Below are 135,817 nucleotides of genomic sequence, written 5' to 3' on the forward strand. Positions count from 1 at the left end.
CAGACTGGTTCGAGCTGATAGAAGGGCAACAGTGACTCAAATAACCACCCGTTACAGCCAAGGTGGGCAGAAGAGCATCTCTGAACGCACAGTACGTCAAACTTTGAGGCAGATGGGCTACAGAAGCAGAAGACCACACCGGGTAACACTCCTTTCAGCTAAGAACAGGAAACTGAGGCTACAATTTGCACAAGCTCATCCAAATTGGACAATAGAAGATTGGAAAAACGTTGCCTGGTCTGATGAGTCTCGATTTCTGCTGCAACATTCGGATGGTAGGGTCAGAATTTGGCGTCTACAACATGAAAGCATGGATCCATCCTGCCTTGTATCAACGGTTCAGGCTGGTGGTGGTGGTGTCATGGTGTGGGGAATATTTTCTTGGCACTCTTTGGGCCCCTTGGTACCAATTGAGCATCGTTGCAACGCCACAGCCTACCTGAGTATTGTTGCTGACCATGTCCATCCCTTTATGACCACAATGTACCCAACTTCTGATGGCTACTTTCAGCAGGATAATGCGCCATGTCATAAAGCTGGAATCATCTCAGACTGGTTTCTTGAACATGACAATGAGTTCACTGTACTCAAATGGCCTCCACAGTCACCAGATCTCAATCCAATCCACATCTTTGGGATGTGGTGGAACGGGAGATTCACATCATGGATGTGCAGCCGACAAATCTGCGGCAACTGTGTGATGCCATCATGTCAATATGGACCAAACTCCCTGAGGAATGCTTCCAGCACCTTCTTGAATCTATGTCATGAGAATTGAGGCAGTTCTGAAGGCAAAAGGGGGTCCAACCCGTTATTAGCATGGGGTACCTAATAAAGTGGCCGGTGAGTGTATGTTCCATTAATAAACAAATTATTTAAATGTTAATCTACCAAAAGCCAAAGTGTCTAGTATTTACATAAGTCAAGATCTTAATCCAGTCTCATATATATATATTTTTAGTTATTTTGAAAAACAACTCAAAAGAAGATGCATTCCACCCTCTTGAGACTTCTATTAATAGAAAGAAGTTAAAAATCACTCATATTTTTTCCCACCAGTTCATAAATGAAATTTTAAAAAAGTGAGAATAATTTAGCGGGGTGTCAAGAAGCATTAAATAACTGATATATTTATCTAATTGGTTAAAATCAACGAGCTCTTGTTCTTTATTGCTGTAAGTAGATGGGCTTAAAAGCGTGTATCTGTAGTAATTGATGCAGCAGACAGACTAGTTGGAAAGAAAATGGCCAGATCACCTGCTAATTTTTTTGCCCAATTTTCCTTCTCATTTGGTGCTGTTTGACATGTTGCTGCAGCAACCACTGTTGCTTAGGTGTTACCCCTAAGCCTAGAGACTGTCAGGCATTTTGGACCAACAGTTGCTAGGAAATGTTCCGGCAAGTGCCAAAAGTAAAACACACTGACACATGGAACCCTCGTGTGCTTGTGCAGCATAAATATTTAATAAATCTGAGCATTTGGGGGAAAAAAATCCAGATTACTGGATTGTGAGACTCATTTTAATATTTTCCTTAGAGGATTAAGCAAGTTTGAGACCTAACTTTTACCTCACATGCGAGTTAGGAAAATACATATTAAAAGGAGCGGGCTTCATAACTGACTCTGACTTAATGTATTTACATAAAACAAACTAGCAGAGAGCATTTCAGAAAGCCATATTGTAAACTAACAAAAAAGTACTTACATAAACTATGAACATGAGTGTAGATATAAGTCATCTTATAAAAAGCTGCATATATCAGATAACCACGTCTCAGATGGAATGTGAAGGCAGATAACTACAGAGGAAATGCCTGAGGACTGAGACTTTTCCACTGACATCTCTTTGGATGCACCACTCTGTGTACAGCAATTGGCATACAAGCTTTTGATATGTTCTTCAAGATAATCCGACCTGTGACGAAGCATAACAACAAAAACATCTTTAGGGAGTCAGTATTTCCCATTTAAAACTGTAACTAGGATAACTCTTTAGGCCATATAAAAAGATGATAATGCTCTCAGAAAGCGCAAAAAACTAGACCACCATCTGTTCAAGGCTATCGCTGCAGTCTGGTTCATGCTTATCAATAATTAGTATACTCTTTGCATTTTATTTGATATGGTCAGAGTATATGATCATCATTGTTTTTGTATTGGAGCAATAAGTAGAATGTATTTAATTCTGTCAAGAAGAAAGGCTTAAAATGTCCCTTTTTTAGCAGATATCAATAAAACAGAGTCTAGATATTGTCTTAAACATCTAAACTGCTTAATGCAGTGTGTTTCCTGGGTCAGTTGGCTGGGTGATATTTTTGTAATGTAGGTTCTTTGCCACTGAGGAAATCAAGCTACACTGGTTGTCAGTTTTTATTTTTTATTTATTTATTTTTTTTTTACAAAGGAGCTCAAAAATCAGAAAACCTTTATGTCTGAGGGGACCAGCTGAACCATGATGTTAAAATATTTGGGTTTAGCAATGCAAGAAGGATTATTGTTTTAAAGGGAACGGATTCATTTGCTGTGGAAAAAAACTAACAGAAACAAAAGGATTGTACAAATATGAAAAAAAAAAAGCTACAATAAAGGCATGAAAAAAACAAAAAATTTGAATATATTTTTAATAGAACAAAACCTTTACATTAAAATCTTTTGAAGAGATTTTTTATTTGTGTTGTAAATCAGCAAAATTTAAAGTGCCCTGCAACCAGAGGGTTCTCGGTTCAAGCTCTGGCTTTCAGTGTCGTTGTGCAAGACACTTCTCCCAAGTTGCCTACTGATGGTGGTCGGAGGGACTGCTGGTGCCAGTGAACGGCAGCCTCACTTCTGTCAGTGAGCCCCAGTGGAGCAGTGGCTACAATGTACGTAGCCTGACACCATCAGTGTGTAAGTGTGTGTTAATGGACGAATGACTGAATGCAGTGTAATGCGCTTTGGTGAAGTCCTCTGAGTACACACCATTTATCATAACTCTCCTGTATAAGAAAATATCCGCTTGTCACCTTTAGTTGGTCTCAAATCATGTAAAAAAAATCAGTTCACAAACTTTGCTTGCATTATATTTTCACACCAAAAGAAAAAACAAAGCCATGTGACACTAATTCCAGAGGTGAGACAAGACTAGGGGTGTAAATCCCACCCATCATGGCAAGGTATCAATTTCCTGAGCCATTGATTCAATTATTTTCGATATTCAAGAATACACCGAGATACGATTCAATTAGATTAATTGTTAATTTTTTTTTTACCTTACAGGCTAGAGAATGGGTCAAATTAGAAAAAAAAAATCAATGAAAGCTGTAATATTGTTATGCATTTTATTTGAGAAACAACAGCAAATAACAGAAGTAGAAAAGTTGTACTCCACCTAAGCCCATGAAAACGTGTGTGAGAGATGGTGAAAGAAAGAGATGGTGGTGGCAAAGTAGGAGGGCAAAATAGGTTTAGTGCCACCGCAGTCAGAATTACGTCCAGGAGCAAATAGATAAAAAAAAAAAAAAAAGAAAAAAAAAAACATGAATCAATACTCTCGCGGATGTGTCTATGCATTGCATCGTCGGCTTTTGGATCGATGCATCAATACAAAACCATTACTATTTACACTCCCAGACAGGACATGAGAACTTCAGTGACGTGGCGTCCTTGTTCCAAACACAACACAGAACTGGAACCAAGCCTGCTTCCTGCATAGGGTTTTAGATGCATCTTTTTTGATCCCAGTTTTTGTGCTTGTTTATATCTTTAAAGAGTCGCTGACTATCACAACAACTGAGCTCGCTGGTATGTCTCTTTTAAACACGTCTTGTAACAGACTGCACCTTTCTAGCAGCTGTGATCCCTCTTGTGCTGTGACTATAAGGCCTTCAGACATCTTGAACTGTTATGCAAACAGAAACAGGAATAACTTTGCCAAATTGTTTAGATGTTGGTGCATATTTGCTAACAGTTGTAAATTGTAGCAGTTTGTACTTTTTTTTAGCTTTAGATTATTTATATTTTATTTGAGGTATAAACAGAAAGAAACAAGTAATTGTGAAGAGGAAGGAAAGTTATATGATTTGTTTTAAATTGTTTTTGAGTAAATCACATCCTGAAAAAAAGAAAAAAACATTATTCTGAAAATCCATGTGTAATAAGTTACCTTCAGAAGTCAGGCAGTCTTAGTCATGTGGTCTACAGCAGTATATTCTGAGGGGAAGCTTTTCATCAAGAGACAAAAGCAGCAGGCCACAAAAAATAAGTTGTAGTTCAGTCCTAAAGGCGAGTATGAGACTTGAGATATGAACTAAGGCTGACCTTACTTAAAAACAAACCCAAATATAGAGCCAGAGCTACAATGAAATAGTTTAGATCAAAGCACGTTAATTTTTTAAATGTGGAAAAGGTTAATGGTCTATGAATACTTTTGTAGCAGGATTAAAAGATAAAAGCTGGACTATTTCAAACATGAAATCATTATGATTAATGCATTAACTAAGGGTTACTTGAGTTGATGATCACTCTGTTTATTGCTCCCATTTTTAACCCTTTATGGGGCAGTCAGGGAAATACTTTAAAAATAATAATTTCAAGCTAATAGTGTTATTGGAATCCAGGACAAGACCTTTGTAACATTAAAAAAAATATGGATATTTTGATGGCAAAAATGTATGTCAAGAATTGCCAACTTGCGCAAATATATTAAGAAAAATAACAAAAATAGGTGCTTTTAAATGAAATTCACAAAAAACACTCTGCGAGTGAAAGAAACAAATTTTTTGGTACAACAGAACCTTAGAGGCATTATTGCTGATACTGGTACTTACATTTTGTAGTTTTTAGAACCCAAATATAATTGTTAAATAGGGTTATTAACCTTTTAACTTTTCAATTCGCTTTTTACCCTTTTTTTCTTGACTTACCTTTTCTTCAACTTCATTTACAGTAGGTAATATATCATTCAAGGGCTCATCTAATTGGTCACATGCCAAAATAAAATGTACAGCAATGTAGCATTATCTTTGCTGAATGGCTGGATATAGATCTGCTGCTTCTAGATCTCACTGAGGGACAGAGGGGACTCCATTTCAAGAGGCATAGGCAGAAAAGTTTTATAAGGGTGGCCAGGCAATAACCAATGTACACTAAGGGTTGGCCGGAAGTAGATAGGAACCAGAACCTCACGGTCAATCTACACTGAAAATTAATGAGCAAAACATCCATATTTTCTAAATAAAGACAAACTATACTTTCCCACAGCCTTAGCTAACAAATAGATGAATATATTCAAACATCCATGCTTTCTAAATAAAAGGTATAGTGGATGAAATTCTTTCAGGTTTGAGTTTTGGGCAAACATCTTTTCCATTGTCATTACTTACCTACTTTTATCAATAATCATTACGCATATTTATGAGTACTAATATCAGCATAAATTGATTATTTAATAAGTTTTTATTTAAATAGTTATTTATGATTTCACAGAAGACTCCTAGATGACTTGCAGAGACGCATCATTTTCTCTTTACCCTATAAAAAACAAAATCTATTTCTGCTCGAATTCTGAACTCATTATAATGTTAGAATATTGGGGTGCATAATAACCAAAGTGTTTTTCCTTGTAAATGTTAATATAAGAAAATTTAAAATGTTTTGAATATTCCAATTGAGATTATTACTGTTGCCACATCTGAATCAGAAGAAAATAAATGGTAGGGGTGGCCAATGATTGGCTAAGGGTGGCCATGGCCACCCCTAGCCCCCCATCTAGCTCCGCCCCTGCCCATTTCTGAGGAATATGTAATTGATCAAAAACGTTCACTTGCCCAATAAAGGGTTAAAGCTACCTATAAGGTAAAATATCTACAGTGAGAGCAATGTTAAACGAAGCTGAAAAGAAAGAAGTTTACATTCTGTGTAATATGCGTTATTTTTTGGTATTTTTCTTCATACACAAGATGGGTTCTTTTATGTTACAGCACTTAAGACCTCGCTCCCACGCCTTTCTTTTTTAGTGCAATGGTGGAACACTTGGTTGGGGGAAAAGAAAAGGAGTAGTGGGTTACAGTCCTGGAATGTGGGGAAATTTAACGAAGGATGGTCGTTTGGTGCATGGCGCGTGTTTTGAAGCTGCTTATGGAGAAATGTCTTGGGCCGTGAGTAGTGAGGAAACAGGAAGCGATTCTTGTGGGATGGAAGAGGGAAATAGTGACAATGAAGGTTGGAAGATAGCAACATCAAAAAATGAGAAAAAGCGGAAAAAACAAAGATCAGTTCAAGGGGAATCTAGTTCAGAACAATCCAGTGATGATCATTCCATACATTCCACAGCACAACAAAATGAATTCAAAGTCATATTCAAAGTCGTTAATCAGGCAGACTCTTTTACAAATTGGAATCCGGTTCACTTAACAAAAACCATCAATAAACTTGTCGGAGAAGTCAAAGGTGCCAGAATTCTGTACAGTGGAGACCTGCTAATTAACTGCAGAGACAGCGCCCAGCAAGGCAAAGCAATACGTATCAACAAAATTGACGGGATAAGAGTTCAGTGCAGCTTAATGGAGAACAAAAAGATCAGCAGGGGAGTCATTGGAGGAGTTCCTCTAAAAATTTCTGAAAAAGAGATTCTGGAAAACATAAGCGGTGCAAAAGTAAAAGAAGTAAAACGGTTAAAAACAACAAGAAACGGAGAAAGATCTGACAGTTTATCTGTGCTAATTAAATTCGAAGTAGAGCAATTACCAAGCAAAGTATTCATCGGTTACATAAGCTATAATGTCAAAATCTACAATCCTCCACCATTGAGATGTTTCAAATGCCAAAAATTCGGTCACATTGCAGCAGTTTGTAAAGGGAAACAGAGGTGTGGAAGGTGTGCAGGAGAACATGAGTACGGAAAATGTGGAAAAGAAGCTAAAATAAAATGCTGTAATTGTGGTGGAGAACATACTGCTGCCTATCGCGGCTGTGAAGTACGGAGCCCCCTAGGGGACATGGGGATTTTTTTTTCTTTTGCGTTCCCTCGCAATACTTTTGCGTTACCTCGCAATACTTTTGCGTTACCTCGCAATACTTTTGCGTTCCCTCGCAAAAACTTTTGCGTTCCCTCGCAAAACCTTTTGCGTTACCTCGCAATAGGGCTTGGTCGTCGTGACCATGTTGACGGCGCACTTTACGGCTTCCTTAGACTATTGCCTGTGTTCTCCCTCTCAGCCGTGTTTTATTTCGTTTAATTTCACCGTAACTTGATTTCAACCATGGTAAACCGTTGCTGTATTGTGGGCTGTAACAGCGCATCACATGATCGCCGAGGGAAAAACCTACAAAATGGGATAACTTTCCACCGCTGTCCTGCCTTGAGGCGCAAACACGGAGACCAAGTTTCACAGATAACAAAGAGTCGTCGGCTAGCTTGGATCGCGGCTGTAAGACGAGAGAACAGAACTTTCCACAGTATCCTGATGTCAATGCGAGTGTGTTCCCTGCATTTTCATTCTGGTAAGTTAAAGATGCACGGTTTTATTTTATAGCCTACAGTGTTTCCTTCCTTCATCCGTGGCACCACATACAAGCATGAACGCGCGCCCAGAGACTGTTGATATAGCATTTTCATCCTCGTTGGTTGATATAGCATTTTATCCTCTTTGGTAGAACACACTGCCAGTTCCTACAAGGACAGGGACATCCCTCTCCATTTTCAAAAAAAACCCTGAGGTTGACAGCTGTCATAGCACCACTTATAAATTTTGCTGATCCTAGCGCTTACCAGCCGTCTTGTAATGTAATGTAATCATATAATACAATTTAATAATGTGTATATTGAGGATCATTGATAACATTATGGTTCTATATGTGTTCAACACTGCTGCTGTGGATAATAATTTTAAATTGTGTCACCAGGAAAACCAGCAAATGAAATGTACACCTCGCATCCGGATTGGGCACCATCACTACACTTGGGCCACACTGAGATAAAGGCCACACAGACTGCACGCTATGAGAGACAGGAAAAGAGAAAACGGCAAAGGACTGACAGTACACCTGCGAGGATGAGACAGCTATTGATGACCTTGTTCCACCCGGTAAGCCTTACAGAGCCAGAAGATTCAACACCGTATGTTGCTTTTGTGGCTTTTTCAGCTGCATGATGCACATTTAGCTAAAAGATGTCCTTATTTTATCCATAGTGGAGACACCAGCACCAGCTGAGGATGGAGCTGAGCAGACACCGCCGGCGTGCTGAAATCAACCGGCTGCTGGAGGAGAACAGGACCCTGAAACGTGAGCTTGGCCAGAGAAAAATGGATGAAGATTTCCTGAAGGAAGACACAGTCAAAGTGAAATACTACACTGGACTTCCACACCTTAAAGTCAACCACTTTATTCTGGTGTTTATGAATTACTGTATTAAAGAAAAGATTGATGCTCAATATGGAATTGACAATTTCTTTGTATCAACAATACACTCTAAGCAAACATTTAACAAGTGGGTTGTTTTTTAGCCATAGGTGTGTTTTGCATCCATACCCAAAAGCAAGAGGTCTCAAACGATCAGATCCTTTTCAGTGTTTATTTGCAAGTAGTGAAACTTGAGAACACAGTGCAGCGCAGAACAGAGCAGTGCAGTTTGAATGCTTGTAGGTAAATGGTTACAAATAAAAAATGGACGTGATGAAAATGCAGTGCAATTACTTACAATAACATAGTATGTATTTATACAAAATGTTCAATCCTATTAATAAGTCGGTCTTAATGAAACATCAATGGAGAAATGGAAAGTGGAGATATTGCAAATTATTATTATACAAATTGTAGTTATAGTAAACATTAACAGTTAAACACTGTTAGTGCAAATTCTTATATAAGTATTTATAATAATATGCATTACTTAAATTGTATAAATAAAGGCTGCGATGCAATATGTCATGATATACAATAATATAATCTATAATTGTATAATATAACAACGTGCAATAATATGCAAATATAACAATACAATGTAATAATACAAAATACTATGCTTTTTATAAAAAATGTCTATGTATAAAAAAAATTCCAAAGTAATAAAAAATACGTATTTATGAAACATCAATTACAAACATAAAAATTGGAGGTAGATCAAATTAAGTAATAACAGATATCAATAACATTTGAAGTAGTGCAAATTATTACCGGTACTATAGTACACATTAAAAAACAATGTTAGTGCAATGTCTTATATAATTACTTTTAACAATATGCATTTCTTAAATTGTATAAATAAAGGCTGCGATGCAATATGTCATGATATACAATAATATAATCTATAATTGTATTGTAATATAACGACGTGCAATAATATGCAGCTGCAATGTCTTTCACTGTCTCACAGTGCTGGAGAAGGACAGCTGGTGGAGCATTTTCAAACTTTGGGTCGCGCAGACGGTCTTGCAGGGGTTTTGGGATCACAGCTGGCTGGACAGGAGCAGCATAGTTGTGAAAGTAGGGCTTCACTGTGGACATACAAACTGACCTATGGTTCTGAAGAACAGGGAACATTGACGATAAGTCGTCCAATGTGGCTTGGGCAGTGCGTCTGCTGGCCCGTGTCCGTAGGCCAGGCATGGGAATGTTGTCATCGATGACTCTGTCCAGAGCAATCCTCTGCACTTTGGATGAAGTGAAGTCCATCTTGTGGGCGACTTCACCGCTGACTTTGTTGATACCTGCTGGTATTTTCCAATAAGCTGGCACATCTGTCAGTCTTTTTCCCACGGATGCGGACTGCTGCCTCAATCTTAAACAGCAGAGCCCCAACATGTGTACATGCCTCTGCAATTCCAGCCATGCATGTACAGTGTGCACAGCAAACCTGCCCATCGTCAGCAATGATGACCCATGGCTTCAGGGGAGTCTCATTAATGCGCTGAGAGTGCAAGACCTGAGGAGAAAAAAAATAGACATAAATTATGCAGGTAAGGACACCATTATATTTCATTCTATGCTGGAAAGCAAACGTTAACCTCAACCCCTCATGCATGTGTATACATATCATATAAATCACAGTTATACAACAGTAAAGTATAACAACCACGCTGTTATATTGTTATATCACTTAAAAGAAAAAGAAATGAAATGAGCACAGGACATTTAAACCTGCATAATACCTCTGACTGAATGATTTAAGCTCAAAGTTACCCGTTACAGTGTTTTATGAGGTCAGATTTAATAACCCGCAGTCAATACTGCACTCATTTTTCTAAATAGTTCACTTTGAAAGACTCTGATTCAAACTAGGAGTTAACTTGAATGGCCACAGCACTGCACTATTGTTTATTTTTTTATATTTTGCGGATCTTTGACTATTTAATCTATTCCTTAAAATTTTATTAATAACAATGTTCAATAAATGATTTTCAACAAAATACAGATGTAACACCTATCCAGTTTCTGAATGATGGTAAAAAAATCTTGTTTCTACCAGCAGCTGGGGGAGACTAGATTAGAAGATGGTTCAGAAAACCTGTTAGGACACATTTTTTTTCTAACACTAAGTATCAAACAAATGCTGATTTCTATTTCAGCAAATTATTCTTAAATTTTTTTTTAATATTTTGAATAATGTTTTGATGAAGATTTGAGATTCCTTTCACTGAATGAATGGTCACAAAGCTAGTGTTAAGCTTGAAGTCTCTGGCCAAGCTCACGTTTCAGGGTCCTGTTCTCCTCCAGCAGCCGGTTGATTTCAGCACGCCGGCGCTGACAGAAGTCACATTCTGTCAGCGGTGTCTGCTCAGCTCCATCCTCAGCTGGTGCTGGTGTCTCCACTATGGATAAAATAAGGACATCTTTTAGCTAAATGTGCATCATGCAGCTGAAAAAGCCACAAAAGCAACATACGGTGTTGAATCTGCTGGCTCTGTAAGGCTTACCGGGTGGAACAAGGTCATCAATAGCTGTCTCATCCTCGCAGGTGTACTGTCAGTCCTTTGCCGTTTTCTCTTTTCCTGTCTCTCATAGCGTGCAGTCTGTGTGGCCTTTATCTCAGTGTGGCCCAAGTGTAGTGATGGTGCCCAATCCGGATGCGAGGTGTACATTTCATTTGCTGGTTTTCCTGGTGACACAATTTAAAATTATTATCCACAGCAGCAGTGTTGAACACATATAGAACCATAATGTTATCAATGATCCTCAATATACACATTATTAAATTGTATTATATGATTACATTACATTACAAGACGGCTGGTAAGCGCTAGGATCAGCAAAATTTATAAGTGGTGCTATGACAGCTGTCAACCTCAGGGTTTTTTTTGAAAATGGAGAGGGATGTCCCTGTCCTTGTAGGAACTGGCAGTGTGTTCTACCAAAGAGGATAAAATGCTATATCAACCAACGAGGATGAAAATGCTATATCAACAGTCTCTGGGCGCGCGTTCATGCTTGTATGTGGTGCCACGGATGAAGGAAGGAAACACTGTAGGCTATAAAATAAAACCGTGCATCTTTAACTTACCAGAATGAAAATGCAGGGAACACACTCGCATTGACATCAGGATACTGTGGAAAGTTCTGTTCTGTCGTCTTACAGCCGCGATCCAAGCTAGCCGACGACTCTTTGTTATCTGTGAAACTTGGTCTCCGTGTTTGCGCCTCCAGGCAGAACAGCGGTGGAAAGTTATCCCATTTTGTAGGTTTTTCCCTCGGCGATCATGTGATGCGCTGTTACAGCCCACAATACAGCAACGGTTTACCATGGTTGAAATCAAGTTACGGTGAAATTAAACGAAATAAAACACGGCTGAGAGGGAGAACACAGGCAATAGTCTAAGGAAGCCGTAAAGTGCGCCGTCAACATGGTCACGACGACCAAGCCCTATTGCGAGGTAACGCAAAAGGTTTTGCGAGGGAACGCAAAAGTTTTTGCGAGGGAACGCAAAAGTATTGCGAGGGTAACGCAAAAGTATTGCGAGGGAACGCAAAAGTATTGCGAGGGAACGCAAAAGTATTGCGAGGGAACGCAAAAGAAAAAAAATTCCCCATGTCCCCTAGGGGGCTCCGTAGGTTTAAGTTACACAGGTTTTTTTTTTTTTTTTTTTGTTTTTTTTTTGGGGGGGGGGGTGAATCGTTTCCTGTTTTCTTGCTTTACTCCATATCAGTTGGTGGCGGTAATGCACAATTCACAAGTCTGCCAACCGCCATAAAATCCCATAAGAAGAAGAAGAAGAAGAAGTCCTGGAATGTGGAGGCGCTCCCGATCCCTGCGTTCCCGACTCTGTGGCGCGCGGGTCTCGGGCGCGCGCGCAGCTCACACACACATAGGTTTCTGTGGAAGTGCAGAGAGGAGGCAGGGAAGCGTCGCTGGAGCGGGGAATGATGGCGGAGAGCGAGAAGGAACAAGTTTGATACCGGAGCCAAGCTGGAATCTCGGGCGAGCTTTTCGGCGTCTCGCTCGGTAAAGCAACTAGGTGAGTTTCAGAAAAACTACTTATTTACGTTTTATTTCCACAGCAGACTGAGTTTGACCGCTGCGAACTACTTAATCGAAGCGTTCTTGAAACGCAACAATGAATCGTTGGAGGCTGAAGTACTAACATTGGGGCTCTATTGAAGTGTCGACAGACTGAGGTGAACTTTGTGTCGCTCTTTATCTGACGGTGGAGTTGCCAGCGGTACCAACACAGGTTCATCTATAAATTTAAGGCCCACGGGCGGTTCTTTCTTTTAGTTAGCCTCGACCATAAGTAGTTGAGGTGAAGTTTAGCTTAAGCTAGGAGTTAACTATTCAAATGAACTCAACGGCTGTGCTGTTGAGCTAACCTTCAAATCAGTGTTACGTTGCACCTGAGCTGCTTCTATTTTTATTCTAAACCTAGTTTTATGAAATCAATGCTTGGGTTCCAGTTTCAGAGGATTGCAGTAAGGTAGCAAATTCAACCTCTTTTAAAGCTTGTGGGGGGTTAAAGAAAAATACGATATAAAGTACAACTACTTTACGCAACTTTAATACAAAAACGGGTAAAATTGCTTTGAAAAATAATTTACAGCCTTAAAAATTAGGAATTTGGTTTTAGCATTTTCAAAGTCTAGATAAGTATGGGGAAACTGAATATAGATTGAACGTACCTGACGTCCCTCCCTCTTTGCAGAGGACAAGTTTAACACTATCTGCTGGCAGTTGGATATATTTAGTTTAATTTGTGCCAAGATGAAACCAATTAATTAATCAGCCAAGCACGTTGGTTTTCTTCCCTTAAATGACTATTGTGAAGTACCCGGATGAGATATTTTATTTATGGCAAAAGTTGATTAAACATTAATGGGATTACAAAAAAAGGAAATGTTTCTCTTTTTAAGCTTTTTAACTGGGTTTGGTATAGATTTTAATCAAATTATCAGAAAATATAATTTTGTGAGGTGATCTTAAGTATCTCTCTCTATATATATATGTTACCTGGAATAATTCAGACTAGATTTTTTGATATGTTAGAGATCTGAATTAATTCAATTTTCTCAAGTCTTTAGCCAAATAGATGTACAATGGAGTGACATTTGTTCACCACACATCCAAACTATAAGGCCGATTAACATTTGTTCAATATCATTTTTACAAAGAAACTGGAAGTTGACTGAGTTTTTATCTTTAAATACTTTTAAATTGAAAGTGAAAGAATTTGAAGCAGCCTCAATGATCTGTAATTGTTTTACTTGATATGTTTTTTTTATATACCTGTCATTTGATTTAATGTATCTCTGTTTCTTATGTAACTTTGCTGCCTCTTGGCCAGGACTCCCTTGAAAAAGAGGTTTTTAATCTCAATGTGATTTTTCCCCCCTGGTTAAATAAAAAAAAAAGACTTGTCGAAAAAAAACAAACTCTTTTCATAAAAATTTGGAAATAAAATATGGCACTTAAAATCTGAAAATGTCTGATTCTGTAGTACTCATAATGCATATATGTGAAAAACAAAAATTAAAAGCATACAAAAACATTCTCAGTTAAAAGCCAATCTAAAGTAATATATTTTTGAGATATTTTGTTTTACATATATCTACAAAAGAGGACATTTATAAGTGTTATTATAGGAACACTGATCACAACATTTGAAAACAAGTTATCCTTTTTGCTTTTCCTTTAATTTCTTGCCTCTGTCCAAAAAAGAAAATTATATAGTGAAAAGATGCTAACAACTTTAAGCTGGATTTTTTACCTTTTTTTTATTGATGGTAAATTCAGTTGTATAAACAATCCCGCCCCCTTTTATAATCGACCAATCACATTCACTTTATTCACTCGTGTAAAGTCGGGCACTACTCGGGAGAATTCGAAACTGCAGCCGTTGGAACAGCCACTTCCATATGACTTTAATAGCCACAGCATATGACATTATTTGATTTTCTTTTTATGTTGTCATGTAGATGTGTCGGTAGTATTGCATCCTTAAACCAACACTAAATAGCTTTCCAACCTTCAGATTATTTTCATAACTTTTTTGATTATATGTTGACTTAAAACTAGTTGAATGACACCTATGTCATGGCCTAAGGGGGTCTGTATCTGTTTTCTCCATTCCTTATAAAGACGGAAGTTGATGATACTAAATTTCCCTAAGGGACTATATATTTGTGCAAGTCTGTAGGTTTGATATTCAGGGAATGCAGTGGTTAGTGGAGTAAGTTGGTACAAAGCCAAACCAAAGTTTATTTTCAACATCGCCATATGATATTATATATTATGATATATGATATTGTTTCACCACAGTTGGATTCATTGCCTCATCGGTGTTCATATTTTACACAGCCACTGGACACTAGGGTTGTCAAAAGTATCGATACTCAAAAAAGTATCGATACTAAAATGTTGTATCCGGATACAATACTCATTTTCAAAAGTATCGAGTACCAGTCGCACCTAAACAATCATTCATCTAAAGTGCAGAATAGAGGAAAATGCACTTTCTGAACACTGTGTGATTGAATAATTCTGTGCACTTTTCAGTTTTAGACTTTTTTTTGTAACAGTTGCAGCTGCTGAGAATTATTTTTGTTTCTTAACCAGTTTGGCTAGTGTCATTATGTGTGCAAAGCATAGCCAAGTAAGTAAAAACTTAATTTTAATTTTGTAAATTTTTTATCAAGCTTGCTAAATACTGTGCACAGCAAACAACCTCAAAATGTTGTTCTTATTGTTTATTGTATTTATTTATTTATTGTATTTTAATTATTAATCAAAATATTTCTGTTGAAATTTTATATTATTTGTTTTTCAGATGACTTCACTTGAGTCGAGAAAACAGTGCTCCAGAAAATCTCTGCTGGACCCATGGCAATGGTTGCCTGAACTTGTACTGTAGTTCTCCATAAGAACATTTGCAAGAGGTCCTTTGTTTTAAAACCAAGCTGCAGGAATAAACAACCAAAATGATCAAAACGGAAAGCAAAGGAGGGGAGAGGAGCCTAAGAAGTGCGTCACCTCATAGAAATGCATACAAGTCTGACTTCCATGCCATTAAATGCACCTTCGATGGGCCAAAGCCTGAGGATACATCCAGATCGTTTGCAAATGGATCCAATGAAACCAAGGAAGAGTCGCGGGGCAGGCCTTTTGGAACCAGAGTGAATAAGATCAAGAACATATTCCTACAAATGGATGGACAGCAACAGGAGTCTCAAGAAGGGAAACCAGCTTTAAAGTCTGAAGTTCCACATAGTTCACCAACAAAGCTGCAGTTCCCAGTCAACACTCACAGAGTTCATTTGAACAGTTCTTCAAACCCTGAATTCCAAAATTTAGATAAAACACCCAAAGGGGAAGATGTTGAGATTGACAAAGTGGCTTTGGCTGAGAAGTTTTCTGTGACCAGAAAACTCTTTGAAAGAGGGATCAAAGAGCAGCCGATAGCAGAAAAACAGTCCACAACGAGAGTGGTTCATCGGTTCTCCCTTGGAAGTACCTCAGATGAAGACAAAAGCCCAAGGAGACTGTCAGAAAGCAAAGAGAGTGCTGGCAAACTGCAGCAAACTCATACATCTCCTGCTAAAAGTTGCTCTGATGAGTTAGCTGATGGCGAAAGAAGGCATGTGTCTAGAGTGTCACTCAATGCAGGACCTTTGTCAAAGAGGTTAGAAAATTATATAGTAGAGAATGACTCAGACGACAACAACACATTGGTAGGGAAAGGAGGCGTGGCATCGGCTAAACAACACACTACCGCTCAACACACGCAGCCTACATTTGTGTCCACAGCTGGTTTACACAAACCTACTTCTCCTGTTAAGGAAGCTACTGACTCTTCTTCAGTCAATATGCTCATCAAAAATAAAGACAACAAATCTGGATCATGGGGATCAAATTTAGGTAATAAATCAACAATGCCAGCTAGTGTTACTGGTTCCTCAATGGCAAATACAACTCCAAAACTTTGCTCATCAGAGCAACTGACCTCAGTTACCCATGACAACAAGTTTCCCTCCTCGTCTGTTGATAAATTTAATAGGACATCTGTTGGTGATAAAGGTAAACCGTCTAGTTCCCCCCCAAGGGATGAGGAACAGCCTTTGCTGTCAGCTGGTGGATTGCTAAATAAACAGGCAGAAAAACCCAAGAGTAATGATGACCCAGCTCTTGGCCAAACAGGGCCTGACTCCAGAGGGGGGAGCACAGTCCGGGCCGAACTGGTGGTGGTACAGAACGAATCCTCTGACAGCGAAGAGGACGATATCGCTGAAGATAATGTAATTGAGAAAAAGGAATGCGTCAAAGAGCTACAGAGAGGCTTTCAAACAGGACAAAGCCTCAACCCTGCTCATCAGAACCTTTCACAAGAGGATACAGATGATGAAAGGGAGGGAGATGCCTTAGATGGTGGTTTGGAGAAGGAGCATGAGGGCTTAGTTGTGAGTCAGGATTGTAACAATACCTACGAAGATGATGAAGCAGCAGCGGAGGAGGATGATACACCAGAGAAGCAAGTGGAGGAGAACAGTCTTGATAGAGTCTCTCCTGTGGTGTATGGTATAGAGAATGCAGCATTTGTGGATGACAGAGATATAGACCAGGTCATCAGGGAAGAGGAGGAGGAGGAAGATGAGGAGGAGGAGCAAACCGATGGGGATTATGACGACATTTATGAAGTCCCTGGTCTATCAGAGGAGGATGAAGCTCCTCCAAAAAGGAAAATCAAGTTCTCCACTGATCCCATTTTGGTAAGTGTTACAACTAACACACTGTTTTGTTTTTTGGCTTAAATACCAAAATATGTTGTACAGTGCTTTCAACATAGACCACAGTCTCACTGACTCAGCGATGGTGTCTGACCTGGGAGTTTGCTGTAGGCTGAGAACAACTTAGCAGAGGCTGAGAATGAATGCTTTTGTCTGCTATGCTGACGTCACAGCTGCACAACTATGTCATCAGATAAAATCTGCCACTCTACAGAGAGAAAAAAATGTATGCTTTATTAAATCTTTAACAGGAAGATGGGTGGTTTGACAGCAGAGTTTCTTAATCTCATGAGAGTTGAGAAAGAAGTTTGGAGACTAGGCTTATGTATTACTAACAGTATTTTTGGAAAATGGTGTTGATTTTGCAAAGTTTCTCTGAATCCAGGGCTACAGATCACAAAAGTTGCAGTCAGGAGTTTGGGTGAAAAGTTGCACCTTATAGTAAATAATTTCAACTAGGGCTGCAACTAACGATTATTTTAAAAATCGATGAATCGGACGATTATTTTTTCGATCAATCGATGAATCGGACAAAAAATATTTTTTATATTAACCTCTTTATTCCAAAATAAACATTTTAGACAGAATAAACGAGCACACAAGTACAGGTTGCTCATTAACTGTACTGGTGCAATATGAAAAATAAATGTTTGTGTTAAAACTACGCAAACTTACATGAGAAATGTAGCTGTACATCCACAAAATAAAGGGTACTTTGTTTCATAAAGCGCAAAAAAAGACATTTTTGTTTTTAAAAGCCCCTAAGGGGTTCAAACAATGCCCCCCCCCCCATTTTAACAAATTAGGTTTTTTTATACTAGAAGAGTTCTGCCTTTTAAGACAGGAAAGTATAGCAGTTAAAGTTGCTACTTGAGAAAATACTGAACCATAGAGATAAAAATAGCCCTGTGATTCAAATTATAAATTGTATTTAGAATAAAAATGAGAGAACTAGGGGTGCTAAAAAACACATCCTCCAAAGACAGATATTTACATGGGAATGTGGCATATAATTAATTGACATATTACTGATCTTGCTGGATTTTATTCTGCTTTACTTCCATAAATTGCAGGATCTTCTTTACTTTATCTTTGCCAGAAGATTTAAACTTTAAAAGCCTTGCCCTCATAATTTGCAAGTTAATTTATTTATAAAGTAAATGTAAACGCTGCTTAAGCTAATTCAAATGAAATTAAAAGTAAAATAAGTAGCCAACCTTATCACTGTCTGTAACCTACTAACACGGTAAGGAAAGCATCAGATGAGCTACCTGAGAAACTAACGTTACGTTTCCCCACTTTAAAACCAAACAAACATGGTGGTTCCGTGCCATGTTAATTTCTTTTGAAAAAAGGTGCATGTTATCACTTTTTTTCGCTTTACAAAGCGCAGGCTATTTTAATTATTGTGATCAATTTGCGCCGTCAATCCCGGTGCATGCGCGCTTCATTTGCAGTCTGGACGCTGAGGCTCTGACTGCAGCGCTGAGAGGGACTCCTGCGGGAAAACGCGGTTGGGGTGGGGGAGGCGCCCCACGGCAGAGTAGGAATGATACATGCTTTCACTAAGAGTCTCCAAAAGCCGCCAGTGACACCGAAAAAAGTCGCCAGATTTGTCGCTAGTCACCTTTTTGAAAAATAGTCGCTGGAGGGGTCTGAAAAGTCGCTGAGTAGGCAACACTGTACCTGCGGCGCTGACTCGCTCTGCCATATTTTTTTTTCTTCCTCTTTCAGTCAAGAGGCAGTGATGACGGCGCGGCGGATTACGCAATAATCGCGCGACACAACTAATCGATGATGAAATTCGTTGCCAACGCTTTTAAAAGTCGATTTTTATCGATTTTATCGATTCGTTGTTGCAGCCCTAATTTCAACCCGTCTTGAGTGGATGTTTTAGTGAGTTAAGCTGTTTCCAAGCATGCAAGATTGTCTTAAAGTCTAAAAGCAAACATTTGCTGGACTGAATGCTTTAGTTGACTGATTGCATTATTTGTTTTGAAAAATCTGTAACATATTATTAAACCATGTAGTTGTTTCTTTTTTGTGTTTTTGGTTTATTTTGGCGGGGATGTAGTGAATCAACCTGCATGTTTTTTTATATATCTTTTCCTTCCCGAATTTAGGTTGCTTTCTTTTGTATTTGGCGGTTCTGTAGGTTTGCATTGATTTAGTATGGAGGACAGAAAAAAAGTGTTTTGAATGAGCTATGCGCCTTTTTAGTATGCTTCAAAAATTGTGCTATCAAAGGTCTGTTATCTTTTGTACACCTTACCGTTACTTCATATTTGTCAGCATTACATTTACTTTTGCTAATTTCTCCCACTGTCACAAAGAATGTAGCTGTTTTACTTTATGAGTCTGGCGTGCCAGTCTTGATTTGCTAGTTGCATGAACTTTCCCTACCTTTGATTCACAAACCTGATTTAGTGACAAATAGTAGAATGATCTAACAAAAAGTAAAAAAATAAAGCATGTGTGGCTGAATTGCACCAATATGTAGAAATAATGGCAAGTTTTTCCTATATTTTGTACAGTTACGCTGCTGGATATACTGCCAAAACAATTTTTTGTCATTTGGAAAGGAATAACCTCCCTTTGCCTTTTTTGTTTGTGCGATGTGTGCAGCTTTCATTGCCATTTTTGAACAGTAGTGATGGCAGTGTTGGTCTGTATTTTAAGACTGGTTGTTGAAGAGTCTCTAGTGGAAGAGCGTTCTTCATAAAACTGTTACCCAAAGTTTATGTATTTATTTTTAAACTGTCACGCAAGTCTGGCCTTGTAAGCAGTGCTTTTCAATCTACTAGTCTCAATTCGATTTAAAGATACTTTATTGATCCCCAAAATAAATTTAAATGTTATTGTATCGTGTGGCAACCTTCAATCTTTTTCCTAAAAGTTGCTGTAGGTGTTGATAACTTAGGAAGGAGGGATCTTTTTTATTGGTTTGTCTTGAAATGGGTCTGAAGAATTCTTTGAGTGAAGGCACTTGGTTGGTGTTTTTCAGTCTTTTGAAGAGGATGCATTGCTCACTGTAGTCTATCGTTTTCTTTTATGAAGAATTCTTCTTTTGAAAATCGCCTCAGAGATTTTAGAGGAGTTCACAGAACCGCGAACATTTTTTTTTCAGCTATTGAAAAGTTTTTTAAAGTAATTTGCTCCGAAGAAATCACACTCCCCACAACAGCATTATAGAAGATGTGTAGCATTTTGCTGCAAACACTGAAGGATCTGAGCTTCCTTAGGAAGTGCAGTCTGCTCCTTCCCTTCTGGTTGATGACTTTACAGTTGCGTCTCTAGCTAAGTCTGTTCTCCAGGTGAACATCGAAGTATTTGTTCTTCTCCATCACCTCCACTTCTTTTCCTATGGTGTCAATAGGATTTAACTTGTTCCTGTTTTTCATCTGCGATCTAAAATCATCTCCCTTGTTTTGTTTATATTCATGATCATATGATTGTTTTCACACCATTTCACAAAGCTGTTCACCAGCTCCCTGTACTCAGCTTCTTGTCCATCTCTGATTAACCCAATAACTGCAGAGTCATCAGAGTATTTCTGCCAATAGGAAATCAGAAGGGTACAGAGTAAAAAGAAATGGTGAGAGTACTGTTCTCTGTGGTGTTTCTATGTTGCTGATTGCTTGATACTTGGCCCTTAAAGGAATAGTATACCCAAAACATGATTAGCCTTCATTTTCTACTCACCCCCATGCTGAACAACACCCTGGAGTACTTTTTTGATATCTCAAATGCATCTGGAGATCTGGGAGGCTTCTTGCTGTCTGCTGACATTCAAATAATGGAGGTGCCCAGCGCCCGAGGCAGAAAGGTCCATAAAAGTCCACAAAAAACGTGTCTATATTCCTCCATACTGCTCGTCCAATGTATTCCAAGTGTCCTGAGTGGGTAGCATCCAGAATTTACTCAAAACGAAGTCATTTAGAATGTTTTTAGAGCATAAACAGTAGTGTATAGGATTTCCTGAAAGCGCGCACATGCGCGATCACGACGCTACGGAAGCCGGCAGACCAAACCAGCGCATTCAGCTCGGCAAAGAACTCATGCTCTTCCTCAACACTGAAGTCCTCAGACATTTTTCTTTCGTTGTTTCTTTCTTTGCACAGGTAAACAGCACATTTCTTCTTCTACGCTTGCATTATTGGCAGAGCAGAGGCTGAATGCGCACTCTCATCTGGTTTGGTCTGCCGGCTTCCGTAGCAACGTGAACGCGCAGGTGCGCGCTTTCAGGAAATCCTATACACTACTGTTTATGCTCTAAAAACATTCTAAATGACTTCGTTTCGAGTAAATTCTGGATGCTAACCACTCAGGACACTTGGAATACATTGGACGAGCAGTATGGAGGAATATTGACACGTTTTTTGTCGACTTTTATGGACCTTTCTGTCTCGGGCACAATAGACCTCCATTATTTGAATGTCAGCAGACAGCAAGAAGCCTCCCAGATCTCCAGATGCATTTGAGATATCAAAAAAGTACTCCAGGGTGTTGTTCAGCATGGGGGTGGGTAGAAAATGAAGGCTAATCATGTTTTGGGTGTACTATTCCTTTAAGTCTCACAAACTGGTCTGCTTGTGAGGTAATCTTTGATTCTGGTGATTATTGCTGCCTCTAGCTGAATCTTCTGGAGTTTCAGACAGAGTATATCCGAATTAATCATGTAAAAAGCTTTCAAACGCAAGCAAGTACATCTTGCATTTTATATGTTATGTTTACAGTAAACAGTATTTATACCTCCTCTGTTTATATTCAACCATTCATTTTATTGTGAAAAAACAAAAGCGCCTGCTATTCTTCTTCTTGTTTGGGAAAACCACTGCTGGTGAGGTTTAGATCAAACAAACTTTTGCAGTTTGGTGACGAGCTGCTCTGTATAAATGGGAGGTTATTGAGCCATATGATAAGTGCTTTTGTACATGTGACAATATTGCATGTATGTCTTCAAATGTATCCACTCAGGGAGCTGGTTTCTATAGAGGACCTAGAGAATAACTGAAAACGAATTGTAAATTGTATTGTTTAATGCGTTATTAAATATTAAAATTTGCAAATGCTTTTTTTTTTTAAACTTTCTTTATGAAGATTTAAAAACCCAATTCCTAAATCTGATAGTAATACCTTTGCTAATTACACATTTAAAAAGACAATTCCAGTTCTCTCATTGGTTAGACCGCCACACTTCACAAAATAACCACACACAAAAAAGAGCTGGTTATATCTAAGGAGCAAAGTGATAGACTTCACTGGTTTTCAGTGGGTTCAGAGACCACTGAAAACCACAGGAAAGATAAATGGAGAGGGGAAAGTAAAAAGAAAGTTAATGGGGGGAAAAAAAAGGATTTTAAAATACAAGGTGGGAAAAAGGAATTACCTTGTTAAATATGTGATTAGGAAAGGTATTTATAATCAGATTTAGGAAATTTTTGTTTTTAAATGGCAAGGATAGGATTGGAAAATAAATTTGTAAATTCCAGTATTTAATGAAGGATTACTAAATAGAAAATTACAATTCCTCTTTAGAATTCAATTTAAAATGTGCAATTAGAAAATGCTTTTCACTCTGGATTTCAAGTTGCATAACTTGAATGTTACATTTGAAATGGCTGCTTATCATTTTCAATGACTCTCTAGAATCCTCATAGGATATCAGAAGTAGATGGTTTTGCAGCCGCTTCATCGTAATGGGACCCTTAACCCCCAAAAAGCTTGTCATATGCACTCAAACCCAGCTTTGTCTGGATGAGGCTCATTTCATTTCACCTGCCTACTTTCCCCAGAATGCTGTGCTAGATCTGAGTTTGTTGAAATTGTAGCTCATTCTGTCAGATGTATTTCTACTTATACTGATCAAATATCCATTGCGATATCCAATATGGTTTTATGGACCAGCCCTAACCACAACTGATATTCTTTCACTGCTTTCCATCTAACAAACATTTAGTTAAAACAAAAAATTGAAACAAAAAAACTGCCTTGTATTCCAAAACATTTTTCAACATGTTTATTCAGCCCCTCAAATCATGTTGTTTTGTCAGGGTGTGGACCCTCATCCCTTCTAATTTCCATCCCAACCATCAGGGGGTCCTGAGAGAGGGGACCAGAAGCTGACCCAGAGTGGATATCCAAACAACAGACCGCTTTATTTGGCTGGGACATTTAAGAAAAAAAAAAGTATCCCTACAGTCTCATATCAGATTTACAAGCTAAACAGCTTAACATGCATCACGTTTGTGGTTTGGCTGTTAGGTCAAGGCCTCATTGGTGGGGAACCTATTTTTCATGCTTGCATCGCTACCTAAAGCCTGGCTAGCTAAACTCACTTTACTTACACTCTACTTGACTGTTTGGCACTAGAAATGGATCCACTTGAGCTTTAGCTGACAATGAGAAAGGAAGTACTTTGCCTTTGTTGTTCACAGCAAAATTAGATCCCATAGTATCCCAGGTCTTTGTGATAAGATAAGAAGTCTGACAAAGGAAATATCCTTTTTGAAGGCATGGAATCAGCCACTTATAACATGTTACAGGCATATTGGTGTTTAAAAGGAAAACTTTGATGAAGATAACCTTCATCGGTGGAGCCAAATACAGAATTACTGCTGCGTAATGTGGTGAGTATCCATTATTCCATATCTGCAGCAGATTGCCGAAAAGCGGAACATAACAATGTACTGTATTTTCACGACTATAAGGCGCACATAAACATCTTTTTTTCCCCTCAAAATGTGCGGTGCGCCCTTTGGTGCGGTGCGCCCTATGTGTGTTGTTACTGCGACTTTTGAGACCACCTCATTGAGGAGATGATGAAAGAGTGGCTGAGGGAGGTGAATGTAAGGAGACCAGGTGGTTTTTTTCCACTCATCACCATTGCTGTTAATCTGTGACTCCATGCGTGCCCATCTCACAGCCAATGTGAAAAACATGGTGAAACAAATAAACGCTGTGCTCGCCGTTATCCCGGGAGGTCTGACAAAGGAACTTCAACCGCTCGACATCGGTGTGAACCGGCCGTTCAAAGTAAGGCTGCAAGCGGCGTTGGAGCAATGGATGACCGACGGAGACCACAGTTTCACGAAAAGTGGAAGGCAGCAAGTTACGCCACAGTTTGTGGATGGATTGTAGATGCTTGGACTAACGTGTCTGCTGGCTCTGTCGCACGACACCGGCATTATTTCTGAGGAGCCGTGCGGCTCGGAAAGTGACTCTGACAGCGAAGAAGGGGAAATTGGCGTGTCTGATTTAGCGCAGCTGTTTAATTCAGAAACAGAGGATGATGACTTTGATGGGTTTGATTAATACTTTGTAATAAATACTTGAATAAAGCACAATCATACTCAGTTTTGCTCCCGCTCTATTTTTCTACCTGAAAACTTAATTCAACAGCAGCCTCTGGGCCGGGTCGCCTCCGGTTTCACCGCGACGGCTGGCAGGTGTTTTTCATCTAAATAATCTAAATCTTGCAGCTATATTTGCTGTGTTCAGTGGGAATAAAGTAGTTTTAATATGTTTTTAAGTGAGAAAGTCCACCTGAAAACTTAATCATTGCAGTCAGTTCATCCAGATTATCATCCTGCCTATACTATTTCTGTCGGAGGCGCCCACATACCAGCGGTGCGCCGACAGTAGGAATCCCTTCAACAGCAGCCTCTGGGCCGGGTTGCCTCCGGGTTCACCGCGGCGGCTGGCAGGTGTTTTTCATCTAAATAATTTAAACTGCAGGCACCAGGATACCGGTAATAAGAGCGAACATATTCCGTCGGCAGGTTTCAGGAGTTTAATTTAATTTAGAAGTGATCACAGCACTCTGTCATCTGCGATGTGGCTGTCTCACGGCCAGCTCCCAGGGTTGATTAATACTTTGTAATAAATACATGAATAAAGCACAGTCATACTCAGTTTTGCTCCCGCTCTATTTTTAAATACGCAGTAGAGGTATTTAAACATAGTAGAGGACATGTACCTGTATATAAAAAACGCGCCCTATAGTCCGGTGCGCCTTATGTGTGTGTTAAATACAGTAATGACACACATAACTGAGACTGCGCCTTTTAGTACGGTGCGCCTTATGGTTGTGAAAGTACGGTAGCATTCGTGTTTCAATCACTAACCCAGCAGGTCATTAAAGAACTCAGAACATCATATAAAGCACTGCAGCCCTCATGTGCCTCAGCTAAGGCTGATGTTCATGGACACTAATAATGAACAAGGCAAGACTTGCATCTGAGTTTCCAGTAGGAAACCACAGCTGAACTAAAAACACAAGGAAGATATTTTGGTCCTCCCGATGCACCTTCAAGATTTCTTACTCTAACCACTAAGATGTAGACCATCAAGTCCACCTGGGAAAAGAAAAAAAAAAGCTTAGAAAAGCACTTCTTGTGGCCTCACCGCAAAACCTGGACTGAGAGGCTCTGTGACAGTGGCTCAGATAAACCCCTTTGTAGGTGAATCTAAAAAATCCACAGAGATGATTCCAAATTCCTTCACACTGATGTAACAGGCTGATTGTTTTTAAAATTTCATGATGGCAGTGGTTGATGCAGGGAGTGGTTCAAGTAGTTATTTGCTTTGGGTTTTTTTTTACATAGAACCAAACTGGTTTGGAAGCCGTTTTACCTTTAAAACATTATTTGAGAAATGCATGTTATTAGGATTTGTTTAAGTTGAGACAGAAATACAGAGGAAATCTGTAACAAATGCTACAGATTTTAAACTCCAGGCATTTCAATAGATATTTATGTTCCAATAATATTTCATTATTATGCCTTATAGCTGTGCTGTTTGCTTGAGATCTTTTCCCCCCGGATGTTGTGTTTGTCACCTCACAAGCATTGTTTCTGTGTTAAATGTCTAACGGCTGAAGATGCACTTTTTTTTCAGTATAGTTTACACCCTTTTATACTACTGGATCAGTTCAACGATGTATGTATTTGTGGATGTACATCAGACCTATTTTACCTTTTAAAGTCTCTTAAAGGTATATTGGAGGATGTTCTTTTTCCGGGTGGATCATCAAAATAAGTGGTCCACCTAAGTGCCTGTCATTCTGGTGATATGTTTACATAAGGCCGTCCTACATGCTCATCCCCATTTTCACTGACATTGTGGAAAAATTGCAAATCTTCTTTTGGAAAGTAAGCTTGTATGAGATATGCAAACAGCAAACTTTTAAACAGAGCGTGCACGAGGAAAAATGGGCTTGTGTGTGCTCTTGCACACCTTTAATAGGCTTTCCCTCTGGAGCAGGTATAGGGATGTACATGTGCATTTTTTTTTTAGTAAATAGGGTGGGTGTTTTCAAAAATTCATGAAAATCCTCCACTTTACCTTTAAGGTGACATTTATTGTAAATAGGTGGTAGATAAATAAACTGGAAATAACAGAAAGATAGACGCATAAACGCTCTCCTCTAAGCTTTGTTAACAGGTTCACTTGGGAAATATTAATGGAATGGAAAAATGGGGTTAAAAGTTAATAAAGAAATGATCATATGTGAAAGACGATTGATTTACAATTAGGTCTTCAAACTACTGGAGAGTTAAATGAAGCACTTAAATAATTGACTGGTTTTCTAAATAGATAATGTGTCTCAACTTCATTACAACTCAAACTTTTTTCATTGAACATGATTTTTGCTGCACTTTGAAATCCTGCCAATCAATATGGAACTTAAAAGATGAAATGACCTTAGATAAAATCTGATAGAGTAATAAAAGGTAAGAGTTAAGTCATTTCTGGAGGCAGGTGAATCATTGAAAGAATAGAGATGTTTGTGGCCATTTGTATTTGGCTTGCAGTTTTTTTTTACAGTACTTTACAGCTCCAAAACAAGTAATGAGAAAGCATGACTTCTTCTTAGTCATGCACCCAAAGGAATGTTGTCAGGGCCAAAACAAGTGTTTGAAACATGCAACCTTTCAGAGAACATAACCAAAACATTTCATGGCTGCTGTAAGGTATAACATTTCTAGTCACATTTTTATTGAACATTAAAAAAATGCAGCATTATTTTTAGAACTTCACTGTATCAAAAATATACAGACATTTATTCTACAGAAGGAGTTCAATGTTTCCTCAGGCTTTTGTACAAGAAATAAAGAAAATCCTAAAAGTTTATTATCAGGTTTGTCCTGTTTGGACGTTTCAGAGCGTCCAAACAGGACAAAAAAGTTTTCATGTATTTGTTTAATGTTAACCTGACGAATGTTTTCATTACAACTAGAAAATAAAGTTTAGTAGGTAAAACCCTGAAGCCAGCATCTCCCACCTGCTGCCTTTTCCCAACCCCCTACATAAGAACAGGAAGCCTCAACATTGGATTTAGCCTGACATCCAACTTATGTGTTCACGCTAAACCGAAGGTGTGGTTAGGGATCTCAGTTCATTGCATTATTTGTTTAATTTTTACTCTTTATTGTATTGTACTGTCTGTATTGCTCACTGTGCAAGCATACACCCTCTGTAATCTCATTTACTTGCTATGCATCTGCGCCACCTTTTGTGTGTAATCTCATTTGTAAATGTTTCACTTCTTGCAGGAAAAGCACAGCTTTAAGAAATGATTTGCATTACGTTATCTTTACAGAATGCATGGATAGACATGTTGGTAGTGTGTGGGCTGGAGGGTGACACCAAAGAGCAGAATACTAATGCACTCTGCTTAGTGTTGCTTAATAACCCTATAAGCTTATTTCTAATACTTTGAATTTTTTCTCTGATCATCAAAACATTTCCACAACACACTACTAAAACAACAACTTAATTGTGTTGGGAGTTTCACCACTTTTACGTGGACTAATATAGTTTTTGTTTGACCGTTTATAGACCAACCTGTTTAACCTGTTTATAGGCTCCACCACTTTGGAAATTTGATCCTTTTCTCGAACCTTTGTTCTCACATTACGGTTTATGCTCAATGGTGATGCAACTTATCCAAACCACATTGAGTTTAGAGATTTATCACTGTCTCACTGTTCTTTTGAATGCCATAACATGCATCTAATTGCCCCTAAATGCAATATACCTCAAAGATGAACCTTTTTTAGCTTACCCTGGCTTGTTTTTTGCAAAACCTACTCTTAAGAAGAAAGACAAATGACTGATTCCTCAGGATATCAGTGTAGTTTTATTTTTCAACCTTTCCCCCCCCCCCCCCCCCAAGAGATGAATACTCATAATGGCCTAGCTCCAGTTTAAGAGTCCATCCAAGTGGTATAATATTTTGTAGGAAGATGCATGGTGGCGGAGAAAAACCTGTATCCTATTTTTTTGTTATTTTCTGTCTGATACATCTAAGCCATCCTTAATTATCGGGACTTGTCACATATTGATATTGTGATAGTGATTTGATGGATCATCTGTCTCAAGTTATTTACATTGCATAGTGGATCACAATTAAACCAGCTAATCCAAAGCATATCTCATGTTGATATTTTTTCCATCCTTACTGCGGATGTGATGGTGGCCTGAACAAATATAGCAGCATTTTTAGACCTAATACCAATAAATTATACATCATGATTCTTTTGGATGTACAGCCGTATAACTAAGACTTAAGCACCTTTTTAGAAATGCTAAAACAAAACATAGGATGATTTTTGTTGTACAAATCTTTATAGTACAATGATCTATAAAAAATAGGGATTGCATAAGTAAAACAAGGACCCAGTTTGGTGATATGTAGAAAATGTTAGCAAATACACTCTCTATGTATTTGTTATTGGAGATCCTGTATCTCAATGATTTTAAACATCCTCAGACTTTGTATCTCTACTAGTTGACTCTCATTATCAACCTGTTAATACGCCTGATTAAACCAAAAAAAAAAAAAAAAAAAACTCTAAGTCTTTAGTATGAAAACTATTTTCGAGATTGCCGTATATATTATTTTAGAAAGGCACTTTTAATCGGGGAAAAAACAAGCCTATGTTTTTTTTTTTTGTTTTTTTTTTAGAAAATTACTTTAAAACTTCTTTTTTTTTTTAAGCACTTACAAAATATCTGCAGATTGATTGATCAGTCCAGAACATTTCAGAAACGACAACTCCTTTTGTGCTTAGAAAGCCTGGAACAATTAAAACTGCAAAAGTTAACGAAACGGTAACAAGCCAAAAAAAATAAGAGCACCCTTGGCTAAATGTAAATGACTCCTCGGTCTGACCGTTTGTCTTAACATGGTGTGACATTTCATCCAGTACTGTCTACTAGTTTGTAAAAGAAAAAATACAGCTGAGGTGCAGCAGGGAAAGTTGGTCTTTGTTCAAAAACTCAGTTTTGTTCTGGTCAAGCTTAGAGCCTTAGACTGCTTTTGTTTTGATTTGTATATCTCCTTCCTAAAACAATCCACTTCCTTGTGATGTAATTATTGTCATAGCAGCAGAGTGTTTATCATTTTAGATTCATGTGTACAGGAAGTACTAAGAGGAAGTACTAGAGATATACCTTTTGCTTCTTTTCCTGGTGTTTGTTCAGACCACTGCTCCAGCCCACACCCTCACAGCATGGTTTAATTTGTTGTCTTTTTGTGGTTCAGTTTACATTTCAGGCTCCCTGATCCAGTGGGCAGACCCTGTCTTTTTTTTTTTGCACTGGCGATAGGTTTTCCCTGGTTTGCTTTTCCTCACAGCTGCCGACTCATTTCCCAACTCTGGTATTCTGTAGCATTAAATGGCGTGGTAAGATGGAAAGAGTTTAATGTTGGGTGTAGGCATGACTGGATCTGTCTATGCATTAAAATATATAGAGTGGGCATAGGCTATTAAGGTTCTTAAACGTTAAACGTGATGTAATTGTCTGCGAAATAAAATTGAAGACTAGTTTTAAGGTTTAGGTTTAAATGTTAAAGGGGCTTTGGAGAAAATCCAAATCACTTTTAGATATGATATTACGTATTGGATAGGTGGTTTCAGTTTAATCCAGACTTTGGACTGGGCTTGTTCTGAAGTCGGGGTAGAAAATCTGTTTAGTCTGGTGACAGAAGACACTAATGAACAAATTGATTTCTGTCTTACTTACCAACAAGGATCTGATTGTGTGACTAGAGTTCAGCAAAGAACAAGTATTTTTTTTTTTAAGGCCTGGGGGTTTTCGGTAGCATGAAAACCAGACGTGATGCACCAAGAGAAGATTAGGGGGAAAAGTGGTGCTGCTAAAATCTATTGCTATTGTTGGGTTTCACTGGTCTGATCGGTATTCTAATCCCCTACAGTTCAGTCTTTATTAGCCAAGCAAGGCCAATCTTTGCTTTAGATTACACCTTAAAAGCAGAGGAGTTTTAAGCAGTTCCACAAACTTTTTTTGAACAAAGGTTAACATTAAAAAAATAATCAGTAAAAAAAAAAACAACTATGAGTAAAATAAGTGTGATACCTTTAAAGTTCTCATAGAATCTGCATGCACATGTTGTGTTTTAGTTAGTTACCCTTTATGGTTACAGTAACTTTGCCAATTAAAACATCCAGCTTGGTAAGTAATTCTGGAAATTCTCCACCTGCCCCGCTTTGGGACCTCATCCAAAGGCTGCATCGCAGGGAGACTAAAAGGAGGATGATTTTTTTTTTTTTTTTCATTAATTTCTCAAACACTGTTGAAGTGTTTCCCACAATGAACTTTTTCATTATATCTCATTATTTTTTTATGTTTTTTGAAGATGCCTTATTGGAGTATAGAAACTCTAAACATGCCATTATCTAATAAGGCATCCATCTTAGAGCAATAATTATACCAAAAATATAAAAATTTTGATATAAAAACTTTTTTTTTGTTCATCAGTAGGCTCTATCCACAACTCATTTAGTGAACAAGTTTCATTCTCAAGTGTTCTAAATTCTGTAAAAAATCTTCTTTAGTAAGTTACCTTTTGCAGTCCGATTATTATTTGCTAAATTAAAAAATTAATTATTGACAGATAAATCGATTTTTATGATGATCATTAGTTGCAGCCCTAATACGATCCACATTTCTGTCTCATCATTTATCAAATAATTATCTTTGTTTTCCATTCAAAGCTGCCTCGTTTTATGCACAAAAACACAATAACACAATATCTGATATGTAATAGAAGTGAATTTCAGAACAGGTTTAAATTAAAATGTTACTCAAAACTCATGTGTCTTTGTTCTACTTTCATATCATTTAAATTTTAAAGTTCACTTGGAAGATTTCAAAGATTATGCTCTTTTGTTTAGAACTTTATGTCTATAATATCTTGGAGTTGTCATTCTCCTCCAATCCCAACATTGGAACCAAAACATGCTGTAAGTGTTCCCATAATTTCTGTGACTGAATCATCACGTTTTCATCCTAATAAGGAGAACCTCCGTTTGGTTAATCTTTTTAATAGAGCATCTGCTGCTTTTGGAGTCTGCTGTAATCTAATCTGCTTTCCTCATATCATCACATAAGCTTTGTGCGAAGTTTAACTTACTCTTGTCTCGTTCATAGCAGAGCCATGATTTTTTCATGTTTTTTTTTTTTTTTTGTATCCTTCACCATCAAAGCCTTCAACTGTAATTTATTTTACGCTGACAAACTTTTAATAGGCTTCCCCTCTCGGGAGTGGGTACAGGATTGAGCTTGTGCTTTTTTTTTTTTTTTTGTGAAGAGGGCGGGTCTTTTCAAAAACTTGCAAAAATCCTCCACTATGCCTTTCACAGAAATGTGTCACTATTTGATGTTAGTAGAAAACCATGTTCTAAGCTGAGCTGAGTTTGTGGTTCTTCTTTAAGCCTTTTTGAGCTTTTCCACTGGATGATGTTATGTATTCCTACATGCCTACATGCATTTTATACCTGTTCCTGCCCGTCAGCAAATAACTTAGGTGATTACAAATCAGTAATGAAAATAAAGACAATTTTAATGACTACTGCTTTCCTAAAATAATTTATTTTTGACAATCCCCCCCCCCCCAGAGATTGTATGTGGACTTTATTTCAGATGGCTGTGATGGTTGCTCTAGTTTATTCCAGGACAACTGGGTAAAACAAGCTTTGTGGACTTTGAAATACGCTTTGGGTTTTTGTGCTGTTTGACGGCTGTTTCCAGAATTTTTGTATTTTCAGTGTGGTCTGAAATGTGGAAAAGATGAGAAGAATTATTTTGCTCTCTATCAACATGATGTATAAAGAAACGATCAAAGCCGCAGCAGAAGATATTTTTAAGCTCCAGTTTCTGAAGGTTTCTGAAAAATCAACACTGACATACATGTTTATGTTAAATGGGAAGCGGTTTTCTTTGCAAGACCCTTTGCCATCCAAGTTCCTAAAACGGTATTTGCAAAAGTCCAACAAGCTTTTGAAGAACCGTTCCCCATATGAAGCAATAATGTGATCCTGCAGGACCAGGGCTCTGATGAGAGCAGAATCTGTAAATAAAAGTCTTATACTCTGAAAGCAGCAACAGTTTAGACGTTGTGCAATTATTTAGCTTCAAGATATATTTTTGTCACGTGTTCCTTTTTTTTTTCACACTGAGGAACAATTTTCATCTGCACATATCCATCTTTGTTTGATTAGCTCTTCACAGATGTGCCCCAGTTTCCACAGTGCCTCATGATCATCACCACTACTGCATGTCTGTTCTTTGTAGCTGCAACCATAAAAGTCTTCTTGAGATGCATCCAATATTTTAAGCAACCCGCATGCTAATTCTGCAATCGCTACAGCGTATCAATAGGAAATTCTTTTCATGTTTTATTGTTATTACATTTGCCATTAAACTGAGGCTGCAAGTAAAGCAGGCTGATGAGTACCAAATGGTTTTATGGAAAGTTTCAGATGAGTGCAATTACACCATACTTTTTTAACTTAAAGCCAGTAGGACAGTATCCCCTAAATGAAAATTATATGTGCAAAAACTGAACTAAACTGTTATTTTAATATTCTGACTTGCGTAGGTCTTTAGTACCTTCTCCAATGAGGATTATGATCGCAGCAATGATGATGTGGACCCAGTCGCAGCATCTGCAGAGTACGAGCTGGAAAAGAGAGTGGAGAGGATGGACGTGTTTCCTGTGGAGATTGAGAAGGGTGAGTCCAAAAGAACCTTTAGGGTATTGAGCAAGTGGATTTATGAGGAGTGTGTCAGCAAAATAATGAATTTATATTTTACTGGCACTCCTACTAGAATTGTATAAAATATTTCTAGTCTTAAAGTTTTGGCCCACTAATGTCAAGATGTGTAAATTCCCTTTTCTTTAAAATCTTGTTTTATTATTTGCCAAACATTTTTTACAGCATAGGAAAATGTACAACATTGATTTATAATTGCTTAGAAACTGAGACCAGCAAATTATTAATTGGATATTTTAAACTATTCTTAGCGTCTTGCATTACTATTATTATTTCTCCACTGTAGGGCAATAAATGTATTTCTTATCATATCTGTTCGTTCCACTTGTAGACCGATATTTTTTGTCAATACTATCATTTGTTCTTGTCGGGTTTTTTTTGGTTTTTTTTGTCAGTTAATGCATGTATGTGTTATATTTAGCAAATATGCCCTGAGATCCAGTGCTAATCCCCTTCATTTGCTACCGTTAATGTTATGTTTCCTTTGCTAATATTTCTTTGTTTTTTTAAAATAAAGACTTTTAAAGTATTTGCTGTACTTATATTGTTATCATGTAAATGGAGAAAGAAAAGCAATATCAGCTATAAGAATCAGTCCAAAAATATTGTCAGGACATATTTATAATCGGTTAGATGGATGTCAAAATAATTGGTATCAGCATTGGCTTTAAAGAAGAAAACCATCAGTGTATTTCTAAATGATAGTTGACATTATTCTCTACAGGTTGTAACAATACACCTTAATTCAGAGTATTGTTAGTTCAATTCAATTCAGTTTATTTATATAGCGCCAAATTCACAACACATGTCATCTCAAGGCACTTTACAGTTCAACCAGATCATACAGGCTCCCAAGATCTCTAAATCTTGCATTTTTCATACTAAGAGTTGAAAGAACAGAATAAATGTTTTGTTCAACCTTCCTATTATCTGTTGAAAGTCAAATTCTATCCCACAACACAAATAAACCACAAGGCTGAAAATGGACAAATTGTATTTCCTCATAATGTGATTGTTTATGCAGGATTTGGCACCTTAATGTTACAACTTCAGATCAGTTCAGTTATAACTCAGATGTTTGCAGTTTTTGAATATAATGCATTTTGTACAAAACTTTTGGGAGGCATTCTCTATTATCATCCATTCTTCTAAACTATCTTTTTTCTCTTCCAGGGGATAATGGGCTTGGCATCAGTATCATAGGAATGGGAGTGGGAGCAGATCAGGGTTTGGAAAAACTTGGAATTTTTGTAAAAACTATAACAGAGAACGGAGCAGCTGAGAAAGATGGACGGTAAATAAATGGTCCAAGTATACTGCTTCACCCCCCTCCTACATTAATGAGATGTTAGACTCCTGTCCTCATTTTTCTATCACCTGAATTTAGCACCCATTATAACATTCTTCACATCTCACAGGTTTTACTTTCTTTCCCTGTAGGATACAGATGAATGACCAGATAGTGGAAGTTGATGGTACCAGTCTGGTAGGAGTGACCCAGCTGTTTGCTGCAACTGTCCTAAAGAACACTAAAGGCACAGTGAGGTAAGTTCAACTGCCCCCCCTACAACAACCTAAATCTAACTATCCTGCTGGCAGCAACCTCGTCCTTTTCTTATGTCACTATGAAATGATAATGGCGAAATAATTTTTCTTTTAAAGTATTTTAGGGAAGGGAAAGAGGATCTGTTGTTTTCAAAATTTGCTTTTTCTTCAAAGTCCTACATCCTGTTCAAAATACTATGAAAATTATTTATAGGCAAATTTTACCACCTACACATTACAAAGTCTGTTCAAAAACACATTTCTAGTTTGCATATCTTAGCTTGAGGGATACAACAAGCAATGCAGTGTGGGTATTCAAAGCAACATGTATAATGCTACATTGTAAAGAATTCTTCTCTGTAAAAAAACAAAACAGGTTTCTGATTGGTCGAGAGAAGCCAGGAACTCAGAGCGAGGTGGCCCGCCTCATCAGTGAAACACTTGAACAGGAGAAGAACCAGCAGCAACAAGACCTGGATGATCCTTATGACCACTCTACAGAGGAGGTAAGTCTGCGTCATAGGGACCCTTAGAAAGATTGCTCATTACTTTGCCTAATGCTGTTTACAAAAATGTTTACAAGAGTAAATCCTGTAATTACGATAATGCAGTCAAAGCATTTGTGCAGTATTAGCCTCTGTACCACTCCCAGACCAATGCCACTGGGATCTTGCAGGAAATTAGCAGCTGCCTATGAGTAAGCCATGTGTCACAGTTCTGCTGTAGGACAAGGTTCAGTCAGTTGCTGTCTGTCCATCAGAGTCGTGAAATGTTGTTCTGTCCATCAAGCCTTTGTAGACATCTAATTTTGCAACATTGAAACAATGCAAGGATTTAATAGAATTTATTATGGCAGACAAAGAAAACAAGTATCAGTTTTTGTGGCCATGCAAAGTCTGTGGCCATAGTCTTGTTATCTACAGAGTGTGTTTGCTTTTATTGCCATAAACATACCAAGCCAAGCCCCTGAGGTGACACCTGTGGACCAACCCAGTGTTGTTTGCTGTAGACATACTGATTGAGATATTTCCTCAGAACCAGGGTAAAACTAGGAGTATGGCTTAATCAATTATCAAGCTGTAATAGGCCTTTAAGGTGTGTTTGAGCTCACAGTAAGTATATCTTTTAGGAGGAGAGGTATGAAGACGATGACACGATAGAAGAACGAATTCTTGGGTCCAATTTCTCTCCAGGAAGAAATGTAGAGGTGTTCGAGCTGCCTGATTCTGAGTCGTTGTTCATGCCAGGGGAAATGAACAGCTCTCAGATGGCTTTCAAATTCAAAGAGGTACAGAAAATAATTTCTCTATTGTTGGACATCTGTTTACGATAAAGTATCTGGTATATTAGGGTAACGATATGTCAAATGTTTCTAACTTTCCATAGCTGCAACTGAAGCACAGCATTGCTGTGGCTGAAATAAATCAACTAACGGAAAAGGTAGGAGTAATATCTATCTATCTATCTATCTATCTATCTATCGATCTATCATCTATCTATCTATCATCTATCTATCTATCATCTATCTATCTATCATCTATCTATCTATCATCTATCTATCTATCATCTATCTATCTATCATCCATCTATCTATCTATCATCTATCTATCTTTGTTGAACACAAATTTCAAAGAGTTGAGATTGTGAAGAGGAAGTATAATGAGTTGTTTTCTATGTCACTAAAAATCTGAAAAGCATGGCATGCATGTTTCAAAAGTCAAAACCACATTTTGCTGAATGGAACTTTTAGTCAATTCTGCTTTACAAATATTTCAGTCAACGACATTCTGTGACAACATTCTGTCAACATCAGTCCCAGCCTCACTTGTGTTCAATTTAATATTAGACCTTGGCTGGGGTTTTCTAACACATTAGATGTTTTTGGAACCCTTTTACTGTAGCTCTAATGCTCTCTTTATGTTTATAGTCCTCCTGGAAGGTAAACTCTGTCCTTTTGCCTTCAATTAAACAAATCTTCCAATCATCTCTGTCTCGTTTCCCCATCATTGATGAAGTAAAGAATCCTTATAGCGTGATGCAGCCCCCCATCATGTTCCATTGTGGGGAAAGTGTGTTCAGGGATATATATGTAACAATAAGTTCCTACATCAAATGATGGTTAGGAGCATGGTGGTGGCAGCTTTTGGGGTTAGAACATGTGACCCATCTATAGAGGACCTGATCTCCGATGCAGCTGTGCTTGGTTCAAATACTTTGCTTCATGTCTCCCCAATCTCTCTTCAACACATTCCCTATCTAATGTTAAATAAGGGCTGGCAGAGCCAAAAATCTGAAACAAAATGCTAACCAGAAGCTAGATTGCACTTGAGTTAAAGAGTTTAATTTTGGTCTCTTCTGACTCTCCATGGCCCAAGCAAAAATACACACAAGTCTTTTTATGACTGTTTTTTTTTGTCACTACATAAATGGCAGATTTGTAGAATAAACGTAATATTGTTCCAGTTAACCAATTCTTTCACCCAAGTCATGGGTCTCTGCAGCTCTTCCAGAGTTACCTTGCACCTATTGTCTGCCTACCTAAACACTCCTTTCCTTACATGTTAGGTTATTAGTTTAGACATGGATGCTATGCATGCTGTTTTAAGTGTCTTACATTTATTTTCTGCTTGATTTCTGTCCACAACTTTTAGTTGGTCTCTCACAACAATTTCCAATAGAATGCTGAGGAGTATTTTACTGTATTGTAACAAAATCTGAACAGAATCAAGTGCAGTAAATACTTTGACAAGGTGCTGCATGTTTTCATTCTAGTCATTAATGATCCTCAGTGGATAGGAGTGCTTTTTTATGCTTTATTTCTTCATAAATAATTGATGCGATCATGACCTAAGAGATTCCTCTTCATTAGCACTTATTATGAGATGAAACGACCAGTCTGGCTGGCAAGCACAGGTCTACCAGCAATGACACATGAGCTTCTTAAACCTGTTGTATAACGCTGTGTTCTCATTGCAGTTAAGGAAATCGGAGGAGGACAAATCTTTGTGGGAAGAAAGGGAATCTGCACTGGAGCAAAAAATTGAGGAGAGCAATGAAAAAATCTTAAAGCTGGAGAATTACTGGCTGGAAGCCCAGGCTGTGTGCAAGAGTGTGAATGAGCAATTAGCTGAGAATCAGGCTCAGTATGAGGCCCTGGACAAGAAGTACAACAAGGCCAAAAAACTTCTCAAAGACTACCAGCAGAAGTGAGTTTAACTTATTTTTCAGCTGACATCTGAGGTTAGCTTTGCTTTTATTTAAAGAAAAAAAAAAAGGTGTTGTTTCAGTCGTTTTACAGTCAAATAAAACCTCTATTTGTTTATCAAGTAAATGTGTTCAGGGAACTACACTTTCTATATCATCAACAGGGAAATAGATTTTGTGAAGAAAGAGGAAGAACTGAAAAAGATCCTAGATGAAAAAGACAAGTGGTACAAGGAGCAGCTGGGGAGCTTACAGAACAGGGTAAGAGTCCAGGTCAGAGAGTAAATGTTTTTGCTCCTATTAACCTGCTGTAGTCACTAAAATAAGCATGGCTACGGCTTTGTCCACAGATTGCTGCCCTGGAGTCCAGAGGTGCTTCAGCTGTGGAATGCCATAGTGGTCTGGACTCTGCTGCTGAAGAGAGACTTGGCAGACAGGACTCGGTTTCTAACTCACAATCTAATGATTCACTGTTAGGTACGGTGCCGCACTAATATTAGAAACATAAATCAATGCGTTTTTATGTACACATAAAGGCCTTCGACACAAGCAGTTAACTTAAAAAATATCAATGTAACACAGATTCCACATTCAAACCATCTATGACAAACCCAAAGAAAATAAGCAGTCAGTTTAGAGCATGTGGAAAAGGAGCATTATTAACAGGTTTAAGCTTTAAGATGCATTTTTCCCATCCTTTGGTAGCTTTGAGCCCTGATGAAAGTGATACTAATCACCTTTATGTCCATTAAATCATTAAGTGTTATAAAAGCAGGTTTTACCTAGATAAGTAGGCTTTATTGTTTACTTTGTTGGCTATGGTTTATGAGGTTCAGCATGTCTGTCCTTTTACCAGTACAGCTGAGCCCAGAATTATTCATTGACTGACTGATGCTAATGCAGTTTTAATCAGCTTAATGCTTCAAAAGATAACATCGCTGAAAAGATGAAAAAAAAAAAAAGGGTTTAATTTTATTTTTGCATTTTAAAAATTGTTTAACTTTGTAATAATAGTTTGAAAAATTGTGCATGTTTTGCCGCCAGCATTTTGCATTTTTCCACTAGTATACAGATAATGTATGAAACTGAAGTTGAAAGACCACCTTGTCATTATGCTGAGCTTTAGCTCCCACCACATATCCTTTATGAGATTCAACTCAGGATGTAGACTGAGCCTCTAGAAAATGTTCATACTGAAGCGAGTTGATTCTTTTAAACATAGATTTGCTAAGGGTTTGAACAACTGTGGGCTTAGCTGTAGGTCGATGTTGTTGGGCCTTGGCTTACTGCATGTGAGCACCTGGGATAACAGCTGTCTGTTGTTTGGGCAATTCGCATTGTAAACAAAAACATGTAAATTGCTTTTTGCAGCTTCACAGATTTCAATGTTGACTTCACACAGAAACTTAGACTATTGACAAACCCCAGCCCCATAACACTTGTATGCCATTTGTAGGCTACAGATAGGTCTCTTCTTTAAAGTAGATATATAACACTATACTATAACACTTTACTCATCATGCTCAGACTTAGTAGGGTCAGTGCTTTACTGTAGTTTTAAGGCAGTTTGAGCAAACTCTTTGTGGTACAGTAGAGAGGCTTGGCTGAACTCAAAGCTGATTCAGTGCTTGTTTTTAATGAGGAATAGAGGGACGGTTAAATCTTAATAGCTGTGATAGTTAGTGATCCCTTAATGTAATATTTTTTTTCTTTCTTCAAATGTTATGCTTGTAGCAAAAGTATATCTGGTTCAAACAGAAAGTTATTCATAGATTTTATTACTTAACATTACATACAACAGATTAGCTTCTGTTGACGTTTATTAGATATCCTTCAGCTGCAGGAACCTCTTATGGGAAGCAGAGAGTTTCAGCAATACGAGCATATCCAACAGGGTTTTTGAATGTTTATTTTTTAAGGCACTCGTCAAATAAAAAAAAAATCTCAACGGGGCGTGCAGGCGGCGCAGTGGTTAGTGTGCAAGACACATGTACGGAGGCCTTAGTCCTCGACACGGGCGACCAGGATTCGAATCTGGCCTGTGGTCCTTTCCTACATGTCTCTCCCTCTGTCTCATACCCCCTTTCCTGTCAGCCTACTGTCGAAAAAACGAACCACTAGTGCCATGAAAACAAACAAAACAAAAAACCCAAGCCCCTGTAACACCTTAACGATTTAGACCCGCGTATGCCTGACATACGGAAAATCTAGCAAAAACGCTGGCATACATTGGATAATTTATTGGTACGTTTTGTATAAGTTATGAGCGCGCTGAAGTACGCTGAAACACGCTGGAACCGTCGACATAGGGCAAGTACATCGAGAAGTATGCCAGCATATGCTCATACGTGGGCCATAGGTTACAGGTAAGTTATCTGATTGTTGATATGCGTTAAGTGTTAGTCACTCATAAGTTATGGTGTCTAGCTTATCCAAAACCTATCAGTAACTTGTGCATAACGTATGCGAAGGTGAGTGCGATGGATCCTCCCTGCGTTCAAGGAAGCCCACTGCCAATAAACTTACTAGCAGACATGACGCTGAATCTGCTGTGACTGCAAACCCTCTCTCTCTCTCTTTCTCTCTTCTTTCTTTTTCGTTCTTTTTCTTTCTCTTTTTCTTTTTTGGCAGGCAGTAAACAGCAGCTAGGTTAATACTGCGATGAAAGAAATCTTTGCATTGCTGCCCGCGTCAGGACACTGGCTTGGACATTTTATGAGCATTACGCTGCCGTCCGTTATGCATAAGTTAGGCTGTCGTTTGACATAAGTTTTGGACTTGTTATGAATACTCTAATTATACGCCCAAAATTGAAAAAATACATAGAAAGTTCATCGTATGCCAGCGTTTTAGAAGATTTTGGGACGTCAAGCATACCCTGGCTAAATTGTGAAGGTGTGACAGGGGCTTCACTTGGGTTTTTACTGGTTAAATAAAAGCTAAACTTAAACAAATATTTTTTCTATTCGTTTTGTGACCTCTTAATATCCCTACAACAGCTAAGAGAATATATATAATTTTTTTTAGCTACACATGTTTCTTTTGTCCATTTTGAAAATGTATATCTGTCATTTAATCAGCTTAACTCAGAAAAAAAATACTCTTCATTAGCTAATGCATTCAAGAGAGTTTCTTTTATTAAAGATGGAAAGATTCCAGTATTGGACACAGAAACACCCTAAAAAACATTTGGATAAATTTTCTGACCTGCTTTCTAAACTGTTTGAACACCGATTAATTCAACTGACCTGAAACCTCAATGAAGTTTTAATTATCTGTTCTACCCTGTACCTTAGAGGGCTCAGCTTCCTGCTCAATAATCGTGACCTCGAGTAAAGATGTACTAAAATCATTATAAAAAAAAAATATTGATTATTGCTGTAATGTGATTACACACAAAGTTGAACTATGTTAAATATCATGTGTACTGATGACATGATGAAACTAGAGCTATTAGGTTGTTGATAGATTTTTAAATAAGATTTATTTTATTTAATCTGGTTATTTCTGTTTAATGATAAAGTTAGTTTGATCTGAATCATTTAGATTAAACACACAAACAGAAGAAATCTGTAAAGAGGCAAATCCATCTTTAATTGCACTGTGTTTATTTTCTGTTTTAGATCAAGACTGGACTGAACTGGTCCCTGAAACCAGGCTCCTGGACACCAGTGCTCAGCGGGCAAAATGCCGGCTGGCTCAGATGAGCAGGCGTCAGGCTCCGTCTCGGTCCAAATTGAAAGAAACCTTAGCCAGTCCATCTCGCCATTCTCAGGTGAGAAACTTAATTTATTCAATGTTTCCCCAAATCAAAGCCAAAGTGCTCAAATAATAGGCCGCCCATCTAGAGAGAGTGTGAGTAGCACGCTCGCAGTAAAGGTGTGACTTTGTGCTGAAGTAGTTACAGCACAAATCCTGATTTGCTGAGTTGATCAGCTGTTACGATTTTTTTTTTGTAATATGAATATACCAGAAGGTTCTATAATGGTAGAACTCCCTAGATGAATGTAGATGAAACCTTCAGCATTGTGACATAATCCAAACACTGCTGACCAGAGCTTTATGCTACATAAATAGCTTTTATTCTCTCTTCCTTGTATTGTCCTTGTTAATAATTAGCTCGGTCCCTACAGGAAACTGAAGAAGAGGACGAGCAGGAGGAGCAGGAATCTGCTGGGAGGCGGCGGTCAGTGCAGGAGAGTCTGGCCCTCCCTGTCAACGTCTGCTATCCTGGAAACGGACAGAAAGACATTCAAGGCGAGACCAGAGATGCTTCCAAGAGCAAAGCGGAGCTGTCCAGTAGTCCATCTCTGTCACCATCGCTGGGGGATAGTATTGAAAGCAGTGGTAGTCCGTTGTCTTCCCCAAAACACACCTCCTCACCACAATCTCCCTCTGGTTTTATGCGAAACGCTAAGAAGAGGGAATCCAAAGGCAAAGGGAAGGAACTCAAAGGTACAGCAGAAGCAAATCTAACGTCTGCAATAGCAAAGGAGTTTTTCTTCTTGCTGAGGCTGTTGATCTCTGCTTCGTTACAGAGGAGCTCAGCGAGCCTTCTACTTCAAAACATAAGAGACGGTTTCCAGATTTTGGGCAAGTATTCTAGTTATCAACTAATCATGTGTAGCAAAGATCCCATATTTGGTTTTAAATGATTATCTGATCCAAGCAGAGGCCTTCGCAAGTCTGGTGGCAAAGGGAAAAAAGACAAAGAGGCCATGAGAGCTTCTCTGGAGAGCAGGTACTTATTGGACTTCTTAGATAGTTTCTTAACATTCTAATGTTTTCTAATTTAAACTGAACATACCAGTTCTTTAGTTGTGAATAAATTGAAACATGAACATTTTATGTCTTTTAGCTATCAAGTTAAAAAAGTGAAACTTATATATTACTAAGCCAGTACACATGGATAGGCACTAAAGCCTCCACCGTCAGTTAACTGGGAAGCTGTATCATCTGATGTTTGCTCATTGTGTTTAATCAAGCCCAAAGCCGACAAGCTGAGTTAATTTTCCATCTGTCCAAAATGTAACCAATACTTGGTTTATAACCATGTTAATCACAAAGCTCACTTGTGGGGGCTAAGTGACATAATTTGTGGCTAAACCACGGAGGAAGATGATCTAAAGGTAACATTTAAAGCAAGCTAAGCTTTATCCATATCCCAGCAGGGTCACATTCGGACAGCCCTTCATGCCATCACCATATTGATGCATGATTATAGCATACTTACATTTTCTGAAAACTTGAAAATTATTTCCATTCGTTTGGAGTCAAAATCTTTTAAGTCAACTAAACTAAATACTTTTAATCTGTGCATTTGTATAATTCTCCATTATCCCGTTGGATCAAATTACTGAAAAGATGATGACCTTGCCACAAACATGAGGGGAATTTCTTTCAGCTTTTTGCTGAAATAACTGAAATAAAGAGAAATTTGATGCAGAGAAATATTTTTAGCTTATGTCCTTGATTCCAGATTTACACAACTCTTGTTTTTAATGACCTCTCACTACTAATCTGATGACCAGGGGGTCTGCAGAGTTACTAGAGGAATCCGGAGGGAACCTTTCTCCTGCAGAGTCGATGACCTCTGTCCCCACCTGTATGCCGTTCTCCTGGTTTGGAGACAAAGACAGGGACAGAGAGCCGTCCTCATCCACTAGCAGCCTGCCATATACTACAAATGAAACCAGCAGTGAGCAAAGCCAGGACCGTAGACATAAGGTATAACTATTGCACGTGTATTTAGATGTGTGTTTCAGTGTTTCTTTATGTTAAAGAAAATAATTAAATCTATCTATCCATCTGTATTTTTATGTTTAAATATTGTCAGCATAACTATCCCAACATTTTGCCAGGATTACGTCCTGTTTCCTTACACTCCAACCCTTAAACTGTTCTGGTTGGGTCCGGTGGTGCTTTTCTGCACAGTTCCTCGTCAGTGTTCGGCATAATCTTTCCTTGGAAGATCTTGTTTATTTATTAATTAGATGCTTTGCCTTTTTTAAAAGGTCACTAGGTGAAAAGTCCTCACAGCATCAAGCTTATTTTGCAGTGATGTTGCATATCTACTGAGTGGAACGCCTGCCCATCATGCAGGCTTTGGCCAACTGCTGTTCAAACAATTGTCTTTTAAAAAGTTCAAGACTGGAACTGAAGCTATAAGAGTATATATCTGTGAAATGACTTCTGATTCTGTGGTTCTTTATTTTATTTTACCACCTTACTTTCTGATGAGTCTTCTTTGACCTTGTTTCCTTTAAACAGACAAATCTCTCCTGGTCCTCTTTATTCAGTCGCTCGTTAGATTTGGTACAGTATACACGTTTTTTTAAATCACTGCTTTGACTCAAAATCACTCAGTAGTGTTTCACTAACAAGCTCGATCCTTGATTAACTTCTCATATAGAACGTATTCCTGGAGTAATTCACTACTGGTTTTGTAGTGGGTATGTGGTAAAGTTTTAACACCTAATTAAACCCTTTTTTCCCTGTTTATTACAGTCATTTTAAGAAAGACTTCAGACTTTCTGAAGAACAAACAGCCCAGCAATACTTTTATAGACCTAAAATGCTTAATTGGAAAATGCTATTAGGGATTCATGTGTGAATATTAGAACACATATGCAGGCTTTAGATTTTTTAATTCTTTGAATGAATTACTTGTAAGAAATAAATTGGCCGTGTAGAAAACCTGCATGTCTGGTTGTTGTTTCTCTTTGTTTGAACTAAACAATCTGACCATCTCAGGAAAAGACTTGTAGAACCTTGCAAAATATTCACACCCCTTTACATTTTTTATATTTAAACCACAAACTTTGATTATTAATATTTTTGTAGAGCAACACAAAATAGTGACTGTTTTCAAGCAGAATGTTTAACTTATTTAAAAACCTCGAATTGATTTAGACTGCCTGCAATTTGATGCTCCTAAATAGATCTACAGCAGCTGCCTTCAGAAGATACCTTAAATAGTCAGTTATGTGCCTCTCAAAAAAAAAAAAAAACAGTTATTTTTATTTGTTAACAGTTTGATAAACGAGCTTTTTGGGCTACAATAATAAAAAAAAACTTCCAATTAAACACCATCTGTGTGAAAGTGAAAGATAGTTGTGGCAGCTTTTTGCTGTGGTAATACTGCAGTTTAACTTGCAGGAGTTTATGTGAGGATGGCTCGAGTGAAATTCAGGGCAATCCTGGTGTGGACGTTAACCCCCCTACAGGACCTGGACCCCTAACATCTAACCAACAAAAAAAAAATGTTGATTATAGTAAATTCATGTGTAAAAATGGCCTGGTCAAAGTCCAATTCTAAATCTATTTAGACTCTATTGTAAGACAATATCGATCATCACATTTAAATGTTTAAAATTTTCCAAATAGATTAAAAACTTGATATCTTTGGCAAAGAAGAGGGTAAACTTGCACCAATTATAAAACTGTTTCTACAAAGAACTGATTCAGGAAGAATAAATAGAAATGTATAATGCTCTTTTTAGATATTTATTTAAACAAAAAGGTTTGCGGTTGCAACAGAACAAAATTTAGGAAAAAAAGTCCAAGAGGTGTGAATACTTCTGCAAGACGCTGTGCAACAGGCTATACTTACAACCTTTTTAGAAAATGAAATCTTTGTGGTTTAGCTATCTTTAGAAAAAAACAAAACATTACCCCATACCTGAATCTGGTTTATTTTTGGCGGGCTCTCATTAGCACTAGCCTTCCTCTAGTTTACAGGATCATCATCTAGCTTTGGTGGTGGATTTAGTTTTTAATTGTGCACCATAGACTCTGATCTTCCTTCCGCTCACAGTTTAAGGTCACAGTCATGTCTATGCTAGATAATCAGTATGCACTGCCACCACTGTAATTACTCTTAATCATACATCAACGTGTTTTTGTGGCATACATCACTGCCGTCAGCTGTCATCCTGTTGTTTGTCTGCCTGTGGTAGTGAACAGAAGCTGGTGTTTGATGTTACCTTAGTAAATGCGTTCCTTCTTTCCCATTGTTCCAGAGTTTTTCAGTCATAGATGATTCTAGCCCTGCCAGCGCCAGTTCAGACATCTCTGGGTTAGTCGCTGAACCCAATCTGTCTGGGCGCTCACACACTTTAATCTTCTCTTCCAGCGAGGTGAGTGCTCTCCTTGTTGTGCAGTCACAAAAGCTGTGTGGGGACGCCTTGATGCACCTGAAAGGGGACATTCTCAAGCATGCCCTTTGAGCCTCGCCCCCTTTCAAAGCACACATTAAAACAAGAATGGACAGAGGCTATGTGAGCGCGGCATGTCTGTCTGTTAAAGCCGGTTTGTTTTGTATCGCAGCAAGTCGCGTGGCTTAGCTTTTCATTAAGTTAGCCATGATTTTGATAGTGCAAACTTCTGCTTTAGTGCAGCTGGAATCTCTTCTTCCTGTTTAGTGATGTTTCAGCTTTCCTCATGTTTGTTTGTCTCTGCGGCTCAGTGTGAAAACATCGACATGCACTACAGTTTTGGGATGTTTTCCTTTATATGCACGCTGGGTTTTCGTTTTTGTTCTCGCTTGGGGAATGTTTATCAGCTTCTCAATGCTGTAGGTTACTTTTTAAAAATGGATTGAAGTGAATTAGTATTTGCTTTGCAGCTTTTATGTTCCTTCACTCTAAAGGTAAATAATTTATTCTACCTTTTCAACATATTTACAGTCATGTTGAAAAATTTGTAGTTTTCAAACAAACCATCAGTACTTTGTTGGTACTTAAAAGCACTTTGGAGGGAATGTAAACAGTTGTACACTTTCAGTCAGAAATTTACTGAGACTCGTCTTCAACCATTGAATGTTTATTTTTAGGGGGATTTTATTATACAACTTCCATTAGTTTTAAAATCAGGAATTGGTGCTCCAGTAATAATTTGTTTCACTGTTGTAACTCATCCATATATGCTCAAAAATATTCTGTACACAAATCCCTTCTTATTTTGGATAGATTTACGTCAGTTACAGAGAAACACATTTTTTTATCAAACCTACCACAAACTGGAGTAAGTTTGGCTTGATATCTAAGCCCTCATCAGAAAAGGAAATCCTTTAAACAGGTTGCTATTCAGTCCTGTTGGAACGAACTGTCTGGTCGAAATTTGAACCTTCACGCTGCTGAATTAAAGGAATAACTTAAAAGTAATGTTCTCTTTTCATTAGCCCCCTGCTTTGTGTAATATAAACACATCACTGGCAGCCAAACAACCCCACAGCATGATGCTGCCATCACCATGGAGGCCTGTTATGTCTAAAAACATCACCTCCAAATGTTGTTTTAGGCAAAACATTAACTGGTTTCAAATTTAAAGGTTGGTTCTGTAGAAAGGCTTTTTTTTTTTCTTGGTCAACACTTTTTAACACAATTTATGATTCATTGAGTGTTTGACTCTTGGCTTTTTTTTTCATCTGATGACCAACTTGTGGTTGGAAGGTAAACATAGATGTATTTTCTTTCTGACAGCACAACGACCCAAAACACATCAAAACATATAATTAAGCCTGCTGGTATAATTTGGACACCGTTTGGATTAGAGAAAATCTATAATTAAACGTTGGCACCTAGTTCTTGTTTTTAAACCCAATTGTTGTTGTTTGTTGTATAAATATTCCAAGCTTGGGAAAACAGAGATTCTAAGATGTCATTAAAGCCCCCAAATATTTTGATCTTGGCATCTATAATTACTGCCTGCAGACTGACTGAAAGTGTATATCTTACAACAATTCTATTATTTCTTTTTATATAAAGAAAACATCCTGTTGTAGAAAGCTAACAAAAATAGAAGTAGTGCTGACAGATACCAGGTGCCCAACTTTAAGATATATATATATGTATATATATATATATATAAAAATTTTCTTTTTTTTTCCAATTTAAATCCTAAACGATGGATCAAAAGGAGCATTTATGCAATTTTAACTTCCACCTTCTTTTTTTTAATTTTTTTTTAAATACAGACCTTGGATGATGAACCAATCCCTGTTGGAAAAGAATATCAGTGGCAGAACCGGCCCATCTCTGAGTGGACCCATCAGCAGGTCTGTCACTGGTTAATGGGCATGAATATGGACCAGTACACACCTGAATTCACTGCAAAGGGAATCGATGGCCAGCAGCTTCTGCACTTAGACAGTGACAAACTGAAGGTAAAAGAAAATTTTAAAATAAATCCAAGTAAGAGTTTTTTGTTTTTTAACTTTTTTAGAAGTAGTAAAGAGATGTTTCTTCAAATTTAGATGCTGCCCCCTTGTGGCTATATATTTGCAACACACTGATTTAATAGCTTTTAGCATCTTTGACTTTTCTGGCTTATTGCAAAAGCAGGAAATTTGCTGACAAAAACACAGAATGAGCCCTGTTATAGCTTCATGAAGGTAGTTGAATGTGTGCAGTTTGTCTCTGTGTTGTAATAAAATTCTGCTTTGTCCCTTAAGGCACTTGGTGTGTCCAGTCAAAGTGACCGCTCTACTATCAAAAAGAAGCTGAAGGAAATGCGGAAGGCCCAGGAGAAGCTGGAAAAACAGCGAGAGAAAAGAGAGAAGGAGGGTCGACGCAGTGGGAGACTACCAGTCCAGGGTGACTCTATCTGCTGATCGGAGCCGTTTCCCCTGATTGAAGCCTTCCCTTGACTTTTAATCCTGTTCAGAACTTCAAAAAGACATTTGTTCTTCTTAATTCCATGATGTTTCTTCAAGAAAACCACAGTGGATAACACTGCTAGTTTGGCCAGCTGGGACTTCCTGTGTTTAACTTTTGTTATTATGTTTGGCAATTTTTTACCTGTGCAGCTGTTCCTATGGCTTATTTTTTTTCCTCCACAATCCAGAGACACAAAATGAATGAACTAGAGTCTCTAAATGTCCCCTTGATTTAGGTTTAACTTTGATTATTTGTCTCTGACTGACAACCATCCTTCTGTGACTACAGGATAAATTGAGTTGATTCTAGGTCTTCTCAGACTCTTAAAGGACCAGAGGCGGTTGTTGATATTCTTAATATTCCTTTTATCACATGCATTAACTTTTTTTTTTTTATGTTTGGTAAAAGACCAAGAAAAAAAAAAGAGATTCTAACATTTTTACCACTTAAGATTGACACTATAATTAATGAGATTCATTTTCTATTATAATGTAGTTTTTGCAAATCATGCACAAATTGACTGATGAAAGGCAAATGTATGTGGCTTTTTTTATATATATATATACATGTGTGTACGTGTTGAAATGCTATGTCTGAGTATGTTCAGGTTTTGGCTGGAACACTTATTGTACAGTTCAGATAAAAGCACTATTAGTCTCTTAAGCATCAAAGGGCAGCAAGGTTTTAAATGTATAAATATGCTTAATACATGTGCCTGTAAACTGCATTTTTACTTAAATTCCTTTTTTTATTTTTTACTATCTTAAATTTTTCTACTAAGTAGAATATCCAAGCTATTTTTCTCTTTATGGCTGAAAGGAAAGAACTGAGATTATTACCTAGTAGGGACCAGGTGAATGCTGCTGCTGGGTGCCTGACTCTGTTTGGTACCATGATGCCCTGTAAAGTGATGAGGACCTGTTCATCGATTGCCGTTTCACATGTGAATGCAGGGCTAAACGAAGAATATTCACCTTGAAACCGAAGTGCTTTCTTAATTCTTAAATCTAACCCCAAGTTTGTTTGAAATATTAAATGTTAGACCAAAAGAAAACAATGTTTTCTAAACTCAGTGAATCTAATCTTGGTACATGCAGCATCAATAAACTAATAATCACCTCTTATGGCATTTATTGCATTTTTATGACTTTTCATTCTAAATTAGGAGTCGGTGTGTTATAAACATGGTGACATGTCCACCTCTGGTGAATTTCGTTTTAAAGTACCATAGCAATGTAATTTACAAGGAAAGTGCACCCAGAATACCCTGAAATGTGTGGTAAGAGACCAATAAATGTGATCCAAGCTCATCTTATAGGTGTAAGCCAGACCATTAGCAGCCATCCACATTTCAGCTTTCTAATTAACCTTTCCAATCTGTTAATAGGGATTTAGTTTTGTTACCATTACAAGGTACCAGCCCCAATTTTAGTACCGTCCTGGTTGGGGTTTCAAGAGGTCTTCTGCAATGTTAGACAGCACAGCTTAAAAGAAAAAAAAAATGAAGCCTTGGAAAAAATAGGCAGTCCAATATTGAGGGGCACACATTTCTGTTTTTGGTGGCTGATATAAAAAATAATAATAAAATTATCCCATGAGGTCATCAAAATCCTAAAATGTTTGGATTTGTTTATTATTCCCATATCAACTTTAGAAAGTACTTTGGTCCTATAGATGTTTAAAGTGCTGTACAATGTATCTATGTATAATGTATACACAGTTCTTAACTGTAATTGGAAGAGGGACCTGGAATAAGTAATCCAAAACAAAAAAATACAAAGAAAAAGGAATTTCCTTTTTACAAAAACTAATGTCCCCCAAATTTGTGGATTTATTTGAACAAAGACTTTCCAGAATTTTTTTATTATCTTGCAATCCTTGGCTCGGTAAGCTTCACCTCCCTTAAAGATAAATGTTTCCGAAATTATCTAATAATTTTTTTAGAAAATGTTTCAGTTCTACTGGTAAGAGTTACTGTTTTCTGTCAGCCTCATTCAGAGCAGTCAGTTCTACCCATAAAGGGTCATGTTACTTTACTCAGAATCTTACTGTAGAAACAATTACCAAGCTTTGCTGCCAACATTGAAACTGCATCTTTGAGTTTGAAACATCTATAGTAATCTTTTTTAAATAGAATAGGTGGGAATCATTGAGACAACCTGAGAGCAGCACATACTTTAGATTATCTGACAAGGGAAGATTTAAAATGGACTTTAAAAAATAATGCACATGCAACCACAGAGGTTTTGAGGTTAACTCACAAAATAAAATACTCATTATATAAAGTAGGATTATTAATATCCTATATATATATTAAAAGCAGAAGTTAAATTTTTAATACCCTATATATTTTAAAAGCAGAAGTTTAAAAATAGAACTCTTCAAAATAAAAGTTTACCTCTAAAGCACTCAGTACACCAATAACGGGTACATGAATTGAATGCTTAGCCTTTCAAAAAACTAACCTCACACTTATAAAGTAAAGGTTTATGTAGTTGTTTATTGGAAGAATATGTTCCAACTTACAACTGTATTTTAACCAGTTATATATATATTTTTAAGTTACCTCTTCAAGATAAAAGCCTTACATAAAGTTGCAGAGCTAGGCTTCCCAAACATTTCACCCTGTGACCCAAAATATAATACAGACTGGCGTCTGCCATCTTATTTCACTTCATATTTAAATACTGTATAGTAGGGTTGTCACGATACTAAACTTTTCAACTCGATACCGATACTAAGGAAAATATTCGATACTCGATACCATTTTCGATACCACAAGGATAAAATTTCAACAGAAATATTTTGATTAATAATTAAAATACAATAAATAAATAAATACAATAAACAATAAGAACAACATTTTGAGGTTGTTTGCTGTGCACAGTATTTAGCAAGCTTGATAAAAAATTTACAAAATTAAAATTAAGTTTTTACTTACTTGGCTATGCTTTGCACACATAATGACACTAGCCAAACCGGTTAAGAAGCAAAAATAATTCTCAGCAGCTGCAACTGTTACAAAAAAAAGTCTGAAACTGAAAAGTGCACAGAATTTTTCAACCACACAGTGTTCAGAAAGTGCATTTTCCTCTATTCTGCACTTTACATGAATGATTGTTTAGGGGCGACTGGTACTCGATACTTTTGAAAATGAGTATTGTATCCGGATACAACATTTTAGTATCGATACTTTTTTGAGTATCGATACTTTTGACAACCCTACTGTATAGTGAAAAATTGAATTCATTTTATATACATTTAAGAATTTTAAATGTCATTTTGATATGATACATAAAATTGTGTATTTTATAGTTTCATGCTGACTCACATTTACTTATTTTATTATGTACTTTGGTCCGCTATATACCTCTGGAACGACATCAAGATAGTTAAAAAAAAACAAAAACCTAGGGACCCCCCTGGGGGTTTGTAAAACCCCTGTTAAAGGATTTGTAAATACATAAACTTTTCCAAGGAGTGAGATTTTTTTTTTTTGCATCCTTTTCATATTAAAAAGCTCCTCAGTCCTTTCCTTTTTACATCTAGATTCTAGACAGACCTTTGAAGAATCTCCAAATCTACATATATCATAAGCCTGGTTTTAAAGGTCATATATCTTGCTTTTTAGCCTTTCAAAGTCACCTATAGGCAAATACATATTGAAATAATGCTTTAAGAGTTGTGTGGATATCACTATGAAATATCATTTTCTCCCAACACCAAAAAAAAAGCTTCAAAAAAAGAAACAGACTCTCCGCATCTTGGTGCCGCCCATTTTGCAACATATCACAACACTTTGGACGGCTCAAGGCCAAACAACAGATGTTCATGACGTAGACATTAGCAAAAAAAGGAAACGTTGCTGCCTGTGCAGATTAGCTGATAAAAGAGCTACTCAACATTTAAATCATTAGTGTTCTGTCTCACAGAGGAACCAGTTATTGTAGAACATGAATTAAATGAAATACCCCTCTGTGTGATCTGATGAAGGATTAGCATAACTTGGTTAAAAGTTACTTCTTCATGATATAGTCCCTTAAAGTTAAATAAAACTAGCTGATTTGTGCAACTTTTTACTGCATTAACAGCTATGAAACATCTAAAAACAGACTTAAGCATTCAACAACAATCATTTGAAAATAATTTATTCAAGCTTTTGCCCCAACATTGCATCATAAATATAGAACATTCTGGGAAGCTTCCAGAGACGCTTGACCTTAATGCCCTAAACAATCCAAGAAAGTGGAGTGTTTCTGCCTGTTAAAACAAAAACCTAAAGCTTTGTTTACATCAGTATCTGCCTCCATCTACTCTGTTTGCATAGAGCATTTTATACAAATAAATCCATTAAACCCTAAAGATAAGTGCTTATAGTGCAACATGTCAACAGTGACCTAAATCTAATACAAACACAGCACTCTGCTGCATCATATTAAGTTATACATGACAGGATGCGCACATGATCTCATTTAAGGTGCTAAATCTTGGCTGAAACAACAGAACATCTCAAAGGACGCCAATTAGTCCTCCAGAAATGTTTGCTTAAACTTATAACAGCTTTCAGATGGCAGTTTTTGTTGTAACAAAGGAAACAGCCGCAGGTTTGCTTAATAAACTCAGAGAAAAAGGCTTAAACTTAAAATAAATCGCCAAACAACCCAAAAAACAGTTTACATCAATATTTCTTTTTTTTTTTGTCTTATGTAACAAATGCTACTCACATTTCAAAAAGCAATGAAAAACTACAAACTTAATAAACTCAAAACTAATGAAGCCATTTCAGAGTTAAACTATAAGCGACTATATTTATTCCCACCAGGATAAAATACTAAATGTGACGCTCAATACAGAGAGAGCCAAGAAATGACCTCCAACCCCATCCAAGTCAATACAATTGGTAGCTTCCCTATGAGACTTAAAACATATGGCACAAAACATCTCCCATTATCCTACTTTCATCTTTAAACACACCCTCACACGGTCGTTAACACGAGCTTTTCTGCAAATTCATTCACTTTTTAGGATCAGAAACTACGAAACGTTGTCATGTCCTTGGGCTCCTTGCTAGGGACGCACCAATCATCAGCCTCGTGGATCGTCTTGTAGTGCTTCCAGGCCGACTTGTTGTACACAGGAAGCCGCTCGATTGACTCTGTGGAGAGCGCCTGGAAGAAGACAAAGGAGGAATCTCTGCTGAATCTTATTCGGCGGCAGAAACGGAGACTGCTGTGCTGTAAACTCAGTTACCCGTATGTAGATCACTGCATCGGTCCCATATCCCTCCAGAGAGTAGAGCTTCAGGTCTCCCTGAAAGTAGCGGGCGTAGAGTCGAGAGATTGGCAGGCCGTAGCCGTAACCAGCCTGGAACCAAAAAATGACATTGCATTTGAAAAAAATCGAAAAACTTAAAATACTCGATTCAAAGTTTCTGTCTAGTTTTATTATGATCATACATTAAGGAAAGTTTTTTCCTTTCACTATTTTTTTTATTTATTTTTATTTCTTTTATTCACCATCTTATTTAGGTGATTTCTATGCTGATTAGGGCTGGGTAAAAAAATTGATTCCTTTACATTTTTGCAAAATCGATTTCTAGGAAATAAGATCGATTCGTTTTATAGTGACCCGAGTGACGTTCACATTCAAATAAGCAGGAAAGATGCTCTCAAGATGACTTCAAGCCAGACAGCAGCAAATATAGCCAATAGGTTGACTAAAGACATTAATAAATGGGGGCTGACCAGCAAACACCCTGTAGTTCTTACAGACAATGCTGCAAATATGGTTTGTCTGTGTCACGTCTGCTTGATCGTGTGAGGCTTCATTTTTTCACTTTTCACAGACAAGTTTGCACTTTTGAGACAGTTTTGTTCACATCTCAAGTTTAAACTGTCCGATTAACAAGTTTGCACTTTGTGTTAAATATTACAGGAAAAAAATAAAATACGTGAGTATCTCGAAACAGTTGAACCACTTTCATTGTAAAAACAGATCGAATCGAAATTAATCGATTTAGAGCTGTATGAATCAAAATCGAATCGATTCAGGACTTTAGCGAAAAAACCCAGCCCTAATGCTGATCATACGTTTTTCCAGAACAGTGAAAAAAATGTTGACAAAAAGCTGTCAACAAAGACCAGTAGCAGACATGCGCCTATGAAAGAAAACAGAACTGATCGTGCATTTTTAGGGAAAATGAAGGAAACCCTCCTCTGTACGATTTAGTGAAGGAAAATAGCAGCCAGAGCTGTTAATTAAAGGTACTTGTTGACATGATCATCAGTATGAACAAACCAGTGTGGTAATATATTGTTAGGGAGGAAAACGATTAAATCAGATTGGAAGTTTATTTTTTAAAGTTCTGAAAAGTGCTGGTAACTATCTGCAGTGGCTATTGAGAAAGAGGTGGGGAACAATCTATGACAAAGCACCCCACAGATATACATACACTACCTCAGAGTAATTCAGAGAGGCTGAGTGACCAAAATGTAACTGAGTACCTGGAGAGAGCATGCAAACTCTGTGCAGAAAGAGTTGGCATTTCCCGGCTGCAAGGAAACAGCTAAATTTCTGCATACTTATTTTTTTTTTTAATTGAAAATGTTTGTCCAATTTTTTTAAGTTTTGAAGCCGCAATAATTAACAGATAAAATATTGTGTGCTTCATTTATGACAATAGATAATCATAGTTGGATAAATGCTCAGAGAAATTAGAACACTTCCAGGACCTTCAACTCAGTGGAAGACTATTTACAAAAACAAAAATGTAATGACCTTGGTTTATTTGGAAGAGCTGTTTTTTTTCACATTTAAGATTTCATAGAGGTACGGCTTAAATTTAGAAAGTATAATCTGAACTCTTGGAGTTAAGGAGAACCAAACCACTGACTGCAAAGCACGGTGGTGGCGGGGTGATGATTATATCCGATTTTGTCACCAGAGGACCTGAATATATATTATTTTTTTATGATTTCATTTATCATCACTCTTTCTCTATTTAAACAACACAATACAAGCATAACATTTTTTTTAATCTTTGTGTTTCTGACCAGAGGAGCTGCTCGGGAGCCGTCGATACTGGGCCGTGGAGCAGTGGAGTACGTGTAGGTGAACAGTCGGTCTATCTTACGGAGAGGCACACCACCGCCACGGTCACTCACCTGAAACAAAACGCAAGATACACGTACCAACCAAAGACATGAGCAAACTATAATCGTAAGCATTGCTGGTTAAGATCAAACCAGACTAGATTCAGTCTAAGTAACTTCTATTAAAAAACAGTTTGAATTTACCTTGACAGTGAGATCCTCGGATCCCAGAGCAACCTGTGTGTGAATTGGAGGGTACTCCATCGAATCTCCATATAACTCCATGGTAGCCCGCATGGCGTTCTGCAACGAGCAGTACAGAAAGGTTTGACAACCCTCCAAAAAAACATACAAGTTCAAAGAGAGGATTTCAGGCAGAAAGGCTCACCTTAAACAGTTCAAACACCATGTGGTACAGATGAGATGGAACATAAACCACAGTGACGGGTTTGTCTTCATCTTTGGCTGAAGCCATAAACAATACCACTGAATTCACACGCTTAAACTGGACTCCTCTAGTCAATACTTACTGACAATTCAAGTTTTAAAATATAAACTATGTTAAGAAAATAAAAATCATATTTAAACATATTACCATTAAATTCTTCCAACACCAGCTCAGGCGAGTTCATGTAGTACCGGTCACAAAGGTGTCTCGCATTTTCAAAGGCATCTACAAAAAAGATTGTTTCTTTTTAATTATGAAAACACTGAAGAGTCTCTGTGATAATGACATAAAAAGCTCTAAAGCACCTCTGATAACCTCACTGACACGACAGTGAGGATCGATGCTGCCGATCTGTTTGGGGTGTGCAGGATTCACCTTGACCTTCCCACCGAACAGGAGAGCTGCACACAACAGAGAGAAGAGGCGATTATCTAAGAAGGAAACAATCATTAAATATTAGAGTATATGATGCACAGGAGGAAGAATTAAATCCAGATTTGGTTCGGATTCATAATCTTCAATAGCAGAATTTGACTACTTTATTATGACAGGAGAGAAAATGTTTCATTAACATGAACACACTTGTGTTCCCTATAATCGTCATCTTCCCCAACCTGTTCCATGTTTTGCCACAGAGAACCACCAACCTAAATGTATTTCAGAAGGATTTAATGGCAGACAGCCCAGGTCAAGATTAAGGGTTCAAGGTAAGAACACTCTGGGAATAAAGGTTCAGATGCATAAGGAGGTTTAGTAAGTAAGTAATGAAATTGTGGCAGGATGTTGTTTAGGGTTCAGGGTAGAACAACTCTCTTCACATAGAGTGTTTGCCTAGTGGTTAGAGCAGTGTGCTTATGCTCTGAGAAGGTTGCAAGTACCCGGATCAATCCCCACAGCCTGCACTTTGGGTTCCTAAGCAAAAACTTCAACCCCACACTGCTCCTGGGGCGCCGCACAATGGCAGCCCACTGCTTTCCAAGGGGATGAGTCAAAAGCAGAAAGTGAACTTCCCCAATTATTGGACAATAAATGGATTTACATTAAAGCCCCAGTTCTTTTAGCCCAGCACATCTCCAAGGCTGCATGTTTTAGCACATTTCTGATAGTTACCCGGCAACAAGGCAGTAAGGCAGCAACAAGGCAGTAAAGTAGGTATTTAACCATTAAGCTAAACTCTGATAACAGAGAACAGCGACAACTGACTCCGGCCCATCTGCCTTATTAATGCGCTTTGTTATTTAATTAGAAATTAACAGCATCTTCAATTTAATTTACATGACTAAACATGGAAAGAATCAAACAAATAGTGATACATTTTTTACAATAAATCTGTTAAACTGGTAAAGGTCTGTATCAACCCATATTCAGATCAAATTGATTTTCTAAAATTAGATACAGATAGAAGAGGAAAAGCAGGCTAAACAAGAAGAAAGAGCTGAAGTAACCATGGGAAGATTAGTAGAAATCAAATATGTTTTTTCATAACACTAATTATACTGATTTCCTCCAGGATTTCCCATTTGGGCAAATAATAATCTGCAGATTCCAACTGCGTATATAGATGAAATGCAGAAGGTTAAGGTTGATAATATTCTGCAGACACATGGGAGAAGATTCAAGGAGAAAAATTAGTGGAGTTTTTAAATCACAACATGCAAAATTTTAGGTAATGTCATCAGTCTGAACTGATGGGGTGAAAAACATCATCTGAGACGTTCTGCAGTTTGAGCCGTTTTAAAGTCTGAAAAGTAAAAAGAGCTCAAGTCTTGTGACCAATCTTTATTCCCAGCAATTTGTTTGAAGGAGACCCTCCGAAGCCTACAAACCTCTGGCTGTCATGGCAACACTATGACAGCCAGTGTTTTAAAGTTAATTGATTTAAGCAAAGGATAAGCAGGAGGCTGACCATTGTTAACAGTTTCCATGTTTGGGTTTCCTCCTGTTATCCAGGCTTCGTCCTACAGTCCAAAAAAATGTTAGCTCAGCTGGTCTCTCTAAATCGTCCCCAGTGTCTCCGTTTCCCCTCGGGACTCTGAAAGGTCAAACAGCTACACATAACGGATAAATGGAGTTATGGTTATTTAGCAACAGAAATGTGCCCAATCTACTGTTAGTTTGATTCACACACCATAGGAAGTGAATTGTTTCTTAGACTTAGATGACTTTTATCTAAGAACTTTGGTTTAGCACAGCTTTTCAGACAGTTAAGTGCAGCAGTGATCAGATGTAAACAGTGTGGGAGAAGAAACATGGTGCAAAAAACGCATTGATATGCTGTTTATTACAGCAGCGTAATAATCACCTAATATGCACTTTTACCTGAACTTTGTTCTAAATTACTTTTATTCATTTCAAAATGAACCTAACTTGCCTCCAAAAACATGCTCTCCTGCTACAAAGAGACACTGGATTTTCAGAATAAAAGCACTCCCTGTTATGTTTTTATTCACAAACAGCATTGTTTTTCTTTTACTCACATCTTGGAGGTTTGCTCTTGCTTGCGTTATTAAATACACAGGGAAATGTATCGCCTAAACTCTAATCCCTGAATGATGCCTTGCTCACTGAGGGGGGGGGGGGGGGGGGGGGGGGGGGGGGGGGGGGGGGGGGGTAATCTCAGAGCAATAACTGGCATAAGTTACTAAGAAAACATAAAAATATTTTTTTTCTTCCTTTACATAAATAAAAGCATTTTCTGTTCAAATTGTGTTTGAACATGTTGGACTGAATTAATGTAAAAGTGCTAAATTAGATCTTATGAGCTGAATTCAGGAAGTAAACCCCAGATGTCCATCGATACAACTTTTCTAATACAATATCGATATTGCAGCTTTGAGAATTGCCCGATACCAATATTGAGCCAAGAAGATATTAGCACCAAATATAGGTTTAATTACTTATTTGATACTGTAGAATGGTATGAAAGGCTTGATCAAGTAATATTACTAAAGCAGGGAACATAAGTCAACAAAAGCAAAAGGTATGAAAACAACTGACCCATGTAAAACAAACCATATTAGTTACAGAAACTTTTAACAGAATCAAATTGTTTCTAGAAATAATATTGAAGATTTTAGATGCTGGTAGATAAAATCTGATATTAGATTTCTGGCTAATATTCGACCAATATCTGCATCCCTACCTCCAACTTTGTGAGAATGTTTATTTAATGCAATACAAATTAGAGACTTGACCTGTGAGAGAAGAAGAACAAAATGTAGATAAAGGAGGGTTTCAAAACAATCTTTTTTTTATCCATTATATCTCTTCAACTAGGCTTGAAGAAGCTACTTTCTCGCTTGTAGAGGCAGATAAGCAACATGTTGCAGTGTGTTTATCACTAAGTTTGGAGGGGGGGGGGGCTATTGTTTTGTCGTCATCTGCAGAGGTAGACATTTCAGAAACAGCTGCAGAACCTCTGCACCTTTACTAAAATAGCTCCCTGCTGCACTGCTAATGAACAGCTAAATAAATGAATAAAAACCAGTAACTGTTCTCACTGTGCTGGTTGAGCAGCATCCTGATGGAGATCCTGCTCATGTAGAAACGATCCAGGAAATACTGAAGGTTCTGGCTGACCACCGGGTCTGTGCCGTAGGTCTCCTTGTACTCCACGACCCCCTGAGCCATGGTGGGGATCACATCATTGTGGCGGTTTCTAATTCTTATCACAGCATCTGTGAAGCTAAGCAGAGAGAAAACATTCAGTGAAACTAGACTGAGAGAGCAGAGCAGTTTTTCCATTGGCAAAACTCACTCATAGGTGACTTTCTCGTCGTCTGCATTTTTATCTTTGAACTCCAGAATATCCTGAAAGCTCTGCATGTACCTGAAACAGGACATAAAATCACTCACTGCTGGTTGCAGAGGTGTTTTCTAGGCGGGGAAGCTGGCCTACCAGCTCTGGACTAGTCCCACAGATGGAGTCCTCAGCAGGTTGTCTGGCAACAAGTTGATCTCCTTCATGATGTTGGCCAGCCTCACAGGAAGCTCCTGTCTGAGAAAGGCGAAGGAGGTTTTCTCACACGCGTTTTCTGAGCCTGGATGAAAAATGGAGAGAAGACCAAACGTCATTAAAGTAAAATTGTATCTATTTTTTTTTTTGCTAAAAGAAAGATTGAAAGAGGAAAACTCAGAGTCAACAATATATAAGAAGGGCATCAGAATGACTTTGCACACATTTAAGCATTTAGTTCTTCTACAGCTTGAACACAAACCAGATGACATCTTTATTGCCCACAATGCACAGTTTTCATATTTCCTGCTATAATAAGAATGAATCAAACATCAGGGACTATAGTGCCAAAATATGCACACAGTTTTAACTTCTAATTTAAATGCTGGAAATTGATTTCTAATGTAAAACGATTCTGATAGTGCAGCATGCATTTATTTTCACTTCTGCCAAACTTTGTATAGCAATAACAATACTGGAAAAAAAATATGCACAAAATTGTTATTTTATTCCTCAGTGAAGATTATCTGTCAGATTGTAACGTTGTTATAACTATTTATGGACTACTCCATCTGTGGGACTAGTCCCACAGATGGAGTCCTCAGCAGGTTGTCTGGCAACAAGTTGATCTCCTTCATGATGTTGGCCAGCCTCACAGGAAGCTCCTGTCTGAGAAAGGCGAAGGAGGTTTTCTCACACGCGTTTTCTGAGCCTGGATGAAAAATGGAGAGAAGACCAAACGTCATTAAAGTAAAATTGTATCTATTTTTTTTTTTGCTAAAAGAAAGATTGAAAGAGGAAAACTCAGAGTCAACAATATATAAGAAGGGCATCAGAATGACTTTGCACACATTTAAGCATTTAGTTCTTCTACAGCTTGAACACAAACCAGATGACATCTTTATTGCCCACAATGCACAGTTTTCATATTTCCTGCTATAATAAGAATGAATCAAACATCAGGGACTATAGTGCCAAAATATGCACACAGTTTTAACTTCTAATTTAAATGCTGGAAATTGATTTCTAATGTAAAACGATTCTGATAGTGCAGCATGCATTTATTTTCACTTCTGCCAAACTTTGTATAGCAATAACAATACTGGAAAAAAAATATGCACAAAATTGTTATTTTATTCCTCAGTGAAGATTATCTGTCAGATTGTAACGTTGTTATAACTATTTATGAGCCATTTAATTGATTAAATAGCAAGAAATATCAAACAGTATGTGATGTTCTGAGATCAATTTACTTAACAAAATAAAATGATGCACTACTTTGGGAAGGTTTATCACATAAAATCTCAATCAAATATACTGAAGTGTGTGGTTGCCTTTAAATTGCTTTTAAATACTTTATTTTATTTCAAAGCTGCTGTGCAGCTCTTACCAAAATCCAGAAACTGCTTCATTGAAAGCGGGGAAGGAGAGAACCTGGAATAAAAGTCGATGTCCTTCCCAATGGACACACTGCTCCTCAGGAACCTCAGCAGCCTCATGATGACGCCTCTGTGAACCTGCTGGAGTTAAGATGAGTAGCAGAAAGCCTCTTTATCCGCCTCACACAGCCGGGTTTGGGCTGAGAAGACACTCGCTGAGATACTATTGTTATGATTTGAGTATCAGGCTTCTTAATTTAGTTTCATTATCCACAGCTCCACGCACTCTGCTATGCTTTGGCATCGTCCTATATTTGATGTGGTCCTTCTCTGCTAAATCTTCACGGGCAAATAGATCAACAAGCTAATCCGAAGAGACATTTCAAAGCCAAGAGGCTACCCCTCCTCATTTGTCTTGTCTTGTTTTGTGTTTAATGGCGGTTGGCAAACAACTTTTCGGTGAGCATTACCGCCACCAATTGGTGAGGAGTGTTAATTCATAATACTTTTATTTATTTATCAATATATCTCTATCTACAATATTACTTTAAAAATATTAAATTATCATTATTATTCCTGTTATCATTAAATATTTTAATAACTATTGATAAAAAAATTTTTTTTTTACTTTTTCTCCTCGTTTGGTTCTTTCGATGCTTTATTTACATTGCTAGAAACAAAAGTCAAGGCAAATTACCGCCACCTACCGGACTGGAATGTAGGGAAAGTTACTCCACAGATTGGATATATAAATACGAGATGTTTCTTTCACGCTGTTACACAGGAGCTGTCTTTACCCTACTAACCAGAACGTGATGAGATATATTCAGGCGATTGACCCACATTTTAAATACTGCAAAGAGAATCCAGAAACTCATGTATTTTGCAGTTGCAAAGTAACAAGAAACCTTTGAAAGGTAATGGTATATAATTATTTTTAACATCGATGCTGCATCGATGCATTTTTCACTATCTTATAAACTTTTATTTTTGATTTTTTTTTTTAGAGGAAAAACTTAATATAAATAGGAGACAATTATTCTAATAATATTTGGCAAATTGCAAATATTTTTACCTTTTTTCAAATATTGATTGAATAAATAAAATTATATCTATCTACTATTTCCAGAAGTACAAACAAAAAAGCTATAAATAATCATGCATATCTTAAATTAATCAATTTATTTAATTTATCATAATGTCTATTTTTTATATTGTTATTACTCTGCATTGAATGTAGATATACTATCCCCCTGATATTCTTTGTTATGTGTTCTGTGTTCTCTGTGCTCCCTTGTTTTATGTTTATCTTTGTAAGCAAATATGTTTATCAATGATATATATATAAATATAGCAATTTGTTGATCTTGATACTTTATGTCATTATTGCCGGCTACATCCTTATTACTATATTTCATCAATAACTCCATTTATAAATAAAGATGCACTTGCTACCCTCTCACCATAATAAATGCATCAGGCCGTGGGTTAACTTGAGTTTATTTGACTTGGAACAGGACATACAGGATTTAAGATCCTGCTTGTCCTGCAGACAAACATAACTACGCATCAACAATAGACTGATGAAGATATTCTACTATAAGCAACGCAGTCAGGAAAGAATGGATTTTCAGTATTGATAAAAAAAAATGAAAGACCTCATTTTAAATCAATTATGCTCTTGGAAAACTGGGAAACATAGTGAATCATAGTAGTTTAACCAATACAGTAGAGACGGAAGTATTTTTTTTTTTTATAAAGAATGGAGTAAGGAGAAAAGTTGGCTCTGAATAATTAGTTTGGAACAGTCTCTTAAATGGTGTGAAGTTAAATGGTTAAATAACTAGAAAGGCAGGCCTACAAAGTTCAGCACCACTTTTATTGTTTTTTGTGATCCTTTGGACAAAAAAAGGTAGATATTTTTTCAAAGGCACCATATTTATTGAATTCTTGTCATCAATTTCTCTTTGAGTATATAAACACGTTTTCGTTTTCCTGAATGTTGAGTGTAAGGCAGTAGTATATGGATACCAGGACATAGTGGAGTTAAAGGAAATGAAATGACAGATAAGGCTGCAAAGGAGGCTACCACACGAGAAGCCATAGATGTGTCAGTTAAAATTAGTAAGATGGAAACAAAGAGCACCATTAAACAGAGACTGAAGAAAAGGTGGCAAAGCAATGGGAAGAAGAGAGGAAAGGACGGTGGTTTTACATGATTCAGAGGAGAGTGGGAGAAATTAGATGTGCAGGGAGGAAGAGAAGAGAAGAAACAATTATATCAAGATTTAGATTTGGGCACACAGGATTAAACAGTACTTTATCCAAAATAGGTAAACATAACACCGGCAGGTGTGAATGCTGTGAGCAACAAGAGACAATTGAACATTTTATGGTTTACTGTAAGAAGTATGAAAGAAAAAGGAGGGAAATTGTTCAATATCTTAAAAAGGAAAGAGTACACATTGATTTAATAGAAATCATTAAGAAGAACTCAAGAGATAAGTGTTATTGTAATTGATTTTCATTGTCAGACTTAGAAAGATTTCTTTTGTCCTTTTGTATACACAATTGTAAACAAAAAGATATTTCGTTAGGAACAGCTCTCTAGACAATTTCATTTTTTTAAAGTGCAGCCTTGAAAAACAGTACAAAATACATAAAGACAGTAATATAAACATATGACTCTATATTTACAGTTCTAACATTTCAGCTTTTTTATAATGATAAAATATAATAAATATAATAAATTACAATAAAATAACCCATTTTACAAAACGGGTTATTTTATTGTCTTTTATTATATTTCTTATATTTTATTATTATTTAAAAAAATATCTTAGATTATTAACAATGATTTTAAGAGGACTGAGAGGAATTGAATCTTATTTAGGTTTTATTGTGTTGATTTTGTTTTGTACAGATCCACACTCCAAACCAGTTGGTGGCGGTAAGGCTCTTTCGTTTCGTGCCAACCGCCAATAAAGTCCCATAAAGACGAAGAAGAACCAAACATGATGTATTCTACTAACTGTCGTCATTTCCTTTAGATAGCAACAGAAATGTCGATTCATGGGGCCACGTTTTGAATCGGGTATGTTTTAAGGTCTTTATTAAGTATGCCGAAACGATTTTAAAGTGGTTTTGGGTGATTGAATTTACCGCCTAGCCGTAAAATATCGTCGTAACAGACGAGTTTATTTGGTGAGCTAACTTCAAATATCGCCTGACTTCCGACCCGCCAAAAGCCTCAGAGGTTCACCGAGAAAAGGACCATTTTGCCCAGAGAGAAGCGATGAGTGCTGGGTTCAACTTCGGCCAGCCTTCGGGCGGCTTCTCCTTCCCGGCCCAGAAGACCACCGCCTCGGCTCCAGCAGCAGCGGGAGGCGGCTTCAGCTTCGGGACGGCCGGCCAGGCTACCACCAACCCCACCGGCTCCTTCAGCTTTGGCACCCAACCTAAGAGCTCCGCCACCAGCACGGGCTTCTCTTTTGGCAACCAGACCACCGGGTTTGGCCTGGGTGCGACCCCTCAAACCACAGCGGCTACAACGCTAACTCTGGGCTCCCTGTTGGCTCCATCTTCGGGCGGAGGGTTCACCCTGGGCGGTGGATTGTCCTCTCAGATCACCGCTTCAGCTCCTGCAGGAGGAGGCTTCAGCTTTGGAGCCGCTCAGACTCAGGCTGCAGCTGCACCAACAGCTACACCTTCAGCAGCAACGACAGCAGCAGCCGGCAGTGCACCGTTTGGAGGGTTTAGTTTTGGGACCAACAAAATCCAAGTGACCACCGCTGCAGCATCCACTGCTCCAGCTCCAGCAGCAGGAGGAGGAGGAGGGTTCAGCTTTGGTACCACCACAGCCTCCACCTCTACAGCTGCAACTACCCAGAGTGGAGCAGGATTCGGCTTTGGCATCAAACCGTCATCGACCCCAGCGCCCCCTGCATACACCCAGGCTGCCTCTTCAGCTCCTTCAGGTCCGTCTCTCTTTGCTTCACCCATCACCTCTGCTGCATCAGCCCCTGCAACAACTGCAGGCTTCATGCTGGGCTCGACTCCAGCTTCAATAGCAAGCACTGCAATACCAGCAGCAGCAGGAGGGGGTCTAAACTTCCCCCTTAAGCCCCTGGGCTCAGTTGCCAGCAGCACCGCTGCTGCTTCCTCCGCCACCACAGCTCCAGCTGCCACTACAGGACCTGCTGTGGGCTTCTCCCTCGGGCTCAAACCTTTGTCCAGCACCACTATGACGGCTACTGCAACAGCCACAACTCTCACCACCGCCACAGCGCCTCCAGTGATGACCTACGCTCAGCTGGAGAGCCTGATAAACAAATGGAGCCTGGAGCTGGAGGACCAGGAGAGGCATTTCCTGCAGCAGGCCACTCAGGTGAACGCCTGGGACCGCATGCTGGTGGAGAACGGAGAAAAGATCACATCTCTGCACAAGGAGTTGGAAAAGGTGAAGCTGGATCAGCGGAGGCTGAACCAGGAGCTGGACTTTATCCTGTCACAGCAGAAGGAGCTGGAGGACGTGCTCTCCCCGCTGGAGGAGTCCGTGAAGGAGCAGAGCGGCACCATCTACATGCAGAACGCCGACGAGGAGCGCGAGCGGACATACAAGTTGGCCGAGAACGTGGATGCGCAGCTGAAGAGAATGTCACACGACCTGAAGGAGATTATTGAGCACCTGAACACGTCCAGCGGTCCCGCAGACACCAGTGACCCGGTGAGACAATACACCATCATCTTTAGACCTGCTCTAAAGATGCTTCACTGCTGTAATTAACCCCATTCTCTTATCTTTTTGTCTCTCCACAGCTTCAGCAGATTTGTAAAATCCTAAACGCCCACATGGATTCCCTGCAGTGGATCGACCAGAACTCGGTCCTCCTTCAGCGGAGGGTGGAGGAAGTGTCCAAACTGTGCGACACGCAGCGCAAGGAGCAGGAGAAAACCTTTCGCTTAACCTTTGACTGAAATAAATCAATCTCAAGATGCATAGACGAAAGGCTACTTGTTGGGAATTCCTTACTTCTCTCTTGTCTCTACTGTCATTATAGTTCTGGTTTAGCCCTGCAGCTTTGGTTTGCATATAAATGAATATTTTTGATTCTTTAAGCTTTATAACCTACCAGCTCCTGGATGTTCTTCTGAATGTGTGGAAAATATTTGTAATATTTTTTTGAATTAGCCGATAAATAAAACTTGTGAAACTGGATGTGGCTTAATTATTATTATATTATATTGTTATTCTTGCAACCTTATTATTCAGCAACAGAAGAAACCTGAGAGATCATAAACATACTTTTGAAGATCCTGCATTTGGTGTAAAACAATCCAGCCCATATTTTACATGTTTTAATAAAAAATTTGATTTTAGAAGAAAACTAAAATATCCTCTTACAACTGCCATATTGGAAGCACACTCGAGGTTATGTTGTTTACTAATGATGCCGGTAATTTAATTATTTCCAAAAGGCTATAAAAAGGAATTAAAATGTGGAGAAACTTGTTAGACTTGAAGCCAAGCTGTGGGCTCGATCCTCAAGCTGTGAATAATGGTATTACAGTTGTCTCTGGTAGGCTTAATTTCCCTGCTCTTTATCTCATTACTGAGGATTTTCTTACCCCATGGGGTAAGAGAAGGAAGCAACTCCTTCAGATTAAAGGTCAGATATTTGATCTTCCAATGTAAAAAGATGCCTATATTTCTGGTCAGTGTGTATGCTTCAGAGATACAAATGTTGCATTAATTTAGAATTTTTCTTATTTTTCTGAACCTTTTTTCCTGGATGCATTAAAAACACAATACAAGCACACATATATGTAAAAAAAAAAAATATATATATATATATATATGCACAAATTAGGGTTTAGTTAACTTGATGTGGCTGCATAATTCAGTTTTAGTCGGCAGAGACTAGAGTTCATTAAACATCTTGGTTTGAATTTTTTTTTTTTTTTTTAACTGCATAGATGAAAACAGTTTGATCCATGTTTGGGATTGTTTTGTTAGAACACTCAGCTGTGTCTGAAATGGGTGACATACATAACATGGGGACTGCTATGTTTCCAGTGGTGTATAAACTGGGAAATGCAGCAGCACCTGTGTCTACTTCCACTAAAACGGAAGCATTAAGAGGATAGCTTCTAAAACAGCATTCTCCTAAAGCTGAGTCTTTCCAACAGTAGCTGAAATTTATCTGGAAAAATCAAACGCCTTTTAGAGAAAGATTTATGCTCAGATGAGACAAAGATTGTGGTGTTTTAGCTAGTTTGGCAGAAAAAAAACAGGAGGCAAGGTAAGGCTCTCTAAAGGGTATCATAGTTGCATATGAGCATGGCAGTGGCAGTGTCATGTTGTGGGGCTGCTGTGCTGTCAGCACTGAAGTGGATTGAATAATCCAATCTAAAATCAGCAGCTAGATGGCTCCAACTTGGATAAACAGGACAATGATGCCAAACATCTGAACTGGTTTCAGATCAGTCCGTCTAAAATTAGGCTGTTGGAAATTTGAGGTTAGAATTTATAGGTCAGGTTTAAAGGGGTCAAAGAATGAAAAATCAAGTCTATCCTGTGATAGATGAATAACGATAGTTCAGTGGTTGAAATGGACATACAGAGAAGTTATAACCCCATCGACACCTCCTTCCTCTGCAAATCTCACAATTCTACACTTCCACCATAAACGGCCGAATCCAAATGAAGCCCCGAATTGAGTCGGGGATGTTGCCTTATTTGGTACTAGCCTGTACTTTTGTCACGCCCCGAAACTGACATACAGACCAGCACACTGTTTCACTGGCCTTAGAACGTGAATAGAGGTAGATGTAAGACACTAGTTTAGCTGTTTGGCCAACAGTTGGGTTTACTTCTACAAGAATTAGAAAGCAGGCAGTTTCTCTATTGAAAATGAGCCAGAACCACAGGCTTAAATGCAGTGTTCCAGGCTGCACGGACAAGGGGGACATTTTTCACAGTCTATCCCAAGGATCCGAAGACTCAACAGGCATGGATTAGTTTTGTGTATCAGAAGATCCCTGCAAAGTTTGATGCTCAGCTGTTCATTTGCTCTAAGCATTTTACTAAAGACAGCTTTCAAAATCTTGGACAGTTCAAAGAAGGATTTGCTAAACTTCTTTTACTGAAAAGAGGGGCTGTTCCGACCGTATGGCCTTCACAACCGGAACTGATGGCTCGGTTCTGCTGCACTGTATTCAACCAAAATCCCAGACGATTTTGAAATTCCTCCCGGACATTTTTTTTAGGTATGAAAAGTAGGACATGTCCGTCTGGTCACCCTACAATATCAACAATTTGATGTTTCAGTGAGTGAGTGCTTGTTGCTATGATGCGTCTTTGCTCAGCAGCTTCGCTCGTTGTACACCAACCATTCAGCGCACAGCTCATCTAAATATTGATGAGCATACCATAAAAGGAAGAAAACCTGTCGTTTCATTCTAGGGCTTTTAACCAGGCTCATAGAACAGCAAATATGTCATTTTCAGCCCAACCAATGTTACACACCTTATTCAGAGACCTTAAGGACCTGCACCAAATACCCTATAGAATCATTCTATGAGCCCTTTAAGCCAGGAGAGTCAATTCATTTAAAATAGCAGACTGATTTTTCTGCTACTTTCCATAAGAAATTAACAAATATATGTTAAAAGGTGTATCAAGTTATCTCTGTACTCATTTTAGAAATTCCTATTTTGTCATACTTTTACTCACCTTTACAAGAACTAAAATAAAAAGAGGGTGGAGCATCAAGTATTGACTAAATGACACATATCAAATCAGTGATACATTTTTTACAGTATTGCTAACTTTAGAAAATTTACCCAGAAATAAGTGAGAACAGTATTTATATCTTTATGGCAAAAAAAAAAAAAAAAAAATATTTTTTTTTATTTTAGTTTTTTGTTCATTCGACAAACAAAAATTTACATTGTTTGACTTTTTACATCTTCCTTTTGCATTCCTCGCGTGAAACAAAAAGAAACGCCTCAGTGATGATCTACGGTCCAGTGGATGTTACCTGAACATCTCAACAGAGTGAGGCCCAGTTACATAAACCATGCTTATATTATTTATATTCTTAACCTGATACTGTACCTTAGATGTTTTAGAAAAGGAACAACTTGTGTCGAAACAGTCCCAAACTAAACTTATACAGTTAAAAAATCCAAGTTGGAGAAAGTGAGCTAGCTGTACCTTCTCCTCACATAAGGACAGTAAAACTCCAGAAACAGCAGTAAACTTGTTCTACAAGGCTTTGATTGCAAGGCTGCTTTCATATAAAAAAAAAAATAAATATAAAATGTGCAGAAACATTTAAATATATACAATATTGAAAAAAATAATACAGCATGTAAATCTATTGTCTTGAACCTTAATTTTAAAAAAGCACATTATACATCAGTGGCTCAAATTCATCATTATTTACAGAATCCCAGGTAAAGAAATAAAAACTAATAATCATGATTGTCAACCCATGTCGTCACCCACTGCTTCTTTTCAAAAGCATCCACTTCAGATTTTCCATCGTCATAACCTGGAGTTTCCTTTTTTATCCGCACTGCGTGGTAGCGAGGTACGCTGTCGTCATGTTTGGAGCGTTTGAAGAACCCACACTGGTTGGACAGAAGGGATTTAAACAAAAAATATTTAAAATTGATAAAGGAGAGGAGGACAGGCAGGTTAAGCATGCTTTGAAGCCTTTGCTTTATAGGAAAAGGGTGCAGAAAAGCAGTCTGCAGAGAACAATGCTGTTATAAAACAAAATAAACTTGCAGATAATGATTTATGTAGTATTTTTTTTTAGAGACACATAGGGCAAAAATAAATAAATAGGCACAACATGCTGATTCTTTTATGCTGACTTTAGGTGGAAAGTTCTCAGTAAAACCCTCCAAATGACTTGCATCTTCAGCTCGATACAATATGTGTCTGATTGAATGTTTCTGCATTAGGTCAGCGGGTTTGGCTGGCAAAGCGAAGCTCGTTAGCAGCTGCAGTAATAATCACACTTCATGCCGACTTTACCCGCTGATCAGAGAGAGAATCAGGCCTCATCAGTGAGTTTTTCTTTTTCAGAGGCCTGAAGGTGGATCTCTGCCTTCTGATACGCAGCATTGTATTGTTCTAAAGTTGGTCTCTTGAAGAAACCGCACTGAGGAGGAACAAGGGTGGGCAGAGGTTAGTCGTGTCATCATACACAGATTACTTTTTATAAATGCTTTATTGTAAACTCAGGTTGGAAACGGTTGTTTCTTTCAGGCTTATTTTCAGTATCCAGCTCTTGCTATCATGTTCTCCTAGAGTTTGGTTTTCTTTTGTTTTTATCCTTTTCTTAACCCTCTTGCTGTACTTCATGCTTCTCTTTGTTAACCTTTTCCAATTAAGACCATGTCTTATAAGTGCTATTTGTCTTAGATTAATTTTTTTTCTTTCCCCCTTGGTTGATAGTTTCTTTTCTTCTCAGCTCGGCCGTATTTCTGTTAATTAGTCTTTCTCTCTAAGCTTCCCAGCCTTAGCTGCTTCATATTTTCCCTGATTGGTTCATTTGATTCTTTTGTCATTTTCCACCACAGCCTTTCGTTGGTCTCTCACGTTTTCTCGTCCCCCTGTCCATCACACTGCTTATCCTAGCAGTGTGATGGACAGATAAGAAGGGAAACACAGATAAGAATGGAAACATAAAGACAAAAAATAAACAAACCCCTCAAGAGCATAATACCTACATTGACTTGTACTGTATTAATCCAAACGTACCAGTAGAATGGAAGCTACAAATGAATAGGTGTTTTATTACCAGACTGGGTGTATTTTCTTTGACTTTATTTTACAACCTAAAATGAATAAGAGTTTAAACTATTCTGAATTTAATTTAGGTTTTAACACATATTGCATTAGTTACTTGTTCCTATAAATCACTGAAAAATTTTATACAAGCTAAGGTGCTCAGTAGTTACTGTGTCTTCACTGCTCCATCAGTCACAACATTAAAACCACCTGTTTAATGACAAATCTTTTTGTGCAACTAAAACCAAAGTCATGCCTTATCTGTTATTAGCACATGTGTATAAGATATACCACCTATTATTGTGATAATGGAATAACATTTATTCCTGGTTTTCCAAATATTTTACAGATAAATATTTTCTTATATCTGGTGTAGATATGTATTCCCACCCCTTTACTCTGATATCCCTAAGTAAAAAACAATGGGCACAGCTGCATTCACAAATAACTATTTTAGTTGTAGCTGTGAGTTATTGAATAAATAAACCCTGCAGGAATATGAAGACCTCAGAGGTTTGTTCGAAAACATCAGTGAACAAACAGCATCGTGAAGATCAATGCGGACAGGTAAGGGAAAACGTTTTGCAGAGGTTTGAAGCAGGGTTAGGTTCTAAAACAATATCCCATCGCCTAACTGTTCAATTTGTCATTAAAAGAAATGTAATCAAAAATGACATGCAAACCTATGCACCTCATAAGTTTAGCCTTTGTGGAAGAGTTTTAGGAATAATGCTGTGATCTATCCTAAAGCTATCCTAGTCAAACGGTCAGAGATAAAAGGTTTTGATGAAAGCATATTTGTGGTTAAAAGGCCCATTATTTGTTTAGCTCAGTAGTTCTCAAACCTGCTCCTCTAGAACGACTGCTCTGCATGTTTTAGATCTCTCTGTTCTTGCATAACCTGATTCAAATGATTGCATGACCTCCTCAGCAGCCTTGAAGTGCTGCAGAAGTCTGTTAATCATTTTTTTTTTACATGAGTCAAGTGTGTAGCAGTGAGGAGAAATCTAAAACATGCAGGGCAGTGGTACTTGAAGACCAGAACCGAGAACCACTAGATGACTTCATTATTATTTCATGTTACTAACCAGATGTAATCAATAAAATCAGGTTAATCTGTTATTAAGATATTTTATATGATATAGTGAATCTTTTGAACATTAAAGACGTCGAGGCTCAGTTATGCTTGACGGAAATGAGCATTAACATTTTTAATGTCTGGCTTCATTGCCGTCTGATGTGATCGGTGTGTTTGCATCTAGGTTGCCTTTTCTCCACAAACATGTACTCACCTTCCATAATAAAAACACCATCAAGGCTAAAATCAAGATCCCTGCCAGAACCGCTATCAGAATGATCCACCAGGGAACCCCGAACTGAGCCACGTCGCTGTCCGGCGACACAAGGACCCTGACCTGAGACACAATGTCGAAGCAGAAAAACTAGATGACACCAGGGTTACATCAGGACTGCTGGGGGTAAGAGTACATTCAGCTGATGAAGTGCGTACAGTGTGGGTAGGAGACCTCAGGATAATGTTCTGACTCTCAGAGTTAAGCACAAATGAAGCTTTCACTTCTAAAACTGTGGTTGGAAAGGAAGCATAGTCCTGTGTGAAAACAAAAATAAGAACTTAGGTGATTAACGATAAAGCCATCTTTACACTGATCAATACTAGATAGAAACTGTTGAGATAAAAACAATTTTTTTTTTTACCTCAATAAAGGTGGAGTTCCACAATCGGGATCTCAGTTGAACAGCAGCACCATCAATCCCCTGCAGGGGGCACTTTAGCACCACACATTTGTTTTCACTTTCACAGGACTAAATAAAGAAAGAAAACATATAACACTTCATGTTTGCATCTTTATACTATAGCATATTTTTATAAACTCACCAAAACTTTGCTGTTTCTTGAAAGCAAAGCCATTTTGCGACCAACTGCTTTTTCATTCTCAGCAATGTCCCGTTTTTCCCGAGAGTGAGAGCTCGCCTGAAAATAAACAAAAACATTTCTTTATATTAAATCAAGATAGAATAAAGCTGGAAGTATCTGCAGAAATATCTGTAAATTATTCTTTAACATCAGGTTCACAGAAACACCAACCCAGACGTGTTTAAGGGAGTGGATTTCAGAATCAGGAGAGCAGATGATGTTCTCAGGTCCATGGGATGTGACCTTCACCAGGTAAAGAAGCCATTTCCCATCTTTATTGTTTTTGGGCCATTGGATGTGTAGAGAAGCACCCCGAGGAGGGACTAAGGAACTCCACAAGTTGGTAATCTGGAGGATAAAATATGGATGGTACTCCCAGAGCAGCATAATCATTACAATAATTAATGTTCTTAATAGTTATATGACTAAACTCACCCTAAAGGTAAAGTTAACCAAGCTCCCAATGTCTTCTTCTCTTTTCATTGCAGTTTCTGCTTTTACAACACCTCCAAAGGAAATCTGATCGGGTTTGGCTTCACTGTTGGAGCAAAGGAAGTTTTATTTTTCTAATGCAGCAATATGTCATCGCAATATGTTGACATAGCAGCTCTACAGAGAATCTAAATCCATGTACCTACCCACTCAGTGTCAAAGGGAATTCAGTTATCACTTTACAGCTAACTTTTACAGGTGGGATATCTTGAAAACTGGTCCTAAAAGATAAGGAGACAATCTAAATAAAGATATTTATAGACATACATACAGTAATAAGAGACAGATATGTTGTATTTTACTGTATTTTAATGACTATGTTGGGAGAAAATATAGTTAAAAACAACAACAAACTGCTTATTACAGGTAATGACAAAAAATTAATTAGCTGCCTGGAAACTGACAAATAAGATACTTTCTAATATAACAGAGCTTACACATATGTAAGCTCTACCCTTTCATTTCAAACGGCTGCTATTTTAAAATTGAATTTAAAGAAAGGCAGAAATGTAAGAAGCTATAGAATGGAAATTATTTTCAGATCAACACATCTGTGGTTTATTCAGACTAATATAAAGAGTAGGACTCAATATTTAAACCATGTAATTGACAAAAAACAATTTGCAAATTGTCAAAAATATAATATGTCATAATAGGGTCTCCAGGTACAGTAATTCACACATCTACTAACTAGTATTTGAGTTAGCCCAGCCACACTATTGTACTCTTCAAGAAAATATAATAATCTAAAATGTTGAATCTGTAATTGTTTTGTTTTAGATTAATAAACCTCTATTTTACACCATCTGATATTGCATATCGATATCACATGTAATTTAAATGTATCAGATTATTGTAATCTATCATTAATGTAAAGAGAAAGTTAAAAATGATGATTTCTTGTATATAAGAAAAAAAGCTATTCACAGCAAGCTAACCCTTGGTGGAAACAGTGATCGCCTCATCATCCAGTAACTGGTTATGTTGCTCTTGGCATTAATCACTACCACTTTATGTTTTATTTTACTTTAGAGAATATTTTGCATTCCACTAAGTGTAGAACTTTGGCCATCTACTCCTTAAGGAGCTGCTCTAACTAAAACTCAATGGAGGATTGTCGAACATGAACATGTTTAACAATTTATGTCAACCAACAGCATCTGAATTAGATTTAAAATTTAAAGAAAATTATAAAAAAAAAAAACGAGTTTCATAGGTGGAGCTGGTGATGTACGTCGGATAATTTAAAGAAGTGTGAGTCATCCATCTAGAGAACGCACCTCTACAGCTCTAGATTCCAGTGACTGCGTGCTTCATATCACTGCATCTGATGCTTTACGTTACACTTGGTTACTATTCATTCAATGCAGCTAATCAGCCATAGTAAACTCATTCTATAATGCTCTCTATGCACCGTTTAGAGCTAATCTTAAGACCACATGACATTTTGACGTCTGTCAGCAAAACAAAAACCTTGGCATGCAGTAATTGGATGTGTTACAGATGATCTACAAAGGTTCTGTTTTCAACTAAGACCAAGAAACTGGATTGATTCTGCCTCATTAAAACAGGCTCATTGCATGCTACTAGCAGTTTGATAGTGACTGTTATAAAGATCAAGTTCTAAGCCATGGAGATGGAGGTAATCATAATGATAACAAAAATACATAAAAACAAAAATACAAAAATATAATAAACATAACAAAATTAAATAAATGTAAAAATCAATAATAAAACCTGGAAAAACACTATCCCCAGATTAAGCCCATAACAGCTGGAAGTACAGCTGGATTTAAACAACATTGAGACGGCAAAAAAAAAATTAAAATAATAATAAAAGAAAATTCCTTTACGCTAAGTACTCAACATGTTTTTTCAATAACCACAATAATTCAGTTAAGTTTAGTCATGGTGTTACTTCTTTAGGTTTAACCACACAGGATTGCTTCCTGTCGCAGTCATCTGTGCGAGCCTGTGCAGATGTCTTTCTCCTTACTAATATTCCATTGATATTATTGACAGTAAAAATATGTTAACATCAAAGACTCTACATTTTTTTATCGCTGCACCAATTTTTGTGAAATTGAATTGCAGAGAATTCCCCTGATTTTCAAACATGCTAAAAATAGACACAGAAACTGTGCCCACAACTTTCATGCCTGATAAATCGCTTTGTAGGTAGCTAAGTATCCTCCCCCTTTAAATTTGCTTAGTTTGGGCATTAGAATATGATCTGTACATTAATAAAGACACATACAAAAAAAATTTTTTCAGGTGTAAACTACTTTGTCAGCATATACTTCCCCCACATTGTCAAGTTGCTTTACCTACTATTTCCTGAGTTTTTGTTGTTCCAAATCACTTTAACATTCCTATAACTGACCACTGACAGTTTATATAAAATTTTAACTTACATCCTAAAAGAAAGGTAAAAAGGGGCTGAGAAAGTCCACTTCCTTTGTCCACCGTTTAATTGTTTTTACATTTATTTCACACGAGTACATAACTTAAGCAATCAAAGTATTTTCTTAGTTAATTTATCGAGAATTTACTTCCTTTAAGACGAAAAAAGGTGGCAAATGTCAGAGATATGAATTTTGGTTCATCTTCTTTTCTTCAATGAGTTTATTGTTTGACATGACAGCTCCTGAGATAAAGGAAATGTGCTGTCAAAAAATACGCATTGATGTTTATATAATTCCTACATCAGATTAAAAAGTTATTAAAGATTCACTGTTTATTTCTTTTTCTTAATCTCAATAAAATCTGGAATTTTACTGATATTTATGATCGTGACGCAATGTCATGCAATAATTCAATAGTTTTACATCTAAGAGGTGGTGATTTCTTTTTTATTATTTCTAAATATTGAATTGGTGGCAATAGTCAGAGCATTGCTCTTTTTCAGGTCTGTTAATATAGTTAATCACAATGACTTACGTTTGGATCTGCAGGTCAATCTCAATCTCAGTGGTGTCGAGAGTTAGACGCGTTGTACCGATGATGATGTGGAAGGTCACCTGTGAATTTAATTAAAAAAACATCTAACTCTAAAGTAGCTCTAGCTAACCTTTTAAGCAACTCTTATCAGTTATAGAGATGTACCTTTGAGTTTGTCTTAAATGGGTTTCCCAGCTCACACTCGGCTTCAGATCCATTATGGTTGGCAACACAGATGATATGCTTGTTTGGCTAAAAAAGAGCAATTTTATAGTTGAAACTTTGAGATAAACCTCCCATTCTAGCAGGTTTGGACATAGCTTACGGAATACCTAGGCTATTCATGACATAAAAATATTTATATTTAAACAAATTTGGTGATTTCCACACACCAAAATACTCACAGTTGTAACTCGAACACCAGAGTAGGACAGGGAGTCTGGGAACTTTGCCATGAGCTTTGCCTCGTAGGCGTCGTCAGCCTTTTTATTAGTCACAGTCACCTCCAGGGCCAAGTCCTTCTTCTCGTATGATCGGACGAACTCAAGGAAATTCTGTGGACTTTAGAGACACACAAACATAAATAAAGAGCTACAAGGAGACATAACATGAAAACAAAACTGTCTGGACATTTTTTTTTTAATAAAACATAACATATTCATACTCAAAAAGTTGTATGATGTAAAAAAAAAAAACAACTTTTTAATGTTTTAGCTAATCAAGGAAAAAAATGTTTACTGCAGTAAATAAAGCTACAATCTGTTTCTTAATTCTAAAGAAAGGACTATATTAATAATTATTAAACAAAAAAATATTTGATAATTTTTTTTAAATTCATTTTGAACAGTTCTGAATCTGTATTGTAACCTTTTTTTTAGGGGGAAGTAACGATCCTGGTTGATTTCTTTGAAGTGCAGACTGTAGTCCATTTTCAGGTTGCTTTTACAAATATTAGATTTGCATCCCTGCTTCACAAAGATTACCTGCAAAAAAAAAAAAAAAAAAAAAAAGATGTTAATAAAAAAAAAAAAAAAAGAAAAAGAAAAAAGCACAGTGACCAGAAAAACAGTTCTTATTATTCTAAGTTTTTTTACACCTTGTCATATTAAAACCGTAAGCTGAAATCTATTCTATGGTATTTTATTCTCAAGACCAATAGAAGTATAAAAATAAGAACTCGAACAACAACAATGCATAGTTTTTTTTTTATATTTTACCAATCTAAATTAAAAAATCTAAAAAGTGCAAAGTAAATTTGTATTCAAGCCGCATTAAAAATATTTTATATAACCATCTTTTAATGAAAATAAATCGGTGAGAAGTTGCAGGAAGCACTGCATAGATAAAACCTGTGAACAGTTTTTTAAGTCTTGTCCTGGTTTTTTCATTTTATTCCCTAACCAATTAAAATGACGCTCCGACTGTGTGTTTAGGGTTATTTAATTGCTGCCCAAGTCTTACAGTACGTCTCCTGCTGCTTCTAACAAGTTCTCCTCCATGACTGGTCTGTGTGCAGCTCCATCCATATTCCCATCAGTTCTGACCAGCTGACCTGTTTGTTTTCTAGAAAAGCATCCCCACAGCAGGATATTACCATTAACAGGTTTTCTAAATAGAGTTTTGCATGTGGGACCAAAACTTCAACTTTGTTCTCAGAGTACCTAACTCCACATGTTTCTCACTTTGTTACAAACTGCAAACCAGATTTATCACTGCTCTTTCTTTTTTTTTCTCTGCAACTCTCCCACAGAAACTGTGCATCTCTGCAGCTCCTTCAGTGTCACTGTGGGGCCCAATAAAAAATAAATCCCACTGCTTTGTTTAAATAAAGCACGACATTTAGTTTACTGTTAAGCAGGTGAAATGTTTTCTCTTTACCACACAAATATCTATGTTTTTGTTGCGCATGGGCAAACAGTGCTTATTGGGATGTTTAAAACCTAAAACTGTCTTTAATCCTATTTTTTTCTGATTTTTTTGGCTCTATATCATATATATCAACTAAACACCTCATGCTACACATAGATCAATGCAGAAATTAGATTAAACACTGGTAGACTTCATTTGCTAGAAGTTCAGTGCTGATCTATCATATAAAATCCTGATAAACTCATTTAAAGTTTGATGTGGTAACATGATTAACGTTATTATTTTATGAAACATTTTTAAAAAACTGAAATGTATTCTGTACCTTTGCAACAGCTGTGCTTGGCTGGGTGGCGTCTATAATTGGCTTTAAGTCAGGAAGGTCATTTTGTAATTTACTTTGTTCTACTTGATCAAGTTCTGCAGAAGCTTCGATGACAATGTCGCGCATCTTGTCTTTAATATTGTCCTGTGCAAATCAGACAGAAAAAAGGGTTCAACTTAATGGGTTTCCGAGCTGACTCAACTTTACCAAGTAAATTTCACTGTTTAAACTCATTAATCAGCAGCAAGGATAAAACACAAAAAGAATCTTTCTTTTAGAACAGTATACTTTAAATGATTATATATATGAAGGGTTCAAGCTAATTCAAATGAGTGGGAAAACCTGATTACCTTTAGCGTGACATTTAAGATGGTACAGCTTTTTTTCCCTCGACCCCTGAGCTCTAACGTGTCAGTGAACTGGATGTCTGATTCACTATGAGACTTTTTCAAAAATATCGCTCTGGAGTTCAGTCCTTGTTTCCTGCGATCTACATCTAAATCTATAGAATAACGGATACCTGTAAAATAGAAGAAAATCACATTTTATTGAGAACTCAAAAACATCTGCGTACCAAATGTTTTTCATATGTTTTTTTTGTTCATACGCACTGAGCCGTTGGTTGTAGGATGTAGGAGTTTTGTAGCTGAAGCATACACTCACAGTGAAGCTATTGATAAAAAAAAAAAAAAGACATTAACAAACAGATCATCATCTCTGCAGAGTCTGATTGAGTATAAGACCACATGATGACCTACCAGACATTGTTTTTACAAACAAAACGCGGGTCAATTTCCTCTGGAGATACTGTAACATTTTTCATAATTTTCACAACCGGCCTTGCTCTGAAGAAGGATGTTAAATCCATTAATGAAACACAAAGGTACATTTTTTCTTGCCTTTACATGCTAGTCATGAATACCTGTAAATTAAAGCTGAATCTGACAGAGATCCTACAGCCAGGTCTGGATATAAGTTACCATCCAGGTCCATGTTTCCTGCCAGGGAAAATCCAAAGAATTGTATGCGGTGCTCTTTACCTGAGAGAATCTGTCAGGACAAAGATTAGAAGGTTTAATATATAATATGGAGACTTTCAACCAGGATGGAGATCCTGCCAGCATAGATACCAGTTGTTGCAGGTCACTGAATAATCAAATGCAGTAGTAAAGCAAAGAGGGAGTAGTTACTTCCACTCAAATTTAAACTGGCCATACATCTGCATGTGGAGTCTTTTATGCTCAATACAGCAACAGAGAATAAGATGTAAATAAAACCCAAACATATAATATTCTAAAGCTAAAGAATTCCTTCAGATTTTCACTTGATTTGGACATCAAAAATTGTATGTAGGTTAAAAACAAACAAGCGAAAAGTTTTAATTCAAACCTCTTGAGCTGAAACTAATTGTGTTTAATCACTAGAACCAACTCAATGAGCAAATATAAAACAACGAACAAAACAAAAGGCCATAACCAACCTGTGCAGCGCTCGTTTTAATTCCTTGTGCAGATCCATGATAAACGTAGACTTTTCCTGCCCCCTCATCATCCTGTGGAGCTCCCGCTGCAAAATCTGTGCAGTTTTAAAAATAAAGGTATAAACTCTAGCTGTGAAGGCTCTGGGTTTATGCATCCTTTTGTTGATTCTTGCCCCAATTTCTCAACAACATGCTGCCATTTTTCTTATCCCACTTCTATCTTTGTACGGAGCATTGACATTTTGTTTTATGACAGGCAGAAACCTTTGTGTGCTTTACTGGGATGTGAACTGATAGACCAACACAATGCAGCAAATAGTTTTACATTTCTCAACTTCAAAACAATGGTTTATAAATTATTTTTAGATGCAAAAATCTGAAAGGTATTCTCTGGATTCTTTTCTCTGAGTGGAAAAGTAAGAGATGCTGCCAATCTGAAGAAGCAATCCTATCTAACCTAGTTTGCTTTGGGAGCTCCTGAGGCAGCAATCGGGCACTGTGTGGCAAAGCGTGCTGCTGCCTGTTAGGCTGCAATGAAAAAACTTTTTCAGACTTCAGTGAGGCCATGGAGAGAGAACATTGGTCAGCCTCAGAGCCAGTCTGACAACGTGGGCACTGCATCTGGGGGAGTGCTGTGGTTCACTAATACACTGTGGGAGTAGGAAGTTTCTGACCTTGAATGAGGATATTATTGGAAGGTGAAAGGAATATTTTGACTATATATTAGCCCAGGTATCACCCCTTCCCTGGAGGAAGCATAGAGCTGGTATCTGGAGTTGGACTTGCTTATCACCCAGGCTTAGATCACTGAGTCGGTCGAAAAGGCTTTAGGGGTGGATGAGATCTGATCTGAGTAGCTCAGATCTCTGGATGTACTTGGGCTTTTGTGGTTGACTCAACAGCTCATAATAACTGGGGACAGTACCCTTGGAATGGCAAAGTGGGATTCCAACTTTAGGTAGAACACACTTTCAGGCGTCCCAGGGAAGGTCTATACCAGGGTTCGGGAGAGGAGAATCTGATTGTTGAATGTCGGCAGTGTGTGTTTTGTTCCAGCCATTGAACATTGGGCCAGCTCTGCACCCTCTACAGGTTGCTTGAGTGTTAATAGGAGCTTACTCAACCAGTCCACATATGCTTTGTGGACCTCAAGAAGGCATTCGACTGTGTCCCTCATGGTGGGACTGAGGGGAAGTCTGGGAATACAGAGTCTGCTGCATTTTCCTAGGGAACCTCGGGTCTGTGTACAACAGAGCAGGAGTTTGGTCTGCTTTACTGGCATTAAACTGCACCTGTTCCCAGCGCATGTTGGATTCCGGCAGGGCTGCCCCTTTGTCACTGGTCCAGAATATAACTTTTATATACCAACTTTCTAGATGCAGCCATGGGAAGGAGGGGGTCTGCCAATAACAATATTGCCAGGTCTGCATCAGTTTTGCGAAACACACTTTTACACAAGCCCTGTTCCAGTCCAATCTGATTCACAATTTATCTTCTCTTCTTTTTTGTGTTTTTGTTGGCTGTAAATATTCTTTATTTCAAACAGGAAAAAAATAATATAAAAGACAACCCATACACATATGTTTACATATTCAGCAGATAAAGAAATAAACTTAATTTATATCAGCATAAATCATACAACAAATATTTTGTAAACAAATCTCAAGATCTTTCATAAACTACCTATGGGAGCAGGAAGAAGCAATAGCTTATCCAGTCCTGTCCTTATATCATTATAAAAGTACTTTATTTAAACTAGTTAAATTAGAACCCATACATGCATAAGTGTATGTATGCACAGACAAACATGCATGTAAACCTTCATAATTCATCAGTGTTTTACAATTACCTGAGAGTAATAGCAAGGGGTGGCCTTACATTTGGCTGCAGTAAAGCTGTTCTGCAAGAATAGAGCAGTGAGATTGCCACAGAGTCAGTGGCACTGAAAGCTCCAAGTGTGGTTTTCCAGCCAGACAAAGTAGGTGGAGATGACAGACCCCACAATCCTCTCATAAACTCTTAGATTACAATCATAGGACTTTATATTAGCCTATTTAATTTAAGGATATATTAAGTTTAAAATGTTACTTAGTGCTGCTTTAACTAGTGTGTATTTTCTTTTGAACATGAGTTAATGTAGAGTTCTGGAAATAATTCTTAACAAACAGCATGACAAGTTAGGATTTATTTTGCTTTTCTATCACAATCACAGGGGACTTTCTCAACTTTGACTAACTTGAAAATATAATGTGGGGCAAACAATCATTTGATGCAACCATTGCAGAGAGCTTTCCATCATAAACATGTGTCAGCTTTGTCCTTTTATGTTCAACTGATGCAATATCAAGACTATCAAGGGATTCTAGAGATAAATGCACTACCCAGAGTCAGATAGCTTTGTCTTTGTCACAGGTCATGAGATCATGCAACAGGATAACGACCCAAAACATACAGCTCAAAACACCAAAGAATGGCTAACAGGAAAACATTGGACTATTGTGCAGTGGCCTTCTATAAGCACTAACCAAATCCTGTTGAGTATCTTTGGAAGGAGCAAAAACATGCAGTCTCTAAAAGGCTCCCTTGAAACCTGAGAAAAGTGGAGCAGTTTTCTTATGAGAAGTAAACCAGAATACCTGCTCAGAGCAGCAGAAGTCTCATTGACAGATACAGGAATCATTTGATTGCAGGGATTGCCTCAGAAGATGTACAACAAAATAGTAATCTAAGGGTTCCGTCATGTTGTCCAGGTCTATTTGATGAGCTTTTAAAGTAATTTTGTTGAAATGTGGCTGACAAGCAAGGTCTGACTTTTATTTGTTATGTTTTTTAGAATTTTTATGTATCATTACTTTGGTCAGATCCAAAATATTTATGTGACCATTGTGTTTTTCTTTCTGTAAACAAGGGGTTTCAAAAATGGCGTCCAAGTGGGTATAAGTAGTGAACACATCTCTGTTTTTGTTTGCATCATTGTACACAAAAAAAAAAAGTAGGAACAATGAATCCTAACACAGCACACTAAGTTCAATGCTCCCCGTTTTGTACCTACAGAGTAAAATTTCTGGACGCGCCACCGTTCCTATATTACAGGCTATGTGGTGAATAACTTCAAAAATTGGTTACCAGAGCAGGTAGGAAATGTCTGAAAAATGTTACCAAGGCAGATATATTACCATTAAATGAGTCCTTATTTATGTCTCCAATGTTTTCCACTGCCAGCCCGAACATTGAATCCTTGGTTCCATCTAGGCGGGTTGGAGTGACACTGTCCCAGTGTCCTGCTCTGTTTATATAAACATAAACAGCTCCACCAATGTCTTTGCTCTTCATGTAGAAGTGAGGGGCTCCCACGACAATGTCCTGCCATCTAAATCATGAACAACACATGTTACCTTTCACTATCCTCCAATAAATATGTTTATCTCTATTATACAGATTTTTTTTAGCCAGTGTTTGAACCCTTTTGATAGCCTCTGTATTCTACTTAAATTAACAAAAAATACATTGTAGGGGATCCCAAGCATCAAACTAAAGATGTAAAATTTGTTGAAGGCTACTGTAGTTGTGAAAAACATCAGCTTTTACAAGATAAAAAGATAAGATAATCTAGAGGGATAACAGTATATTGTTTTATCTCTTAAATGATAATATCTCATTGGATTAATGTCTCCTACCCGTCACCATTCAGGTCGACCACAGCCACATCATATCCAAATGACGACCCCAGTCCAGGACCATACAGAACCTGCTCAACCACAAGTTGTGAAGCGTCCTTCTTCATCAGGGCTACTATTCCTTTGTGCAACGCTCTCGGTGCTCCAGCCACCACAGTCAGGGTGCGGTTCTTCATGATGTGGTGACCCGTGTCCAGAGAGAACCCTTGAGGTCAATAAAGTATAATAAATGAAAACTATTTATACTGAGGATGTTAGAAGAAGTGAGCATCCTCTTCAGAAGATCATTAAACAACAACAGTGTGTCTGGCAACCTATACTTTCATAGTATTCTAAGTGGACATTGTTACCGTTTCATGTGATTTTCTATGGTACTACTGTACCATAGAGGCACTGTTTACAAACCTAAAAACTATGATATCTGCAAATGTTACCTTATACGTTTCCACTAGTTATTTCAGATTAAAACTTTTTCATTTATAAAGGATAACAAGTAACTCCATCAATTGTGAGGTTAGGAAATGTTTATTTTAGCGATTAATCTGTGATCTACCTAATTGTCTTATGAAGAAAACTGCAGACCTGCATCTATCTTGATTAGTTATGTCTGGCTTAAGATAGCTGCACCAGTGGAGTCTGGCTTTTCCTTTGTGGAATGGATGAATCCAGAATGCACTCCTCATGTCAAGTCATGTCTGGCTTTATCTCTTATTTAAATTAGAATGAACTCAGCTTTTGTGAAATAGGGGACAGGTCTCAAATCTCTCACTGACACAATAACATCTGCTTTTGTCTTTTACCTCTTCCTCTTTTTTGTTTTCCACTGCAGCAACTTAAAGATTACACCATTCGAAAGCGTACATGTCACCGAATAGACAAGTTGCCTGTTTAGCAGAAATTGTTAATCACAAACGAAAAACATTCAATTTTTTTCAATAACATTTGTCGAATGTTCACATTAATCTGTCAAAATGAATGTTATAGGCAAAAAGGCTTTCTGGTTAGGAGCTTAACTTGTTTTACTTGCAGCAAAATGATCTTTGAATTCAAACCAGGCTCAATGGAGCTTCTGTCTTTAACAACATAAAGGTCCTTGGTTCAAACTCTAATCGGGCTGTTCCTACGTGGAGTTTACTTGTTCTCAGCATCCATGTGTGGGCTGTTTTAGTCACTATTATTCGTCTCAAAGTCTTAAAACCTTCAAGGTAGGACTGGGCGGATTTGCCTTCTATGTTAATTGCAATTTTCTTTGACCTGCTTTTAAGGTTTAATTGCAAATTTCCTTAACACCAACCACAAGTTTATTTATGTTTGGCTCTATCGTTTTATTGTTTTGATCTTCTTGAAATCTCTCCTGTGAAGAGTTCATTGTATTGAGACTTTGCTGTTGAGTTAAAGGCGTGACTTGTACCTTACATGCATGGATCTGCCCAATCGCTGCAACTCTGTCTTACCTTCTGTGTGGCGGCAAACCCATGATAAGCGTATTACCATCACTTAAAGGCCTGGAGTGAGAATGTCAGTGTCCTACTTTCGGTACATGTAATGTGACCATAAATCAAGTGACTGTGAATTGGAAAATATGTGGGGTTTTCATTATTTTGCAGTTTTTTATGATATTGAATATGCACCTAACTATTCAGTCATACTTAGAGGACTTGCAAAATCAACTGTACTGCCATATGACAAGAATATTTTACCTCAGGTTCCAGATTTAATAGCTACAAAACGGTGCCGCAAAGGGTTTTAAAATAAACAAACAAATATTAGTAGGTAATGTACATGTTTTGACTATGTAAACTAGTTTGCTATTGTGATACTGAGTCGTTCCTCCCTTCTTTTTTTGCAGGTTACCATTTCTATAATCCTCATAGATAACAAAAAGTTAGCTCAGTTACACATTCACGGTATTGTCGACCTCTTAAAGATCTTGGGGATTCAGATCTGGTGATTGAGGAGGTAATTGAAGTAAAGTGACATTATTTTCATGTTTATGAATTCAGCTTCAAATGATCTGATCTTTCTAACACGGTGCATTATCCTGCTGGCAGTGGTTAGCTGAAGTACAGTGAGATCCTAAAGCCATAGGTAGGTTATGCACAGTAGCAATGCTCTGATCGGCTGTGTTGTTTTATGATGCTCACTTGGTACTAAGAGGCTCAGAGTAAACCATGATAATGTCTGATTTTCTTATAGAGCAAAGCTTCCCTCCTTACATACCTGCCAACAAAGTCAAATGTGTGCATCTTAGTAAAACCTTTATGGGATCATATACACGTGTTGCCTGGTATTACTTCTAATTTATTATATTTTTCCTATAGGATGCATGTCATTCTAAACAATGGGCTAAAAGGTTTGTTATAATATATTTTTATACAATTCTGCTAAGACATTTTTACCCGCTGAAAGTTGGAAACTAACATTACAAAGCAGGCCAATCGATACACAAACACAGACATATACAGCATGGTTTGTTATTGGATAACTCACCAAGGTAGCTGTTGGCTGATATATTTATATTTTCCTTAGTCTCATATGGGCCATCATTATATATCCCCCTCTCAATCAGAGTCATGTTTTGTTGCGCCACTTGCACGATCCCTGAAGAGAATTTCAGAGACCAAGGCAGAGGCTTTTGATCCAACAACACTGTTTGCAAAGAGCTGGAGTTCATTTGATAAGATAAATGCTGCCATATAATATATATAATAATTGTGACCTTTCCAGTTGTAAGCTCCTGGGGCTCCAAACACCACATAATGGTAGTCATTGGTGAAGGTGGTTTCCACACCCTGCTGACAGACTCCAAGGGATGTATGGTCAGGTCGTCCCCTGCCCTCACAGATTTTCCAGTCACCACCGTCCATATCAGCGGACTCGTTAATGGTCAAATCCTGACTAAAAAAGTAACATCGCCCTAGGACAGAATGGGATCCTGCGAGACGCTTTTGATATCGGTGAGCACATGTCTGAAAAAGCATAATCCAGTTTTTAACTATACAGAGAAAAAAGACACAAAGAACATTGGTAGTAAAAACATCTATTGTGACGTACCACAACCTTTCCCCCAGGTCCCTGACTCTGCACAGACACACCCATCCATTGGTCTTCTTTAATCTCTTGTGCTGGGTCCTCTTTGAATTGAGAAAATATTTACAAATGGCATTATTTATATTGGTAGATAGGATGCTAGGTTAGCAGGCAAGTGGAATGACTCACCATCGTTATCGAATTCGACACGTTCACAGTTTTTGGACTTGCTGACATCACATTTGAAAAGGCCTCCAGTAATATTGGACTTTTGGTTTTTTAAAGCTCTGGCTCTGGGGGAACCGATCAACAACCTGAGAAAAAAAACAAAAAAAGACAATTACATTTTCCTGTTTGTTATTTTCCAATATCATAATACTGCACTTAGTTTCCCTCAGAGGTGACACTTCTTATCAGGTATCAAATAACTATGAGAGATATAGCCCACTGACTAAATGCAAACAAGACTCTCGAAGCAGAGGGTCTCTGTGGTGCCAAACAGTAACCTCAGAAAGAGACAGCATCTCCTGACTCCAAGAGCACCTGTGCCAAAGATGGTCCAGAAGCATCCAGTTTGTAAAACTACACAAACCTGTGGGGTGAAGCCCAGCGGGCTGCAGTGCAAATACCCCACATAAAAAATAGCCGTGAAGAGGGCCTAAGAGGTAAACCCTCCTCCAGTACAATATGCCCTCAACCCTTGGGGAGGATGAAAACCTATGCAGCTGTAAGAGAGATGGCTTCTGCAATTCAGTGAGACAGCCTCTGACGAGACACAGGCTTTCCAGTTTATGTGATCGCCCATGACACAAATAGCTTGGCCCAGCCGACCTAGCACCTTATGTGGGCAGAACACTTGACCTCTTCAGAGAAAAGAGGTGGAGGATGGAAAGCCATAAGCTCAAGTGTAGGGCAACTATGGGCAGAATCCACCACCTTCGCCACATACGCCATGTTCGGGCACAGGCAGGCTTCAGAAAGCCCAGGAGCAAACTGTAAGCATGAAGAGCTTACAGACAAAGCCTGAAGCTTACTGATGTATTTTGCCATGGTCAGGGCAAGAAACAAAGCCATCTTTAATGAGACTAACTTCAAATAGGGGGCTTCCAGGTGCTCAAATATGTAATGACAAAGCACCTCCATCACAACTGATAAATTCCAAAGTGGAACCAGGGATCTGGCAACAAGCAGCTGACGGCATGCCCCCTTCATGAAAAGACTCACTAGTGGGTATTGCCTTACTAAGTTGTCTCCAAAACAAGGGAGGCAGAAATGGTTGCGAGATACACCTTCATAGTTAAGAAAACTTGTCAAGAACTTGTCAACTAACCCCAGAGAGAGAGTCTTCCTAGCAGGAAGCGAACATGACTCCAACACACAAATGCTGTATTATGTCCTGTGGCCAAAGCTTGGATTACAAACACAGAGCTATCAGGATAACTGAGAGACCATGTTCCCTCACTCAAGGCAGGGTGGGTGAAATCAGGCTGGAAATACATACAGTAGAGCATCTGGTCATTGATGTACGTGCAGCTGAGAGATGCGTCTTTGTCTTTCAGGGAGCACAATCTCGGACATTGCGTGATTTTGTAATCATCGGGCCGTGTTAGCTCACCTTAATTGTTCATTTCTCTCACCTGCCTAACTCTGCTCAGTTTTCTAATTATCACTCATCTCATCCACCTGCGTCTGTTGCTTTATATTCGGTTTAGCCCAAGCCATTGGGGACAGATCATTGTTTTGGGTCTTGTGCTCTGTTTGGTCATTTTTGGTTTAGTTCTAAGGTTCGTGTCCTGCTTCCTGGCGGCCAGTGGATTGAGAGGGTTTTTGTGTCCGTCTTGTCTTCTGATGGTGTCCTGGTCCTTCTCCGTGGAGCCCTCAGGGTTTTGGTTCGGAAGAAGGTCAGTTTTATTCCCATAAGCCTGGCTCCAAGGAGGATACCAGTATCAAGTCCTGCTGAAATCCTGATACAACGTCTTGTCTCTGTTCCCTCAAACACTGAGCCTGCTCATCTGCATCTGAGCCTGCCTGTTTGCATCTGTGCTTCTCCGTGGGGGCACGCTTCTGGACACGTCTGACTTTGGACTCTGAACCTGCCTGAATGCTCTGTTGGATTCCTTTTATTTAAATAAACGTTTTGAACTTTCCTACTGACTGTCTCACCTTGAATACTGGGTCCATCTATCCCATTTTAAGACAGTTTTCTCGCAAGGCAAAACAATCTGTGTTGATCCAGCCATACGTCTGCCAAATTTACTCCACCACTTGTGGGTGCAGAGTCCACTATTCGAACAGGGGGGTTCCCATGACAGGAGATGTGCACCCCTGTTGAAGTATCCCAGTGACTTAAGTTGCCCAGAGAGATTAGAGTCTAGTATTGCTCCACATGATTAGTCTCTGTATTAATCTGTCTGACTGTAGTCAAGACAGTGTTGCCTTTACAACTGTAAGGGTTTATATTGACTGTATTTATCAAATCACAGACAGATGCTCATAAAAGGGTCCATTTTCCTACTGTTGAAACGATTATCCTAACTGAAATTTATTATAGAAATGGTCTAAATACGTATTTCCTGATGGATCAGAGAAAAAGCCAGTTCTCAGTGCTCTCATTGAGTTTCTAGGATCTGGCAACTCCTGAAGCTTTGTCCCACATAACTTCAGCCCTCTCCTATTGGTGGAAAATCCTACAGTGTCATGCTACCATTTTAACCAGAAGTAAATGTTTATATGTTTTGTCAATATTTATTACCTAGTATATATTACCTAGTATATATGAGCTATATTATTTTTTGAAAACTACGTTTTGATATAACAATGTTGCAGCTATGGTGTTAAATACCAGATTGGAGCATCTTTGATTGAAATATACAGCCAGTAAAATAAGTATTGAACACACCCACATTTTTCACAGTAAATGTATTTCTAAAGGTGCCATTGATATGACATTTTCACCAAATGTTGATACAACCAAGGCAATCCACACATACAAAGACAAAAATCCATAGATGTCCAGAATTAAGTAATGTGTAACAAAGTGAAATGGCACAGAGAAAAAGTATTGAACGTGTTAAGAAACGGAGGTGGAAAAAGGCATTAAAAAGCCAAGACACCAGCCGAAATCTCTCAGTGATTAGAAAGAAATCAGTCAGTGCAAATTAATATCAGCTAGTTCAGTCCCAAAGGATGGCCTATACAAAGGTGTCTCTGGTATCATATAAAAAACATCTCATGATGGGTAAAAATAAAGAGCTTTCTCAAGATAATGATGGCATTGGTTATAGAAGGATTTCTAAATTTCTGAATGTTACACTGAGCACTGTTGGCGTCCTAATTCAGAATTTGAAAGAACATAAAACACCATAAAACGAAAACGACTACCTGCTCCTCACAAGATTTGGGTCAGAGAAGTGCAAAGAAATATCAGAATATTTGTCCAAGTGCCAAAGACCATATGTGGATAGCTTCAGAAAAACCTGGAATTTGCATGTGCAATTATTTCAAAGAAGACAATAAGTAATGCACTCAGCCATCATGGCCTTTATGCATGCCCACCACGCAAGACTCCATTGCTGAAAAAATAGCATGTGGAAGTTCAATTAAAGTTTGCTGCAAAACAACCAGACAAGCCTGTAAAATACTGCAAGAATATATTCTGGTCAGATGAGACAAAATTTAACTCTTCGGATGTCATGATACAGATCGCATTTGGAGGTCAAATAGCACTGCACATCACACCGAAAACACCACACAGACAGTGAAGTTTGGAGGTGGGAACATCATGGTGTGGGGCTGTTTTCTGGAGAAAGGATTAATGGAAAAATGTACTGAGAAATTCGTCATAAGAATCTGCTGCCATCTACCAGGATGATGAAGATGAAAGGAGGGTGGTCAGAAATGGTCAAAAAAGTATGATGAATCCACGTAGAACTTTAGCCCTTCCTTTCCATGATGTCTGTAGGGCATGAGGATGTTGAGGAAGAATGGGCCAAATCCACACCTGAGCAATGCATGCAACTAATTTCCCATACAGGAGGTGTTTTCAACCTGTCAGTGCTAACAAAGGCTTTTGTACAAAGTATTAAATACATTTCAGTAAGTTTGTTCAATGCTTTTTCTCAATGTCATTTTACTTTATTACAAATAAATTAAATTCTGGACATCTATTTTCTGATTTATTTGTATGTGATACATGGATTGTTACCAACATTTGGTGAAAAATTCATATCAATAGCACCTCTAGGAATATATTGACTAGAAAAATTATGCCGGGTTCTACACTTATTTTACCCGGTGTACTATGTGGAATGAAGCTAAGTAAGCCTCACCTTTGGATAGGGTCACTAAAATAAAAAATTGTTTTAAATAGTTTATTATTTATTGTTGCATAGTTGTATGTGTGTAACTTCGGCAGCTTTTTTTCCACTCCTTTTATGAGAGTTGTCAGCAGAGACCTCCAACTTTCCAATTCTGAAATATGACTGCAAGAGGACTTCTGAAAACACTGCCATGCAATGCAAATCAAACTCAAAAGTAACACAGTTTTTTACAAGCTTACAAAGAGGCAAGTTGTTTAACTACGTGGGGTATTTGTGAAACTGATAGGAACAAAACCAAACTCAGAACATCAGCAAACCATTTTCTCATACTCTTGCCTGGATTTTTAGTCTCTCAGTCAACAGTATTACATATAGTCTGTTAAACCACAACATCCGTTTTATTTCACACCTTTGAGCACATACCATACACCACTGTCTGTTTCCTGTCAGCAGTTTAACCATGTACTTAGGATGTTCAAGACACATTAAGAAACAGCAAGCTCAAAAACCCTGATGGTTGGGGGGGGGGGAAAGTTCTGAAGGAAATATAAGCCAAGACATAATGCTGTTTTGATTCATTTTCCCCTGAAACATTAATACAAAACAAAGAGTAAATACAGCTTGAGTCAGGACCTGAACGTAATTATATCGTAACTATATACTATATTAAAAGTTAAAATAGTCTGATCAGCTCTAATTATAAAAGTTGAAAATATGGTTTCATTCTATATGTAAAGAGGACACACAAAATTACAACAGACACAACTTTTAGTCTTATTCATGTCAGAAATTTCGATTTCTTATAATCTAGTCATTTGCATTAACTGTAGAGTCATATTAAAAACTAAACAGACCTTTGTGCAGCCTTGAAGTTCTGGAGGGTAAAATAAAAAAAACTCAGGATATTAGCTGTTAAACACAATGGTGGAGGGATGATTTAGGTTGTTGAGTATTTTAGAGAATTAAATGCAAAGCCATACATCGGCAAAGCCTGACTGAAAGTAGGCCAAAAGCAGACAATACAATTCAGTGCCTTCTCAACAATGCAGTTATTATGTCTAACCTCAGTCTGAACCCAAACTGCCTCAGAGATCCAACAAGGAGGACACTGTGCTTCATGACTGAATCATAGTGCAAGGGGAGATGATAATCAACACCCTTTTGGTTTCATCAAAGGATTTGTTAGACATTTCCTTAACAAGTTCATTAACTTCTGTTCGAAATGTGTTTGACAAGGAGTTAAACATAATCAAGCCCTTTGAACTATGTTAGCTTTTAGCAGTCCATACACACATAACTAGGATATTTGTAAAGGGGAATAAAATTTTTTTTTTTTTCTTGATTTGTACACAATAAAGTGGAAACGACAGCTGTTAAGTCAACTTTTGACGTACATTCAAAGCTGTGAAGAATGCGGAAAATAAAACCACATCCTAGTTTATGTTTCCAGTCTGAGTTTATTTTGCTGAAGCACCCGGTTGCATCAGGTTCATGAGCTTGTGGCAGATTCAAACTAGAGATTATCGTGGTACTCTGTCCAAAAACAGAAATAGTTATAGGCCTATGTGTATATTATCTAAATACAGATAGAAAAGACAATATCTTGTTTTCTATTTTATTAGTGGATAGTACAGGTGAAAATGACCCAAGCGTTGGCCTGTATGATCGTAAAGAAAATGGAGACACCCAGAAAAAATGTTTGATAGTTGAATTAGAATTTCTTTAGCTAGAAAATGCTGATAATGAGAAAAGACAGGGTTCTCATGAATTGCGGAAAGTTATGGAATTTTGGGATAATTTTTTCCAGGAGCTAGAAATGTTATTGAAATTGAAATTTTCAGTACATTTAATAAAATGTTATATTTTTAGTTTTAGTTTAGTCCTAAAAACGTATATGTTAATCACTTTTAGGTAGTCAAAATTTGTACCAACATGTGGCGAGATGACACTTGTTTATCACCTGATAACAAAAATATATTGTCATGATCTACCCTGATAGCTCACCTAAATTACTCATGCCTTTCACCTGCTTAATTCTCTCCAGTTCCAAATTATCTCCGATCTCATCCACCTGCCGGTTTCTATTATATCGGGTTCAGTTCCAGCTATCATTGCAGATCATTGTTTGGCTTTTTCTCAGGTCAGTCAGTTTTGTTTATTTTAGTTAGCTCCAAAGTTCATGTCCCTGTTCCAGTTCTTCTTAAGCCAGTGTCCTCAGGCGAGTTATTTCCCCAAACAGTGGTGAGAGCTTTTCAGCATTTCACAGGACTCTGAACCTGTCCTCCAAGGTGCATTTCTGTCAGAGGTGGATGTTCGACGCACAGGACTCTGAACCTGCCTTTGTGCTCTGATGGATTCCTGGAACCTGGATCTGACCGTTCCAGTATGGACTGTACTGTAAAACCAGAATCAGTGATGGGTTGTGCTCCCCACCTGCAGTCGCTGCGGTCACAGTTCCACAGCAGCATGTTTCTGTTCTGTCTGTTTTTGTTGTAATAAACGTTTTGAGACTGGCTGTCTCACCTTGAATACTGTTTCCATTGGTCCCAGTTTCATGACATATTTTCTTTTCAAGATAAACAACAAGAACCTATTTTGCCACTCAACCAAGCGAATGAGCCCAAAACAACCATAACTGATGACATAGGTTAGATTTTTTTTTTTTTTTATGTTGAAACAATTAATCTTCTTTTACTGAATTTAGTTGACAATCATAATAATCATTCAGAGACTTGTATTACTTAACATTGGAATCTTAAATTCGACAAAAAATATATAGTAAGTAGGGATGTAAATGATCTGACGATCTGATGCATCGACACGTCCACTAGAGTATCGATTCATGTTTTTTTCTTCCTCCAGTCTATTTTTACCCATCTGCTGCTGGACGTAATTCGGGCTCCTGTGCTGTGGTAGCGCTAAACCTATTTTGCCCTCCTACTTCACTCCCTTTAGCCACTAACCTCTTTCCCCATGCACACAAACACTCGCCTAAACAGTAGACAAGACAGACATGGCGGAGATAGCGGATGTAAAAGAATAGCTAAGCAAGACAGAATTGGCGGAGGAAAAAGAAGATGACTTACACAACCCTTGCGGGTTCAAGTGTGGAAGTATTTCAGGTTCCGTAAATGAATGAGGTTTTCATAGGCCTAGGTGGAGTAAAACTTTGCTACTTATTTTATTTGCTGTCGTTTGAAACATTGTCTAGGCTGTTAGGTTAAAAACAAAACAAAAAAACAATTAATTGAATTTAATCGTATGGTGGTGTATTCTGAAGTATCGAAAATAATCGAATCGTTGGGTCAGGAAATTGATGCTGAATTGAATCGCCATGATGGGTATGATTTACACCCCTAATGTTAAGGCTTTTTATACACAAGCTACATGTAGGCCCATTTACTGCTGTGCAGGAAACCACGCAAATTTAAATGTGAAAATATGTGACACAGATGTCAACAGCCAAGGACCGATTCAGTCAAATGGATGACTCAGTAAAAGTCTAACTTGTAAAGAGCAGAAAACCATCCAAGACTTTCAATTTCCCTGCCAGGGTATTTTAAAGACAACCGAGGACTGGATATGTAACATATGACAAGTGGAGAGCATAAACAGAGTTTTAGGATGCCCAGAAAGAGTGACTGGCTGATATTCATGTTTTATTGTCTAAGAAAACCTAAAATAAATTCAACCTAAAAATGAAAAGCTGTACATTTACCCACCAAATGTCCCATTCTTTAAGTCACAATAGTGCATTTCTTCAAAGGCAGGAGAGGAAATCCTGCCCACCCTCGTCTTCCTCCCTGGGACCCTGCAGCCCCTTCCATAATACATAATCTATTTATCTGTTATGCAGCATTGGGGGTTTTCATTAGCTAAACGAGGATTCTCCAAATAAGGCAGGATGAAATTCTCCAGCAAAGACATGCAAACACACCACAGGAGTCTTAACTACGCAATATTAGTCTTAAAACTTTTCTTTAAACTCAATTACTGGGTCTGTGCTGCTGGGATAGAGGTTGGGTAGTTTTAGCAAAAATACTGAGTAGTAAAAATTTGCCTAGTTTGTAAAGCTTAATCTTTTTGAACTGTAAGACCTATTCAGACTTCATTGAACCTCCCCTGCTAATTGGAGTTAAATCATGGTGAGAGGTTTAAAATTATGCACTTATGATACTGTTTTGGTTCACTTGGATAACTTAGCTATTTGCAGGTATGACGGCAGGCATAACTGTTGTTTCTAAACTGAGCTGTTTCTCAACTACTTTATTTAGATCTTTAGGGTATTACGCATAACTTCATGTGTGCATGGCATGTTTTTGCTATTATTTTGCATCCAGCTATAGGCAACGTAAACAAATCTTATAATTGATGATTACTGTCTGCAGTCAAATGGGTTTTAAAATCCCTTATGGGTTACAGTTTTTGCAATTTTCACAATTGCAATATACAATAGCATACACTTTGTCCCCCAAAAGCTACAAAAACATGGGTACTGCAAACTTCACTGTTTGGTGCACGTTTTCAACTGCTTACGGCCTATTTCTTTTTTTTTTCTTTTGAATTAATTTTTTGTGCTTGTATATTATGATATTTACATCACACATGTTTTTCCAGCTCGCTTTGCTGAATACTGCATCTTTGCGCCTGTCAGCCTCCGTACATCAGGTTTTCAGTTATGCTTTGATTTATGTAATGCTGCGTTTGTTGTTAATATTTGTCTCATTTTTAATTATTTCTTAGTTTAACTCTTTCTTAGTGTCTTTTCTGTCATTTGTTGTTTATAATTTTTATGATTTATTTAGTCTTTGCTCTAGATTAATTGTCACCTAAGACTTTCTCAACCCCTGCTCTAACTGGATTGACCTCAGAGGGAAAATACCCCGTTGATGATTTCGGGATGCCTTTAATCTATCAGGTTACGTATTCACAGATGGTCATGCATGTCCAGTCTAACGGCCTTTTTCTCTGGTTTCACTGAAAAAATCTAGATAATTTACTCGCCGTCTCATTCACCCAGGAGGTAACTGAATGGTTCTCCCGTATTCAAACAGGGATCCTCTTCAACACAGCCTAAAAACGTATTATTTTTTTTTTTAAACTAATCAAACCTTTATGGCAGAGAGATGTTTTGCTGCACCCATCAAAAAACAGGAACTTTTTTTTTCATATATTCTCTTCTTCCCACCAAACAAAGTTAGCACGAAGGATTGCAGAAAGTCTTAAAGCCTGTCCTCACATAAAGGATTTAGAATAATCCCATCAATGCACCCAGTGAAAGCTGGCAGAGATCTGCAGCTGCCAGCATGTATTACCAAACATTGTGTTTGAGAACATGAGAGCAGAAGAGACAGATGTGGTGAGTGTGGTGCATTGCTGGTTTCTTGAGATCATCAAGTGAAGAGGAACGTATTGTTCCCACAGTAGTACACCACTGTTCATACCTTTGCCTTTTTTTACTTACAGGACATGTAAAAACTGAAGGAGTTTTTACAGCAAGAAAGGTTCTGTTTTTCCTGTACTATAGTCCTACATAAAGATAAATAAGACTCATAAAATCCACCATGAGAAGACTAACTTTAGCGACAAATGCCAACTGAAATCAACACACATTTCTATAAAGTGGCTGCCATGTGAATTATCTAAGCATGAACAGACTTTTTACAACAAACAAAATTTTTCTTGTTTTCTAAGAAACTATGACCACATATGTTTTTATTAAATTTAGAAAAACTACAGAAACAAACATCTTAACTTTGTTCAAGATGCATACATTTAAAAGAGAAAGAGAGGAAATATATCTAAAAAAGAAATATTAGGGTAAATGTTTACATAGGTATGAAGAAGATTTTTATGCTCCAGGAATTGTCTATTTTTTCAGTTTTTTTTTTTCATTTTATTGTCATTACACAGTCACTAGTACAGAGCAAAATTACTCTCTGCATTTAATCCATCCCCTTTGGGGAGCAGTGGGCTGCCATTGTGCAGCACCCAGGGAGCAGTGTGGGATTAAGGGTCTTTGCTCAGGGACCCAGAGAGTCAGTTTGTGGGAGTGGGTCTTGAACTCAGAACCTCAGGATACCAAGCTCTATGCCCTAACCACTAGGTCACCACTCCCCTATTTTAAGTCTATAGGAATAAGCATTAATGATGTGGAGTTTTATCAATAAACATGTTATGGAAGAGATGCTCAGTGCATGAGGCAGTCATGATCAAACCTAGAGAGAGAGAGAGAGAGAGAGAAGGCAGCTAGTTGCCATGAAGTCCCAATGAAAACCGGTAGAAATGCTTCGCTAACGAAGAAGTGACACTAAATTCTTAAGATAGGCTTTCTGTCACACCTCTTGCTTGTTAATGAGTAACAGGTTTAAAGTGTGACTGATAATAAAAATAACTAACTGGAGATCAGACTGTTTTTCTGTGCATCCTTCTATGTCTGTAACTATATCCGACTAAAAGACCCACTGAAGAGCTTGAGAGAAGTTTGTCCGACATAAAACTTTGACATTTTTACATGAGCTTAGGAGTATGAACAGATAAGATGCTTTTAAAAATATATATGTTTCAGAGTAACCGATGCTGAAACACCCCAGCTTTCAGTATTAAACTATGAGGGAGGGAAAGGATGTCTTCCTGCTGATTTAGTCTCGACATGAAGCGCATAGAAATTTCCAGCAGATGTAATGCCATTAAATAAAGATGCCTCTAAAAAAGGAAGTTGTGTACTTCATGGCGCATGCGAAAATAAAGTGGTTTGTTCAGACTGTTAATGTTTAGCAATAGTTTTAGCAGAGATGAAGGTTATTACCACCTGCTTTTATATACTGTGACTAAGCTGTGTAGGATTGTTTCTTTCTAATACGATGAAACAACTTTAATCTATTGCTTTAAATTCCAGATTGTCTCCAACGATTATATCTACTTAACATGGCTAATGAAAGTACTCCATATACTGAAATGTGTCCAAACCTGTGAGTTAATGTAAAAGTAAATCCACCTGTATATAAGCCATCCGGATTGTAAATATTTTTATTTCTTATTTTTTTTATTTCTTATTTTTATTTTGTTTTTCATTGTGTGCGATACATGTACACTTGCACCTTAATCATTATTTATCTTGATATACTGTATATACCTGGATATACTGTATATATATTGCTTATTCTTAATGCACCTTTTTCCTCCTTGTTTGCACCTTCTGTAACTTCTGTGCCAATATGTGACCAGTGAATTTCTCCGCTGTGAGATCAATAAAGCTCATCTAATCTATCTAATCTAATGTTTGTTAGTTACGGTATATTTGACTTAACTCTACATTGTACTTGATTTTTTTTAACAAAGCTAAAAAATTTTGTTAGTGTTTTTGTAAAGCTCTGTTTCAGAAACAGACTTTCCACTATCTATATGCTCAAAATTATTTAAAAAAATTTAAATGATTGTTTTGTATTTTTCCTAAAGTTAGTTTAGATTTGTTTTTTTTATTCCAAGTAGTGTTTATAGTTTGAAGTCCGTTTCCAGACAGATCATTTTAAGTGAAAAAAATTCTACAAAATGTTAAAAAAAATTCTAAAAGTAAAAATATGTTTCACTTACATTTTTATTTTTATTTTAAATGAGGAGCCCTTTAACTTAAAATATTAAGCTAAAAGGAGGAGGAGAATTAGGTATTGAACAAAGAGCTTCTCAGGTGGACATCTGGCAGGTGAGCTATGCAGTCGCACACCTTACAATGTGAAAATATTATACAAGTCTAATTTGTATGCATCAGTCATGATTTAATTCTGTTTGTTGATGGAATGAAAGATTCAGGTGAGGTTGGTTGTTTATTCAAAATGTGAAGAAATCAAATATCTAATCTAATGCCTGTTTTTTTCTACTAAATGGATACTACTTTTAGGGCTGGATGATATGGCTTTAGAAATAAAATTTTTATATTTTCTTATAAAATCTGATGTCAAATGATAAAAGCTACTTTTATTTCAAGCATGCCCTCCTGGACATGACCTTAATTAAAAAGCAACAAAATTCAAGCTGAGAAACATGTGTATGAAACAAACATGTTCCACACCAAACAATACAGCTATAATACGCTAAATGTTTGTAGCTGGTGATATTACACAGTGAGCTGGTTTATTAGTTATGAGTAAAGATCTAAGAAGGAAAGAAGATGAACTGATGTCAACCTAAGATATCGAAGCCCAAAGGGTGCAATGCTTAGAAAACAATAACCACAATTCTCTAGAAATGAAATCATCATTAACAGAAAATAAATAGATAAAATAGTTGTTAAGGTTATATTGTGTTTACATTGTATTATCATTTTTCTATATGAGAAAATTAGCCTACATGTATCAAAAGTAATCTTCATTCTAAAAGAATGAAATAATTGTCATTCTAAAAGAGGATTATTGGGTATAAATGATTTTGGGTTTTTCTGGGCTTTGAATTATTTTGCTTAGCTAAATGTTTCTTTAGCATTTTCCTAATAATCATCTTGTTATTGTTATTTAATAATCATATAAATACTTGCTCCCCAAAAATCAAAGATGATTCACTTACAGAGATTTTAACCGCAAATAATTGAAAAACCCAGTGTTTTAGTCTGTATCCTACAGTTAATAATTATTTTATAACTTAATGAGTCGTTGCTGGCTTCAACAGCTTATTTTAATTATCGATTAATCATGATTAATGGAATAAATAGCTTAGGACTTGCAAGAAACGCAGAATGAAGAGTTTCCTTAAACAGTACCTGTCTGACAACAAGAAAGTAGGCTGAAAAATCTCAAAAGAAAAAAAAAGAAAAAAGGTGAACAGGATGTTACCAAGCGTTTCTAAGGCTATTATCGTCCTGTGAACCAAACGCAAACCTCAGCTGCTGTGTTTAAGTTCTCATGATCTAAAAGTAAGTAAAACATTGAACAAAAATGGCATCCATGCAAGAGTTCTCAGGAGAAAAAAAACCCTGCTGACGAAAAAGAACACAAAGGTCTGTCTCAAATCATGACGACTCTCCGCACTTTAAAGAAAAGGTTCTTTAAGCTGACAAAAAGAAACCAAGTGAAACTTTAAAGAACCTTAAAAACAATGTATTTTATTTTTTTTAAATGGACACATCAGTTATTGTCCAATACATCATACTTATTTAAATGCATTATTTGTTAGAGGGAATCTTGGTTTTTTTTGGACACACCAGTAAATGTCCTATGCATCATACATATTTAAACTCATTATTTGTTAGAATCCGGTAGCTTAGGAGTAATCTGTGGTAGCATTTTTTCTGGAGGAGCATGTAGAGAGAACTCTGCTTTCTACTCCTACCTGCAGAAAACAAACTAACAAGCCAGTGCCATGTTTGCATGACAAATATAACATCACTCTCACATTCTCCCATCTGGGAGGTGTCATGGTGCCTCTTTCTATTTTCACAGACTAAATAATTTCAAACAAGACTTTACTTGCTTTGTATAAATCCTTATTTAAAAACCAACAAAACAACACAAAATAAACCCCAACAAAGACAAAACCAGGGCCGTTCTTTGCATCAGTCAAAACATCAGTGAGATAACATTCCACAAGCCAGGGCAAGTCATTTAAACATCATTCCCCTGCTCCTCCACATGTTCTCCATGGCTGACAACACCTCATGCACACTGCCTGAGCATTTATGCAGGCTCTGCCTCTCATCAAAAGGCACCCTGCTGCAAAACAAGATCAAACCTCTCATAAGTGATATTTCTTCTAAAAGCAGAATTCTCCCAAAACAAGATCATTTGCAACAGATGCAACTTTAAAATAAAAGTTGTTGTATATAAAAACATTGTTGTTACACCTGCCTGTGATCTAATGGGATTTAATCTTATCCAGCCACATTAGTAGGACTATAAAAGCACTTTTTCTGTTTTGCATTTAATGTTTAACAAGATCAACAGTGAATAGATTTGCTAAAAGTTAAAAGTTAAGAATAAAATTAAGCCTAACTTTTGGATGAAAATAAGTCAGATATCCTGGAAGGGAAAGAATCTGTAGATTTACCAAATGTGGCTTACCTTCAAGAAACAGGATTTATGAACATTGAGCAAATTTAAAAATAAACTATTAATTTAACCATCTAATGATCAGTTCAAATAAAAGAGAATCTGTGGTTTTAACTTGTTTAACCCCTCAGGAGGTCTCTCTCCCACACCGCGGAGGCGCGCTTTTAAATAAGTTAACACTTACAGAACTTTATTGGGGTTGATCTGCTGGTGGAAAGCGAGAGAAAAGCCGAAGAGTGTCCCCGGCTCCCCGTGTCTCCTGATGACATGACTGGTGTCCAGGTTAAAGGCGCGCAGCCCGCTTGGCTCCAGCAGATGGATGAGGAGAAAAAGCGCAGCTTGGAGCGCAGAAGCTCCGCTCTGCTGAAGGAGCAGCACCATCACACTGGTCCAGCAATCCAAAAGGTAAAGAACCCGGAGACCCCGCAGCTTTTCCACCCTCAGTCACTTTGTTAATGAGGAAGGAAAGCAGCCGAGTGTCAAGTATATAGTTACTCCACAGCGCCCCCTTCGACCGAAAAAGATGGCCCCTAGGACCCAAGATAAACACGTGCGTTTACCTTGGGACCAAAGGTGTAGTATGTGAAACATTACCTTATTATTTCAAAAAATGAATGAGATTTAAATTCACTTATTTCCTCTTAAATGAGGATGTATTAGTTACGTTAACCTTGTCTTTTAACCACTTTTATAAGGTGCATGCATGCTTAAAAAATAAAGTTCTTATACTGTAAATCTCTCCATAATATAAGACCACAAATATGAGCTTTTTGTTTATTAGATTTTCCCTTTCTAACTCTTTTAAATTAAATGAAAAAAGGCCTAACACAGATGTTTAAGATTCTTTTAGGCAAAATATGTGTTCATATTAAGTTTATTTATTTACCTATGCATTTTTTTTGTTTCTTTTGTTAAATACATTTTTTATTTAGAAATTATATGAATGGTTTCAGAAGAATAACATTTTATCATCTCAAGTAGTACCATTTATTAGTACCACTAGATGCCAGGTTAAACAAATCAGCCAGTGATAACAGTACTAGGTAAGCAATATAGGCTTTTCGGAGTGTGCTGTATCTAAACATGTAAATAGAAAGTTGGTTGGAAGGGAAAAGTATGATGTCTTGTGGTGTCTTTAGGCAATATCAAATCAAAAAAGCGTTATGTTTTGTGGGTTTTTTTGCTCAAAAAAAATTTAGCAGTTGGCCATAATTATAAAGGGAAATCATGGGAAATATTTCACTCTGTAAATATAGATATATTGTTTACACTTTTAATTTAGCCTACTTATCAAAGTACATTATAAAGATATTATAATCTATAGATATTCCGTAAAAATTCAAAAAATATCCACTGGACTTGGTTTTCAAGATTTGAAGACGTTTCGCCACCTCTCCAGGAAGCTTTTTCAATTCAAAATGAATTCGGAATTCGGAATGACTATGACCTGGATGACTGAGAACCTTCATCAGCAATCTATAGATACACATTTACATATTTGAGGCCTGTATGTATGCCCTGAAATGAGTCTTTTGTGTATTCTATACTATCAATCCCTTTCTCTGCAGCTTTTTTATTTTAGGTTGGTCCTGCTGCACTCATCCACATGCCCTTTATTCATCTCTTTATGAGGCTTTTCCCATTGATTGCAGTAATCCACTTCTCTAGACTCCCTTTGCACTAGAATCACATACACAGGATTCACACTCTGTATCTCTATCTCTATCACTTTGGTTTTTAGTATATTTCCAAACAATATTTTTTTCTGGAGCTACCACTTTGTTTCATTCTGTCATCAGTTAACTATTATACAAAAAAAATATAATTTTTATTTAAGTAATTCAGCCATGTCCAAAATAAAACTCTTAAAACTACCAGCTCTCAATGCAGGGCAGGGCTAAATAATCCTCACTTTCAGTGTCATTTGAAATCATGGAACAAAATTCCCATTTATTCAGTTATTGATCTACTAAATCTAAAACATGTACTGTAAACTTTGGCAAGTTGTTTAAAAAAGGAATCATATGAATTATCTCAACTATAGCGTTGTGACGATACTAAACTTTTCAACTCGATATCGATACTAAGGAAAATATTCGATACTCGATACCATTTTCGATATCACAAGGATAAAAACAAAGACTCCAAAATTCTACAGAAATATTTTCATTAATAAATAAAATACAATAAATAAATACAATAAAGGTTGTATGCTGTGCACAATATTAAGCAAGCTTGATAAAAAAAACTTATAAAATTAAAATTAAGTGTTCCTTCCTTTGCTATGCTTTGCACACATAACAATGACACTAGCCAAACCGGTTAAGAAACAAAAATAATTCTCAGCAGCTGCACCTGTTACAGAAAAAAGTGTGAAACCAAAAAGTGCACAGAATTATTCAATCACACAGTGTTCTGAAAGTGCATTGTCCTCTATTCTGCACTTTAGATGAAGGACTGTTTAGGTGCCACTGGTGGTGGCACTGCATCGATACTTTTAAAAACGAGTATTGTATCTGGATACAACGTTTCAGTATCGATACTTTTTGAGTATCGATACTTTTGACAACCCTACTCAACTATGACTGCATTTTTCTGACGAGAGTCAAAGATATGGGTCATCCGGTCTATTCCAATGTTCTACAATTCTCAAAAACATGAGCTTAGAATATACAAAACTGCATCTAAGATGATTTATAAAATGGATCTTAACTTTCTCTTGATGGCAAAAACAAAAAGACCACTGCCTCTGGCTCAGCTACTTGATGCCAAAAGAAATATTTCTGACTCAAACCAACTAACTTTTCTTTGACCTCATCTACTATTGTCATCTGGTCCAACCATTATTTTTTATTATTTCCTGTTTGCTATCTAAGATTTACCATTGGAACAAAGTTGTTACTGAAGACTTATTAAATGTAAGGGTTTTTATCTTACACCTACCTTTTGATATCCCATGAACTTTGCTTTAATAATGAGCAATCAACCTTTAAGCATGCATGTTTGTCTTTATCATCATCTGCTTTACATAGTTCTGATAATTCCGGTAAAGGTTGGGATAGAATGTTGCTTAAATACAGTCAGTAAATCTAACTTTCCCCATAATAAGACCTTGTTTTGGATGCATTGATAATGCTATTAGTCATTTTAAGGGTAGGACAGCTCCTCTGCTTTTACACTGATGTTATCACACTTCTGTTACTTATAACACATTTTTATTTGGTCATACAGTAGTTATATTTATACAGAACCTGGAATTATTGTAATCTGTGCTCAGAGCAATGATGAGTCTAATGACTTGTAGTTCCTGAAGATTTTTTAAGGTCAAGGCATGACAGAGCCTTTTTTGAAACCATAATTAATATTAAGAAGGTTATTAAAAACAAAATACATTTCAAATGTTTGTTTGTTTTTATATAATTTTCTTTATCTTTTTATAGTAATTATAATGTTTGGTGAAGCAAATGCAGTTTAGCAAAAGCCTTTTACCACGCCCATTATTTGAATCTAGCTATGTTTAAGCGGAGAAGCATCTAAAACCCGAAGAACAGAGAAACCGTGGGACAGACGTGGACACCACCTAAATGAGACTCCAATATTGTGGAAGAAGAATTTAACACAATATTCATTTTGCTCAGATTAATATCAAGTGTTTAAGTCAGTTAAACATATAAATCTGATAATTTCAGAAAGACCAGGAGATGTCCAGGGTCAGTAATATGTTCCACTAACTTTAACATATATATAAAGTTATTAATATATATGATATTAAAGACCATATCTGTCAGTAATCTAGGGTTTATTTATGGAAGGCATTACATACAATATTTATGCTTGCCACTATTAACAACACCTGCTAATGCTCATAAAAAAATAATGACTGCCTGTCTGCTTGTCTCCAGACAGCTCAGGGCTTCACCCAAAGGATTGAATCATCATCAATAGCATCTCAGTGCATTTAAATGAAACATATTAACCTTTTTATTTAAGACAACTAAATATTTTAATTATTTAAACACAAGAAGATAAATAAAAATCCCTAAAAGAATTCCATTAAAGTAATTTTCAGTTTTTCCTCACAATCTAGAGTGATACGGGCCATTAGGAATAATCTCTGAGACCCTGCCAGGATTTCAGAGCTGCATCTTCATATTTCATGCCCAGTCATCCCTGTGATTCTGCTGGTGTTGGACGGTGGTGTAAAGCCTGAGCGAGACTGGGTCACGATCACACAGTAGAACGCCACACAATGTGGACATTGTTGAATACCAGTCAGTGCATCTCTGTTTGCAGCACAGTGTGTTGGCAGGCGTGGCTGGATGTATGCATGAGTGTGTTGAGGGGGTGCAGAAACTCTGTCACATTCCTACAAGTTAGGAATTCTAGAGTAAAATAAAAAGGCATCTCTGTTGTGGTTTGTGAACAGATGCATCAGATATGAACACATCATAAACCTTTCTAGGGCTGATTGTCCTACACACATCTTCTGACACACACACATCTTAAGTGTTAATGCGATGGATATCTGAGCTCATTTCCTGGGAGATCAATCACAGTTTGTCTCATTTAAGTCTCTCTTTTCTTCCTCAAGCTTCTCAGATTGCTTGTCACATTTCAGTTAAAAGTCTGGCAGCTGTGGCTTAGTGGGAAGAGTAGTCATCTCCCAAAAGTTGCTGGTTTGATTAGAGCTTCCCAGTGACTGGGTGAATGGGGTTATGGTGTAAAGTTCTTTGAGTGGTCATTATGACAAGGGAAGTACAATTATATAAGTATAACTATAAGTTTTTTATCTATATATTTGAGCAGGTTAAGTTTCACTAACTCTGTAGTGTAGTTGGTAAAACAGTTTGGACCGTCGGCCTGCAATCTTTCTGCACGGTGCTTGCATGTTCTCCCATGCGCATGCATGGGCTCACTGCACCCCCCCACCCCCATGGCTTTTCACACTTTGTTCCATTTCTATTGGAAATCTGAGACAATCTGTGAGCAAGAATTTGAACACAGGTTCTGAATTGCCTGAAGGTTTGGACTTTGAGCAAAGTAAGCGACGAATGAAGCTGTTTGTTTAGGGTTGCTGTTCTGTGGGAAGGTGAGCAACAGGATCACAACCTCCTAACTTAACAGGATTGATAGGTCATTAAATCCTTTTTTTTTTTTTTTTTTTTATAAAATACTGGTTCTGCTTTGAGGTGCTTTTCCCCATTCAAATTAAGTCCTTCACATTATTAATGCATATAGGGTAATGAAGCCCATTTCTGTGGGTATAGTAATGAAATTCACTTGGTAGATCTCAGATTTTATCCTGAGATTGGAGGTGAAACAGTAGCTTGAAGAGGAGGCAAATCTGCATGGCCTCGTTTAGTCTGATGCTAGCGGGGATAGAGAAACCAAAGGGTGGAAGATGGTCCAACAGGTGAAAGCATCTTTCTTTGAAGATGAGCTGCTGTTTAGTGAAGACGAAATGTAAACTCTTTGGAAGGAGGTTTGCATCTCTCCCCTCCCTTCAGGGATCCTTGATGCTAGACAGAATACTGACATCTCCATGAGCCCTTCATTTCATATTGACAATACAACCTTTACCCATTTGATGGTAATAAATACAAAGAGGTTGTTTATGGTAACCATAAAGTTAATTTGGGTTTTATTTTTACCTCTTTTTTATGTAGGAAGCTATATTAGTATATTATCTGGGCAATTTTGATTCTTAATATAGGCTTGAGCCTTTATTTAAGTAAAAACTAAAAAAAAAATGCATAGAATACTTTTGAGAATCAAATTACATGCTGTTCTGGAACATGGAAAGTTTACGCTTTTCTCTTGGTTGAAAGTGTTTTTTTAATTTGTTTTCATGTAATTACATATAGATGGCTAAAGATATGGGCTTTTAAATCCACTGATGCTTTAGATACACATCTTGTCCTCTACAAGTGTACATTTGATGACAATAATACAAAAATATTCTGGAAAGGTTTATCTGTCAGGTGCTTTACTACTGGCAGGAATAGGTGTTGTTTAGGGTTAGAGGGTTTAAGAAAATAACACAGAGTTTCATTCACAGGGCATCGAAGCCCATTCAGTATATAATTTATCCCTCTAATTTAAAATACCCCTCTGTCATATATATTTCCAAAAATATATCAAAGACCACCAACTCTTAATATGATTGAATGAGAAAAAACACTTTTTATAATCAGTTTTCCAATATTTTACTCTTATCAGCTCCTTTAATGTTACCCATGTTTTGGTCTTAAAGCTCTGAAATCCAAACCCTGATGGGCCAGACGGAAACCCTGCTGAAGTTTCAATGTCCTGAGTGACAACAGATTGCAGAGATGGAGGAAACCAAACCCAGAAGTCACTGAGAGGAAGATGTAAAAGCATTTCTAAAGCAAACTGTTGTTTGTAGGCAGCTCACACATGAAGCACCAGAGAAGGGTTTAACATACTTTACCATCAAGCACATGATACAGTTAGAAGATTTATGTTATCTCTACATTCACTTTAAAATTTTGTCGCTACAAATGAATCAAAAGAAACATTTTCAGTTATTCTAAATAAATTAGTTACTGGTAGAAGATCTCAAATTTTGTACAAATGTTTGAAGTATAGCTGTTTGCCATGAAATATAAAGGTTTTGTGGCTCAAACACTATTTGTAAGACAGATTGATTTTTTTTTTTTATTGGGTGCATTTAACATGGATAGAGGAAGAAAACTTAAGCCATGTTTCAGCATCAGTTATCTTGGAAGTATCTATTTATGAAAGTTTCAAATCTATTTAAAATGTTATATCCTCTCATTCCAAGCAAAAGTTTAGGATTATAAATATGTCATAATAAGAGACTAACAATTTTGAAGTTTGGGGGTGTTGAAAAATTACTGTAAATCTAAAATTTGTAAAGTTTGCAGGTTATGTTTGCATAATATGCTATAAAAGACCAGATGATGTACAAGCTGATACATAAAAAGAAAATGATAAATTATGTTGAGGTTTTTTTTGCAATGTAACAGTACTGTAGGTTTCTAAGATTAACATAGATAAAAAAAATTATATTGAAAGTATGTGATTTGTCATTGAACTGACTGGTTAAACCAAAACTCATTCCTTTAGAGAAGAGCTTAAATTTGTGCAATTCAACGACTTTGCAGTAAACAAAAGTCAGCAGAATCTCAGCTGTGGCTCTCTCCACAGATAGATGGAAATATTTACTCCCTGCTTTGCAGAAGGAGATTTGATAACAGCAGTTTTGTCTGCATCAGTGGCCTTCCTTAAACCGCACTGTGTGAAAGTTGGAGCAGCTTATCCTGGTCCTGTTGTGACAAGGCGGTGATCCTTTGTGAGCAGGCCATCCGCAGTAAATCTGCTGTGCTCCACTTGTACAATAGGGTGGGGTGGGTGTAGGGTGTTGGAGGGGTGGATGGAGGTGCGCTTGGGGGCGAGGAGGGTTGGGTGTGCCACACAGTCAACAATGAAAGGAGCGGGACCTCTCAGACCTCACTACATTCCTCCTCTGACCGAAGCCCGTGCAGATGACACTGGAAAATCTTAGGATTCCTTTGTTGATCCAGCTTCAGCGTAATGACTTATTATGTTCATCATGAAAAACTCCAAACTCTCTTTTGATTTTTAGACAGGATTTTGGTCATCAACTGAGGAGCATCCTAACTTGTTTTCACTTTTCAAAAAAACTATTAAAAAAACTTTTAACTATTTGTCACATTAGCAATTTATCTGGCAGTCTCAGACAAAGTAATTCATAATAACTTGGTTTTCAAAAGAATTTACAAACAAAGTTTCCAGTGCATTTGTATTCAGATCCCTTCATTTTGTCACCCCTAAATTAAATCAACTAATCACCTTTAGAAGCCTGCAATGCAGACAGAAAAAAGAATCCAGCTGTGCTCTGAATGTTACAAAGCATTATTGCGTAAAAAGCATCATGAAGAACAAGGAGCACAGCAGCCAAAGCGTTGACTCTGGTTGGGTTGAAGACATGCATGCAATTATATACTACTGTGTTTATAAAATTTTTGGAAAAAAAAAATTGGAGTTTGAGTTTGATGCAAATGCACTTTATCTATCTGTAAAAGAACATTTACATATTCTAAGAGTTATTTAAATCAATAAAAACTGGAAGTCGAAGCATTTTTCTCCGGCTATTACCAGATTAGTTTGTTTTATTTCATTTTGGAGAGAAGGAAACAGCAGGGATGTTTTTACACATCTTCTATGAATGAATCATCAAACATTAACTTCTGCATCTGTTATGAGCTCAGCTCAGGACACTTCCTTGCCATTGTTACCGTCGGCCCGCACTCGTCATTAGACCTTTTGTTGTTAAAAATAGCTTCTCTTAAGGGGAAAAGCTACCGTGTCTGATTGGGAGGAAACGCATGCCCAGTCATGAACAGTTAAAGCAACTTGAATCTTCCAGCTTCAACTCTGCTCGTGTCCGGAGTCGGGCAAGCTCAACCTTTGAAACAAAGAGGTCAAGAAACATTTGGTATATCATTTCCATGTTTGCAAGAGGCACATGAGGGGTGTTCCTGTAGAAGTTCTCTTTACTGACTCTGAATCGAAGGCCTAAAACTATTTGGAAACAATAGAGACACATAAACTCCCCGCTGCTACTTTGGTAAGAGTGAAATCTTGTTTATACTTAGACGAAAAAACCCCCACCTAGAAATATAAACTGAGTGCTTTAGCTAACTGAGCAGAAAATATGGAACAAAAACCTACAGCAAAATCAACCCTGGAGCAGGACTCAGCCTGCATTTCAAACAAAGAAATGTAAACAGGAACTCAACACCCCCACCTCTAACACTGCTGCATAAAACACCATCAAGCAACACTGTAATAGCAACTAGTACAGTATTACTACCAGATATTCAGTTCAGGGAAGTCTGCAGGGAAAAGGAACAAACAAGCTTTCTTTAGCCATGCCCTGCTCTGCAGAAAACCTGACGTTTGTTTAATGTATGTGTTGCAGCCAAATACTATATGTTTATATCCAATATTTTTCTGTTGTGAAATGTATCTGTTTGTTAAACATTCATTGTTTTGTGATAAGCTCCTAGGCATCATGGTTATCTGTAGAACAGTTAAAAAAAATGTTTCTGTGGAATGTAGCTTTTACTTTTACATCTATATTTATATTCTATATTTATTGCACAGTAAAATATCAGTTGCTGACTATGTTCCTTAGTTGTCCGAAACATATGATGCTACTCAGTAAAGGTAATAATTGGGATTTATAGAGGATACAAATATCTGAATACTATTTGATACTGAATATGTTGCACATTAGAGAGGATTTGAGAGACATGCATATCTTTTTGGAGCAATTAAATCCTTCACATTATCATTCACTGCTTTGTAATTTTGACAATAGACTGAAACTCTAAATAGATTTTTCCTAAAACATTTCAGTGTGTGCAAGTAGGGTTTCATCATTTAGATCCAAACATTTTTTATATATAAGTTGAGGTATTACAGACTAAAAACTTCATCTCTAAAATCTTCTTTCTGATTTGTGCACTTTGACTCTTGAAGACAATAATAATTCAATGTCATTCACTGAAACAGCTGAAACAGGATTGGTTCTGGATTATCTGGCACAGCTAATTGTACAGATGTAATAAAACATATTAAACCAGAATAATAAGCAGAAATGTCAAGAATCAACTAACTGATAACTTATCAGTTAGTTAATCCCCAAGCCAATTTCTTTTACTCCTCATTGTTGTGCAGAGAGTTAGCTTTCCTGGGTTTTATTGTAAATTAGGTGTTCTCTTTTTTAATGCATAACAAGAGCAAGTGTTACTGTTTGTGCTACGTTAATCCCTTACCAGAATCTAATTGGATCATTTTAACTGGCTGGGAACAGCTGAAGGAGGGACTTAGTCAAGGATCCAAGTCTACAAGAATCAACACTGTGGATGGGTTGTCTCTTAACGTGATATGTGCAAGAAAATGTTGTGAATGTGCACAGGAACATTTTAGAAACACTTATTTGATTCAGATGGAAATATTTAAACCAAACCAATAAATCAACTCTGGATTAAGTGGATAAATTGAGTTGGTGTTGGAAAAGTCTGAAACAAAGAATCTTGAATGCAATTATAGAATATTTGATGCTTTTATTGTCTTTTAATAATAGATGGCTGCACAAGGTCTAGTTTTGAGGCTAAATTATTGATAGACAGAGCATGTGTTGCTATACTGTAGATCATATCTCTGCTTTTTTTAAATTCGTTAGAAATATATTTGTAGTTATATTTCAAGCTACGCTGTTTTATTCTGAAGTACGAGAAAAGATCATTAAAAGTGGAGCGAAGTATAAGAAAAGCTGATTATGGAGTGCTTTGCATTCATTTGGTGTCATTGAAATGAGGCCAAGTGACCTGGAAAGGTCAACTGTACCAGCTGTACAGCAGAAGAAGAATATAACATCCATAATCAATTTACCAGCAACTGTTGTCATGACAAATTCAACTGTTTAACAAATAAGAGAGTGCAACATTTCTATCTTTATATTTCCGAAAAATCAGAGAAAGTTAGTAAGGACAATGCCACAATATTTTAGTCTTTTTTTTTTTGTTTGTGTCACATTTTGATTCTGATTCTGTAACATATTCTGAAATATTGCCTACCCTATGATATGAATGCCTCTTATGAAGATGACTTCCTCATAACAAAATTATTCATAAGAACATAAAAAGGTGACTACCAGGAAATGATTAAACCCCCCTTGATAATAAAAAAAACTGAATTAGAAAGTCATTGTTTAACAGATGAAAAAATGTACTTCTATGGCCGTTATCTTAGAATTATCTATTAAACAAACATTCTTTTTCAGCTTTGACGTGGCTCCCATTGGTATGTTTCTCTCTTTGTGACTTGGGAGTGCAAAGACTTTGTTTCACTAATGAGAACTGACATGCAGCCACATTGGTTCAGGGTGGGAGAGGCGGGCTTCTGCTTCATGACAACAAAAGGCTGAGAGAATCCTTCCCTGACTACAGATGGGTAGTCGCAGCAGAGCAACTAAGGATATTTATCTGCCATCAAGATCCATGGATTTCATAACTGCATGCAAAACAATGTGGATTTTTTTTGCATGCATGGAACATTTCAGTACAAATCATCCAAAATAAAATTTAATTTCTCTTATGAATTTTAACAGAATAAAACAGGAAATAAATTGCTGCAACAAAAATGTATGTGAAGATGCATTAATTAAGGATAATAGAATTAACTTAACTTAGACGATGATGAAAGCATTTAACAGCCTGAGTTTAGAAGAAAAAGATGCATGCACAATGCAATTAGCATATCCTTGGACTTTCAGGACTGCAGTTAATGATGGAATAACACTGATTTGTGACGGAGGATAATACATTTCACATTTCTGGAACTGAACCTTTCCATTGGAATAAAAGCTGCATTTCATGAAATGCATTGCTATCTCAGTGGATTTCATGCTTGACCAAGATTTGTTAAATACTGAGCAGTTTATGTTGATGAACATCTTAAAATCCAATGAGGAAACTCCCCTCCTACATAACAGATTTTGTAAAATGTGCTGAATGACCATCATAATAATGGTTACATTTGGCACACTTCATAAAAGAACAATGCTTTAGAGAGACAATTACCACACCCTGGTCTCAGTTAGGCTTAGGAAGGAGGTGGGACTGACGGAATCAAGAGTTCTGTGAAATGGGACAAAGTTTTAGTAAACTATTGAGAGGAGCATGTGGAGAGACTCACAAAACATCTGACCCAAGCCATACATTTTACATGGTAGTCCTGTAATCTATCCTTGCTGAGTGAAATCAGGATGATTTTAGTTTTGTTTAGTCTCTCACTGCAAATAAAAATATGTCAACACCTTTCATTGTAAGTAAATGTCTGATTTTAACTGTGTGTCTGTATATTGGTTTGGCCAGTTTATTCCTCATAATTATTATTCCAAATATAAGATCTGAACCCTTTAATCAAAACCTATGCAGTGAACCTCTACAACCCATTAATCTTCCCACCAACCTCCATGATGCAACCGTGTTTCCCTGTGGTGATTGGATTTCCTTGGTGATATACAATGATCGTTTTCATTTTTCTGCCACATGTAGAGTTAGGCACACAAAACATTGTGTGATAGATTTACATTTATAAAAAAAAAAAACATAACGCTAAGTTCATTTTTTTTTTATCTCTGCAATTATTTCATTTTGTACGTAGATCTTGTACTTTAAACTCACTTAAAAACATTGAAGTTGTTTATCAGGAAGTAAATCCATGTCATACATTTAAAAAAAAATTAAAGCCTCTCATTTTATAGATAAACAAAACTTCAGATTTAGTACTGTGGTGTCATTTGATGCCTGAATACACGGAGAAGGATGATATATATATATATATATATATATATATATATATATATATATATATATATATATATATATATATATATATATATATATATATATATGATGAGATAGTATCTCATTATATTGAGTTGCTATCTCATTATAATGAGATTTCTTTTTTTTTTTTTTTTTTTACAGAGTGGCGGAAACTGGCTTCCATAAGTAATAAATGGTCGCATGGATATTGATTATAACAAATACTAGCAAATTCTAAAAAGCAATGCAATGTTTTTGCATTACTTAAGAAGGAACTATACTGCCACCTTGTGGCAGCATAGTGCACACAAACACCTGTGCAATAATATGATACCATTACATATTTTCATTAATTATCCGCTAAGATACGGAGCTCAGAAAAACACAGTCAAACAGGAAAACTATACATGATTAATCTAAAGATGGGAAGGTAATACAACCCTAGAGTCAACAGGAGGCGCCTGTTTGCTACTTTGCAGGAAGTCTGGAAAAATTGATGTAAACTGAAATAAATCCTATATAAACACTTGGGGGCGCTGGAGTTACACTCCTTGTTTGGCATGTGATGAGGTTTGAGTTTATTTCTCAGCAAATCTTTGGTTGGCCCTTGCCCTTTATGCTTAACTTTCTTTAATCCTAGACCTTCTATGTCAGATTAAACCATTAGATGTAGTTTTATACAGAAAATTGTAAGGTAAATAAAGGCTTCCTTTGCAAACATAAAGTCAAGTAATTATATTTTAAAATAAAAGCCAATAAAAATGCTTAAAGAAGCATCAATGTAGTAAATAAGCCTTTTTTTTTTACAGTGCATCCTGCGTATCTGTCTGGAGGTAAATATAAACAATGATCCTGATATTTTATGACCTTTATGTTTCATTTCTTTTCTAATTCTTTATATTGTCTGCAGACAAGCAGGATACACATAGCTAAGCAAATAATAGAATGGCGTGGGGAGTAGTCAGCCGTGGGGCCCTTACTCATTGGCTGCCTCAGACACAGGAGCTCTCCCTCTCACTCTCACATAAATGCGCTCCCAGCGCCAACCGTGGCAGATAATCACAGGCCACTGAAAGGAGGAGGACACACCTTCCGCTCATTTGGTAACAGTTTGCACGGGGATGCGCTTTGACTCACTAAAAGATTTGACTCGTATTTTTTTTCCTCCTGCAGTTTTGTCCTTTTTGCGCGCGCATTGGCTTCGGTTTTGCAGCGTTTCTCATCCAAGATGACGGGGGTTTTTGAGAACCTGAACACAGATATGCATTCGAACCAGATTACCTCAAACAGTTACCACAGCTTGCACAAATCGCAGGAATCCCCTACTCTACCGGTCTCCACGGCGACGGATAGCAGCTTTTACAACAGCCAGCAGCCAGGGCACTGCCCCGGGTCTCCTTTTGGTCAGCTCGGCTCCTATCAGTACCACGGAGGCGCCGCGGCTTCTGTGCCATATCCTAACGCCAAAGCATACGAGCTTGGCTTCAATTCTTCATATGGTGCTTATGGCTCTTACGGCTCCAACTCCTCTCCTACTCCTGTCGAGACAGGTAATTCCTCCTATTTGACCTGTTGGGTATTTAAGAGACTTTTACGCATCTTTTGTTCTTAAGGACGCTTGCAATTTCTGAGGCAAAAATTAAAATTTCCCTCAAAAGTACCGATTATGTTATGCTTTAAAATAAAACTATTATTGTTTTAGAAAAACTCCAGTTTTTTTTTTAAAGAAATTGTTATCAAATTTGGTGCCTCTAGCTAATCAAATTTCTTTAGTTATTTGAATAAAAACGCAAAAGTTTTAATCAAATAAAAATTCCTAAATCTTTCATGTGTTAACCCAAATTGCTTTTGATTTTCCCCATTAGAGAAAGAAGAAAGCGAGCCGGAAATCAGGATGGTGAATGGAAAACCAAAGAAGGTCAGGAAACCTCGGACCATTTATTCCAGCTTCCAACTGGCTGCTCTGCAGCGAAGGTTTCAAAAGACGCAGTATTTGGCTCTGCCGGAGCGCGCCGAGCTGGCAGCCTCGCTGGGACTCACACAAACACAGGTGAGTGCATCTGAGACTTGGGTTTTGTGCAGTCAAATATCAGCTTACTGTGTTCATTGACGAATGGAGATGTAAGCATAGGGAACATCTACTAATCAGCGTTGCTATCTGTTGTTCAGGTCAAGATCTGGTTCCAGAACCGCCGCTCCAAATTCAAGAAGCTGTGGAAAAGCGGGGAGATTCCCCCAGAGCAGCACGTTGCTTCCAGTGAATCTCCTCCCTGCACGTCTCCTTCGACTACTGCCTGGGACTTTCCACAGAATCAAAGAATGAACAGTATCAGCTCGGGTATACCTCCGAGTAGCGGCAGCCCTCCCAATACCACTGCGCCTTCATCGTTTTTGGCAAACTACTCCTGGTATTCAACTACGAACTCTACAACGCATCTGCAGCCTGCTCTGGTTCAGCATCACCACAACTCAGCCATAAGTGCTGGGACGATATTCTGAAATAAAATAAAAAAAGCAAACGAAAAAAAAAACTGTGGGTTTTAAAACGGACAGTAAACAAATGCCAATATTTCACAGACCTCTCGTGCGTCTTTACGCACAGATATTTAGCAGCAAAACAGGTTCACGAACTAGTTTTGATGCCGGTGAAGGGATAAAGATTTACACTTATTTTTGTATTTATTTATTTTTCTTTGTTTGGGGGACGAATGAACCACTGTTACCCAAAATATTCACAGTCTGGCCAAGAGCCTAACTTTTAAAAGGACGTCACTTTTTTTTTTTTTTTTGACATTTTCTAAAAAAGTTTGACACCAGGACAACATGTCACAGATGTAGCGCAAATTATATCTTTACTGTATCGTGCCTTTTGCAATATGACCTCATTTTGTTCTGCGGGGGAGAGAAAAAAACAACAACTATTCACTCCTCAAATAGCTTAGTTGATATGAATATACAGGAAGGGTAAGTGTTTTTGTAAATAATATTCAGCACAGCCTTTTTTACAGCCCATGTTACTCTTCTTATAGGATGGTGGTGCAAATTCATGAATCACCGTACAAGCTACTGATTGTTCACTCCTGATTTAGGCCTACTCTTATTCCATTTTATTGTGATTTTGTCTTATTTATTTTAGCCGTGTTTCATATATGGTCAGACTTTATTTAAATAAAATGTTTCCTGTGATCTTGTATTCAGCTTTTTTTAAGCCTACAGTAATTCAGACTGTTGGTTCGTCTGTCATTTTCTTCTTTTTAATACATTGATTGTTGAAATCAGTTGAGATCAGTTGTTTTTAACTTCAAAAAATTTTTTTTTCAAAAATATTAGAAAATCTGAAAAAAGTGAAATATTATATGTACTGATATTTTAATGTAGCCTATTGCACACATTAGAAAATTTGAATATTTTGTGAAGAAGTAGGTTGATATTTAACTATTTTCACCAAAACAACATACTGGAATATACCTGATTGAAGTAACTACCAAAATATCAAGATTAAACATTATTAAATGTTAAATCAAAGCAAATCATTTTAAATTATTAAGCAGTTATAATTAGGCTATGGTTTGCATATGAAAGACCAAAACGTATGGACAAGTCTGCACCTGCAGATGCATAAATTTATGTCGATATTTAGCTCAATAAAAACAAGAACTTGGGATTCACAAGCCTGCAATGATTAAATAGATAAATAAATTAGCCAATTATCTTATCAAACTCTTTTTATGTAGCCTACTCCAAAGCAAAATTTAAGACATTTATCAAATTAACACTTTAAATTGTGCTTACTTTGAAACATTACATTTAAAATGAAATTGAATTCACAATTTCTAAGTGCAACTCTTATATTCAATATGGAAAGTTGTTCATTACTCAACTTTAAAATAATAAATACCCAATAGCCAAGAAATTATGCTACTATTAGCCTTCCTGTTATTAGTTATCCTGGGTTCCTAAGCAACCATGACTATTGGTTAGTTTTAATGATTCTGGATAAGCTAGCAAAGGTTTTAACTTACTAATTACCTTCCAAACCCTGCATATTTTATTGTTGCTGGTGTTTTTATGTGGACACATTTGAATTTTATTTTAACAATTGGTAGAGGATTTTAGCATGAATTTCACAGCAAGTCCAAATCTTCCACATCCCAACACATCACTGATTAGACAATTCAAGAAAAAAATATATATAATGATCTTTTTTCACTATTACCACTAGGCCTGACAATATGTATTCTAAATATTACAGGACTATATTGTGCTTTTTAAAAATGTATTGCATTTTGAAATGCATTTGAAAAAGCGGACAGAATACATGTTCCAGGAATGTTTACATTTAATTGAAATTATTATAATAAGGCTAGTAAAAAAATGTATTCTGGCTTATAAGCTGTAAACCAGCCATCAACTGCAGCATTAATTCCCAAAGTCAGGGTTGTGACCCCAATTGGGGACACATAAACCAGCATTGGGGTCGATGTCCACTATAGAAATTAAAGTCAACTATAGGAAAAAATAGTGATGAAGGATATTTATGTGGTTAAATATATTAAAATATCACATAACCAAATGCATTGATTCTTGATAATGTTTTTTTTTATCACCTTTGTACCACTGGCCTGTTTTTGTGTTTTGTTTTTAATAGTATTTTCATACTCCAACCAATAGTTTGCGTCATGAGACCATTCTGGTATTATTGTTTGGGTCTATTCAGAACATTTTGGGAACCACTGGACTACAGTATTATCCACAATCCAATTTAACATTGTGTAAAAGACATAATTGTTTGCAAATAATTTTTTTGTGCGTCCTCATGGTGTTCACTAGGTCATGTTACCCCGGATAGAACAGACTGCAGCCCTTATAAAAAAAAACAAAAAACACTCATGCTGGCAAATTTTATGGGGATTGCGTATTTGGTTTTAATTTTCCATTAGCAGTTGTTTTGCAGAGTAGAAAGCAGAGGCATGAGTAGGTGGCAAACTGTTGGCATGCCAGAGGGGAAAGAGGAGGGAAGGAAAAAAAATAAAAAGAAGACAAGCTCCTCAGACTGTTTGGAGTCAGCAAGCCTTGTTTTCTCCCCCCAGACGCTTTATGAACTCAGCCTTACAAGAGAAAAGGAGATGGGAACAAGATCCAAGACAGCCTGGAGCTTAACTAGACCATCAGGCAAACAGTTCTCACATCTCACAACAAGTCTCTGATCTCTGAAGACGAGCAAGTTGACCCACATTATTCATGTAGATCGAGGCGAACATAGACACAAGTCTTAGGGCTGAAATACCACACACAGAGGATACTTTAGACATTGATTGTATTATTTCTATTCTTTTTAGATTATTGAATGAGCTGTCATGATTCCACATGGTACAGTGGCACTGAAAAATTGAATTTTGAAAAGTATTAAAAATATTTGAAGCTAATTCAAGATCAAAGATGACATCTAATTAACAATAGTAAAACCGAAACATTGAAAAGTTTGGTTCTAACAAGTCCTGTTTAAACATTTTGGTGCGAGATGATCCAAAGAAGTTCACACAACTATTATCCTTCATAGGCCAATATGCTGTGTTTATTTTAGATCTGCATATACATGCTTAATCAACATTTTGAACTCTCATAAAACTTAGAGAAGCAAAATCAGAAATTGAAGTTTAATACCAGTTTTAATTAAATAACTGTTGTGCTAGTACTATACTGTAGGTGAACTTGCTAGCAAGGGAATTATGCCTGAAGTAAAGGATGCCAGTCGTTTATTAAGGACATGGTAATATGACCCTGTGTTAGAAAAGATATTAAAACTGCAATATAATCAACTGCCTTTACTTTGTTGAGATAATTTTAATGCATCTTAATGCTATAACCTTGTCAACAAGCTAAGTTTTCTAACCGTGAGGACGCTATTGTCATGGAAACCCAGATATTAGCTTCTTTTAATCTGGGAAAATATTTTTAAGCACCCTATAGAGTTTAATTTCAACAATTTCCAGGTTCATCTTGCTAGCAAGTTTAGTTTGCCCTGAGCTGACATTACCAAAATGCATAAAAAATATTTTGCATTATTTCAGCAACATCATTAGGCCTTAATTCCAAACCAGTTTTGTAAAATATGATAACAAACAAGACATGTATTTCTAGCGTTATTAGTTTTATATATATTCAACCCATTTTTTTATTGTATCTGGTAGTTGGATCATTTTCTGCACAGGAAACATTAAAATCATCCATCAAATGTTTATTTTTCACTTTATATGAAGAATAAAGTCATTATTTCATTTAAAGACTAGGGGAAATACAGTTTGATCTTGTGCTTGTACCTAATTAGGACTGTAGTTCAGTTGATATATCTACATGATGGAGACCCCTCTCCATTCCAGCCATCCACCTCTTGGGAGGCTGACTACATCTGACAGGCCCCCAGGCATGCATACAGTCAGGCTGTGTCTAAACACATGTAGGAACATGCTGACAACATTCTGTAGATTTAATTCATTCAGTGAGTCGTCAGCTGATTTATGATGTTAAAAAAATTTGCTATGATGACAGATTTTCATGATCAGTATATTTGCAGGGTAAAAATGCTGCTTCACAGTACCATTTGGAGCTGTTGTGGTTTATAGTTTGGCGTTTCTCTGGGAAACTTGTAAATGCCACATACCCCCCTATCCCCATTTAAACCCTGATCTGTAATTTCATCCACATTTGCTCGGGTTGGAGCATTCCGGCTTTCAAATCTGAAAGCCTGCAATTACTATATAATTCTTCGCAATTTTAGATGTCCTAATATGGGCTGTAATTTTTTTTTTTGTTTTTTTTTTTTTTACACAAGACAATTTCCCGCTATTTCAAGCATCAACATTGTCAAAGTTGTATGTACATAATAAATGGGAATATCAATGCATAGTTTTTAGTCTAACATCTTGACTCAACGATAATTATATCCGTGTGGAGCCTACGCGGAATTAGCCTGAATTGCACGGTAACTGCTGCTTTAAATTTTAAAAAAATTACTCATAATTTCCCCCAAAGATTACCAAGATCTCGAGTGCACAATGTCATCAGCGTAATGAGGAGTAAACATTTATGCTAATAATCTACAATTTTTCCCCCTCGTCGCCTATAAAAAGGGAAAATAAAGCAGAGATTTTCAGTCATTTTCTGAACTCTGCAGCTATAGCATTGGACCGACACATGGGACACATTTAGTGGGAATTTAGAGCGCTGCTGTGGAGCCTGTGCTGCGTGGAGGCTTTTATGCTCATCTGCATCCATGCTGATTCCTGCAGCTCTACAGAGGGGAGCCTCACATTCAGAAAGGAAGGTGGGAGCTGGATCTTTAATCCTTCATATTTAACCTTTATACCTTATACTTAAAGAAAATGAAAAAAATCTGGAAGTAAACTTAAAATTTCATATTTCACTGCTGATGGTATTTATTTTTGATGTCTAATATTGGTATATATATATATATATATATAATCTTTTTCGGTTTACTAATCGCCTGCAAAAAATAAAATCAAATTTTTCCTAAAAACTCTAAAAACGCAAAGAGAATCAAACTCGTTATTCTCAAATTGTGCCTAATTTCTGAAGCCTCTCCGGCATTGACAACTCGGTGATGTACACCTGCAAGCAATTTGTCAGTCTTATAGCTACATATTGGGCTTAGTCTAAGAGAACGGTGACAAAATGGCAGCTCACCTATTTCGCTTTTTTTTTTTTTTTTCTTTTGCAGCAGAACATTTCCTTCAGAGCGCATTCTCTTTTGTTAAGGCAGAAAGATCCTCGGTGCGAAAAAAAATTGCTCATAATTACCTCAGAGATAGGAAACTGCATTAGAATAAATAAGGGCGAAATTACTGTAATTATACCGGGTTTGATGGGCTCAACTCGTATAATCAAGGGGAGAATACAGCGAAATAACACTGACCCTCTTGGGTTTGCAGCTGCGCCTTTTCTGGGAGTAGGTAGGCAGATTTAACTCTGCAGTGATCCTGCTTTCTTAGAGCCATATCTATAGAAAAGCTGTAGGCTCCTCACAAAGGATTAGTCTAGAAAATGTTGAAATATAAAAGCAGGGTAAGGAATTATAAACAAGAACAAGGCAGGATATTTTTTCTCAACTCATCTGTACCCTTGTTGCTTATAATAATATTAATGATGTTAGTAATTATAGCCTATTACTTGTTACAGGATGGCTTTTGTATTAGATATATAAACAATTAACTTAAAAAATAGATTATATATATATATATATATATATATATATATATATATATATATATATATATATATATATATATATATATATATATATATATATATATATATATATATATATATATATATAAACTTAAATGCATTTCTTTTAAGATCAGCATAATCGTGTAATTTTTATTTTCAATGTTCTTCCCTCAGTTGTAGGACTATATAATGACATTCTGAGACAAATTAAAAATTTTTTATGCTTTAGATTTTTTTTTTGTGGTGAAATGGAAATAGTGACAAGGAATATTGGTTTAATCACGTGCCAAAATAATGAAGACATCGGGACATATTTTAAATTTTTATATAACGCATGCATTTCTTTCACAAAGAAATCCGATTTTTTTTTCATTGTTGTTTTTGTTTTTCTTTTAGAATAGAAAATCCATTTATTGTCCCACAATGAGGGAAATTGTGGTTTTTATCAAATAAACCGAAAGGCAATTTGTACATTTTGCCTTTTTTTAATGTTTTGACAATAAATAATATATGTAAATGAAAAAAATAGATATATCAATAGCACTGATGTTAAATTTATACATTTTTGTAGCTCTTTAATAGTCATAAATAGGCTGATATTTTCCATAAAATTTCCAGCATGATTTCTAATCTGTGGTTCACTCCAGAGGTTTTATCACATCTGCATTCACTGAGCAGGAGCTGCACAAAGGCATGTAGGGCCGATTGTTAAACATGGCCTTAATCTAAACTGGGCGCCTTTTTCTGCAGCTCACATGGTGTCTGCTACAACAGCCAACATGATCCTGCTTTGTGTCAGCTCGCATTAAAGCTGCACGGCGCAGAGAGGAGAGGAGGAGGAGGATGTGGACAGGAAGAGAGGGTTGAATCAGACACCGTGCTTAAGCATAATTTAAATCATATTTTACTGCTTTTGAAACTTTTTTCTCACTTTTATGTACAAAAAAAATCCATAAACAGATTAATAAATTAAAGTGATCAATACAAAACTAAAGATATTCTATGGTGACTAAAACACATGTCGACGAATAATATATACACAAAAAGCCTAAAAACCCTGTTTCACAGCGTATCAAGTAAAATCACAAACAAACCAAAAAAAAAAAAGAAAGAAATCTGAAAAATTATATACAAAATACAGTGACAATTTATAGCTGCTCGTCTTTCGGGGTATTTTTTTTTCTCTCAGAAACAGCGGATCGGCTGGCCTTTTACATTTGTTCACATGACATAGGGGGCACGGCAAAAATAAAAGCTCTGCCTGCGTTAGTGCAGCATTACAACAACACAATGTTGTCATCTCAAAACACGCATACAGAATGAACACAGACGAGTCAGAATAATTTAACTTAAATAACAAACACATAGAAACAACACAGCGAGGTGAATATTTACTGTGGTTGAATTATGCTGTAAGCATGGCGGCCTGACTGCTGGAATCTGTTATTTTGGGTAAAGACCTTATTGGCATTTAGGAATCAATGCTTGGTTTTAGGTAATCATCTGCAGTAAAATAAAGGAAAAAAACAACAATAAAAATCCTTACACCGATTTGAGTAAAAAAAAAATGAAAGTAAACAACAGCAGCCCAAGTATGCTTTTTTTTCGTTTTGATTCCCGCTGCCAGTGACTCGCTGCCCTGCGTGGGTTCACTGTGCGCATTTTCGTCCTCTCAGCTTCCCCTCCATTTTTTCCTGCTTCTCCCTCCCTCCTGTCTGCTCGCCGGGAAGAGGAGGCCTCAGCGCGCGGGATGCGGCAGCTTTTCTAGTGGAGCATCGTCAATGCCGATGCCGCGCTCGTGCCGCTGCGGCTCCCTCAACATCCTGAGTCTCTGCTCACATGAGCTGCGACTGTTGCATAGACTCTTGGTGCGTGGTCGGGTACCACGAGGTGTAGCTTGGGATGTAAGAGCCGGTTGTTCCAACCGAGGTCTTCACGGTGGTCGGGGATGTCCAAACCTGAGCAACCGTAGGCGAGCCGGTTGAAAGTCCACGGCCGGTTGCTAAAACGTTTGTGTCGATTGTGTTGCCGCCTTGCTTCATTAGTTTCTTAAATTTGGATCGTTTATTCTGGAACCAAATTTTTACCTGGGGGAACAAAAAAAAATGAAAAATTAAGATATGAAAGAGAAAAAATTGGCTTTTACGCACAGATTACGCACAGTTTACGCACGTATCTCATGCATGAATAGCGGTAATACAATTATAAATAGCAGTAGCAGTGGGAGATATTTGATTAAACTTGCCTGTGTCTGAGTCAGACCCAACGACGCAGCCAGCTCAGCCCTCTCCGGTAACGCCAAGTATTGCGTTTGCTGGAATCTCCTGTTGAGCGCTTGGAGCTGTAAACTGGAGTATATAGTCCTTGGTTTTCTAATCTTTTTCCCCTTGCCGTTAAATCGCACCTCCCCGCCCTCTACCACTGTGTTCTTCTCAGCTTCTGGTGCTGCTGGTGGAGACAAAGGAGATGTGAGAAAAGATGATGAAGCAACTGCGACCAGCACCGCTATGCGACAGCGAACACTTGAAGCACAAGTTTTACAGGCTGTACTTTGGTATAATTACCCCTAATTGCATACATTGTTTATAGCGTTACGCAATAAATAATTGCTGAGTCCAATTGTACATCTGGGGTAGAGATCTGTTAGGCGCTGGCGGTGCGCAATAATTCAACATGCGGGGAAAGGCAAGGACAAATGAGCAAAGATGCCGCTGCGCGCTTACCTGGATCCTCCAGCCGTGTCTGTGTGAGCCCAGAGCTGTTCTGGTAGGTCTGTACTGTACTCAGGTATGGACTGGTTGGATGGCTACCGACGGAGTTTACGTACGGATAACCCAAAGACCTGGGGAACGAAGATGCTGGGCTGTAGCTGTCGTGCTGCGTGTGACCTGTAGAATGTAAACAGTGCATGGGATAGTGTCCGTGAGACATGGAGGAAGGAGACATTTGTTGACTCGGGGGTCCAAACTCCATGAAAACGGCTTTTCCTGAGGCAGGGCTATTAAGACCTTCTGGAATCGTGGTCATTGTCATCTCTTCTGGCGGTTCCCTCCTGTCTCCGCTCCGCTTTTGTTGTTTTCCTCCTTTTGTGATCTCAGCTAAAGGATGGGTCCCAATTTAAGCCGGCCTGATTTTTTCTCCTTCCATTCATAAGAAAATTCAGTTTGCGCCTGTGAAAAAGTCCTGGGAGTGATGCTGTGGACCGAGACAAACTCGCTCAAAGGTTTGAATCTGGAACTCATGAATATTTATCAAAGGCAGTCGCTGATTGGTCCACTCTTTGCGACAGAGAAGCCCATTGGTGAGGCTGGGGTTGGGGTCCGAAGAACCTGATAAAGTCAAGAAAAAAAAACCTACAAAGCCTTAGATCTTTTTTTTTTTCTTTTTACTTTACATATAAAGATAGGATTATTTTTTGACAAAAAGCGCGCTTATTTCAGGATAGCAATACAAGCATTAAAGGTGGCATCTATAATGGAGTTAAACAACACTTTCCTCCCAGTCACAGCTGCTTTGTCTGCTGGCCAGTCTGATTAAAGCATTTTTTTGATTAAAGCTCCTAATGTGCCATCAGGAGGAAGGCGTATATTAGCATAACACTGTCGTTCAATTTTCATAAGTAGGTCTGTAATTAGTCATGTATTTAACACGGAGAGCAACCTGAGGTGTCAGTTACACCTGCAGCAGACGGATAAAGCTCTAGAACCTCAGGTATAGGCCTAGTGATCCTTTATGACACCTTAAACGTTTGTAATATATCACAATATTTGAAATAATATATAAACCACAATCCAACGTCTTTAACTGCTTTCTTTTTTGCTACATACTTTATATAATCTTTTTGCTTCTTTAATAATCTCAATTTAAGTCTAAGTAACCATTATAGTTTGTTTAAATTGAATTAAGCTGCAGATTGACATTAATATTTGTTCATGTGCTGACAGTCGCCTTCTGTGTTGCAGACACATTTTATTTTTTTCTTCTGGAGCACAGTAATCACCCTTATTTAATTTCAACTCAAGGTCACGAGAGTTAAAAGGGAAAAAGGTGTTTTAAGACCGAGTTCAAAGGATAGGTGGAATACCAGCATGGAGGGAAAGTATTAAGACAAAAAAAATAAGGCAGGGAATTCTTTCCAGGATTTTAATCCTCCTATTGCATAATATCAGATATGAATAATTTAATAAAACAAAGTAACGTGGAGTTAAGCTGAAAACGAATTATATCCGAGGTAGTATATATATATATATATATATATATATATATATATATATATATATATATATATATATATATATATATATATATATATATATATATATATATATATATATATATATGTATATATATATATATATATATATATATATATATATATATATATATATATATATATATATATATATATATATATATATATATGTGATGTGATGAGATGAGATCAGATGAGATGTGATGGAACAGATGTTTTGAGACAAATATCAACACTCTTCTAACTGATCAAGTAAAAAATGCTATTTACAGATTTCAGGAATCAAAACCATATCATAACGGTTTGCACAGTAAGTTGGAAGGCCTCCTTTCCATCACCCTAATCTATTTCTTTCTCCACCGATTCTTTATCCTACCCAGGTCTAGGGCCAGCCCAACATGTTTAATACATTATTGGTGAAATTCAGAAATTAATTTGAGCCTATATCTCATAGGTATCAATACCTTTAGGGTAAATGTATATAAATAAATACATTTCTAAGAAATTGAGACTACTCAATATGGCTTTATGTCTAGGAATGCCCCTGGTGTTAATCAGCTTAAGTCTGAGGACGCACACTTACTTTGGTTGTAAATGATCACGTGACGGAGAAGAAGCAGACAGATGTGAGCCACCCGAGGTCAGGGATCCTCCTTAGGATGAAAGCAGAGGAAAGTCTCCAGCAGACCTCTATTTTCCTCTGCATTAATCTGCAGACCGCAGCTCCTCTGCCGCAGTCGCTGCGCAGTAGAGGCGCAGCCCCGCTCCTCTATCCGCGGTCCCTCCATCATCTCCACCTGAATAACAAATTAAAGGCGGTTAAATTCCCTCACTGCGATTATCAGAGTAATTGCATAATTGAACCGCAAACAGAATGAGTAAGTTGCAGAATGTGTTATCAAAAAAATGCAGGCGTTGACATCAGAACACGTGCGCGCGTGTGTGTGTGCCACAAAGTGCCAGGCGGCTTTCGGATGCTTGGATTTAAAGATTTCTGTGAAATATAGGCTATAACGAAGCTTGGTCCCCTTGTCCCCCCTCTCTCTTAAAATAGGCCAATTTGAAGTGATTTCTCCTGGAATTACTTTCGAAAAATGCCTCAAGATTTCCTCCATCAACAACGACAATGATAATGGTGGTACAACCGATAATTATCATCTTCCAGAACAGAGGACAGATTTTTTATGGGTACTTGGTGGGTGCGACTGATAACTGTCATTATTTTTCCCACGATTATAGTATCTACAGAGGGCTGTGAGCAAAACCATTAGCAGAATTGAGGCGGAATTTGGAGGAAACATGTAAAATAATAGCAGAAGTGCACTACTAAATGAGAGATGTTTACGCGATTCAATTTGGAGGTAGAAAACACTTATTTAATTTTTTTTTTTTTTTCGCAAAATGTTTCCAGTAACCCAAAGTAATAATCTAATACCAGATGGGTTTTCTCAAGCCTCCTCTGCGCCATTAGGATTGAACAGACATGTGATAATATTACCACACTGTCATTAATAATTTGACTCGCAGGCAGGAGGGCAGAGCAGGCCACAGCAGCGCTTCCTGCAGCGGGACTCTTAACTAGCCGCACTAAAAATAAAGTCCTCCATGCATGGATGGATGGAGAGCGGAGGCAGGACTCATTAGGAGTGAGTAGCTCTGTGGCTGAGGGTGTTTTAACACCTGCTGCTCTTCACCTGAGGGGTTAGTGCAGAGGTGGAGAGACAGGCGCGGAGAGGGGGTGCGGGATGAGGAGGGGAGAGGTGGCGGGGCTAAACGGGCCAACATGTCACCGACTTTATTTCAGTCCGGTGATAGCAGGCCCTCCTCAGATGCCTATTTATCGGAGCCAGTAAATGTTATCCAGGACCGCGGGGTGATAGAGAACAGAGGCACTCTGGTGCGTAAAAGGCGCAGCTTTACAGCGCTTAAGCAACAATTAATTACTTTCACTGCAAGTGAAGAGCAATACATGAAGATTAGATATGATCATTACCTTTTTGTTTAATTTTTTTTTTTTAGGAAATAAGAAATCCGTTAATTAGATTATATTTTTTTACCTTTTCAGGAAAATTAGTTTTAATCAGCTTATAATTTTTTAAAAAGCTCACATAAATAATACAAATATAAATATATTTCTGGGTCCAGTACGGACAGTAGCAATAAATATTACATTTACATTAATTTATGTATTTATTATGTTTAATTCTTTTATTTTTTGGGGTGGGGTGGAGGGGGAGGGCGGTTTTATGCAGCCAATCAAAGAATTGAAAATTGGCTTTTGTTCTGCACCGTCTCCGCCGTTGCTTCTCTCGCCATCCTGTAATTTGGGGCCGTCAGTTATGGCAAGATAGATGCAGCACAATTAACTCGATTCTGGGTCTATTTTTCACGTTCAATGCTGCGTCAAAATTTGGATTGATTTTGTTTGCTGAGTTATGCGTAAACATCGGGGGGGGGGGGGGGGGGGGGGAATAAATAGTATGTGAACAACGAGACGGTTGCACTGGTAAAGATGATGCCCTATCACAGAGGTCAAATGGATGATTGGATTCATCTTTATCTAAATCTTTTGTTTTCCTCTCATATAACAGATTTAACATTTTGATTAGTTTAAAAATGTTTTAATGATGAATCCTGGATACGTGTAGATAATAAAAAAAAATCTTACATTTTAAAGGTTCAATTCAAGATTATTTATGTATCTAATTTTCTTTCTTATTGTAGTGAACATAAAATGAAAAATAAAAATAAAGAAAAACTACATTAACACAAAAATCAATATGTAAGTCATTATTTTCTTTTTAAGAGCTAAAATTAAGTAAATTACTCTCAAGTTATTTCTGACACAATTTAATATATAAGTACAAAAGCTGTTATTTCAAGGCTGTTTATAATAATTTAATATGCATTTGAGTAAAACCCTCAACTTACATCACCTCTTAATAATCCAGTCATACAGTCAGATTGAAATTCATACAATGGGATTTTATTTTAATAAAAATGAACGTAAAAGTCAGGTAAAAATGTCAATTAGTGTAAAGTTTTCCGGGGGGGGGGGGGGGGGGGGGGGGGGGGGGTGAGGCACATTGGGCGGATTTTCCAGTAATATCTGCCTCTTATGTAGAAAAAAAAAAAATCTAGATGTGCAACTTATTAAATTATGTTTCTTTCTTTTTAGGTACTGATGACACCAAGTTCCTGCAGATAAAGTAGAGTCATTTTTTGTGCACATAAATTTCTGGATTATTTTTATGCAAATAACATTATGAATCCTGTGTTTTCTTGCATCATCTATCTCAGCCATATCCCTATTTTGCAAACTCAAATTACCCCCTATAACCCTCCTGTTGAACTCAGAAAAGAGCCACAGACATCATGGTAAAACTTCAAGGTCACTTTTCAGGATCCCCCTCTATATTTTTTTTTCCTCTTCCATTTCAGCGTTCAGTGGCGCTTTCCTCCCCAGTAGGCATGGGGGTCACGGTGTGGAAAAAGCCCCCGGTGAACTGGTAGAAATGCTGTCCCCATTAGCAGCAGGGGTCAGGCCATGGCAGCAAGCACCCAAGCTGCCCAAAATTGGCTGCAAAATGACCAATTACCTGAGTGAAGGCAGAGGAGAAAAGACTTGGAAAGACATGGCTTTTACTTAATTCAGCTTAACTGTAAAAGAAACTAGTGTCACGACAATGCCTTATACTTGCTGCATGTCGCAGCATCCCACCTGTTAGAGGGAAGATCTGTGCCTCGGATCAGGAAATGAATTTATAGAGAGGTGAGAAACAAGGCTAACATTTGGTAGAGTGACGTAACTGCTGGAATAATGTGAGCCGGGGGAATTATTGCACCAAAACAATGAAACATCTTTACATGTAGGCCTTATTGAATTAATTTCCCAGCAAATGGAAAACATGCAAATTTGGCAATTAAGTCATTTGCCCATGGAGAGCGCGGCTGCTTGACGTTCAGCTGCCACTGCGCCTTTAGTCTGAAACCCTTTTTAGTTTTTTCTTTCTGTTAAGAGTTAAGTCTCCAACAAAGACAGGAAGGAGGTCAGCACTCAGCCAACACCTGAATGCAGCTCTCTTTTTTTGTGCTCCCCTTGATCCCCACAGTCTGTGCCTGTCATTAGTCTTAATGATGGAAAATTGTCATGTTGATACAAGTCTTGCTCTCCCCCTCTCTTCTTTGTATAAGTAGAAGGTGGAAGCTCCATTTGTAACAAAGTTCTTTGTGACTAAAAGCCGTGGACATTGCATTTGTGCCGCGGGAGAAAAAAAGGGGGCTGTAGATGCTCTTTCCATAGCTGGGATAATTATTCCTACTGTGACCTTAATGATTCGCTCTGTTCATCCTGCATCTCATCCACGCGCCAGGCCCTCAGCGGAGCCCCGTGTCAGGGAATATGAAAAACCCATATAATGAAACCATTTTAGGCTGATGGAAAAAAGGGGGCTACTGGAGCCGCACTTGCTACAAAGACGGCTCAATTATATGAGTAATTGTGATAATTTTCCCTCCATTCACTGCCTTCTCTGAAAGGTAAAAAACACAGATGCTGAAAGGGAAATTACTTGGACAATATATAATCTGTGAAATGGTCACAACAACAAAAAAAGATGACTGTAAGAAAGTGAAGGACTATAAATAGGTATGTTAATGCAGGGCCACATAAATACACCCTCAGAAGCTTGCAGAAATAAACAAACAGCAAGCCACTGAGCTAGTCCACAAGAAGAGAGAGAGAGGAGGGGGCACAAATGGCCGCAAAAACGGGATAAAGGTAGATGTGCAGCTGCCAGAAAATTAAACCTCCTTCTTCTTCTTCCTATTGATGAATTTCGGCTCCTGAAAATGCACCCCCATAGTTGGCTATCATTTGTTGTTCTCTGACAGGAAAAGGATAATTATCTCTCTCAGAGGCAGAGACTGACTTGCCATTTCGACTTTGCAATGAATGCAGAGGCTTGATGGAAAGCTCAAGGAATAATTTTCGTCTTGTGCTTTTCCTTCATGTTCAAGAGCATATTTTATCCTGGGGAATATGGAAACGACAACATTGTGGAGTGCATTAAACCATTTTGGATTTTTATTGTAAAGAAGAGTAGCCCTCTGCCTCTAAGCTTACAGATTTTGGGGAAAAACTTGCCTGTTATATTTGAAAAACAAAACAACTTGTTTTTTTTATATTTCTAAAGTTTAAGAAAAAATTCATCTCATTTTATTGGTTTTCTAAGTGAGAGATCAACACAAAGTAGTAGAAAGCTATAAATCAAAAAGCAAATGCCTGGTGGTCTTCAATTTCATTTTCAAAGAAATGCATTCAGCCAAAAATCCTTAAAGTCCAAAATAAATTCTGCTAAACTCAAATCACTAGAATTCCAATAGAGTCCTCCTAAAAAGCAAATTTGTTACAATAAAAACTAAGAAAACTACGTCATAAATACCAAGTAACACAGCATAGGTCAGGTGTTGGATTGAGGCGAAGTTTCTAAGAGTGTGAGGTTATGAAGCATTATCCTAGACTTTAAACAACTCATATTGCACATTTTCATCCATCATTCAATGGGGAAAGTATCACACAACCTCAAACCTAATTCCAAACATAGCTGTCCACATACACTAACAGGAGCTGGTAATAGATAGATGTTCACTCTATGTAAAGAAAAAAGAAGTCCTATTTAAAGTTTTCACCATGTAAGGGGCAGCAAGCACATGGAAGGAGGTGCTCTGCTCATACAACCCCAAAAAATAAACTTATAAGTTTGGGAAATCACATTAAGCATACTGCTCTCACCAAGAAGCAGGGTTAGGGGATGCGTTTGTTGGCAGAGATGGTCAGAGTTATCAATGTAAAGCTGGAAGAAAACTTGAATTCAAATACAAAGAAGCAAGGCAAGACAAGGCAAATTTATTTCTATAGCACAATTTAGTACAAAGACAATTCAAAGTACTTTACACAAATCAAACAGTGCAACAGAAGCGAAATAAATAAAGTTAAACATTAGCTACATAATTCTGACATATGTTATGTAACTGTAATATATACTAAAAGCTAAAAAAACATTAAAATTTAACTAAACTGTACATTAAGAAGTATTAATGCTCACCCACATCCCAGAAAGAAAATGCTGCTCTAACCTAAACAAGTAATTGAATCCAGTTAAACCAACTTTATTCATTAAATTTATAAAAAAAAAAAAAAAAAAACTTCAATGAATAAAGTTGTAAAAACTTATTTTAATTGATTTTTACCAACTGAAGCAATTCATTTAGGTTGGAGCAGTTTTTTCTTTTTAGAGTGCAGACCCCTCTGTAATTCAAACAACAGTACACATCTGCACCTGTTAAATATGAAGATTTTAACTTTTTTAAATAAGAAAAAAGATTAATACCTGTACCTCACAGGGTGCTTATTTCAGCACATCAATATGTTTATGGCAGAGCTTTTCAGTTAAACAAGGTAAATGCTGAAAGAAAAAGTTACTTTTTGGAAAAAAAAATGACCTGAGACTTAAGAGTTTAATTAATATTTTCACAAGATAGTGCTTATCTTAACTCTGCAGGGGCATACAATATAGAAAGCCCTGCCTTTTTTGATTTGACAGTTTAATAGAGCTATCAACAGTAGAACGATCTGGTGAATCTTATTTTCTCATGTTCGCCCCCCACCACAACCAGCAGCCGGCCAGCTTTCCTTCAGATAAACCTCCCACATGTGCAGCCACCGACCGCCTGGAACAAATCATCTCAGCTGAGTTACATTACAACCTTTCAGCTCAAATACTTGTATCACACCGAAATGATGAGTCTACGTCACAAACCATGTCATCAGCCCACCCTCCAGCCCCATATACCAATAACTTCCGTCCCATTGAGCCGCCTTATGTTTTACGGTGCCAAGACAGCACGAGACCCCCTGGTCCTACTTGATTGTGGCCCTTGTGACATGGAGGAGCAGCTTGGTCCCACCAGCAGCCTCAACTCTGCATCACACACAAATAGACAGGCACACACTAACGCTCTAAACCTCCAATCTGAAATCAGTGCACCCCACTGTGAACTTCCTGACAGCCCCCTGAAATGTTTTCAACTTGTCAGATCCCTACAGTACTACTCCGGGGAGCGGAGAACACAGCAAAACAATAATCATGTGATCAGAAATGGAGGCCATGTAAAGCCTGCAAGAAGCAGTTGGGGGCTGCATCTATCCGTCTTTTTCTGGTTCACACAGAAAAAGGTGAAGTAATATAAAATAAACTGTTTGGCCACCTTGTCACAGAAGCAAACAGGCTGTGAGCTGTTTGTCAGCTGTAGCAGCTCAAACAATCTTTTTTTACAAACAGTTTTATTTATACTGACAGCAGTAAGCTGGAAAATTATTAGGATGATGAAAGGAAGATGAACACATTTTTATATTTTCTTTTTCTGAACCCAAGACAAGTATCGGCTTAAATATCTGTTACCAAACACGGACAGAAATGTAAAAAATAACCTCTGGGTATGAAGGGTATTAATAAATTAATGATGAAGGATTCTATTTATAGATCCCATCAGATGATTTTCTTAACTGCAGAACTTTATGCTCAGGAATGGTACTTTTTGTATTTGAAACCTTGAAAGGAACTTTTGTAACCCTAGAGACAAAAAATGCACCTATATATAATGGTAATAGCATACAGTAAAGCAGAAATAAAATCATTATTAAAATTGAACTAACCTGTACATTAAGATATAATACAGGCACCTCTGTAGGTCAAAAAGAATGGCGATTCCCCTCTTAAAAAAGGTCAAATGTGCACATATTAAATGATGTTTCCCAATTTCAAATAATAAAAAAGATTAAAATTGACACCTCAACCTTACAGGGTCTTTATTTCAGCACATCAAAACACAATTTTTAAGTGGTCTAAAGGTTTTTACTGAATCTTACAGTTCTGGAATATTAAAGAATGAAGGATTTATTTTAATAGTTTTCTAAAAGAATGGGTCAGTCCAATGAGGAAAGAAATAAATTAAGGCTTTTTATCTTTGCTTGCAGCTTAAACAGTGGAATGAATCATCAAATAAAGCTCACTGTGATAATCAATTTGTAATTTTTCTGCTGCATTTTTGGTTTATCAGCTTAAAGGGGCTTAGGGAATTAACTTAGCAAATCAGCTGATGTTTAAAAAGGCCTTCCTCAGCCAAATATTTCCTTATACTTACCACTTTAAATGATCCCAGAAGAGCAAATAAATAAAAAAATAAACATAGACACATAACTCCATTATAAACATTTGATGACATTTAAGAAGCAGATAATAAATTCCTTTAATCAGTCTGCTTTTAGCAACAGATGTGCAAAGTTTACTGAGTTTTTTTTAATAACTTACAATCCTCAATCAACATGGAATCATTAAAATTACATTTAAGAGCTGTATGGTGCTTTTAATACAGTTTATGTGTATATTTTACCTTTATCCATGTCTGCTTTATGTTGTTTTGGATCACAAAAACAAAGTCAGGTTAAGTTAGCTCTGTGGTGCTGATGAGTCCTGCGTATCCTGTGCAGCCAGACATTTGTCTAATATCCTTTTACCCTTTTTTACTACAGCATATATAAATAAAATCTTACCACAAAGAAAAGCATAGCTCCTTTCTTTGAATCCAAAATAACCGCAGGATATATTTTATTTATGAAAAAGTTAAAGTATAAAAGTTATGAGAGTGATTCAGCCGAAGGCGTAACTGTAGGGTCCATATGTTTACCTCTAGCAGCAGAGATACTGACCCTCAGACGGAGGTGGTCTGATTTTTTTCTTCTTAACCGGCAGTCTGATGTAAACCAGTCTGACCTAGAGCCGTACCTCCCAGATATTACAAGCCAGTGACAGAGAGAGGGAGAGAGAGAGGGAGAGACTCCTCTTCCAATTACACCGCTGCTGCACGGCCTAAAGCTCAACCATCTATGGAGAAAGACAAGGCTGTCAGGGACTTTAATAAATGTAGGGAACGCCGCATGGGAAAAGTGTTGCTGTCTCAATAGAGTGGCACAGACAGGCCAAGGCTGTCAATGGAGCCCCTAATGACAGAGTAAAATAATGACAGACCCCAGTTAGAATCAGCAGGAAGAGGAAGATCAATCTGCTGCCAGAGAGGGAGGGATGGAGAGAGGGAGGGAGGATGGGGATGAAACTGTGGGCTCTTTCTTTTCCATTTTCTCAGTTTTAGCTCATCTCATACATATCTCTCTGCTGCAGCTGGCTCACGTCTTGGCGGGGCAGCTCTGCATTAAGCCCACAGTGGATCAATAGCCATTACAACTCCCTCACAGCCTGACACTTTGCAGGGTCGCAGTTGACATTTCGCTCAGGGCCGCATTGATCTCCAGTGCACAATATTCCAACCCCATGTTAGTGACCATGCCTGGGGTCTGGCTGGAATTGAAAAGCGGAGGGAGTGGGGACTCTAG

The 135,817-nt window shown here is 37.4% G+C and overlaps 7 protein-coding genes and 1 long non-coding RNA gene across 14 annotated transcripts; 4 read left to right on the forward strand and 4 right to left on the reverse strand.

Annotated features, from left to right (window-relative positions):
• The first annotated feature begins 7,211 nt into the window (after positions 1–7,211).
• On the forward strand, positions 7,212–9,640 carry LOC119793914. Its single transcript, XM_038301211.1, has 4 exons — positions 7,212–7,480; positions 7,883–8,064; positions 8,170–8,319; positions 9,578–9,640. The coding sequence occupies exons 1-4, from the start codon at positions 7,240–7,242 to the stop codon at positions 9,638–9,640; spliced, it is 636 nt and encodes a 211-aa protein (XP_038157139.1). The 5' UTR covers positions 7,212–7,239.
• An 87-nt stretch (positions 9,641–9,727) lies between these two features.
• LOC119793938 lies at positions 9,728–11,542 on the reverse strand. Its single transcript, XR_005282156.1, has 4 exons — positions 11,478–11,542; positions 10,894–11,075; positions 10,669–10,788; positions 9,728–9,902 (listed from the first exon to the last, which is right to left on the reverse strand). It is a non-coding gene; the product is annotated as an uncharacterized LOC119793938 (long non-coding RNA).
• A 733-nt stretch (positions 11,543–12,275) lies between these two features.
• ppp1r9ala (protein phosphatase 1 regulatory subunit 9A-like A) lies at positions 12,276–49,801 on the forward strand. Of its 5 annotated transcripts, XM_038301239.1 has the most exons (20): positions 12,276–12,429; positions 15,232–17,167; positions 33,096–33,228; positions 34,444–34,564; positions 34,711–34,815; positions 35,192–35,321; positions 35,945–36,103; positions 36,202–36,255; positions 37,792–38,021; positions 38,184–38,280; positions 38,370–38,496; positions 41,643–41,794; positions 42,153–42,474; positions 42,558–42,612; positions 42,692–42,760; positions 43,551–43,746; positions 44,290–44,334; positions 46,041–46,157; positions 47,996–48,184; positions 48,473–48,631. In XM_038301239.1, exons 2-20 carry the CDS (start codon positions 15,383–15,385, stop codon positions 48,629–48,631), a joined length of 4,245 nt encoding a protein of 1,414 aa, XP_038157167.1. In that variant the 5' UTR covers positions 12,276–12,429; positions 15,232–15,382. The 5 variants fall into 5 exon arrangements, with proteins under 5 accessions (XP_038157167.1, XP_038157170.1, XP_038157169.1 ...); XM_038301242.1 differs by lacking the exon at positions 46,041–46,157 and having other exon boundaries at positions 48,473–49,801; XM_038301241.1 differs by lacking the exon at positions 44,290–44,334 and having other exon boundaries at positions 48,473–49,801.
• Positions 49,802–52,804: 3,003 nt separating this feature from the next.
• On the reverse strand, positions 52,805–61,700 carry pdk1 (pyruvate dehydrogenase kinase, isozyme 1). Its single transcript, XM_038301231.1, has 11 exons — positions 61,550–61,700; positions 60,115–60,259; positions 59,974–60,045; positions 59,717–59,901; positions 56,522–56,617; positions 56,364–56,441; positions 56,157–56,233; positions 55,973–56,071; positions 55,730–55,840; positions 53,928–54,041; positions 52,805–53,845 (listed from the first exon to the last, which is right to left on the reverse strand). The coding sequence occupies exons 1-11, from the start codon at positions 61,668–61,670 to the stop codon at positions 53,705–53,707; spliced, it is 1,239 nt and encodes a 412-aa protein (XP_038157159.1). The 5' UTR covers positions 61,671–61,700; the 3' UTR covers positions 52,805–53,704.
• Positions 61,701–64,569: 2,869 nt separating this feature from the next.
• nup62l (nucleoporin 62 like) lies at positions 64,570–66,768 on the forward strand. Its single transcript, XM_038301219.1, has 2 exons — positions 64,570–66,276; positions 66,369–66,768. Exons 1-2 carry the CDS (start codon positions 64,846–64,848, stop codon positions 66,525–66,527), a joined length of 1,590 nt encoding a protein of 529 aa, XP_038157147.1. The 5' UTR covers positions 64,570–64,845; the 3' UTR covers positions 66,528–66,768.
• A 2,702-nt stretch (positions 66,769–69,470) lies between these two features.
• itga6a (integrin, alpha 6a) lies at positions 69,471–101,929 on the reverse strand. 2 transcript variants are annotated; one of them, XM_038301223.1, is made up of 26 exons: positions 101,645–101,929; positions 87,294–87,418; positions 87,129–87,208; positions 86,794–87,043; positions 86,565–86,675; positions 84,075–84,279; positions 83,574–83,767; positions 80,398–80,492; positions 79,840–79,967; positions 79,676–79,762; positions 79,529–79,587; positions 79,268–79,437; positions 78,918–79,061; positions 77,594–77,709; positions 77,131–77,287; positions 76,892–76,978; positions 76,727–76,806; positions 73,933–74,007; positions 73,730–73,832; positions 73,466–73,642; positions 73,256–73,351; positions 73,075–73,182; positions 72,869–72,967; positions 72,651–72,773; positions 70,600–70,726; positions 70,050–70,187 (listed from the first exon to the last, which is right to left on the reverse strand). In XM_038301223.1, exons 1-25 carry the CDS (start codon positions 101,839–101,841, stop codon positions 70,619–70,621), a joined length of 3,174 nt encoding a protein of 1,057 aa, XP_038157151.1. In that variant the 5' UTR covers positions 101,842–101,929; the 3' UTR covers positions 70,050–70,187; positions 70,600–70,618. The 2 variants fall into 2 exon arrangements, with proteins under 2 accessions (XP_038157150.1, XP_038157151.1); XM_038301222.1 differs by lacking the exon at positions 70,600–70,726 and having other exon boundaries at positions 69,471–70,187.
• Positions 101,930–114,907: 12,978 nt separating this feature from the next.
• On the forward strand, positions 114,908–117,053 carry dlx2a (distal-less homeobox 2a). The gene is made up of 3 exons (XM_038301198.1): positions 114,908–115,417; positions 115,733–115,917; positions 116,037–117,053. The coding sequence occupies exons 1-3, from the start codon at positions 115,096–115,098 to the stop codon at positions 116,364–116,366; spliced, it is 837 nt and encodes a 278-aa protein (XP_038157126.1). The 5' UTR covers positions 114,908–115,095; the 3' UTR covers positions 116,367–117,053.
• Positions 117,054–123,722: 6,669 nt separating this feature from the next.
• dlx1a (distal-less homeobox 1a) lies at positions 123,723–127,246 on the reverse strand. Of its 2 annotated transcripts, none has more exons than XM_038301200.1 (4): positions 126,950–127,246; positions 124,838–125,443; positions 124,360–124,559; positions 123,723–124,201 (listed from the first exon to the last, which is right to left on the reverse strand). In XM_038301200.1, exons 2-4 carry the CDS (start codon positions 125,145–125,147, stop codon positions 123,950–123,952), a joined length of 762 nt encoding a protein of 253 aa, XP_038157128.1. In that variant the 5' UTR covers positions 125,148–125,443; positions 126,950–127,246; the 3' UTR covers positions 123,723–123,949. The 2 variants fall into 2 exon arrangements, with proteins under 2 accessions (XP_038157128.1, XP_038157127.1); XM_038301199.1 differs by having other exon boundaries at positions 124,360–124,562; positions 126,950–127,238.
• Between the last annotated feature and the right edge of the window lie 8,571 nt (positions 127,247–135,817).

The sequence above is a fragment of the Cyprinodon tularosa genome, unplaced genomic scaffold (genome assembly GCF_016077235.1).
Source record: "Cyprinodon tularosa strain WSP-4 unplaced genomic scaffold, ASM1607723v1 ctg463, whole genome shotgun sequence".
NCBI classification, from domain to species: domain Eukaryota; kingdom Metazoa; phylum Chordata; class Actinopteri; order Cyprinodontiformes; family Cyprinodontidae; genus Cyprinodon; species Cyprinodon tularosa.

What these genes read in the sequence shown, in the direction of transcription:
- LOC119793914 (XM_038301211.1), top strand. Translation starts at nt 7,240, where the DNA reads ATGGTAAACCGTTGCTGTATTGTGGGCTGTAACAGCGCATCACATGAT. An exon ending in TTCCCTGCATTTTCATTCTG is followed by an intron (nt 7,481 to 7,882) that starts GTAAGTTAAAGA and finishes TTGTGTCACCAG; the next exon opens with GAAAACCAGCAAATGAAATG. An exon ending in TGAAGGAAGACACAGTCAAA is followed by an intron (nt 8,320 to 9,577) that starts GTGAAATACTAC and finishes CCGTGTCCGTAG; the next exon opens with GCCAGGCATGGGAATGTTGT.
- ppp1r9ala (XM_038301239.1), top strand. Translation starts at nt 15,383, where the DNA reads ATGATCAAAACGGAAAGCAAAGGAGGGGAGAGGAGCCTAAGAAGTGCG. An exon ending in ATGACCACTCTACAGAGGAG is followed by an intron (nt 35,322 to 35,944) that starts GTAAGTCTGCGT and finishes TATATCTTTTAG; the next exon opens with GAGGAGAGGTATGAAGACGA. An exon ending in TGGCTTTCAAATTCAAAGAG is followed by an intron (nt 36,104 to 36,201) that starts GTACAGAAAATA and finishes AACTTTCCATAG; the next exon opens with CTGCAACTGAAGCACAGCAT.
- pdk1 (XM_038301231.1), bottom strand. Translation starts at nt 61,670, where the DNA reads ATGAGGCTGCTGAGGTTCCTGAGGAGCAGTGTGTCCATTGGGAAGGAC. An exon ending in GATGCTGCTCAACCAGCACA is followed by an intron (nt 56,618 to 59,716) that starts GTGAGAACAGTT and finishes TGTTGTGTGCAG; the next exon opens with CTCTCCTGTTCGGTGGGAAG. An exon ending in TGGTGTTTGAACTGTTTAAG is followed by an intron (nt 56,072 to 56,156) that starts GTGAGCCTTTCT and finishes TGCTCGTTGCAG; the next exon opens with AACGCCATGCGGGCTACCAT.
- nup62l (XM_038301219.1), top strand. Translation starts at nt 64,846, where the DNA reads ATGAGTGCTGGGTTCAACTTCGGCCAGCCTTCGGGCGGCTTCTCCTTC. An exon ending in CCGCAGACACCAGTGACCCG is followed by an intron (nt 66,277 to 66,368) that starts GTGAGACAATAC and finishes GTCTCTCCACAG; the next exon opens with CTTCAGCAGATTTGTAAAAT.
- itga6a (XM_038301222.1), bottom strand. Translation starts at nt 101,841, where the DNA reads ATGGTGCTGCTCCTTCAGCAGAGCGGAGCTTCTGCGCTCCAAGCTGCG. An exon ending in AGGAGCTTACAACTGGAAAG is followed by an intron (nt 86,676 to 86,793) that starts GTCACAATTATT and finishes AATTCTCTTCAG; the next exon opens with GGATCGTGCAAGTGGCGCAA. An exon ending in GGAACTCCACCTTTATTGAG is followed by an intron (nt 72,968 to 73,074) that starts GTAAAAAAAAAA and finishes GTTTTCACACAG; the next exon opens with GACTATGCTTCCTTTCCAAC.
- dlx2a (XM_038301198.1), top strand. Translation starts at nt 115,096, where the DNA reads ATGACGGGGGTTTTTGAGAACCTGAACACAGATATGCATTCGAACCAG. An exon ending in TCCTACTCCTGTCGAGACAG is followed by an intron (nt 115,418 to 115,732) that starts GTAATTCCTCCT and finishes TTTCCCCATTAG; the next exon opens with AGAAAGAAGAAAGCGAGCCG. An exon ending in TGGGACTCACACAAACACAG is followed by an intron (nt 115,918 to 116,036) that starts GTGAGTGCATCT and finishes TCTGTTGTTCAG; the next exon opens with GTCAAGATCTGGTTCCAGAA.
- dlx1a (XM_038301199.1), bottom strand. Translation starts at nt 125,147, where the DNA reads ATGACAATGACCACGATTCCAGAAGGTCTTAATAGCCCTGCCTCAGGA. An exon ending in GACACGGCTGGAGGATCCAG is followed by an intron (nt 124,563 to 124,837) that starts GTAAGCGCGCAG and finishes TGTCTCCACCAG; the next exon opens with CAGCACCAGAAGCTGAGAAG. An exon ending in TGGGTCTGACTCAGACACAG is followed by an intron (nt 124,202 to 124,359) that starts GCAAGTTTAATC and finishes TTGTTCCCCCAG; the next exon opens with GTAAAAATTTGGTTCCAGAA.